The 144,179-nt window shown below is 34.9% G+C and overlaps 1 protein-coding gene across 1 annotated transcript; it reads right to left on the bottom strand.

Moving 5' to 3' along the window:
• Nucleotides 1–30,240: 30,240 nt before the first annotated feature.
• Nucleotides 30,241–114,733, bottom strand: LOC149567277 (uncharacterized). The gene is given in 22 exon segments (XM_089816624.1): nucleotides 30,241–30,683; nucleotides 30,781–30,830; nucleotides 30,943–31,022; nucleotides 31,159–31,314; nucleotides 31,426–31,578; nucleotides 31,666–31,786; nucleotides 31,976–32,088; nucleotides 32,278–32,424; nucleotides 32,427–32,696; nucleotides 33,100–33,522; nucleotides 34,539–34,726; nucleotides 52,299–52,617; nucleotides 111,119–111,246; nucleotides 111,331–111,380; nucleotides 111,506–111,585; nucleotides 111,710–111,862; nucleotides 112,065–112,220; nucleotides 112,438–112,558; nucleotides 112,648–112,760; nucleotides 112,899–113,032; nucleotides 113,122–113,308; nucleotides 114,344–114,733. Coding segments are annotated over 22 exon segments (3,654 nt in total). The 5' UTR covers nucleotides 114,713–114,733; the 3' UTR covers nucleotides 30,241–30,540.
• Between the last annotated feature and the right edge of the window lie 29,446 nt (nucleotides 114,734–144,179).

Raw genomic sequence — 144,179 nt, 5'->3', positions numbered from 1 at the left:
GAAAAGAAGTAGAGTCAATGAAGAACTATGTTTGATATCTCAAGTTGAACCTAAGAATGCAGATAAAGTATGTAAAGATGATTACTAGAAACAAGCTATGAAAGAGGAATTAGATCAGATTGTAAACAATGAGACATGGCAATTAGTCCCCAAACCAGTAGACAAGAATGAGATAGGAACTAAATGGGTATTTAGGAATGAGATGAATGAACAAGGTGAAGTTATAAGGAACAAAGAAAAATTGGTATGTAAAGGTTACTCACAGCAAGAAGGGATAGACTATGATGAGACCTATGCTCTAGTGGCTAGAATAGAAGTAGTAAGATTATTCTTAGCATATGCAGTACAAAATAAATTCAAATCGTATTAGATGGATGTCAAGTCAACATTTCTGAATGGAGAACTTGAAGAAGTGTACATTGACTAGCTTGATAGTTATCCTTTGATAGGTGACAAGGACATAGTATGCAGATTGACAAAAGCATTATATGGCTTCAAGAAAGCACCTAGAACCTGGTATGCAAGGTTGGACAAGCATTTGACAAAACTTGGATATAGCAAAGGTATAACAGATAGTAATCTATATTGGAAAGAAATTGATAATGGTTTGATGATTTTGGCAATATTTTTTGATGATATCATATTTAGAGGAAATGGTGAGGAAAGTGAGAAATTTGCTGAAGAGATGAAGAAATAATTTGAAATGAGTATGATAGGAGAGATTAAATGTTTTTTAGGATTATAGATTGTATAAAATAGAGAAGGAATCTTTATTTCTTAGACTAAGTACTTGAAGGATTTAGTGAAAAGTTTTGGTTTGGAAACATGCAAACCCATTGGAACACCTATGGTAACTAGACACAAGTTGTCTACAAAGGATGAGACACCTACTACTGAGCAAAAAAAGTACATATCTATGGATTTCAATATCTAAATCACACAAGCCAGATATAGAAAATACAGTTGGAATTGTTGAAAGATTCCAAGCTGATTCTAGAGAAGCACATTATGTAACAATGAAAAGGATATTTAGATATCTGAAAGGAATATCTAAATTTAGATTGTGGTATGACAAATCTAATACTAATGCTAATTGGGCAGGTAGTATGGAAAACAGAAAGAGCATCAGTGGTGGAACCTTCTTTCTTGGAGGAAGATTGGTTTCTTGGCTAAGTAAGAAGCAGGATTGTACATCACAAAGTATAACATAAGTAGAATATGTTGTAGTAGCAAACAATTGCAATCAAGTTGTTTGGATGAAGTAGATGATGAAAGATATAAGGAAAGAAATTAGTGAACCTGTTGTTATACATTGTAACAACAAAAACATAGTAAATATGTCTTAGAATCAAGTGTTCTATGAAAGGACTAAGCACATTTCTATTAAGTATCAAATGTCGAGAGAGAAAGATGCAGAAAAGGAAATCAGATTGGAGTATGTGAGCACTAAAGAGAAGATTGCAGATATATTCACTAAATCTCTTCCCAAAGAGACTTTTGAGTATTTGTGAGGTATGCTTGGGGTTATGCCCCTTCCTATTTCAAAATAGAAGATGCAAGAGTGCATCAGTCTAGTGTAACATAGCAGCATTATTGTTTGGATTGAATATTGATGCTTCCTATAGGGGGGAATATTTGTAATGCACAAAGTCATCTAGGGCCCTTGTTGGATGTTGTTTTGAATAGTATTTTTGGACACTTGAGCTAAGTAAGATTCAATTATTGCAGATTTTGATGCAGTAAAGTTGGTTCCTAAAACTTTTGACATTAATTTCAATGGGGGAGAAGTTCAGCATAAAAACTATCATGTTTGAAAGATGTACAACATTATTGTTGGGAAAAGTTTGGCATAAGTACAATATGTTTGGAAGAAGTACAACATAGAATGATAGTTTGACATAAAGAACATTGAGGTATATCAATGGGAGAATGATTGATGAAGTGGATTTGAAATGTATGATGAACAGTCTTTTATCGGTATTCCTGGAACTAGATGTTTTTCATCTATGTTGCCATCAATGCCAAAGAGGGAGATTGTTGAGAGATTCTTGGAAGCATGAATGTTGATGATATTCCTATAGGGGAGTATTGTAAATATGTTACTATGATGATATGTTACATTCATGACTAATTTTGTCATTGATGTCAACATAGCATTTTTCTGTGGTATCTAGCAAAAGAACAGCAGAAAGATCAAGTTGGTATGGACAGCTAGTTGAGTATTCTAACTATCTAAGGTTATGGGAGATACATCTAAGTATCTAGTATATGCAATTAATTTCAAAAGAAGAAATGATGAATATGGAAGAAGTTATATAAGTTTTGGTAATGTATGTTCTTAGATAGATTTTACAGAGGCATGTTCTAGTAAACTTGTTATATCTCTTAGCAGAGTTGATATTCTGAGAATCAAGGTTGAGGATGTGAAGAAGACATATTGGTGATGACATGGCTAAGTTTTTCTCGTGATAATATTACATATACAAAAAGTTTTTCAAGCTCCAAGGCGAAAGATTAATGTTATCACTAAGTGTAATGTGTTCTTAATGTGGTCCTATAATGATTAATTATGAAGGTGTAACATCCAACTTAGGGAATTATTTTGAGGACTCAGTATAAAGGAAGGAAATTTTCCTTTATGATGAGGGTATGGTATGGTATAGAATTGTATGGATGTGAAATATTATAAGAAGTAGTAAGATCAGAATGTGAAGTTGAGCAAAGTAGAGCAAAAGTGGAGGAAATTTCATCGCCAAGGTTTTACTGAGTGATCTGAGGTTTGATATTTGGATTTGAGGTTTGTGACCTAACCTAAAATGTATGAAAATGATTGGTTTCATTGATAGAACAAAGGAAAGAAGAATATAATAGTAAATTACTTGTTTAAGTAGTGAGCTCTTCTTGTAGTTGAAATTTGGGTAGTGGACTCATCTTCCATACATTATACTACAACTCCTAACAAGGTTGGAATCTCCTAACAGGGATTCAAAGTCTCCTAATAGGGACTCTATGTACTAAATGTTGTAATAGACTCCTAACTGGGTCTATCCTTTAACAAAGAATATTTATATTAGTACATCATCTTGTGGGCATCATCCCCACTAGGGTTTTTCCTCTGATCAAGGGTTTCCCTAGTCAACATGTTTAGTGTAATTGTCTATGTACATCTTATTATGATTTTTGTTTACTTTGGTTGAATGGTTAAGTTTTTTTAAATAAGATAAATGTTTTAATTGTTGGATAACTGATTCACCCCCCCCAGATATCTTGGTAGACTATTGTTTCTAACATCCTCATCATTTATTTTGCATATTGTCCTTATCATAGACTTTTGAAGTCTATATCCTCTTCCCAAGCTAGTACTTTCTTCTCTATAAGTCTATCATAGAATTTCTAATTTATTGTGCCTTCAATATCCTTAAGTTTCAAATTATTGGCAATCATATATCTCACAATAGAGATATCAATCTAATCTTTCTCAATATCATTATATAAGTCATAGGATTTGTTCATTTGAACAAAGTTCCCTTCATTTGCAATGGCTAAGTTGATCTTCTCAATCTTTGGTTTCTAAGGTTTCCTTTCTTTACCTATTGACTATTTAGAAATAGTTACTTTTTCTACCTATTTTGCTTCTTGTTCTTGTTCTTGTTCTTCTTCACTAGATTCCACAATTGTCAACAGTGACTTCTTTCTTTTTCCTGGTCTAGCACCCTATTGCTTGAATCTCTTAGTATTGGTAGTCATAACTTCTACTAATTTCTTAGATTTTCTCTTCAACTCACATGGTTGTTTAGCTAATACTACAATATATTGAATGTTTTATTTTGAAGATATTTTTGCAGTAGACACATCAGATGGTTGCCCAAGTGATAATGGTTACACATACAATATTCCTTGTTTCATTATTTTCCTAACTACTTGTGACTTATTTCTATCATACCGGCCTCAATTGGAGCTTTCTTCATTATTATCTCAATCTTTTTGTGAGATGCTTTCGCTAAAGATGCTTGATGAGCTAACTAGGTAATTTATTCATATGTCCCAAATCTATACTAAGCTTGGCCCTTCTTAGAATTCAAAAATAGATTAATATATCCAATTGCTACATCATTAATTAACTCATAACCTAAGGGATCACAAAAATTTTCACGAGGTTCTACTACTTGAATATGAGTTAAATTTGTATCAACCATAACACATATATAATTTTTAGATCTTTCTACAATTGCAGCTACAATTTTGAATCTTTGTTTCATCCCATTGTAAAATGTTTTCATGATCAAATTTTTGCTATCCAATATTTTTTCTATTAGATGTCTTCTACATACATCTGTAATCTTTTCCATGGTGCATCTCTCAATACTCATAATCTCAGTAACTAACAAGTATGGAAATCTCTTAAGCACATGAAATAATATATGATTGATAAATGACTGAAATATAAACACACCATTCTTGGTCCTCTTGATTTTCTCTAAGTTTTTAAGGAGTTGTACTCTCAGAATTTCACTTAATTTAACTTTTTCTTTCTCAACACAAATCTTAGAAGTTGCATAGATGAATCCTGTTGACAATTCATCAATCTTAGAACTTGTAGATATAGAATAGGAAATGATTTTTCTTAGAAATCTTACATCATCTTGTTTAATGGTGTTGATCACCATGGCCTTCCCATTATAAACTACCTTAGTGTACCTCTCAACCTTCTTTTGAATTAGTTTCTCACCTATAGGTACACTTCCTTGTTTGCTAAGACCAGTTACCTCATGAATAAGGTTGGATGAAATTTCAACTACATTGTCTTCCATCCACAAATTCCCATCATGAATTCTACTTAGTATGATCTATGTCCATTCCTCTATATCAAGTTCACGATAAAAATGATATTTGCATAGGGCTAGTTATTTTAAATGTTCAAATCTGAGCTTTAGGGTAAGTGCACCAAGTTGTAGTTTATTTTTTCTAATTTTCAATAGCATGTACGTGCTATAGCACCCATGCACTATGGCTTGGATAACCTAAGCCATAATGCATATGCGATATAGGGTGTATGTGCTTTATAAAAAAAAAAATTATTATAAGTGGGCTGCATACCTGCAGCCCATTCATTTTTCCTCTATTTTCTTACTTCCCCTCCTCATAGCATGTATGTAGATTGAAAAAATAGAAGGTTTTCGCCAGCTACCTTGCCAATATGCCTCCTCGCCATTGAAGTTCGAGATCACGAGCCTATTGTATGTTATCTAACTTTCTTTTTGCATTATTTTATATGTTTTTTTAAAATTATTTTGTAAGTTTTTTTCAAATTTTCTTTAAATTTGTTTATTTATTTAGATTTCAATTGATTTATTATCAAGAAATGTAAATAATGAACTGGCAAATCCCCAAGAAGATCAAAACCAAAACCCTCAACAAGATCCAAACCAAAACCCTCAATAAGATGAGAATCAAAACCCTCCATAACAAGAACAAAAATTTTTGAAACCTGAACCAATTGCAAGACCTCCTCTTGGCACACAAGAAAACATAATAAATGAAATAGAAAGAGGCAAAAATGAATTAGAAGCACTCATTGGTAGGTTGAAAGCTTCTAGACAGACCAATCCAATGAGAGCTCAAATTGGCATCCTCCCTTGAGTCCATTAAGACCCACGTAGGTTCTATTAGTGGTCAGTTGGAAATTTGGCGGCTTAAGAGGGATGAACAAAAAAGATATTATGAAAATAAATTATCATATCAAGATGTTAAAAAAAAAACATACCAAAAGGGAGGATTTATGCATTATTTATAAATCCTGGTGAATAAGATACTATTAGAGAGAGTACTAAATGGTTCCCCATCCATTGGTGCATACACGATGGTATTAGAAATATTTTTTGGGATAGATGGTGGATGGTTTTTGATGCCCCTCCTTGCAATAATCACGAGGTCCCAATGTATTTCTTAAGGAAATTGTATTGTGAGTTTTTCCTTGGGGAGATCTCCAATTATTTTGATATATTAGACTCTCAGGGTAGAGGTGGGTGTCATCATTTGAGAGGCTGAGGGAATGTCATGACCCTAATGTAGTTAGGGCACCTGTGGTCAAGCCACAAGGTGAGCATGTGACTATTCCTTCAATTGTGAAGGAACATGTAGAGGCTAGTGCTTTGGGGACTATTAATGTTTTGACGTAGACCCTCATTCATTACACAAGTCCATTAGTTGAGGAGGAGCCTTCTGCGCATCCCAGTCACATGTGCACATCATGTAGATCCTTATGCACATTTGGCAATCATGCTAAAGATAGTACAAATGATGGGCTCATCACTGATCGGTTCCTAAATGAGACATTTGGCATTGACACATAGGTAAATTACAATTATAATAAACTAATTTGATCACATTTCATATGTATAGTGAATGACTAATTAATTAGCATCTATTGACATTGTTCAAAATTTAGAGCTAGAGTGTTGGCGGCCCTAGTAGCAATCCCCTGGCCCCATTTTTCATCCTGTCAATGAGTCTAGAGGTATGTATCGATTTAATCATTTAAATTAATACATATATTTATTAAGTAATCATATTAAGGATTGACAAAAAAAAGTATGCATATGCATTAGTTCTCTATAGGACCATCGACATTCACTACAGACTCGGAGCCTAGATGTGATACGACCTTCATAGAGGTACATTTGTTTGATGTTTCATGTTACATGTAACATGCATTGTATGACATGCAACTCTTGACATCTGAGACTCCTCATCTTCGATAGTCCATCGGTCATGGAATGGCTGCAACTATGGCTAGTTCACAGCCATTGAATGAGGTATGAAAGAATTTTCTTGGTTTTAGTTGTTGTTTATAATAGTTAGTATCAAAATTTATAATGTTATTTATAAGTGATTATATTGATTGAATTGATGTAGGGTCCTGTCACACCTGATCATCCACAAGCCTTCAAGGTGGACTTGTAGAGCAGCTATTTGATGGCGGTAAGAAAATAATTAATTTTGTGTGTACATATATTTGACTTCAATGTATAATAATTATTGATTCATATCTACTTTGTTTGTATAAGCTCGAGTTAGAGAAGAGCCTCAACAAGAGGATGAGAAAGCATGTGAGGAAGACCCCATCATCACCATCGTCTCCCTCCACATGATGACCAAATACATACATGTATAGGCATCAACGGACATATATGTTGGATTTTATGTTAGTAGACATATTCAATATACATTTGATGTATATATGACATTATTGGTTAACATAATATATTATATGTTTATTCATGTATGGCATTATTGGTTATCATAATATATTATATGTTCATTCATGTATGAAATTATTGGTTATCATAATATATTATGAGGTTGCATGGGTACTTGTACACACACCCCTGGTACTTGTACCCATGTAACCAAGTACTAGGTACACGATGGAGAGCATCATAGCTAAGGACCTTGATTGAGATTTTGGATTTTTTTTCCCATTTTTTGTTTGTGTATCAGCTCATCAAGCTTAATTCAATACCTAATCAGTTCAAAACTTTGATAGAATATTGATTAACAATAAACTTTATCACTATTTAAGCATAAGTTTATCATTTCCAATATGTCATCATAATATGATTTATGATCTTGTTCATGTTTAAAGTTTTCCTTCTCTGTCATTTGTTTATCAAGCTTAATTCAATACCTAATCAGTTTGAATTTTTGATACAATATTGATCAGCAATAAACTTTATCAGTGTTAAAGCCAAAAACTTATCATTTGCAATATGTCATTGTCATATTATTTATGATCTTCTTGTTCATGTTTAAATCCTACCTTCTATCTTATGCATCTAAACATTTATACTAAATTATTATTACAAACATATAAAAAATCTAAAAATGAAAACAATACATTACATTTGCAAACTTTATCACTGTTCTTGATTTGAAAAATCATTGTCATGACTCATTAATTCAGGTTTTCTATAAATATAAAAGTATAATTAAAAATAAACTTTGACATACCCAAGTACCCCCATCCCCTATTATAAAAAATAGTTGTACCTATACTCGTACCCATACCAATACCCTAAGTACCCCAAGTACCCCCATCCCCATGCAACCTTGTATATTATATGTGGATCTTGGTGTTTTTTGTACACCTATGTGGTCTATAGGATCTCTTGCTACTTAGAACATCTACTGACCTTTCCCAACCTCCTCACCAGGTTAACTGATCCAAACTTGTAGCATCACTCCCTTACTCTTCTAGGAATAATATCCCTCCAAAGGTTTTATAGGTCTACTAGGGTACCATAGCACTCCCTAGTCCAACCAAGGTTTCTATGATGTCCTAAGGTGAACACTTGTACTATGCTTGAATGGATAACAACAATGGGTTTGTACTATATTTCAAGATTTCTTCACAAAAGGGCTACAAGGAGAGCCCCTAATTAGGCCTCTACCCAGATTTGTAGGGCCAAGAGCTCCTTTGTGGTGTAGAAGCATCCACTCTACCTTCAACAATCACCATAAAGATTTCAAACTAAGGTCCTTGTGGCCTTTAATCATGCTTAAGAATAATAGATTTAACATTGGATCTCATAGTAAGGCCATAGTTACAAGATTGGCATTTTATAAGCCCTTGTCTAACTATTGGTCATTAATGATCCGAGGCATAGGTATTTACATGTTTTTCATGTTTCTCATATTTAAATCCTTTAAGTATCATAAAAATAAGGTTAGCACCAATTTTGGTCACTAGATATGCAAAATTGCAAAATATGCAAAAATTGCTCTAAAAGTTATCAAAGCAACTTTGAGCAACTTCTTAAAAAGTTGCTAAAACTTGTAAAATCATCTCCCACATGTCTAGTTGGTTCAAACCACTCATATAACCATTGGGAGCATCCAATATAAGCCCTTATAAGTGGGTGATAGGACAAATACGTGTTGTAGATGTTGGTATGGACATGTATGGATGATTGAAGATGTCTTAGTGGATCTAAAAGTTGAGATTTTTTATCTATTTCATTTTTCAACAAGTATCATGTTCTAACTCTTCATAGTTTGAAATTTATTCAATTTTTATTGCCAGCTACCCATAAATCAGCCTACAAATCAGCAACTTGCTAGGGCTAGGTTATTTTGGCATATTCCACCATGGGAAATTGATGTCCTTCAGTGGAATACAAGGTGTAATAATTCACTTTCATATTCTACAATTTTTTTTCCAAAAGATGCAAGGAGGTGAGTTTTCCTCCATACCCTAGGTTGCTTCATGAAGAGTACACCAAATCAACATTTACAACAGTCCTTCTAGATTAAGTTCTTGGGTTCATTAGAGGCTAAGATCCTAGAAATTTGTATCATTTACATTCCCCCACATGTCCTAATTTTTGGATTGTATTTTCTATTTGTAGAAAGTGTACCTACAGTGCAAATGGGGCCCTAATTAGGCCTTCAAATCCGGTCTAATATTGTAGCAACAACAACCTCCATTCTTCTCCATGATTGGGAACTTTGGCATGTTTCATAAGAAACAAAAGGGTATCCAAATCATTGGTCAAGTCACCATGTCCTTTGGAAGAATCCAAATTTACCCCTCTTCCTCATTCTAAGAGGGCTACAAGCCAATTTAGTGGTTTTTCAAAGCAACTTCATACTATAAGTTTCCTTTGATGAAATCAATCATGGATTCATGTTTTTTATGACCTAAATAGGCCATATTAGTGATTTTAGGCCACCCATGGTCTTTGCATTCAGTTTTTGGGGTTTGATCCCTCTTTTGGCTAAGGGAATCCAATAGTGCATATTGAGTTTTTGGTGCTTGCTACTTGGGTAGACCTAGTGATTAGGTTACCTTGTCTTATGGGGTTGTGATAACCTTACATTATGTCCATCTCCATACCTGTGATAGGTATTTGGCACTAGGACCCTTCACCTTGGGTGTTGAGGGAATTTGAGCATTTCCACCGTTCCTTGATGTTTGAAGACTTCTACTGCATGTTATTTCATCACTTTGTCTTAGAGTTTCAAAAAAATTGGCCTTAAGAACAATTAATACATAGGACTCATGCTCAAGGATTTTTAGGGTCTTAGGGTATGTACAGGCTGTATAACAAAAATAAAAAAATTGATGGTTTGGTAGGGCTTTCTTGGATTCCTGTTGTCCCCACTTTTAAGACACCTTCCACACTTCATCAGGACTCCTCCTCCACAAGTTAGAACCTCCTCATAACCTTCTTCAATCCCTCAAAAGGGAAAGTCTTCATTCTTCAAGCTTTTCTCTCGAGAGCTCTTTCTTTGTTGACAGTCCCTAGCTGGGCATTGCCTAGCTCACCTAGGGCTTGGTCAAAGAATTCTTTGCACTCACTTTCAGGGCCCTTTCTTGCATAATATAATACATCTTTTGGAATCCCTTTGCTCATTTAAGCCATGAATTTTGGAGTGCCTATTGTCATCTTCTTTAACACTACTGTTGCCATAATGCTATAACTGTCACATTCTCCAAAGGGAAAACCTCACTATTTCAATGTCTTATCCTTAATGCTATGACAATTAGATATCTTTGGACCTCTAGATTTGTTAGGTGCTTAATCATTAGATCACCATTCATCATAACAATATATTAATATATTGATATAGTGTAGCCTCAAAATCACCACATATCACTAGTGCACTGACATGTATGCAAAAATATATAAAAGCCTTTGTTGAATTCTCAGTTCATGCTAGGTGAAACTTGTAATTTTTTTCTAATAGAGTTCAACACTGAAAAAATAGGCGTAGATAATAAGTTTCCTCAAATTACCAACCTACCACTACCTAAATGGCATTTGGAGCTCCTCTTCATAGCTTTAGAACTGTGATTGTTCCTTCATGGTTATCCCTTTATGAACTAACTCACAACTTTACAACTTAGTAGGATTTGATTGTGAGTCATCTTGCACATACAAAACTAGGTGTTTTGTTAAAAGATCCTTGAAATTTTTTAATTTATTACTCCTACTATAAATAGTACTAAATGTCTTCTATTCCATTACATATGATTACTAGATTTATTAAGATTGTTATCTCACTATATCTTATTTTTTGTTAAATTTGCTATCATATGATCCATTAAATTATTTCTTATATATCTCTACTGTAAATGTTCTCCATTCTTTTTACCATATGACTGTAATCTATGTGATATAGTAGTAAACTAGCTTTTAAGATGTTTTTCATTATACATTAATCAATCATTGATCTCAATTGGACACCTCTATTCCATTTGCACATAACTACTACATAGGCTTCTCACATGTACTTTTTCACTTGTTTGGACTAAGCACTATTGTTGTGCTTAGTTGAAAGAAAAGTCAGAATGATTTTAAAGATTGTCATGATCATACTTTGCCACTTGACATTCTTTTACTTATTCTATCTACATAGGAAATGATTCCACTTTCTTTAACCCTACCACAAAGCCCTAGAAATGAACATGAATATTAAGTTTAATAACATGTCATTGTTTTCATGGAAATTAGCACTTTGATAAAGATTTAAGAGTTTTCTAGAGATGTTGATAGTTACACTACTACAAAGGTTTAAAAAGTTGTTCATCACACTCACTATTGTTGCCTTGAATATTTTCCTTTGATCTCATTCCTTCGTAATGCTTTTACCTTATGCATTGATTATCATTAATATTATTTTGACAATTATAGTAGCCTTTTATCTAAAACCCTTCATGAATATCATCTCTCTTAGTCTATGACATACATCCCAACTAATCATTACTTGAAATGTAACACAAAAACATAGGCATTCCCTATCATATTCAAAAAATGTTCTCTACTTTGATATTTATTTACCATTATCTACTCTTTATTTTCATATATCATATGAGTTTCTTGGCTCTCTCTTTGGAAAACTATCCTCAATGCATTGTGTCGAGTCTATTCACTTATTGTCATTCTAAAATATACTTTTTGATGGGGAAAGTTTAGGGTAGACTACCCAGTCTATGCCACTGATCTATGCTAGGATCTTGGTGTTCTCCTAACACCTAACTTGGTCTATAGGATTTCCTACAATTTAGAACATCCCCTGACCTTCCCTAACCTTCCCACCAGGTAAAATGATCAAAACTTGCTCCATGACTCACTTATCCTCCTAGGAGTGCAATTCTTCCAAAATACATATGTAGGTATAATAGGGTTCCACAATAATCCCTAGTAAAACCAAGGTTTTGATGAGTTTTAAGGTGCTAATGGAATACTTTTGGAATGCTTGAATGGATGGTAACAATGGGTTCATACCCGATTTCTTGGTTTCTTCACAAAAAGGCTACTAGTATAGCCCATAATTAAGCCTCCACCTGGATTTGTAAGGCTAATAAAATATTAGCCTTAGGGATTCATCAGACCTGGCCCTAAGAAAAAAAATTTCACATAGTCCATAGTCAAAGATTTTTGAGATTTTAGGCCACCAAAAAGTCGTACAACAATAATGCAAAAAATGAGGTTTTTGGGGGTTTTGAGGGCTGCCTGCTATCCTCAAATTTTGAACACCTTATTCAACTCATAGAAAATTCTCCTATTCAAGAAATAACCTTCTTATATCCATCTTGAATCACTCCAAAGGGAAAGTCTTGAATCTTTATACTTTGCTCTTCAAAACTACTTCTTTGTTGATTGCTCCTAGTCGGGCATTGCCTAGCTCGCCTAGGGATTTGTGAAACAAATGTTTGCACACATTTTATGGGCTCTTTCTTGAAATATTTTATACACTAGGGTCTACAGTCTTTGAATCCAAAAGGCCATGGAAATCCCACTGTGGAAAAAAGAGCTACAACCCGTTCATTGTTGAGAACTCAAAACTGGACAGCAAACAATGAACTTTAAAGAAATTTACAAAACCTTATAAAAATTGATTACACATCTGATATAATGCATTAATAATGAAGAATATACAATAAAAAAACTATATCATCCAACTAAATCACAGTCACAATGTAAAATTTCTTCAAAACAAGGCAAAAATAAGTATTATTGCCGAAAAAAACATGCACAAATTGTTGAATCTATACAGCAGCAGTATCAAGACAATAACCACATTTTGTTTAGGGTTTTAAAAGCATAAAATAACCCCCCTTTTTGTGTTTTAATATGTTTAAGGCTTTATGTTAAGACATTTTACAAATTAAACCTTTTCTTTAACAAAGGATAAAGTTGTTGAGCAACTTTCAAAAGTTGCTGCAATTTTTATTGCCCAAGTAACATTACTTGTTTCCACATTTAGAGATCATTACTAGGCATTCCCCAAAAATCCTTAGGAGTTAAAAAATTCATCAACTTGCCTCATCTAAGACCTCCAAGATCTTAATGCTATCTATAGCATATATGACAACTTTTGCAAGATATTGTATTGTCTAAGCATTTTGGCCTTTTAAGCAAATAATCCACCTTGTGAAGTCTTCTAATGTATACATATGCCCAAAATGTAATAGAAACTCCTAACTCAACCTTTCAACAAAATGGAAGCATAAAGGACTTAGAATGATTCTAATTGAAGGTCAAGATACCATTCCCAACAAAGACAAAGGAGGAAACTTCAAAACCTATCCTAGCTTGAACACACAAGCATGAGCTATATGCTCTTATTGTATTCACATACTTCTTAAGAGAAGTTTATCACACCAAAATGAAATGGTGGGAGCCTTGGAAGGGTGCTCCTATGTACCATATACTTGTGTACTTTATATATCTATTTACTTTGACTTCTTTTTTTATTGCCTCTCATGAAACTATCATACATTGGTGAGGGTCACATGTACCCACAACTATCAAAAGCACACTTCTTTAAAGGATCCAAACCATTATTCAATATAAGAAAATGAACTAAAAAAAATCATAGTTTACAAATCTATCATTTAGGAGCATGTTAATGTGATTGGTATTTTTGGACGATAATGCAAGAGGTAGTGAATGCATTCTTTTCTATTCACGAAAATGACATTACATAAGATAAGATCCTTGAGAAACCCTCATAATGATGCAAAATAGTGATTTCTATCATTCCTTTGATAGTTTTGACACAATCTTATAAACTTATGGCACATTAGAATATGTGCCATATTAAGCCTACCTCTAATAAACCCTTAAGATTCTGAGCTATGACGAGGAGGAAAAGTTATGAGCCCTTTAGAATCTTCTCCTTCTACACATCACACCATGTTTTCTCCATGATATTTTCAATGTGGAGGAGATAAATAGAAATTTATGAACTCTTGTAAGCCCCTTAATGTGTCATTATCTTTCTTAGGGACATTTCAGTTTGGCATGCCCAAGAACGTTCAAGCGCTCAATGAGATAGGACGAGGTTGGGGATAGTGTTTACCTAGCCAACTAGAACTAAAAGAACAGATAGTTCAATCACCTATATTGCTCATTTTTATGCCTAAAAAGTGGCCCATAGTGTAATAATAGAGACTTGGTCCAAAACAACCATACCTCATCTTTTGATGTATTATAGACGAGCGAAATGGGTATCCTAATCTTCAAATTTTTTTCTTGATGTTATGGAAAAATGTGGAGAATAATGAAAGAGGAAAGCATTTTATGCTAGTGTTTGTATTGGAATTATCATTGTTTCCTTAGCTAGTGTTTTTCACAAGTTAGAGTATAACAATCTATCTTTTGTTATGATTGAGTTCAATATTTTAGTGTTCTTGTCAATTAGTGTTGAAAATAATTTGGGATTTGAGTTAGTAATGATATGAAAGATCTAAATGGTATTCATGCTTCTTATCAGTGTTCTTAGATCATGTTAATGGTTCACATTGATTGAGGAGACCAAATTTTTATTTATTTGGTGATTTTTTGGTGTTTCTTTATTTACGGTCTAACAGATTTGATGAAGCAATAAGTTGTGATTCTTGGTGCTACTTTGGTGATACCATTGCATGCTTTTGGTTATTCATTTGGGTCTTATCCAAGTCTTGGATGACTTGATTTGGATAACATTACTAATTAAACATAATATTTATATCTTTTATTGTAATAGGCACTAGCCAACATTGTTTATGTTTAGTCTTTGTAACATGTATAAATGTGATAACATTTCTATAATTGAGAGTATGTTAAGTATGCAAAGGATGTGCAAAGGAAATATATTGTATGCTTTATATGAATAAGTAGAAGTTGTACTTCATTGGATTTGTCTTGGTATTTGAGATGTTTATCTTCTTGGTTGTAATGGACATTATGTCCACTCTCTTGTAATCAAGATTATATCAGTGAACCCAACTAAAGAAAAAATCTAAGATTTATTGTAAGAAATGTGCTCTACATAGCAGGTCCATAAATTGGATCATATGCCTCTAGATGTAAGTGGATTGATTTTTTTTCTCTATTTTAAAAAATAAATAGGAGTACTTTTTCATAGTACAAATATCTTGTGATTTTGGATCCCACTAGGTTTTCCCTAATAGGTTTCCTCAAGAACATATATGATGTTATGTGTTATGTATTATGTGTTACAAATCTTGTATTATTATTTATCTTTTAAATATTTGATTTATTTAAGTGGTTGGAATTATTATATTTGGCATACAACTAAATCACCCTCTCCCTAAGATGTGCTTGTCTCTTCTTGGGCCTAAAAATTGGTATTATAGCCAAGTCCTTTTAAATATGTTTGATCACTTAACGAGATATTTGACATGGAAAGTTTACAAAATGATGGTCCTAAGTTTGATGGAACCAACAACATGGTTTGGAAGAATGGTATGACTACTTATATGATATGTATGGGAGATGAATATTGGGATATTAGTGAGAAGCCTTATGATATACCAAACGATCTATCAAATGCTACTACAAATCAAATGAAGCAACTCAAGAAAAAACATGATAGAAAGTTAATATTTGATTAGTGCCTTGTCTGATATAGAGTATTCTCACATCTATGGATCAATGATAACCCATGAGGCATGGAAAAAGCTAGAAACTATTTTTAAAGGTGATGGGTATGTTAAGCAATCTAAGTTGGAGGGTCTTTAAGGAAAGTATGAAGATATAAGGGTGAGTGAAAATGAACTATTTCACCATTTATGTAGAGAGTGAATGATATAGTTTGTTCAATTATAAGTAGAGATGGCACCTTAAGAAATGATGATGAACATGAGTAAAATTACAAGATCTTTGCCTACATGTTACAATGAAAAAGTCATATCTATTTAGAAATTAAGAATTGTAAAACAAGTTTCAAGAGAAGCTTAGGCTAGAAGACATTTTTTTCTATGAGATGACTACTTTTGGTAATGAGTTACCATATATTGAAACTACACTCAAATCCAATATTTATAAGGATAAGGAAGAACTTTTGAAAGATAGTAGCTATGCTAAGTGTAAGAATTTGCTCAAGGAAAAAAATGAAAATGACAAGATCTAGTAGCTCAATTGATAACACAAATGAGAGAGATGAAATGATTTGATCATTAAATGACTAGATTCAATTATTATCAATAATAAAAATATGTATGAATGTAATACACATAGATCTTCCTAAATATATAGGTAATTCTTGATTACTAGGAGTGCTGCTAGTGATAACCTATCAACTAGACAAGGTGTAATCATATGTTGCCTAAAGGTGGAACATCATCCCTTGTACAAAAAAGTATGTGTAATATGTGAAACAATGATAGAAGGATAATGTGGTAAGAACACAAAGGTGGATCTCACAAACAAATAGGTGTGAGATGACAATAAGTGCATGTGGATTTCTCCTACAATATGTGCTAAATAATGTGTGGACTCCTACAAAAACTAATATGAAAATGTTGCATCCTAAGTAAACATAAGTAAAGTGTTATTTGTAATTAATTCCACCAATACCCCTCCCTCCACCCCAACTTGTGAGAACATAAACATGATTACGTCTAAATGGAAAAAGGAAGGCTACAAATCAAACATTGATGAACCACCTATGATTATCTTTAAGGGTGTTGATTCTTCCACACAATCACAACCTTGCAATCTTCAAACTAAGAGCGAACAAACATAACAACAAATAAAAGATAAAAGCATGTTAGTCATAATATCATTATTGGTAAAAATGTTCCAAATGCAAAGAATTATTTGTTTAAGCTTCTAGCAATGATCAAGCAGCTTACTGAATGGCTTGATGAGTCTTGGAAACTTCTCCCATTGTATCCTTGCTTTCACCAGTTTGAAGTTTCTGGTTGCATGCACACAATCATGACTTTACATCACAAAGCATTCACATTCCAACAATTTTCATGTTCTTTCATTACATTTTGATCTAAACAAAAAATTCTAAACTTTCACTTATTCAAATGACTAATTTGAAAATAGGTCCTATTAAAGAATCTAATATAAATTCAAATTATGTATCTAGATTCTAAACAAATCAAAACATAAAATCTATGATTTAAACTTATCTCATCACTTACACATAATAACAATACCCACCTTGTCATGTGGACAATCTTGGGGGAGAGGTTGCAACATTGTATTTGGAGCTAATTGATCACTCTTTCTCTCTCTCCCTCTCACCCTATTCAATCTAATGAGCCAATTGGATCTGCTCTACATTTTAATGTCTCAAGTGTTGCCTCGTGGTCTGACTCGCGAACTTTCCAAAGAATGTTATTATGTGGTTTTCCACCATATTTTATCAAGCGGACATCTGATGCAACAACAAGGTTTGAATAATGAAGAATCTTCCTCTCTCTATTTGCCAATCCTTAAATAACCACAAGTTAGGGTTCTTCATAGAATGTCATCCAAGCCATGTGCTGGTTACAACCACCACACCAACATGGTACTCTAAACCTTCACCATCTATAACTGAGTGATCCAATTTTTGTTTGGCTTGGACACAGTGACACAAATAATAATCTATCCCTTCTTCATTGTCTTCAAGTACAATAACAACAAAAACATGACCTGCAGTGACAAATGTACAAAATGTGATCATTAATTCAGAAAATACTTAGGTAAAAGTTATAAAGTTACATATTGAAATTACAAAGATATAAATATATATATATATTACCAAGTTGCACTAGGTTAGACAAGTGATCAAATTCAATAGACAAATTCATCTCTACCATTTCTAGTGCTTGTGGGGGACGATAGGTGTCAATTGGGTCCAGAACTCGTATATCCCATTTGTCCACCCATTCAGTTGAGTCACAATCATCCCATTTTTCCTTTGCACAAGATGGACAATAGCATGCCATTTTTTGTGTGTGGATACTCCATGAACCAGCATCAGAGCTTCTAAAAGAGTGCAACTCACTAGATCCTATCAGTGTGCAACAATCCTCATATGGTGCAATGTTAGTATTATCTAACAATGAAAAAAATCTATGAACCATAGACTCACCTTCCTTCCATAGACCCATTTTAGCGTTACACCACTAAATGATGGATTTTGCATCTATCAATATTGCTCCATATTTGTACTTTAGTTCTTCACAAGCTAAGGCTCTCTTGATGCATGCGTCTGCACCATTGTGCTCTCCCTTTCCATTACCAGCTTCTGTGAAATTCCACATATATTGAATTCTACACAACCTATGCATCCTGCTCAACCACTAGAACATCTGCCCATTCTTGAATTGAGATGCACAATTTTCTAACCAAATAATGTGTCGATGATATGTTATGCCCCTGTTAGCCAAATCTCCATAAAATAGTTGAAAAAAACCATGTACAAATTTCATAGAATGTGATCGATCATCACTGATGTATAAATGGTACTCCCTCAAAATCTTCCTGTCATCCTCTATACTTGTAGGTGAATGCATGAATGTTAGGTGAACAAATATGGAAATTTGTTGAGAAGTATAAACTTTTCTTGCACCTCATTTTGTGGTTGTAGTGTGTAGTTCTCTAAAAGTCTACAACCGAAACAATGGTATTCAGTGGAAACGTATGCTTGCACAACTTGAATTGAAAATTTAGCCATCGAGCTCTATGTGTATGCCTTACATACTCGTAAATAATCTTTTCATGAAAAATCTTCATGAACTCATACACTGGAATCTTTTCAATGACTAAATCACACCTTTTACCTTGTTTCCCATCTTTTCGAGCATATATCACTATCTTAAATTTTTTGTAATCTACTATTTCATTTCCAATTGCATGTATACTATCCATATGTTAAAAAGTTGATAAAAGTTGCAAAGAACCACAAAATAAGCATATACCATCCAAGCATGATGTCTTGTAAAATTATTGGTCATCCCCTATTTCACACTCTCAGACTCTCTCCCATCCCTTACTCTCTCTCTCTCTCTCTTACACACATTCCCATTCCCCCCCTCTCTCCCTTTCCCACTCCCTCTCCCACCACCTACTCTCTCTCCCCCATCCCCTACTCTCTCTCTTTCATAGACACACACACACACACACACACACACACACTCTCATCCCCCCTCTCTCTCTTCTCTCCCATCCCCTATTCTCTAGATCTATCACACACACTCCCATCCCCCCCTCTCTCTCCCTCTCCCACCGCCTACTATCTCTCTCTCAAGTTCTCTCTCCCTCTCTACTCTCTCTCTCCCATCCCTTATTCTCAATCTCTCTCTCACACTCTCTCCCATCTCCTACTCTTACTCTCTCTCCCATCCTGTATGAGTTCTCTCTGCCACCCCCTACTCTCTCTCACACTCTCTCCCATCTCCTACTCTTACTCTCTCTCCCATCCTGTATGAGTTCTCTCTGCCACCCCCTACTCTCTCTCACACTCTCTCCCGTTCCCTACTCTCTCTCTCTCTTTCTCTCTCTTACACACATTCCCATTCCCTCCCTCTCTCTCCCTCTCCCACTTCCTCTCCCACCACCTACTCTCTCTCCCCCATCCCCTACTCTCTCTCTATTTCATAGACATAGACACTCTCATCCCCCATCTCTCTCTCCTCTCGCATCCCCTACTCTCTAGATTTGTCACACACACTCCCATCCTCCCTCTCTCTCTCCCTCTCCCACTCCCTCTCCCACCACCTAATATCTCTCTCTCTCTCTCTCACTCTCTCCCATCTCCTACTCTCACTCTCCCATCTCATACGAGCTCTCTCTCTCTCACTCTCATTCTCTCTTCCATCCCCTACTATGTCTCTCTTACACACATTCCCATTCCCCCTCTCTCTCTCTCCCTCTCCCACTCTCTCTCCCCCATCCCCTACTCTCTCTCTCCCCTCTCCCATCCCCTAAACTTTCTCTTTCACAAATACACACTCCCATCCTCCCTCTCTCTCCTCTCTCATCCCCTACTCTCTAGATATCTCACACACACTCCCATCCCCCTCTCTCTCCCTCCCTCTCCCTCTCCCATTGCCTACTGTCTATCTCTCTCACTTTCTCCCTCTCTACTCTCTCTCCCATCCCCTACTCTCACTCTCTCTCTGCCACCCCTACTCTCTCTCACACTCTCACACTCTCTCCCATCCCCTACTCTATCTCTTACACACACTCCCATCCCCCTCTCTCTCCCTCTTCCACTCCCTCTCCCACTACCTACTCTCTTTCTTTCTCATCCCCTACTCTCTCTATCTCTCTCTCCCCTCTCCCATTCCCTACTCTCTCTCTTTCACACACACACCCATCCCCCCCCTCTCCTCTCCCATCCCCTACTTTGTCTCTCACTCAATCTCCCTCTCCCACTCCCTCTCCCACTCCCTACTCTCTCACTCTCACTCTCACTCTCTCACTCTCTCTCTCTCTCTCTCTCTCTCTCTCCCCCTCTCTACTCTCTCTCTACCACCCCCTACTCTCTCTTACATTTTCACACTCTCTCCCATCCCCTACTCTCTCTCTCTCTTACACACATTTCCATCCCCCCTCTCTCTCCCTCTCCCACTCCCTCTTCCACCGCCTACTCTCTCTCCCATCCCCTGCTCTCTCTTGAGCTACTCTCTCTCTCCCTCCTCTCCCATTCCCTACTCTCTCTCTTTCACACACATGCACTCCCATCCTCCTCTCTCTCTCACCCTCCCTCTCCCACTCCATCCCCACCACCTGCTCTCTCTCTCTCTCTCCCATCCCCTACTCTCAATCTCTCTCTCCCATCCCATACTCTGTCTTTGCCATCCCTACTCTCTCTCACACTTCCTCTCTCTCCCATCTCGTACTCTCTTTTCCACCCTTACTCTCTCTCACTTCTTCTCTCTCCCATCCCCTATGCTCTCTCTCCCCTCTCCCATCCCCTACTCTCTCTCTATCTCTGTCTCTCACAGACACAGACACACAACCATCCCCCCTCTCTCTTGCTCTTGCTTTGCATCTCTTCTTCCCTCTATATGCACTATTTAGGTCTCAATAGTGCATGCGCACTATAGTGCGCACGCGCTATTGAGGCCCAAATTCAAAAAGATTTAAATAGTGTGCATGCTATAGTGCACTATTCAAAGCTTTGCATTAAACCAAGCCTAAGGCTTGGTTTTGCATTAGAGATCCAACTCAAAGGTTTGGAGTCTATAAACTGGTTTGAGATGTGTTTTGCTGCAAACATACAAAAAAAGATTGATTTTTCTTGTGTGCTCTCCTTCAAGATTCCTCGTGGTTGAACATTGATAAGATTAGGTTACATGACATTGTAGGTCTTTGTGTTAGCTATATAAACATATAATTTATTTTTAATTTGAACTATTTCAAGCCTTTCATCTATAATTTCTTTTGAATGTATGTCCATTTTTTGTCAAAAACCAACATGTACTAATTAGGCTGTAGATTTTAGCTCATTCATCAAATTTTGCAACAACTTAGTTTTTTAGAAACTAGACTCCATTCTACACACTTTAAAAAAAAGAAGTTTCATTTTTTTATTAGTTTTCAATCATTTCTAAGGGGAGCACACACATATTTCACATTTTTGGGATGTGTCTAGTTAAAAAATTTATTTAAAAAAATACATATTATAAAATTACCCAAAAAATATGGGATAAACTACATAGTGTTAAGTAATTTTTGACCAGAGTGATTAAAGAATTTCAAAAAAAAAAAAGTTAAAATTTTAGGGGGGCCACACTTTATACTGTGTTATGTTTTTTTGGAATAAATAGTACCACTTTCTATGGCCCCCTTTTTTGAGGACCTAAAACTAAACCATTTTGAAAAAGAATTAGTAGTTTAGAAACTAGATTCAAAGGACTACTACTTTTTTTAAAAATCATATCTTAAATTTTTGAGCGTAACTATCTTCAAATTCTTGTTGAAGTTCAAAAATTGTTGATTTTAGAAAAAAGGTGTCCACTTATACCCCCCTTTTGGCACCACAACTTGGTGCACTTACCCTTTACTAACATATCATGGTTAAAGACAACTTCCATATCTTTGTTCATATACTCGCTCCTAATAGCTTCAAATTTGCTATTAAGATAACTTCCTACGTCTTCCAAATACACTACATTGTTCAAAGTAATAGATAATGTTGAAGTAGGATTTCTTTCTATGGGTTTCATGGAAATAACCTTCAATTTTGGCTCTCCTCATTCTCAACATTATGAACTACTAACTATCCATGATTTTATCAAATATAAAATTTATCGAAGAAATTTTGTGGAGAAACAATAAAATACCTCTTTTTGAAATAGGGTTTAGTTTGAAATCGCCTTGTCAAGTCACTTATGAGTGCTCTATGCTTCTGATGTAATCACAATGAAGTGGTAATCAAGTTTTTACTCTATTTTATTTATTCAATTCAAACTTGCATTAATTTCATACTTTACAAAAATGAAAAAGCTGTCAATTACATTATGAAATCAAGTATTTGCTCAAACTCTTTGTTTGATCTTCAAATGCCACTCGAGGTTTACCATAGCTTCCTTCCATCATGACAATACTCCAAGAATCTTCGCTTCACAAAATTCTCTGTAAAAACACAGTTTTCATCTTCTTTTATAGAATTAACTTCCTCTATTATAATAGTAACTCTTAATTCTTTCATAACAAGTTCCAATAAGCTCCAAATTGCAAGTGAGCTTAGCTATAGTCTAAACTTATCTCGGTACACCTTTTCCCAACTTTTCTACCCATAGTTCGATCTCTAAATGAAGTTTAAAATTTTGGTGTTGTGAATAAGCTTAATTCAACTTAATTGAATCAAACTCGATTATTAACTTTGATCTTCTTGTCTCATCATCTTGTAACTTTTCTTCTAAGATTTCCAATCCTTTTACAAATGCCTTATTGAGTTCTTCTCTATAATGTCCCTGATTAGGAAATTAGGCTTAAAAAACCAATTGTGCATATGATTCCTATTTTTCTCCCAGATGCCCCTCACAAGAAAGTTACTACTCTATAATATATATATATTTTATAGAGTAAGAGTCACATCCTTTCATAATAATAATTATATTATATTAATAATAATATAATTATATTAATTAATTATATATTTATATTGATAAGATTAGTTTATATTAATTAATATCATAAATATATTATATTTATATTTATATTATAACAAATATTAATTTAATAGTATATCAACTATATATATTATTAGATTATTATTATAATACGATATGTATGATATTATTATATGATTATAATATAGTATTACTTTATAAAATATTATTGTTCTAATATCATTATTAATATTACTTTATATATAATATTTATTTATTATTTAAATTATATGCCAAAATGGGGATATCGCAGTCCTCCCCTCTTGAATTTGCTTGTCCTCAAGAAATTTATTTGATCCTTATTAATTCATAGTCTAGATTCATTCTCTTTCCTGCATATGTGTTAAGCACTTTCCAAGTAGACATGTTAGTATATAATAGCATGTACAAAAATATATGAATGAAGACACAAAGTAGACACATAAATGCATGAAGATAAGATAAAAACATGAGGTAGACACACGAATGCATGAAGACACGATGTAGGCACATAGTATACATGTTATATTCCTACTTACAATTGAAAATAAGAGAAAGGAAAGGAAATGTTTTACCACTTTGAACATTAATGTCGTGCTCCTTTCCCTTGTCAAAAAGTTCTTGAAGATGCATATTTTAAACAACTTTTCTATGGCTAGTAATATAATAGGCTATAAAATTCCATAGTGGATGGTAGATTTACTATTGCTCGAGTTTGGACATGCTCAGCTTGGGGCTCTCTCAAATTTTTAATCCATATTGGGATTCTCTTGCCCCAATGCGTTTGATTTACTCCTCCCCCTGTGCACACTCCCTACCCACAAAGAACATGCTTAATTTTGATGTGGATGGTAGATTTACTACTTCTCAAGGTTGGACACACTCAGCTTGGGGCTCCCTTAGACCCTTGATCCATATTGGGATTCTCTCACCTCAACGTGACCAATTTACTCCTCCCTCTACGCACACTCCCTACCCACTAAGTACATGTTTTAGTTTTATTATGGATGGAAGGTTTATTGTTGCTTGAGTTTGGACATGCTTAGCTTGGGGCTCCCTCAGATCTTAAAATCCATATTGGGATTCCTATGCCCCAATCCTACCAATTTACTCCTCACCCTATGCACACTCCCTATCCATTAATATAAGGGGTCTTATTGAGTTATTGACAACTTATTAAACACCCCTCTTAAATACTTTGGAGGTGAACAAGTCTTATTCTTCTTTGTTGTTACTCTTTACTCTCTTTCTTTTCATGAATTGTCACCCTTATTAAATTGATCACAATATAGTCTCTATCGCATTATTTAGAAGTGCCACTATATTTCTTTTATACTTTTCGTACATGTTATAATTATAATGACATTATATAAATGTCTAGCTTACAATGACAAAAATCGAGTTATGTGGATATTTTAGGGCACCTTAAGCTACATACTAAAAAAAAAGGTTGAAATGCTAGTCAAAACAAAATCAAATATGATCTAGTTAAGTATGGTTATGTGAATACTATAGAGGGAGGCAACTTAACCTACATATCTAATGAATAACTGTTGGAAAGTATTGCAAGATCAAAATCTATCATTGGGATGCAGATTCAAATAAAAGGTTACAACTTGTTTAAGACTCTTAGCATTCTACCCAGTAGAATGATACTTTGTACTTTCACAGTCCTAAGACATTATTAATAACTTTTATTCATTCTAACATCCATCTTTAGCTTAGGATTGTTCACTCCTTTGCAACAATTGGAAACTTCTTGAAGAATCATATTTGCATTGATACAAACCTAAACTTTCTCACTTACAATGCTTTCACATGTTTAGTATCAATTAGATATTTCAGAAGATCTCCCAAAAAAACTATGATGTAAGCTACAAGTGAAAGACCATTCTTGGAAACAACTCTTAGATACAAACCATATTCATTGATTTATTAGTTCTTTTCAATACACACAAATAAAGTATTAAAGTGGCATATATTTTTAACTCCGCATAGTTGCTAAAAGGACACTAATGTAGCCTCTATTACTTTTAATCATTCAACCTTCTTCTCTCCCATATAACTCTACAAAATATGCTTCTAATAAGTTATGATAATATTTTTAAAAAAAAAATAATAATCCACACAGGCTGGAAAAATACACTACTCTTATACCATTTGTAATGTTCACGATTAGGACATTAGGTTTAAAAAACCAATTGTGCATATGATTCCTATTTTTCTCTCGGATGCCCCTCACAAGAATGCTATTATTTTGTATATATATATATATATATATATTATAAAGTAAGAGTCATGTCCTTTCATAATAATAATTGTATTATATTAATAGTAATATAATTATTTTAATGAATTATATATCTATATCAATAAGCTTAGATATATTATATTAATATTTATATTATAAAATATATTAATTCAATTTAATATATCAACTATATATTATTAGATTGTATAATACTTTATTAATATAGCACGTTGCTACATTAAAATATATCTTAATCATAATTATATTAGATTATTATTATTATAATACGATATATATGATATTATTATATGATTATAATATAATATTACTTTATAAAATATTATTATTTTAATATCATTATTAATATTACTTTATATATTATAATGTTTATTTATTAATTAAATTATAAGCCAAAATGGGGATATCACATTCTCGAAGTTCATTGACTACATTTCTTTGTTCCTCATTGTCTTTCTTAGTTTTGGAGTTCCTTTCATGATTTCTTCTGTCATTTCTGATGTTTCTTCCATCGTTCCTTCTATTTCTAAAGTTCCTTCCATTGTTCCTTCTATCTCCAAAGTTTTTGTCCATTCTACAATACTTTGTTGTATGGCCAAACTTGTTGCATAACTGGCATACTAGGGTTCTGCTTCTAGGATTCTGTTGATCAATAGGTACATGACAATTTCAAGCTACGTGTTCGAATTTGTTACACTTATAACACACAATCTTCCTTCTTTCTTCATAAGGTCTTCCTTCTCTTGATGTCCTCTCATTAGAACTTCTTCTATCTGCAGGGTTAGTATTTCCAAACATTCTACTGTTCCTTCTATCATTATCATATTTAGGCTTCCAATAATCAACTGCTTTATAACCCATACCATGACAATTATGACAATAAAAATCCATAACATGATTAAATGACTTATTTGTACAATCTCTTTTCATATGACCTATTTCATTACATGAAAAACACTTACCTCTAAATTCATACTTAGTTTCCTTAGGAGATTCTACTTGGTCAGGTTCATCCATTTTCACAATTTCCTTGTCTTGTCTAGCTTCTTTAGGTTTATCAAAAGATTGACTAGATTCAACCTTATCATCATATTTATCTTTTAGATCTAATCTATTTTCAGGTTTCTTTGTAGACATGTTAAATAGATAACCAACACTAGTTTTATCATAGGTAGGTCTCTGTATTGACTTTGAATAATCAAGCTTTTCTCTGCTAGAATAAAGATTTTCAAGTTGTTGCTTGCACTGAGTTAGTTCACCTTTCAAAATACTGTTGTACTTATGAAGTTCTTCATGATCTTCTTTCAATGTTTCAAATTTAGATGTCTTCTTTGCCAGACTCACTCTAAGATTCGTAACTTTAGTCTTCAAATCAGATTCAACTTTGTTAGGATCATTCTTCAAAGTCGACTTTAGATTGGTAATCTTCAATTCATGCTTCAAGATCATTCTTCATGTTTTGAATAATCATCGTCACTAGTTTTAGATTTAGTAAATTTAGGCTTGGATTTGAGATGTTCAATCTTGTCCTTTAACTATCCAATATATACTTTGGAGTCTTCATATGTATCTTTAAGCTTATCTCTTTCTTTAGTAAGGAGATCAATTTGTTCAAGTTCCTCTTCAAGGTTCTTCATTAACTATTCCATATCCATAGGGATCTTACTCGAGCTATTAAGCCTCTTCTGAGTAACTGTGCTCTAATACCAATTGTTAGAAATAGGAATTACTAGCGGGGGGTGGGGGGAGTGAATCAGTAATCTACAAACTTTAGTCACCAATTGGATATTATTTATTACTTTGAACCATACATAAGAAAGTAAACAAGTAATGTTGAATGATAACAATAACCATGCACAAAGATAACTCAAAACACCATATTTTGTTAACTAGGGAAACCTTGGCTAAGGGAAAACCCTAGTGGGGATGATACCCACTAGATAATATACTAATATATAAGTTCCTTGTTAGAGGATAGACCCTATTAGGAGTCAATGAGAAAATTTAGTATAGAGAGTCCCTATTTGGAGACTTTGAATCCATGTTAGGAGATTCCAACCCTATTAGGAGTTGTACTACAATAGATGCAAGAAGAGCTCACAACCCAAACATGCACTTCTAGTTACAAGAAGAGCTCACTAACCGAACAAGTAATTAGTCCTCTGGTATATAGGTGTTGTAACTTATTTCTTGACTGATCTCTAATCTCAGCTAGATCTCGGATCACAAAATCAGGTTCTCAAAACTTCACATATATCACTTCACAAAGGTTCACATATCACTTATCACAATATAATTGCTCACTTCAACACACTTGAATTCACAAGATGTCCTTTGCATAAATACCATGCCTTTTCACAAATTGTTGCTAGGTCAAATAAGACCATAATATACTTTTCCAACTTAGATTAAACATCTAGGATGTTAGCCCTAATTGGTCAAGTAATTATTTTGTAAACAAAACAATTCCTTTACCTTTAATTTCATGGTTTTGTTTCACTAGTGAAACACAAATATCTCTTTTTGGTACAGTCTGTATTGATGTCTAAGGTTGTACACATCATCATCAATATGTATATTGTCTACATATAACTTTTCTAATCATAATATGATGTCAATTACAAGTTACATATAAAACAATACACTGTTATAAACCAATCTCACACCTAGACAATTTTCTAGGTACCAAAAGCTAAGTATCTTTATAAATTTCTCTTTTGGACTAAAATAAAAAACTTTAAATTTTGATTTGTTCAAATGGGTCATCAAAAACCATTCTAATTAATAAGTTCTAAACAAGTCAAAACTTTTCTTAAATTTTCAAAACCATGAAAACCACTTTGTTCTTTGTTCTTTGTTCTTCATTCATGAGAAACCATATGAATAGATTTAATGACTATGCTAGAAATGTAGAACAAATCATACAAAAAATGCCTCAATGAAGACAAGAAGGGGCCTTGAATTGAAGAGCAATGCCAAACGTAAATCTATTATTTTGAGTAAACCATTTAATATGCCCTTCATTTCTTGTATACACAGATAATAGAGATTTGGAAGATGCACCACCCCAATGTTTTGAGTTGATGAGATATTTTTGTTGAAACGTGTCATAGTTGTGTGGTGTGAAGCTGAAATGATCCAGAGTCTATGTGAAGTATTTGATATAATTTTTGTAGGGGGAGAAGAAGAAGAAGATGTGGGATGAGGAAATGAAAACTAATCATGTCTCAGGACTCCATTAACATTTGGAAGAGAAAAAGTAGGTACAACATGAAGAGACATGCCAAACAATACTACAAATGAAGTAAAGAGGAGGGAACCCATGACACTAGAAATGACCAATGTATGGAGAAATTATTCTCTTGGTTTCTTATGGTATTTATAAGAGATATATCACTATTATTCAATAAAGTTATCATTGGCTTTTCTATTTTCTTTCTCCAGATTCTACTCTCTATATTTAGAGTATGATGTTCCATTTGATATATTGATTCTCTTCATGGATAATTTATTGTGTGGCAGATTAAGATATGATGTTGCATTTGATATCATTTTTCCCTTCATGGTCAACTGAGACTATTTTTGTTGTTCATTTGTGATTCTCAATTTCTTTTTATCTTACATTTAAATTGTTTTTTTTCAACTACTTCATTGGTCATTCTAAGTCAATTTAGAGAAAGTTATGTCAGTTTTGTATGTCGAGTCGATATATGTACTAGAAATCTTTTGTAATTGAGTATATTAATGTTTTATCAAAATCTATATTCAATTCTCCACACACGTCATCCTAAGTTTGTTGCATATTTTTTAAACAAATTTTAAATCATTTTTTATAGTCACAAATCTAGTTTACTAGAATTTGATTAAGGAATGCTACTCTCCAAGAGACTCAGACATTTGAATTTGTAAATAATCCTTATCTAATTATAGAAATTAGGGCAAGTACATTTCAAGATGCATGAATCAAGAAAATGAAATTTGAGAGTTGCATATTATTTTTTACTTGTGGTATCACATTTCTATTTGTGGACATCATTTCTTCATTAATGATAGAATGAGATCTCCACAATTTGATTAAAGGGTATAAAATTTTAGAATATTAACTTTTTTTTTTGACATTTCAATAGATTTTAACTTTGAGATTTACTTTACATAATCATATATTTAATTTATCTTTCATATTTACTAGAGTACTTAATTTTCTCTATTGTTTCATCATAGACATAGTCTTGTAGATTTATAGCTAATTTACTTGACTAAGATATATATATATATATATATATATATTATAATATTAAAAAATATATCTTTATCTATAGTCATAGATGGATAACAACTAAAACTATAGAATGATTACACCTATTTAAAAGATTATTAATTATTTAATTATCCTAAAAAGATCTAAATGAACTTGCACCTATACATTTAATGAATTTGATGTATGATTTTTGTCCTATCATTGTTGATTAGGAAATTCTATTTAATGATATTTATATTTATATAATTCTAACAAGAATAAACATGTGTTCTTTTAAATCACACATCTTACATATCAAAATATTCTTTGGCTATATTTGCATAAACAATGAGTAATTTCATCGTCTTTTAGTATTGAAGAAAGGTTATTACAATAAAAAAACATTTGCAATTTATAAAGTAGTTGCACATGGTGATCAACCTCTAAGGAAGAGACACAATAGCATTACTTACATTTAAGGAAAAGACACAATAGCATTAGAATGATTGGCCTCAAAGGAAAAGACAAGGGATGTCATTGTAGAATACATGACACATAATCCCTTTTGATAAGAATGAGTGAATCTTAGGAACAAAATGTTATCTATACAAATGCTAATTTACTTTTTATGGTGAGCTAACCAAAATTTGAAATTTCTTGAAGGTCCTTGTAATATTGCATTAACCATCTTTTGATTATATCAATCTCTTCTTTTCGAACTTGTACAAGCCATTTTGGATCATCTGCAGTTGCAAATCTAAGATCTACATGATGTGCCCCTACAATACACTCATTTCTCAAGTATAAGTTTCCAAATGTAAATACAAATTATTTCTCTTATTCCTCAAAACATTAAAAAATCAATTTCAAACATACCTTTCTTAACAATGATTGCCACAATGCTTTCATTTATATCTTCTAATACCCTACAATATAAATGAAAAAGACTACATAACGATGTATTTTTAAAAGTATTACTTTAAAGATGATTTAGTACTATTTAATTCAAACAACAAGAAAGTCAGATTGCCGTCTTACCCTCCATTACTCCAAGGATCTCTTAATCCATTGAAAAATATTATATTACTTCCAAATCGCTTAAGCACTCTCTTGATATTCTACAACACATGTATATGAATGAAATTCATAATACTACATATAATATCATAAAAAAAAAGAACAAAAGTAGAGAACCTTATAATATCAATCTATCATTAAGATGATGTATGTTCATTCCAATTAGACTATACTTACATGACCACCAAATTCAGTTGTGATCCAGTGTGGCCTTGGTTCAATACCATTTCTATTTGTACAATCTTGTACTATTTCGGTATAACTGAATATTGACTGAGGAAACATACTTTCAATTGGATCATCCTCCATTGGTTGTAACATCTCTGTACAATACTACATTCCCCAAAAAAAACCTTTCCATCTTACACATTTCTTAAAAGAAACCAAAAAAAACATCTCAAATAATAATTATATAGTTAAAATAATAAAAATAAAAGTTTGAACCTGAAAATTCCAACCAATCTCTCCATGGGGATCACTGGGACTGAGATCAAAGCAACTCAAGCTCCCTGTATAGTTATAAAATATATTTGCTGCTCCATATAGTTGGCTTAGAATATTGTTCCTATTAGATGGATTGTCTATTGCCTTGCACATCTAAAAAATAAAGAAAATCATTTAGAAGAGAGTGCAAGTTTGTTTTTCTAATTGCATGGATGATAAATGGGTCTGAAATTTCATTACTTGTTTTACTGGATAGGCTGGCAAATTTTGAATAAAATTAGCAGGGGTTGGATAATCTGCTTCCGCAGCTTCAAAGTAAGCTCCATTCAGCCACCCTTGCACATTATCAACATCACTATCTCTGAAACAATGTCAAGCAATTTTATGTGAGGCAAAATAAAAGAGTATATTAGATTATATTTACAAAGATTCTCTTGTTTTACTTGCAAAGCCTGAAAGATTCTTTGATGGATTTTATGTCAGGCAACTTTATGTGAGGTAAAATATAAGAATATATTATATTATATTTACAAAGATTCTCCTATTTTACTTGCAAAGCCTGAAAGATTCTTTGATGGATTTTCTGCCACTTGGAGTTGATGACATCTCCTCCAGTATTTTCCATGACTTCTTTATTACATTGAAGCAGTTTTCGCTTTCGCTCTAAGGAAAAAACCAAAAATAATACAATTAGACAAAAAATGCCCAAATCAAAAAATCATAAAGTAAACATAATGATTTATGTTCCAATGATGAAAGCAATCAAATCTACATACTCCAATCTTAATGAACAGTAAAGACTTCATAGAAAACAAAATTAGACATGACAAGGTGAAGACTGATTGTTAATACCCTAAAATCATTTGAGACAACGTTGTCAAAACCAGCTGGATTTACAATGAGATCAAAAGCCAAAATTGGAGCTGATGAAGCCAATGCCCCAATTGCAATATGTGGGTACTTCAGCCTAAACCAGGCAGCTAACACTGCAAAGTTGCAAACCCATTAAATATTTACGCATAAAAATAGGATTTCATCACTGAAATTTGAAACTCATAAAACCAAATTATTGGAAAAAACTTACTTCCACCATATGATCCACCAAACACAACTACTGGTGAATCCTCAGCTGTTAAATTCTTTTTCAGATCTGTAATTAATATAGCAAAATCAGCTAAAGCTTGAGAAGCACTGAGATAGCCCATTGTGGTGGCATTGCTGTAAGCTATTTCTCGACTCCCATATGGCATTGATTCTCCATAGTATCGGTGCTGAAATCAATATAAACTACCCATTGTGAGATTTTCTTTGGTTAATCAATGTAATATAGAACCAGATTGGTTTCCACACTTCATTCTCAATAGAATTTCAGGACTTTTGCAATTTATTCCATATCTAGAAAAATACATTCAAGAAATCAAAACCTTATTAAACTATTTAAACCAAAACCCACAAATCACAAAAAATAAACTATATAATCTATGCACTATTATCTTGATATCTCGTAATGAATAGTAAGATTTTGATCCAAAGCATGTTTCAAAGAAGCATCTACACTTATAGTATATGTTTTTGTTTAGTTTTACTATAAATTTAATGACTATTCTCTTCTTACAAGCTAGATTTTATCAATGATGAAATGGAATATGTAAACCAAAGAAGAGCAAAACATACTTCAATGAAGACAAGAAGGGCCTTGAATTGAGGAGCAATGTCAAACATGAAGCCAGTGTTTTGAGTAAACCATTCAATATATCCTTCATTTCCTGTATACACAAAGATGGGAGATTTGGAAGAAGCACCACCCCAATGTTTTGAGTTCATGAGATACTTCTGTTGAAATGTGAGATAGCTGTGTGGAGTGAAGCTGAAATGGTCTAAATTCTGTGTGAAGTATTTGACATCATATTCTGCAGAGGGAGAAGAATTATTGGAGAAAACTGCATGATTTTTCTGTCCTAAGACTCTGTGAGCATAAGTCAGTCCAGGCACAAAAGTAAGTCCAGGCAATAGAAGAAACACAGAGAAGAGGAGGATAGCCATTGTATGGACATGCTTTCTTGCCTTGTTGATATTTATGGTATCTATTAGAGAGAGCTACGTAAGTGATACGTTTCTATATTTACAAATGGTAAATATTTATTGGTTGATTGGCCATCTTTTTCCAAACAACTATTTTTTATTAAACCAGTACATTATTCAATTCAAGAGGTGAAGGTTATTTCCAGTCAATAAAGTTAGATAATTATTGATTGCCTTCAATAGAAATCACGTGTATAATTGTGCAATGATTATTATGCCTTTGACCTAGTTTCTTCCTCATATACATACTACTTGCATGGGTATTTTAATTGTACTACATTGTAACGATGAGATACTTTGAATGTTATTTTCATCTTTTTATTTCTCTTAACCAAAATTTGTTTGATTTATGTAAACAATTAAATTACAGTACTATTTTTCTCAAATTTATATAAACAATTAATTTATAATATATTTTTTCTTAGATTTGGAAATAATAATGCTGAAGGAGTTTTATAGGGAGACGATAGTTACTTTTATCTTCAATTATTGTTAATAAAAAGTTTTAAAAAATGATTGTCTGATCAAAATACTAATAATTGATCATTTTTTAGATTTCTTAATTGCTGGTTGGTCTATTTGTACAAATAATACTATTGTTTAAAATTGTACCTTTAAGAAAGTATAAAAATTATCTTTATGCTCTTCACTCAAGAACTACTAAATCATTTCCCTTATATAAAAGAACCACCTAGATCTTTCATCCGACAAACAATACTTACTTATGGAGGGATGCAAGACGATAGCACCTGTCAGGACCGTCGCATGAGTTTGTGAAGTATTTTTCTCTTCGTATTATGTACCGTTTTCCTCCATAAGGTTGTCTCCTTCGCTGGGCCAGTGTAAACAAAATTAGGTACAGGTAATTACGAGACTAGCTGGCATAAGCTTTCCATTTCTCTGATTCGGTCAACTAATGCTTAGCTGTCCCATTCTTCTTCCAATAAATGGTTCAATCAAAGGTACAAAGCAATTTGTGTACGATACAAGCAAAGGAGGATGAACCAATGCCACATCGAGTCTCTTCATACTCGTTTTACAGCATAACTTATTCTGATCTTCTTATCCCGCTGTTGCCTTACAACTATGTTATAGCACTCTTCAGCAGCCTGGTGGAGTTTCGTAATATTTTTGCACCCAGCTTCATACGTTTTATCTCCATAAGTTAATAAAATGGTGCAACGGGTGTCATTTCCATCAACCGTTTCCCATTTCCCATCTTCAGTTCACACCAGATGTTCTCAAACACTCCAATATTAAGTTCGTACCGGCTTAACTTTAACTATTTAACACTTTTACTCTAGGAATAAAGCCTTAATGTGTGATTCTACAATCTAGGTTACTACCCGGTGGTTTATGTTGGAAGTATCAGGGTTCTGAGAGAGGGGGTGAATCAGAACCCTATTAAATTATCTCACAATCTGATTTCAATAACTTTAATTCACAATTTACAGCAGTGGAGAAATCAAACTGTACTAAAATGTAAACATACAGAATAATATCAACTCATAGAAAGAAGAGACACCAATTTTGTGCCAAGTGGAAAACCCTCGAAAATTCTCACGATTTCGTCATAGGAAAAAAAACCACTCCATGAACCTGTATTCTTTATTGAGTTCCAACTCTTTTACAATCAGCACCTTCTACTGCTCAGGGTATTTTAACCCTTTTATCAGTACTGTAATTACTACCTTATACACATATATAAATGTGTATGTATGACATTTATACATGTATACAAGTTTATAATAAGACTTTCAGTCTTTACAAACTGTTCTGAAATATAAGTCTTCTTTTGCCTCTTTTCAACTCTCTCACTTTAATTTATAAATGATCTCTATATTTATAAAGATGAAATTCGAAACTGATAAGTTACATGAACCTAACTCAACCAGTTAGGTTTGTTCAAAAAAACTTTTTTTCAAAATGTTATTAAAGAAACCAACTAAATTCAGTTAAAACTCGAATGTGTCCTTTCTTTATGAAACTGTCTGTCATATCTTCCTTTTTAATCAAAACTGTGCTGGAAGTATTCCGAGTTTAATACCTTCAAAAGAATCTTTAAGATAATCTGTTTACTCTTCAAGAAGAAAAACATTTTACAACTGGGTATTCAGTATTCCCAGTTTGAACATGCAATGCTTTTTTCTTTTCTATTTGGAGTTTTGATCTTCCATGTGAATAAAAAAAATCTAACAATAGCAAGGAAAGAAAGAACTAATGTTTTTGAAACCCTTAATTTATCCATGGTTTGTCTTTCTTTCTTCTCACATTTCTTACTGTTTTTAAGAGAAGCATCTGACTAAAAATCATATTTTATAACCCAACTTTCTTTCTTTCTTTTTTTAAATTGATAGAACTGAAAAATTTCCGCTATTGCCTCTTTAAATTTTTTATTTTTTTTATACCCTTTCAAGAAATGAGTGAATCTCTTTCTGGTTTTTTATTTTCTTCTTGTTCCAAAAAGACAGACTTAAATTTTGAACTGATGATACAAAAGAAACTACAATGTCATACCTTGAATCATACCGGTGAAGAAGAACAAACTAACCTGCGAAGTCCTCTTTTTCTTCCATTATTTTTGAAGAATCTCTTTTTCTTTAGAAGAAGAACATACTGACCTGCGAAGCCCTCTTTTTCTTCCATATAGAAGAAAACTTTATCTCACCATGTCATGCAATCAAATTTTAAAAAATGTGAGAAATAAATCCGATTCACAGCCAAAAGAAAAAAATTTCTCCATAAGAATTCATGCATCAAGGTAAGGGACCTAAATCATCGTGCATAAATGAAGACCAGCAATCATTATTTCTATTCAAGAAAAAACCTTTCAGTTCATCAAGAAACCATATTCTAGTCGAAAACCTTTTCATTCTGATGACTGATTTGAAAACAAAATAAATCAAAACTGTTCATATTTTCTTAGAAGCTTATCAATAACGATACCCACAACCTTAACATTTTTTAACTTTGTTTTGAAGTCCGCCATACATTATGGACATCTGGCGAAATCTTTGCAGACCTTCCATAAATGTCTACGCATAGCCAGTGATAGTGTTTACCATACAAGTGCCACTATACAACTGCCATGTTATCCAAGTGCCGCCAAAACTGACTTTATTTAATTTTTCCTTATTCCCAAAATTCAATACATCTGACATTTATTATTAAATCTTTATTTTTGTCACCTCGATGTTAAAATATTTTGCCAACATAATTTGCCACCTTTTTAAAACAGTCGTCGTGGTCAACAATTTATACACTGAAAGTACATAAAAGAAAGCCTAAAGTGATGGGATAGAGCAAATCTTATAATTGCAACCACATTAGGTTTTTTGTTTTTCATGATCTCATGGGTATTCTTGGGTGGAAAATATTATCGAAAATTGAAAGAGATAGTGAACTACAGTTGTGATATTGCTATCAGAGTTTAATTGTGTACTTTTTGAGTCAAGCTCATTGACCTATGTTTCATAAGTAGTGACTGATACGAAATTTCTCATGAGAATAAATCTACATGAAACAAGCAGTATTAGTCGAGTTTGACCAGCTCAACTATGGATTAAACCCACTCTACTTGCAACCCCATTTACAAAACCTTCATCAAGTGTTGTATCTTATGAACCATTCATTAAAAAACCCCGTAAACTCATCAATTGATAAATAAAAGATTATAAAAATAGTACTGGTTATAAAACAACATTATGAATTTAGTGGCAACTAGAGTTTTGACCTAAATTTAGTGTAAAATTTACAAGATAGAATGTGTTTTGACACTTACTATAGTTTGGCAACTATCACCTCCGTTAAGGGGAAAAAGATCGGCAATCTTAGGAATAGTCCAATTTCGGATGTTACCATTTCTCTTCACATTTTGATTTCTAATTAATTAATTAATCTACTCAGAAAAGATGCATTTCATTGGATGGATGAATAGCTCATCCAAATTCTATAATGGATGAAGAAAAGAGTTCAGTGTTTTGTTTCTATAAGGGTATTCATTATTTTTTTAATGATATTGAAGTTTCAGAATTAATTGTCAGTACTGAGCTCGTCTATTGGGAAGAATTTATGGTCGTCAAAGAGATATAGAGCTGCTGCTCTTGTGTCTCCTTATAAAGATTATAAACAAAGATACCCATTGTGGTGGCACCTGTTGCTACAGCAAAAGAAACTTTCTGATCTTTTCTTACAAGTCCCTCCTGTCGTATAACCACCAAAACCAAATATAACAACAACAAAATATTAAATGCAATTAACTCTGACGTCAGAGTGAAATCTGGCAGAGGATGTTTTACAGTTATATTTAAAATTGGATTGGTGAGACAACGAGATAGGGTGAATAAGCTAGTTGTACTCTATGTACTCAATTCCTACCTTTCCTTTGTTATTATCGCTCAAGAAAAAACCCCAATCACTATGTACACCAAGAATCATTTGCTTCTGTTCATTTTTTAGTTTTCTTGGTTGTTGATTGGTCCACTTGTGCAAAAAGTACTATTTTTTTTGGATGAGTGGCTAGTGGAAGTTTTAGTGTTGGGTTTTGGGCAAACGTTTTAAAATGACACTTTTAGACCACATCGCACTCTACAAGTAACCTCTTTAAGCTCTTCACTCACCTATATAGGTTCACCAAAAAAATGGGCAAGTTTTGACATACGGATTAGGAACTGTAGGTGCATGAAGTTAGCCTAGATGAACTACTGGGTCGTTTCCCCTAACAACCAAAAGCTTAAGAGAGTGAAACCTAATGAGATCAGTAATGTTGGCCCTCCCTCTCTCTTAGGACTTCTTCTTCACTCTTACTCCTTGCTTCCTTTATATCCATCACCTTATTTATACTTCCCCTCTCCATATAGATATATCACATTAGCTCTACCTCTCTCTTCCTCCCCACTCCCCCTCTATCTCTTTTTCATTCATGTCTCTCTTTCTTTCTATACATTTTTCTACCTCCATAAATATCTATCTCTTTCACTATCCCTCTCTATCTCTCTATATATAGAGAGGGGAGAATGGGATATATAACTTTAAAGAATGATATAGAGAGATAGAGAAGGATAGTGAAAGAGATAGATATTTATGGAGGTAGAAAAATGTATATCGCATATTCTTTAAAGTTATATATCCCATTCTCCCCTCTCTACATATTGAGGTATCTCTCCCTTTTCCCCCTTCTATTTCTTCTCCTCTTCTCTCTTGCCCTCTACATATATCTCTCCCTTTCTCTCCTAAAGTTCTCTTTATCTATCTCTTATTCAGCAAGCATGTTATGGTGCAATAAATACACCAAAGAGGTGTGAATTTTTTTGTGTTGGTGTAAATACGTATTTACTATTTACACTTACTTAAGTTTATTTAGGTTAATGCATTATTTTATTATTTTGCATTATTTTATTATTTTATTTTGTGAGACACTTAGCAGTTTGCGCACTTTTTTGAGTCGTCATGTTGACAACATAGAAGTATACAACTCTATTTCAGCACATCGTGTCTCCAACACTAGAGTTTGCATCATTCACTGAGTTGTCATGTAGACAACACAGTTATTCGCACTCCCTTTTAGCACATGTTGTGTACAACACTAATTTGCATGTTACACCTGTGTAGGCTTATCCTCTCATCATCACACTTACTTTCATGCTTAATGAAGAATAACCCATAAATGGTGGATATGTGCCTGGTTGTATGACTTATCATGTAGCTAATTCTGAAGCATTCTAGATGCATCTCAGAGGCCTTTATATATAGGCACTCCTAGTTTACTCTTAACACATATGGAATGAATATATTATCATTGTGATCATGCTCTCTCTTTTTGGTCTATAGTTGTGCTTGTGTTTGAGTTCTTAGTTCTTAGGTGAATTTTGTCCTAAGGCAAATTCTTACATGGTATTAGAGCTTGGAGATTTTCTTATCACATAGCCATTCAAGACCATTGTTGCTTCAGCACCTCAGCTAGAATTCAAAGTACTACAGAAATTGGGAGCGTCTAGAGCTAGATCTAACCTTGCCATTGCTTCTAGAATGTTGATTTGGTGAAGATCGACTATAAACTCCATTATCTTAGCCCAAAGTCAACTGCGAGGAAAATTCTTTTTGCAAATCAACACTCGAAGGCCCCAATTTGCAATTTGGGTATGGTTATTTGCAGATCTATTTGATTAATTTTTCAGGTCTATAATTTTATTCTCTATAATTTTATTTTCGTCTGTATTATTTTTAAAAAAAATTTGTCCTTCGGGCAGCTAGTAGAGAATTTTTTTTTGTAGAACCAAGTAGTCACACCTCGGCTCTGTAGCGTGGTATATTCTTTTCCACAACAAGCATATTCTTCATAATTTTTGGAGAGCAGCCTAATTAAATTTGGCAAATTTTGCATTAAATCCATGGCCGAGCACATCTCTCACCAGAGATAGGCGGACCCCATTCCCCGTGCAGCTTTATTATTTTGTATTCCAACGTTGAGTGTTTTAAACACTACACTAGAAATCCACCAAAATCTGGCCACTTAAAAGGGTTTTTGATGGTGTTGTTTCAATTCTCTGGCCCATGTGTTCAAACTGCCAGCCACCGCAAAACGCATTCTAGCACCCACGAAAAGTAATTCCCGGTGTCCACATTTATATCGGTGGTGAAATTCAAATATTCTAGCTCCCACTACATATCTTTCAGACTGCATTGTCAGCGACTCTGACACGATAGCTTTGCCACGCAAATCTAGTTTTTATGCCACACATCCCCTTGACACGTAGACACATTAACGCCCAAGACACATCAACAGAAAGCCATGTCAGCAATTGAATCAGCTTTTTAGTACAATAACATCATCATATGGCATTTTCCACATGTCACATCTGTACGAGTGATGTTAGTAGTCCATACTGCCATGTTAGTAGGGGGCCCAATTTTTTTCTGACATCATCATTTCACTAGGTTAAAATTGATAGTTGTCTGACTATCAAAACCAAGCCTTTTATAACTATTGTGATAGCCATTTGACCGTCAAATTTAAGGTAGCAGTTTTCCTACCAGACCCCTCTCCAAATTGCTTTTTCATTTGGCAACCTAACTTTGCGAGCCCATAACTTGGTCATCCGGACTCTAATTTAGGTGCAAATTTTTTAAAATTGGGTAGAATTTCCTAAACTTTCTAGTGGTGGTGTTGTTTTCTAGTTTTGGTGCAAAGATTTTTCAAAAATTGCATTTTTTAGCAACTGTACCTGCTTAACCCTGCATTTTGCAACTTCAAATGCTCCGTACGGGAACATTTGTTCACTTTTTTAGGTTTCATTTTTTTTGAAAGTGCATTATTTTTCATCTACTTTCTAGATATGCAATTAGATTCTAGGATTGTGTGGACAAAATACTCACTTTCAGAATTAAGTTTTTTTTACATTATAAAGTTTTGATTACTTTTCAAAATTGTTGTACATCTGAGCTACAGTGCTTAGTGATAGATTTAGGCCTCAAAAAGTAGTTGTAAAAGCAAAATCAAAAAGTCCACTTTGTTCATTTTGACAAGTGGCCCATTGTACACGCACTATTTATAAAGTGCCAAAAGCATCTTTTTGGGAGGGTCTTTTGATTGAGTGAAAAGGGGGGTGTGTACTGTGTTCTTGTGTCTCTCTTTTGTGCTCTTTTCATTTTTGCATCATGAGTTCATTTAAATTTCCACCTCTAACTTCATGCAATTATTCTACATGGAAAGATATTGCATGGAGTAGATTAATGGAAAAAGGTTACAGTCTTTACATTGATGGTACAATTACCAAACCTACTAATGTTGAAGAACTCATTGAATGGAAAAAAAAGACCAACAAGCTTTAGAAGTTATCAAGAGTTGTGTACATAGAGATCTCTTCTTTCACATTGTCAGTTGTATAGAATCAAAATTAGCTTGGGACAAAATTGAATTATTGTATGGTAAGGTGGATAAAGAAAATGGATTTCAGATTGAGGATGATCTACTTCTCTTGGATCCAAAGAACTTTGACACAATTCAGGATTACATCAAATAATCTAATGAGTATAGGGCACTTCTTAAATATTGTGGAAATTTCATGAAGGATGACAAGTTGATTCATCATATCCTAAAGAGGCTACCTTCAGAGTATGCTTCCTTTATTTCAAGTTTCAATACTTACAGGTTGACCATGGGAACTGCTTACCAGAAGCCTACATTTGATGCATTTGTAGAGATGTTGATTGTTGAATAATCTCACTTGATGGATTTAGGACTTATCACGACATCAAAGACCAAAGCCTTGGTGGCTAGTGATGAGCATCAATCAATTCAAGGAGGGAAAAGTTCTAGCAACAAGAAGAAGAAGCAATTGAAGTAGAAAACACAATCTGAGACACAATAGTCCTCCTCACAACAAGGTAACTCTTCTTCCCATAAGAAGGGAAGTAATGAAAAGAAGGAAAAACTTTTTGTGCATATTGAAAGAAGGAAAAACTTTTTGTGCATATTGCAAAAAGCCAAATCATGATGAGCATCATTGCAAGACTAAAAGAATCGATGAGTTGGAAAACCTACTTAGGAAGAACAAGATTCAAGTGCCAGGTACTTCCAAGGATTCAACTCTAACCTCTTCAAAAGGAAAAGGGCAAGCACTTATGGAAAATTCAAGTTCTTTTTTGGAATGGATACTTGACTCGGGAGCCTCTTACCATATGGGTTCTTCAAAGGAAGATTTTTCTTCATTGAAGCAGTCAAAGGTACCACATATCTTTGTGGCAAATGATACCGAAATGGAAGTTGAAGGGAAAGGACATGTGGAAATGGACTTGATGGAGAATTCAAAGATGTTCTCTATGTTCAAATCTCCTCTTAGTTTACCAAATCACTCACCTTGGAGATGGTCATAAAGTTGAGTTCCTTCCAGATTCAGTGATGGTGCACAGTCTTAGAGATGATTCATTGGTTGCAATGGGGAAAGTAAATCATGACAAAAGGCTTTATTCCTTCTCCCACTTTGTGCCTAAGTCTCCTTCTCAAGCCTTGTTGACTCACTCACATTCACAAATCAACTTATGGCATGAGTGGTTTGGTCACTTTGCCTTCCGCCATCTTTAACAACTTTGCTTCAAACACATGGTCAAAAGTCTACCTAACATCAACTTTTCCAAGGGTGAGTATTCATCATGTTCAATGGATATGCATCTCGAGGAGAAGTATGATAAAGGAAAGTCTTCAAGAGCACCAGTTGTTCTCTAGTTGGTTCACATGGTTTTAGTAGGTCCTTTTGTAGTGACTTCAATCAGCCAAGGCCACTACATCCTTACTTTTGTTGATGACTTTTCAAGATTCACATGGGTCTACTTCCTTCATCACAAGAATGAAGTGGTTCATAAGCTTCAAGCCTTTAAGGCTCATGTTGAACACAAATCAAGGAAAATTATCGAGGTTATATGGATGGACAATGACAGCAGATATGTGAACAGAAGACTTAGAGGCTTTTGCAAACTTGAGGGGATTGATCTTCAGAATCCACCAACATTCAGTTTGCACAAGACAAATTTTGTAACTATGAGGATTAGAACTCTTAAGACCATGGCAAGTTGCATGATAAAGGCCAAGTCTCTTGGCCCTTCATTAGAAGTTGAAGCCATTAGTAATGCTACTCACATACTTAATATGTCTCCTCATAATACCTTAGATGGCAAGACTCCTTTTGAGGCATGTTGTGGTAGAAAACCAGTTGTGAGTCACTTCAGAGTGTTCGATTGTCCAGCATGGGCAAACCTATCTTCCAGGGGATGCAATGCACCATCACCTAGGTCTTGTACTTTCATAGGATATGAAGACAATATTAAGGCTTATAGACTTATGGATCCAGAGACTCATAAGATCTTTGTGGAGAAGGATGTTCACTTTGAGGAAAGTTCACCCAACTTATCCTCTAATCCTCTCCGCACTTCATACATAGTGGAAATTGATAGTGACACCAAAGATAGTGCTTCAACAGATTTAGACGCGTGGGGTTCTATTTTGCATCATCAATCTAGTCCACATGCTTACATTGTCATAGTGAAAGGTCCAATACATCAGGGTACATGTTGTCTTGTAGCTCCAGCTTCAGTTGATGACTTCATGGCAGACATTACAAGTTTATTTGTGGAGTCACACACCACAAACTTGAGAGACAACCTTGATGATTTGCATCTTCTCATTGTTGAAGATGATCCTTCTACAGTTGTTGTGAGGTTTCACTTTGATCCTCATGTCCATTCTCTACATGATCAATCTTTACAGGTTGGCATGATTGTGGATCCTTATGAACAATAGTTGTTAGAGGTCTCTTTTTCAGTTGAGGAGATAGATGGTTCATTGGAATAGGTTCAACAGAAATCTTTGCCAGATCTACATTCATTCTTTTCAACACAGTTAGAAGGGGCAAACATCAGTATCAACACAAGGATACTTGAGAAGGTTTCAAGGCCACCATACATCTTCAGGATTGCACCTTTGCCATTGTTTCTTCCAAAGGGGAGGAACATCATTCTACACTCTTGGACCAACTTCTTCCTTGGAGTGGCTTTCACTAATAGGCATTCTTCATTTGGGGGGGAACTAGCTTGTCTCTCTTCCTTTTCTTTCTTATGGGGGGTACTTTTTCCTCTTATGAGGTTTAGTTCTTCTCATTCTTCACTATTGTATTTACTGCATGTATGTCGTAATGGGGGATCTTGATTACTCCATCCATCCATGCATCCGTATTCATCTCTCTTTTTGGGGAAGGGTTTTTCCCATGAAATTTTCTCTCTTTCTCCACTTTATGAGAGACTACATTTTCATTATGTACATGGGTACCTAACATAGCCTAGTAGTTGGGACCCACTATGCACTTCATCCTAGTTTCCATAAGCTTAAGAGCATTCCCCTAAGTTGAACTTAAGGGGGGTTGTTGGTCTAATTACATATTTACTATTTACACTTACTTAAGTTTACTTAGGTTAATGCATTATTTTATTATTTATTTTGTGAGACACTTAGGAGTTTGCACACCTTTTTGAGTTGTCATGTTGACAACACAAAAGTACACAACTCTATTTCAGCACATGGTGTCTACAACATTAGAGTTTGCATCATTCATTGAGTTTTCATGTAGAAAACATAGTTATTCGTAGTCTCTTTTGGCACATATTGTCTACAACACTGATTTGCGTGTTACACCCTTGTAGGCTTATCCTTTCATCATCACACTTACTTTTGTACTTAATGGAGGTTAACCCATATCTAGTGGACATGTGCCTGGTTGTATGACTTATCATGTAGCTGATTTCAAGGCATTCTAGATGCATCTCAGAGGCCATTATATATAGGCACTCCTAGTGTACTCTTAACGCATATTGATTGAATATATCATCATTCTAATCATACCCTCTCTTTTTGGTCTACAATTGTGCTTGTCTTTGAGTTTTGAGTTCCTGGGTGAATTTTTCCCTAAGGCAAATTCTTACAAAATTAAACGAAGTTTTGATCTATTTTTTTCATTTATAAAGTTTTCTAAAAATTAAAATTACCTATGTAGTTCCTTAAATGTACATTTGATCATATTTATTAATTATTATGAATGTCTATGATGACCATTGAATAAAATCATGAATTCTTTGAGCAAGACTAGAGATCCTTTCTTTAAAAAGATAAAATCCATGTTTAATACAGTAGGGAAGAAATAATGAAAAAAACATTGTTTTCACTTATAAAGATTTATGAAGATTTAATCAAAACAATTTTATATCTAATTATACTTGTATCTATATACAATCAAATGTATTTACTATGTATATTGATCAAGTTTTTATTTGTGTTTGGAACTCTGTAAAGGGGTGCATAAATTGACTTGAAGCTACAATTTAAAAGATTAAATCAAATTCCACATTTTATGCTCCATAATTTTTTCATTTTTTCATTTCTCTTGACAAAAATTTGTTTGATTTATATAAACAATTAAATTACAATATAGTTTCCCTTAGATTTGGATTTATATATTTATTGCAAAATGAGTGGATTGTATTATGCTTTGTTTAATGTTCGCTTTGATTCAAATTTTTAAAAAGATAATAATTATTTTAAGTATTTTGAAAATTTTAAGAGTTAAAAAATAGTACGTATTTATAAAAAATAAATAACAATAAAAGATTTCAAAGTAATAACTCAATTAATTTGCCCAAATTACTAGCAACTATTTTATTTTTTATTGAATATCTTTTTAAAAAATTAATTTATTTATAAAGTTCATGTGTTCTAAAAATTATTTGTCTCCAATGATTGATTGATTTCTTTTGTACCCATTTTTTTCATAATTCATTTTCTTGGACACAATTATAGAAAATTAATTAATAAGATGTATTATGTTAATTTGAAAAATAATATTTTAACTAAATATATTATATATTTAAAAAACTACTACAAGTATATATTGTATTTATATTAAAAAACATATATTTTTAATAAAAATACTACAAGTATATATTATATTGATATAGAAAAACATAGATATATAATTTTAATAACATTATACGTTAAAAAAATCATTTTTGTATAAATTTAATTTAGAAAATAGAATGTGTTTTGACCTTTACTGTAGTTTGGCAACTAGGGAAAAGCTCGGCAATCTCAGATTTCAGATGTTATCATTGCTCTTCACATTTTGATTTCTAATTAATTAAATAATCCATTCAACAAAGATGCTTTATGTTGGATGGATGAATAGTTCATCCAAATTCTAAAATTTCATAAATCTTACTGTAAATGGATGAAGAAACGAATTCAGTCTTTTGTTTTCTTAAGGGTCCTCTAAATTTTAAAATGATATTGAAGTTTCAGTGTCAGTGCTGAGTTCGTCTATTGGGAAGAATTCACCTTCTCTGAGAGATATAGAGCTACTGCTCTTGCATCATCTTGTTGTTGATGGTTGTATTGTTTGTTTTCCTACTGTCCTGAAAATTCTTGGAAAATTGTCGATATGATAAAGTTTATCAATAAATTGTAAAAAAAAAAAAAAAATTAAAATATTTTTATGTAAAATATAAACTTAGAAACTTTGTTCAGTTATATTATTTATAAAACATATAAGTTTAGAAACTTCAAGATAGGAGAATTTTATAAATATTACTAGACAATCAAAATTTATCTTAAAATAAAAGATCTTAACATGACGACTATCATAAAACAAATGAAAGATCTTAACACGACCAAACCATCATAAAACAAGATATGGAATGCATCAAAGTTCAAACAAGAGACAGCAATGCGTCAAAGTTTGTTGGTGAGAGAAAAACATGCAATGGATCAAAGTTCCTCCCAAAAGTTTGAGTAAAAGAAAAGCATAAATATATGGATGAATTGCAAATAAAAAGAAAAGAGGAGATATGAAGAAAAAAAATATATAATAAAGAAATATTTGGAAAGAGTAAATAAAAAGTAAGGGAAGATAAGGAAGGAAAAGTTAGAAGGGATGGAAATATATGTAACAGTTGAATATATATAGAGAGGGAGAGATATTGGAGAATTGAGGTGAAGAAAAAATATAAAGATATAATAACAAATATATATTTTAGAATGTAATCATAGATGAAGTTAAATAACTAATTTAAAAATAAAAAACATTAAACTTTTAAATGATTATGTCATTTTAACAATATTTAAATCATATTAATCATTGCTATCAAAAAATTAAAAATATAAATATAAATTTGAGGGAGAAATATATATATATATATATATATATATATATATATATATATATATATTTGGGCAAATGTGGTCGGAGCCACAAACTATATATTAAAATAGCTAGTTCAATAACTCCATGGGGAAAGAACTAGAAAGAAAACCCCATTTCCTCATTGAAATACAAAAGAAATAAGCAAAAGAAAAGCAGCCCACAAAAGATTTCCCCTACGACAACACAGACTACAAAGGGCTGCAATTGAAGACATTAATTTGAATCCTTGATAAAAATTTCTGCTAGAACAGGAAAGGCAGACAGAATAAGTGAATGAGAATTAAGATTAGGATGTGAAGTTGAGGCAACAAACTCTACATGTTGATCATCACATCCCATATTTGCTAAATAGTCGGCCACAAAATTACCTTCCCTATATATGTGAGATATCTAATACTCTCGAAACAAATCCAATAACCCCCAAATTTGTTTTAGGATATAAGTAATTTTCCAATTGAAAGATTTTTTTGAGAGACACGCTTTAATTATAATCATTGAGTCACCCTCAATATGAACTGAATGAAAACCATTTCTTCTTGCTAGTATTAAGCCCGCTAGTAAAGCGCGTGCCTTTGCCATATTATTTGTCCCCAAAGGTAAAGGTTGAGATTTAATTGCTAAAACCCTTCCACACTCATCTCTAATGCAAGATCCAATTCCTGATTTGCCTGGGTTTCCACGTGATGCACCATCAAAGTTAATCTTAACAAAACCGGATAATGGAGGAGTCCATATGACATTTGATCTATCAATTTTGTTGGATAATTTTGGATTTGGATGAGTACCCATAGGAATGTGAATAGCTTTCCAATTCTGAATGATACTACTATCCCAAGCTGATAAATAGTGATTAAAACTAACATAAGCAATTGAAGAATTAACACTTTCAGCTATAGATTTCTCAATCTAATCTTGCACCTTGCTCACATGTGGAGAAACATGGCGAAAGACACGCTTGTTTCTTTTCCACCAAAGTGCCCAAACAATAGCTGAAGGAGCACACTTCCAAATACCATGAAACATTGACTTAGGATAAAGCAAGGGCCATGATTGAAAAAGACTCCACAAGCTATTTGGAAGTGGCATCTCATAATTAAGTTTCTTGAGCACATGTAACCAGCACTGTTGTGCATAAGGACAATGTAATAGTACATGATCTACAGTCTCCCATGTTTCTTCACACAAAACACACTTAAATGGCTAAGCTATTAAGAGTCTAGACAATTTATCACTAGTTAAAATTCTTTTTTCTAAAGCAAGCCAAGTGAAACAACCTGCTTTGGGGAGCACAACATTATTCCAACAAAGATTGAAAGTGTCATGTGGGGGCCTAATATCAGTCAAATTTTGTAATGCCTTATAACCTTCTTTAACATGGTATCTACCATCTTTAGAAGGAGCCCATCTTACTACATCCTTATCTCGAGAAAAATAAATATTTCTTTCCTTAAAACTCCCAATAAAAAGGAACACTGATTATTGTCCAGTGGTAAGGAAGTCAGATCCTTCCAAATACCCTTCCTTGAGTGTAGCTCAATTGCATCTACAAAATCATTCAATTATGAGCCCCAATGTTGGTTAGTGATATGCATGATCTCCAAAGCTTGGGGAGAGTTTACAAGAGGGGGGAGGCCCAACCAAGAATCTAACTAGAAAGAAACAGATAACCCGCTATGTACTTCCCACATGATGTAGTTGGAGACCACCTCTCTTGAAGCCATCATAAAATTCCAAACTACTAACCCCTTTGGAGGATTTGCTAAAGTGAAGATACACAATGGGTCATCAATATCCAAATATTTCTTACGCATAATAGAACACCACTTGTTGTCTGGTTTCTCATACATAAACCAAATGAGTTTTCCTCCAAATGCTTTATTTCTACTTAGAAGCTCATGCAAGCCCACCCCTCCCGTAGACTTAGAATGAGACATTTCTTTTAAAGATATTAGGGGAATCTTTTTATCCCCAAACATGTTATCTGACCAAAGAAAACTTCTAATCAATTTCTCAATCTAGCTAATAATAGAGGCAAGAGCATTCAAGACAACAAAATAATAATTTGGAATCACTGTTAACACTATTTTGACTAATAGGATTCTACCTGACAGTGATAGCCATCTCGCTTTTCAAGCTGCAAGTCTATGTTTTATCCTCTCAATGATGTTGTTCTAGTAGAAAAATTTGTTTGCTCCCACAAAAAAAGGAATTCCCAAATATGTTGATGGAAGTTTACCCACTGGAAATTGAAAAATATTTTGGATTTTGCAAGCCAAAACAGACATTGTGTTGAAAAAATAAATTTTTGATTAGAGCTGATTAACTTTTTGACCTGAGGCTAATGTGTAAGCTTGGAGAGTTCTCTTTATCTGTCGTGCTTCTTGAATGGAGGCATAACCAAAAAGTAGTGTGTCATCCACAAAATGAGAATGTGTAACAGACTCATTAGTGCCTACAATTAGAGCACCTTTCCATACTCTTTGCACATGTTGGGACTTAATTGATCTACTGAACGCTTCTGCCATCAAGATAGATAGAATCGGAGATAGTGGATCACCTTGTCTGATACCTTGTGAGGAAGAGAAAAAACCAGTTGGAGTACCATTAATAATGATTGAGAACCACGCTCTAGATATACATGCTTTTACCCATTTACACCACGTAGCAAAGAAACCAAACTTGTCCAAAACTCTGAATAAAAAGTCCCAACGAAGCCTATCATAAGCTTTCATCATATCTGACATAATAAAAAAAATTTGAGATTGGTGATCGACGAGTCTTAATGGAATGTAAAGCTTCATGTGCCACCAGGGCACCTTCCAAAGCTTCCCTTCCTAGCACAAAACTCGCTTGCTCTAGAGAAATTAGACTAGGAATTAATTTCTTCAATCTAAGGTAAATAGCTTTAGTAAAGATTTTGTAGATCATGTTGCACAATGAAATGGGTCTAAAATTAGCAAACGTCTTAGGGTCTTTGACCTTAGGAATAAGGGAAATATTAGTGGTATTAAAATTACAAAGCATGGCCTTACTCTTCCTTGATTCCTCCAGTGCTGCCAAAAGGTCCCAACAAATAAAATCCCAACATCTTTAAAGAAAAAGGGCTAAGAAACCATTAGGCCTTGGGGATTTATCCGGAGAAATGGAAAACACAACTTCATGGAGTTCTGCCATAGTGAATGGGGCCACCAACATGCGATTATCCTGAGCTGTAACTACAGTTGGGATATTGTTCAATAACTCTTCTTGTTGCTGATGTGAGGGAACATCAACCTCTTGAGGGTCTAATGAATTTTTAAAGAATTTTATACCTTCCTGCTGAATACCTTCAAAAGTAAGAATAGAATTCCCTGAATCTGGATCTTTGATAGAGAATATAGCTCTAGAAGCTTGCTTTTGTTTTGTAGTAGCAGGAAAAAATTGGTATTTTTGTCCCCCTCTTGCAACCAAAGCTCTTGTGATTTTTGTCTCCAATAAGCCTCTTCTCATGAACAGAGTTCCTCCCACTCTTCTTGTAGATGTTTTTGTTGCAAAAAAGTATCACTATCCAAACCATGATGAATGACATGATTGTTAATTTGATAAAGTTTTTCCTTGACTGCCTCTTTTTGAGAGAAAACATTTTTGAAAACAAATATATTCCATTTTTTTATCTAAGTCTTCATATGTTTGATTTTTGACCAAAACTGATACATCTTGGTGCCCTTAACACGTGGTGCATTTAACCACCACTCCCTCAATAAAAGATGAAATTGGGGATGTTTGAGCCACAGTCATTCAAACTTAAAAGAAGGCCTGTGATTGTGATAAGCCAAACAAGGAAGATTTATTGACAACTCTATTGGGAAGTGGTCAGAGCATGGGAAGGACAAAATAGCTGAAGAAATACTATAGTTTTGAATTCTCCATGACTGAGATATCAAAAATCTATCAAGCCTCTCAGTTATCTGATGGAAACCCATCTGCTTATTAGTCCAAGTATAACGACCTGATTTATAAATCACATCTAAGAAATCATTATCCAAAAGGAAAGAGGAGAAGTCTTGAATGGTCCTAGCTGGAGGGAAAATACCTCAAATTTTTTCATCCGCATTGAGAATAGCATTAAAATCACCACCCATGATAACATTTAGGACTTGGATAATCTGAATAACACCTATTAAAGTTTCCCATAGCCTTCTCTTATCATCTATAGTAGAGGGACCATACACATTAAAAAGATGAAAAGAAAGTTGGAAATGTTGGACTTTTATCAATTGCCAATTTTCTTGTTGTTGAATCAACTGGACTTGCATTGTCTTAGGATTCCATAAGATGCCTAGGTCCCCTGAAGCACTCATTCCCTGCACGTGAATAGAGCACCAACCCTTCCATGTCATAAATGATTTTTCATAATTTCCTTGCAATAACTTGGTTTCTTGTAACAAAATAATATATGCCTTTGAAGAATCAAGCTTTTGCTTGATTCTTTGTCTCTTGTTAGAGGCATTAATGCCTCTGACATTCCACGAAATAATCTTCATGTCTGAAAAGGAGAGACTTTTTCTCTCCTTGTCGAACATGTCAAGATAGAAAACTTTCCATCAAGAGTGGATTGAAAGCCTGCTTCTACATCCTCTCTGGTTATCACCCTTTTTGATTTTCTGCCTCTCACTTTAAGCATCATTTTTGGTGTCAAATTGACTGTTGTTGATTGTGAAAGAGACAAAGTTTGAGAATAGTCAAAGCATCTATCAGTGCCAAGATCAACCTTAATTCCCACTAAATATGAAGGCTCCTTATCTCCTTGGAATTTCTGAAGATCTTGTGAGCATAACTCATCTTTTTCATAAAAACATACCTCTGAATCATGTTCAGTTATGGAGCAATCTAAATTTTCAACTGGAATTGGATTTTGACATTTAAGATTAGTAAAAAAGGGGGGAACAACCAGTAAAACTTAAACCTCATTTAGTTGTCCTAAACCCTCTGAATCCTCATGCTGGTCCAAGATATCTTTATTTTAAAACTCTTTCCTTTGGCATCTCAGTGAATCCTTATTTTGGTTGATACCTCTCAACCCCATTATGTTTTCCTCTTCTATTGAGAAAGCTCCTTCTTCTTGAGCAATTTCATCAATCATATCTGAAGCCAAGGATCTTAATATCTCATTAGCAATTTTCTCCAATTGATCATCAGGCATTTTGCACTTTTTTCCAATCTGCCTTATTTGAGATAGCTGTAGTGGCTTATTTTGAAACATCAATGTCTTAACTATTCCCATTTGAAAATCAGTAGGAGGTGGTGCCTCAATATGAGATTCTGAATGAGGATTTGAATTCTTGCTCTCTGATTCTCTAGGTCCTAATACCCTCACACTTGTCCAATGTTGCTAAAAAGCATAGAACAGATGAAGAATGAACTCTAGCAATTATATATAATTATTATAATAACTTTAGTAAATTTCACTTTTATAGATATTATTTAATGATAGTTATATTACAATTTACAGAATTCATCATTAATTTTAAAACACAGCAAATCAAACATTTAAAATTTAAGATGTGTGTGTGAGAGAGAATTAAAATTTTAAATAGACAAGTATTTGAATATAAAATATTAAAAAATAATTATATTTATTTACTACATATTAAAATTTTGTCCAAAAGAGGTAAATTCTCTCGAGACCCGTGCACCATTGTATATGTCGAGGATAGCACTAAGGAATTGATTTCTTTCCTCGCGCCAAAATTGCACTCTCCCTGCTTAATGGAGCACACATTCTTTTGTGTCATGCATGTCTAAATCCAAATTCAAAATTTTGGGAAAACAAAGAGAAGTTTGGAAAAATGATAGAAATTTCTAAATTAGAACAAACTGACAGCTTGGATAATTGGGGACAAAATGAAATTTGGAAAATATAAAAGTTTGAGACACTAAGGAAACTTGAAAAATCCACAACATTCTGAATTTTTTTTTTTAAAGTGAAAATTGTAAAATCAAAAAGGTAAAGAATCAAAGATTCAAAAAAATTGGGAAATTTGGGAAGATGGAAAAATAGTAAAAATTTTGAAAATTTTGAAAACATCAATCTTGTGAAAATATAGAAATGTTAAAATTTTCATTAATTTTGTTACCAAAACCACCACATTGACATGGCAATTTCTTAGAAAAATCATTAAAAAAAAAGAATGTATCTCTTATATAACATTACTTTGCTAATCTATAAAGGTTTATAGATGCTTTATATTCAGAAGAACTTTCATTTTCTAGATGTGCATCTAGAGCATAAAAGTTTCAAATTAGAATAATTTTGTTAGTGAGAAATGGTATTGAACAATGCCTTGATTGAAATTTGCATCATATTTAGATTTTTCATTTTTTTTTAAAAAATTAATTCTTGTTGAATTATACAAAACAAGATAATAATGCTTAAACAAAACTATTTGCCATGAAAAATTTCTTATAAAAAAGATCAAAAAATGATGTGATGTCATGGTTCTAAGATAAATAAATTTGAAAAAAATATTGAAGAAATATTCTCTAATCACACACTATCAATAGAGACAAAATAATGTGTAAAAATCTTCATATGCTAAAATCTGTTATCTATTTAAATGTCTTAATCAAGTAAATATATTTAGAAGAAGTGACCAATGATCAACAATATTTTAACATTTTCATAAAGCTTCATGATTAACTACAATTATTTTTACTATTTAAAAATAATAATCCCCACCTCACTAATGACCACAAAGTCATTCATCATTTAAATTTTATTGAAATTCATTCTCAAATCATGTGTTCCAAATAAACCTAAGATCTATTAATAATTCCATATATGGCGAAGAACATATTAGAAGTATCAGCTACAACACATTGATATAGAGATTAACATTGTTACCCTGATAATTTACCTAAGAAGTTAAAAGAAATTTTAGTTTGGGAACGGGAGTAAATTTAAAATGCAAAAACCTTCTCTCACTATGGCTTAAAAATTTTCTCTCCCTGTAATAAAACCTTCAAAAATTTGTCTCCATGTAGTCAAACCATCTCTCTCTACATACTAAAAATTTCTCTCTCCACATACTCAAACCATCTCCCTCTACGTACTAATTTTTTAATCTCTCTACATACTGAAATTTACTCTCTTTCTATCAATCTTGACTTTTTGAGAGTTAAGGTTAGAAAGTTAGAGTTTGAGAGTTACGGTTAGAAAGTTAGAGTTTGGGAGTTACAATTAGAAAGTTAGATTTTGAGAGTTTAGGTTAGAAAGTCAGAGATTGAGAGTTAGAGTTGTAAAAGTTAGAGTTGATTACAAACTATCTTTAGGGTAATCCAAACTCTAACTTTTTGAATGGTGATGAACCCCAAAAGTTGGTTATGTTAGAATAGATTACAAATGCTTGAATTTCATTGTAATACCAGACTTTTCAAGGACTTTGGAATAAGGGAACACTTATGCTAAAATTTTGATGAGAAGACAAATTTTTGAAAGTATGTACACTTTTTATCTTTGAAATTGAAAATCTTTGTTATGTTCTTAGTGTAAGAAAAATAAAATGAGAAATGTGTTTGGGTTGTTTTTCTAAAATCTAGATTGTTGCAACATAAAATTGTTGATTATTTCTGTAGTGAATATTTTCACTGTATTGTGTGATTGTTTATGAATCATGAATGGGCATGGTGATAATGATCATTTTCAAGTGTAGTTCTTGATTGTCTTTATTGTCAAATTATGTTAATTCTTGAGAAAGTTGTGAAGTCGTGTGGTGCATTCATCATCAATAGCTTTCCATCTATATTTTAAATTTTAATTCATTTAAGTTGAAAAATCAAATACACACATTATATGAGGGAGCTGTGTGAAAATTTCCTATTGGAGTCACTGATTATTAATCTCCTATCATAAATGATTATTAAATTGCCAAAAATAAATTCCCAGCTAATATGGAAAAATAACACAGCTACAACTTCACATATAAAATATGAAAAGAAATTCACAACACAAAGAACACAATATTTTTGGACAAATTATCCTTGGAAAATCCCCTAAGGGAAAACCAATTCTACAGTTGAGGAAATTATATTAACTTCAGCAAATCAAGAGATACAAAATTTCTTGCCTCTCACTGGCAGAACTCAGACAAGCTCCTAATTTCTCCTATTGACATTCCTCCGCTGTTATCCCCAATGCTATCACTCCACCTTACTAACACTGAAAACTCATTTTCTAACACTGTAAATGCTTCTATAAAGGTTTTTTGTTCTCCAAATGCTCCCTAACCCCCTTTTATACTACTCCTGTTGGAAAACCAGCTGCCTAGATTGATTCGCAATCAACGGTCAAGATTAAAAATAACTAAAAAACCCCAACCAAGTCGGTTTCTAGTTGTTTCCAAAAGTGGTCAATTAGTTAACAGATATTTTTTCTAACTCTAACAAATTAGTTAGTAAAACAATTATTTTCTAATTAATTACATATGGACGAATAGTTGTCCAAGCCACCAAAACTAACACTCCCTCTTAGCGAGGAAGCTATTATGCATGACACCTAAGGGTATGTGAAAGATCATGGTCAACCAAAATATGGCCTTAAGTGGTACTAGTGAAAAACCAACAAATTAAGGTTATGCCAACTTGACACATAATTTTAAAGTGGTTCTACACTTTATATCAAAAAGTTTTAAGAAAATAATCTGTAGGAAATTGAATGTAGTTTCTAAACCACTAGGCCTTATCTGGAGAAAAAATTATTTGATTGGTCAAAATTGGATTTTAATGCAGTACAAAAAAAATTTTAGGGCAAAAATAAAAAGTAGGTGTATGTCTAACCACCTTAGTCAAAATCAAATGATAATATTTTCTACTATAACTTTTTCAAAATAAAAAAATTCCTACTATAACTTTTTCAAAATAAAAAAATTCCTGTATCTGACCACCTTAACTAATTGAAAACTTTACCAATTTTTTTTTTTTCCCTTATACCAGGCGAAACATAGAATATGATGCAACTTTTATATTTTAAAATTGTTATACCATTTGAAAGTTATAGCTATTTTTCAATTAGTATGTCAATCAACACTTTACAATCATCTTCATTAAAAATTAACTAATAAATACTTATAGAACTCATAATTTGACAACAATTATATCGATGGAATCTTGAGAGTGTTATAAAAAACCCCTTTTCATTTCATTGAATTTTGATGAAAATAATATTGTCAAATGGCTACTCGAAGTTTGAATGTTAGTGAAACCTTTATCAAACATGTTTTTTGAGTTGACCAAAGAGGTTTGGTAAATACCAAGCCTAATCAAGTACCTGATTTCAAATTAGGTATCCAATACCAGATCAGATACCCGATATGAAATCAGGTATCCGAAAAGTAGCAAAGTTTTGAAATTCTAGAGGGAAACCACCCATATTGGAAAGAAACCAAAATTTGGGAAGTGTGGGTATTATGATTATTATTACATATGGTTATGATTATTATTATTCACTATTATTATTATATATGGTTATTATTATTAAATATAATATAGTAATATATAAGATTATTATTGTTATATAATCTAGTAATATATTATTATATTAAAATATACAGTATTATATTATTATTAAATATAATATTGTCATGAAATGCTTCAAAAGGGGTCATAGGTTAACTTATGACCCATTTCAACATCCTTAGGGGTCCTAGGGCCCTTAGGGACAAATGTTGTCATGAAATGCATTGAAAGGGTTCATAGGTTATCGTATGACCCCTTTTGACGCATTTGAACCAACCATATGGGTCCCTAGGGCTCCTAGGGCTCCTACAGACATATGTTCTCATGAAATGTGTCAAAACCTATAAACCCTTTCAACATATTTGAACCAACCAAATAGGTCCCTAAGGGTCCTAGGGCCCCTGGGGACATATGTTGTCATGAAATGTGTTGAAAGGGGTCATAGATTAACCTATGACCACTTTCGATGCATTTGAACAAATCAAATGGGTTCCTAGGGGTCGTAGGGCACATAGTGACATATGTTATCATTAAATGCATCAAAAGGGGTCATAGGTTAACATACGACCCCTTTCGATGCATTCAAACCAACCAAATGGGTCCTTAGGGGACATAGAGCCATTAGGGATAGATGTTATCATGAAATGCATCGAAAGGGGTCATACATTAACCTATGACCCCTTTCAACTCAATCAAACCAACCAAATGGGTCCCTAGGGGTCGTAGGGCCCCTAGGGACATATGTTGTCATGAAATGTGTCCACAAACCTATGACCCCTTTCAATGCATTTAAACCAACCAAATGGGTTCCTAGGTTGGTTCGAATGCATTAAAAGGTTTCATAAGTTAATCTATGACCCCTTTTGATGCATTTCATGAAAACATGTCCCTAGGGGTCTTCGGGCCCCTAGGGACATATGTTTTCATGAAATGTATTGATGATTCATTCGAACCAACCAAATTAGTCCCTAGGGGTCGTAGGGGCCCTAGGGACATGTTTTCATGAAATGCATCAAAAGGGGTCATAGGTTAACCTATGAGCCCTTTCAACACATTCAAACCAACCAAATGTATCCCTAGGGGTCCTAGCGCCCCTAGGGACATATGTTCTCATGAAATGTGTCAAAAGGTGTCATAAGATAACCCATGACCCCTTTCAATGCATTTGAACCAACCAAATAGGTCCCTAAGGGTTCTAGGGTCCCTAGGTACCTATGTTGTCATGAAATGCATCGAAAGGGGTCATAGGTTAACCTATGACCACTTTTGACACATTTGAATCAACCAAATAGGTCCCTAGGGGTCCTAGGGCCCCTTGGGACATATGTTGTCATAAAATGTGTTGAAAGGGGTCATAGGTTAACATATGACCCCTTCTGATGTCCCTAGGGGTCCTAGGGCCTCTAAGGACACATGTTGTCATGAGATGTGTCAAAAGGGGTCATTGGTTAACCTATGACCCCTTTCGACACATTCGAACCAACCAAATGGGTTACTAGGGGCCCTAGGGCCCCTAGGGACATATAATGTCATGAAAATGCATTGAAAAGGGTCATAGGTTAACCTATGACCACTTTTAATGCATTTGAACCAACCAAATAGGTCACTATGGGTCTTAGGGCCCATATAGACATATGGTATCATGAAATGCATTAAAAGGGGTCATAGGTTAACCTATGAAACCTTTCGAGGTCCCTAGGGGTCTTAGGGCTCCTAGGGATATGTGTTGTCATGCAATACATTGCAAGGCATCATAGGTTAACCTATGACCCATTTCAACATCTTTGAACCAACCAAATGGATCCATAGGGGTCCTAGGGGCCCTATGGACAAATGTTGTCATGAAATGCATCGAAAGTGGCCATAGGTTAACCTATGACCCCTTTCGACATATTGAAACCAACCAAATAGGTCCCTAGGGGTCCTAGGGCCCCTAGGGATATATGTTGTCATGAAATGCATTGAAAGGAGTCATAGGTTAACCTATGATCCCTTTGGATGCATTCAAACCAAACAAATGGGTCCCTAGGGGTCCTAGCATTCCTAGGGACATATGTTGTCATGAAATACATCGAAAAGGGTCATAAGTTAACCTATGACCCCTTTCAAAGCATTCAAATCAAACAAATAGGTCCCTAGGGGTTGTAGGGCCCCTAGGGACATATGTTGTCATGAAATGTGTTGAAAGGGGTCATAGGTTAACTTATGACCCCTTTTAATGCATTCAAACCAACCAAATGGGCTCCTAGGGGTTGTAGGGCCTTTAAAGACATATGTTGTTATGAAATGTGTTGAAAGGGGTCATAGGTTAACCTATGACCCCTTTTGACACATTCAAAATAACTAAATGGGTCCCTAGGGGTCCTTGGACCCTTAGGGAGATATGTTGTCATGAAATGCATCAAAAGGGGTCATAGGTTAACCTATGACCCCTTTCAATGCATTCAAACCAACCAAATGGGTCCCTAAGGGTCCTAGGTCCCTAAGGACATATGTTGTCATTAAATGCATCGAAAGGGGTTATAGGTCAACCTATAACCCCTTTCAACACATTTGAATAAACCAAATGGGTCCCTAAGTGTCCAAGGGCCCCTAGGGACATATGTTGTCATGAAATGCATCAAAAGGGGTCATAGGTTAACCTATGACCCCTTTTGATGCATTTGAACAAACCAAATAGGTCCCTAGAGGTTCTAGGGCACCTAGGGACATATGTTGTTATGAAATGCGTCAAAAGGGATCATAGGTTAACCTATGACACCTTTCAATGCATTCGAACCAACCAAATGGGTCACTAGGCGTCCTAGGGGCCCAAGGATATATGATATCATAAAATACATTGAAAGGGGTCATAAGTTAACCTATGATCTCTTTCAACATATATGAACCAACGAAATAGGTCACTAGGGGACCTAGGGCCCCTAGGGACATATGTTATCATGAAATGCCTCAAAAGGGGTCATAGGTCATTTGAACCAATGAAATGGGTTATGAAATGCATTGTAATAGGTCATAGGTTAACCTATGACCCCTTTCAATGCATTCGAACCAACCAAATGGGTCCTTTAGGACCTCTAGAGACATATGATGTCATTAAGTGCATCAAAAAGGGTCATAGGTTAATTTATGACCCCTTTCGATGCGTTTCAAATTGGTTGAAAGAGGTCATAGCTTAATCTATGACCCCTTTTGACATATTTGAACTAACCAAATGGGTCCCAAGGGGTCTGTCGTCACTTAGGTTTGCACCCTTGTCCAAGGCCTATGCATGAGGACAACCTAGTGAAACATGGAAAAAACCTCCAAGCTGTGGGACTTGAACTGTGAGGTTGAGTCTCCAGAGAAGGCTAGCTTCCTCTTACTATCAGGGTGCACCTACTACTCTTGGAGAGGAAAAGGGAGAAGGAAAGCATGAAAGAAAATCTACCTAGTCTAATCTAAAGAGGTGATGCACCAAAATAGAGTGTTCAGACCAATCCCTGCCCATATATGCACTACTGAACCAGAATGAAACTAAGGATATACACATCCAGACTTGCTTTGATTTAATAACCACATGCAGATCAGAAAACCAAGATGAATGACACAAGGAAAGAGGTTCACTTATATATCATTCACAGCCCAACAGAGATATAGTCATGCAGATTATAGATTTCCACAAAACAATGGCGAAGGAAAAGAGTTCTTGCACTTTCATACCAATGGCTGAAGGAGATAAGTGGAGAATCATACAGTTCAAAGGCATAGGGGAATTTACACTGGAATTGCAGAGCAATAGCAAAGAAAAGTCAGAGAAAGGTCAACCTTAACAAATTTACAAAAGTTTCCTTTATAGTTTAGGCATAACTGAGATCTCTTCCAGCTGAAGTAACCTCGCAGCTACCTGCCATTAAGTTCTGTAGAGGACAATCAAGGGGAAATCTGATCTGGATGTGGATCCAGACATAATGATTTGGAACAGGGCCTTGAGAAGACCGAAATGGTGCCATAACTGCGCTCTGACCCGGTAGATGGATCAAAAGATGGGTGGTGGAGTGTTCTTCTCATTTTGCATTCATTTCATGGTAGTTAGAATCGATCATGAAGATCAGATCGCGCAAAAAAATTGATTACCCTCATTTTTTGTTTTATGAATCAGTAGAGTTAGTGAGTCAACCTATTTCTATAAGTAGGATGGACCACGTGGACCAATAGCCTCTTTTTATTTTGCCACTTCACAGAAGTCCTACATAGTTGACCATCTCTTATCACTAACTACGCTAACTCCTCCAACTCCAGCTGCGATAGTTACACTAACTGCCTGTCGTTAACTGTCAACCTTGGTCGAGCCAGCAAGACACATGTCATCAAGGTGCTATGTCGCTATGGTTAAAATTCTCACAGTTCTCCATAGCGAGATAGCGCCTACCGTAGATCTGCCTTAATCTGATGATCGTGAAGACTCATCACGTTTCACACTTTGCTTTTCAACTTTTGGGCCCGCGAAATGCTGTCAGCACACCTGGCATCATCCTTGAGGTTCACAAGATAACACGGGCCCACCTGACATGTGTCATTGAGGTGCTATGTCGCTATGGTATACAGTGTGCAACTTTTGATGGCGAGATAGCGCTAACCATCAATCTTCTTGAAATCTGACGATTGTGAAGACTCATCATAATACTGTGCTTGTTCTTACCTGGGCCCATCATACCTGGTGCCATCTTGGCAACTGCACCACACTCGAACGACACCTAGAAATCCTTGGCACACACACCTTGGTGAGACCTGGCCCCCTGACATGTGTCATTGAGGCACTTTTTCGCTATGGTATCCACCGTGCAACTTCTCATGGTGAGATAGCGCCCATCGTTGATCTGAACTGATCTAACAACGAGCACCCTTGTCCAGACTTCTTAGTGCATAGCCAATAAGAACTAGCCACATGCCAACTATCTAACAAATCCTCGCTGATATCTAATGGGGCACACCTAAGACTCATCGGACACGCGGCAGAAGGGTGCTATGTCACTAACAGCAAGAAGCTCAAATTTTTTGATAGCGCCATAGCGCCCACCATGAAACTAGCAAAACTCGGTATCGAAGAAACAATTAAGAAAAAGGGGACCCACCAGACACATGGCAGAAGGGCGCTATGTCGCTAACATATTCACCGTGCGATTTCTCATGGCAAGATAGCGGCAACCATTGTTCTACCTTAGATCTACGATGGAAGACTTGTGGGCCGCAGAATGTATTATAAGGTTTCATCGGATATTAAAATAATATTAACTCTACACACTAGCCGTTGGCGGGTAAACATTTAAAATTTGAATCCTAGCTGGGCGTAAAGAATGATAACATTTTTGGCGACTCACAGGGGACACAAGTGTGCTATGTGTATGACCAGTGGCCTTATGTATCCATTGGGCTATGGAGTCAAAAAATGGGTCCTTTGCATACTGTGAAACCCTAACCCTACCTGTGAGAGGTCAAAACATGAAAACCTTGAAAAAATCTACAACCACAACTGGGACCAGAAACAAAACTTCCTCTGCAACCTGAAACACCTCAAAATCTACTACCTCACAGGAAGATAGTTGTGCCCGCGCACTTCTTGAAAAGCAGGAAACAACAGAAGGAAACTAAACTACTTATATACAGGAACTTGACCTTCATCAAAAGCAAGCTTTAAGATAAATCCCGTTGACTGGAATGGGAAAAACTTCACCATTTGGCCTGCTCAATTGAAATGCATTGGCCTGCTTTCAACTAGCAATCAGATAGGGGCCACTCCATAATGCATCAAATTTCAAGTGTCTTCCTCATTTTTCCCTATCTGCATCCCACTTTAGAACTAAATCTCCTTCTCTGAAGATTCTGACCCTAGCCTTCTTATCAAAATTCCTCTTCATTTGCTGCTGATGTATCTCTAGGGTCTACATAGCTTTATTTCTTTTTCCTTCTAGCTCCATCAGCTTTGCCATTCTTACTGTCATAGCATCATTTTCTATTAGTTCCAACTGATGACCTAACTCCATGGCTGGGAACTCCAATGAAATTGGAAGCCTTGCCTCTCTACCATATACCAGTACAAATGGAGAGTTCCCTAATGATCTTTTAGGTGTTATCCTGTCCGCCCATAGTGCAGTCTTCAACTTCTTATGCCAACATCTTTGGTTATCTTCTATTGTCCTTTTCATGATCTTGATCAGGTTCTTGTTGGATGACTCAGCTAGGCCAGTACCCTGGGGGTAATAATTTGAGGATGTGCTCAAATATATATTTTGATCCACTACCCATGCACAAATCTGAGCTCCAACAAAAGACTTTGCATTATCTAAAATAATGGTTGAAGGGGCACCAAACCTGGTCACAATTCCATCAAGGAACTCAACAATTGAAGATTCAGTGGCATCCTTCAATGCAATTGCCTCTGTCCATTTGGTGAAGTAATCTATAGCAGCTAAAATTCACTTGTGACTAGAACTGGAAGAAGGATTGATAGGGCCTATGAAATCCAATCCCCATTGAGAAAAAGGTTGATCTACCTAGATAGGATGGAGGGGAAGAGCTACAAGCTTCTATTTACCAGAGAAGAAGGCACATTTTTCACACTTCCTCACATGTCTATGGAAATCATGGAATAGATATGGCCAATAATAACTAGTCCTCATGATCTTCATTGCAGTTGTCCTTGCTGAGAAGTGACCACCATCAGGGCCATCATGAAGCTCTTTGACTATTCTTTTAGCTTGGTCTGTGTTAATGCATCTTAGTAGGGCTCCATTAAAATCTCTCCTAAATAGGATATTGTCAATGATGACATAAGGGATTGACTGTAATCTATATTGTCTCCTTTTAGCTCTGTCTAATCCTTGAGGGTATCCATCCCCTAATAAGAAACACCTCATGTCATCTATCCAGGTCCTTGGATCATCCTTTCTTACCTCTTGCTATTCTGTTAACACCATAGCAGCCTCTTCATCAGATTCCTAGCATGATAACATGTGTTTGCACAACCCCTTTCCCTTTACCAGCTTGGTAATATGGATGTTAACGTCATATTCCATCACTTTAGTAATCCAGCCAGCTCTCTTTTCACTAATATCCTTGTTTAGCAGGAAATCCTTTACACTGGCATGGGGTACTAACAAATGGAATTTATTATGGGATAGGAGGTGTCTAAACTTTTTAAAGGCTCTGATGACTGCAAGGGCTTTCTTCTCTACAAAGTTGTATTTATCTTCATATTCTTTAAGCCCTTCACTAAAGAAAGCTATGGGCTGCTCTTCATCCTTATCATTTGTTTGAGTCAAAACAACAGAGATGCTTGACTTACCACCTAGGGTATAGAGGATGAAATCCTTTTCAAAATTTGGGTTCATGAGAGTAGGGGCTGAGGCTATGGCTGCCTTGATCTCTTCAAAACTTTCCTTCCCTTCCTTGGTCCATGCAAAGACCATACCCTTCTTGAGCATAGCTGTAAGAGGTTTCACCATGGTAGCAAGATTGGGAATAAATATTCTTACAAAATTTATCCTACCAAGGAAACTTTGTAGCCCTTTCTTGTGTTTAGGAAGAGGGAGGGCAAGTATTGCTTTCGTCCTTTCCAGATCAATGGTCAGACCATCCTCAGATACAATGTGTCCCAATAGTTTCCCTTGATTGGTGGCAAAGACACACTTTCTTGGGTTAAGGGACACCCCAAACTCTCTACAACTTAAGAATACCTATCTTAGATGATCAAAATGATCTTCTGCATTCTTAGAATACACTATAATATCATCAAGGTAGACTAAGACAAACCTGTCAATCAATTTTTTGAAGGCCATCTCCATTGCCTTCTGAAATGTAGTACCTGCATTGGTTAGCCCAAATGGCATCTTGCAATAAGAATAGGTGCCCCATTTAGTGGTAAATGTAGTCTTATATTTATTAGATTCTTTAACCAGCACTTGATTATAACCAGAGAATCCATCAAGAAAAGAGAATCTCCTTGAACCATTGACCTTGGATAGAATTTGCTCCATGGAAGGGAGAGGATGGTGATCTTTAAGGGAAGCTTGATTAAGGTCCCTAAAGTCCACACACAGTCTGATTTCTCCATTCTTCTTCCTAATAGGGACTAGGTTGGCTACCCATGATGAGTGCTTGATGGGAAAAATTATATTAGCCTCAATCAACTTGGATAGCTCTTTTCTCATTAAGGGTTCAATTTTAGGATTCACTGGTCTCTATTTTTGTCTTACTGGTTTTACATCATCAACTAGATCTATGGTATGTTGAAATAACCTTGGGTCAAAACCCTTTAAATCATCGTATGTCCAAGCAAATACATCGTTAAATTCTTGACATAGATGAATAAAATTTTCTTGCTCAATTTTAGAACATACCTTTCCCATATTTAAGGATTTTCCATCAGCAACCATGACTGGAGTATGATCACCCTTATCAGCAGCTAGGTTAATGGCCCTGCCCTTTGCTTGATCATTAGGATTAAAAACACTCTAAAGTAATGAGACCTTTAGGCAGCTTGTTAGAACTGAGATGAATGATCTGATTACCATACTGATCTTGCAGTCTTGACTGATTTCCTTTTGAAAATTCTACCTCATTCCGCAAGAAACTCACAATTTGCTCATCGGACTCAAACACTTGCCAATGAGTGTTGTTGTTAGGGATGGTAGGCCTCACTACCACCTTGATTTGCTACTTCTTCTCCTCCTCAAGATTCCCTGGCACATCATAAGATGCACCTATTCCTGCAAGTCTATCAACATGTCTATTTGCTTTCCTAGGGATGCTTAGAATATTAAATGCATTGAAACCTTCAAGAAAATCCCATACTCTATGATTATAAGACTTGAGCAGTCCATTCTTGGTAATGTTCTGATTTCTCACTTGGTTAACTACAAACTCACTATCTCCATATACTTTCAAGGCTTGAATTCCTCTCTTTTGGGCAAGTAGGAGACCTTGAATCAAGGATTCATATTCGGCCACATTGTTGGTGCAACTGAACTGGAGCCTAAATGAGAAGTAGTATCTTATTTGTGTAGGAGAGATCAACTTAATACTAGCCCCTAATCCATTTCTATTCCTTGAGCCATCAAAGTACATACTCCATATCCCGCTCATATCTCCATTAGTCCTTACAAGATTGGGGACTACAACATCCTTTTCTAAAATACAGTATGTACTAAGGCCTATCTCAAGAGTTTCTGACATAGGCTCAAACTAATATGCATTTTCCCACTCATCCAAGAAAAAGTCAGGTATCTCTGCTAGGGAAGTGGTGGGCTTATTCACTATGTCATTCTAATCCATCTCTAGAATGGGGCAATTCATGTTGATGGGGTTGGGGGTGTAAGATTCAGTATGATGGAGGGCTTGAGGCTCTACTCTGATTGAAGCATTGGCTCCATATCTTGTTTTAAAAGACATATATGACCAATTAGAAGATATGAAACCACCTATTTGGGCAGTAAAGTCTCTTGAAAAATAGATGGCAAAATATGGCTTGACTTCAGCAATAGAGATATCTTGGATTATAGTACAACCAGGGCATGCATGTAGGGCCATCTCCACATTCCTAAGGATCCCTATAGTCTTGACAGTACTACCATCCAACTGTAATACATCCCTAACAATAGGCTCATATTTCATTCCCAAAGCATCAGCAACACACCTAGGCATTACTGAACTGCTAGCCCCGAAATCAATCATGCAATTATGCACTAGGTTGCCCCCTATAATTAGAGAAACATAGAATGGAGGAGGTCTAACCTTTTTTCTTTTTTCTACTTCCCTTGATGGTTGTACTAAGCTTGTGGCACTTTCCATACTAGGTGTCTGATCCTTTGGTTCAATTCTTTCCAATTCTTGCTGCAGCAACCTCTTTTGCATAGGTATAGTAGCAACAACATCCCACATGGAGATATTCACATTTTCCTTCTTCATTTGCTCTACCACACTAAATGGCATAGCAGATGTTTCAGTAGGAACTTTGGGAGCTGCATTTGTATGAGGTTGAGATGGAATAACCTGAGGATCACTTGTATCTTTTTTGCCCTAATTTTGTCTTTGCTGCTGAAAGGCACTTGATTGATTGTTTGCTACTTGCTCATGAGATATTGCATTTGAAGTTGATGCCTGATTGGGAGGAGGAGGGATAACATCTTCCATAGCTCCCCTTTTGCTTCTGGTGTTATGAGCAATGGAATCCTGATTTACATTACAATGCTCCTCCATCTGATGATTCATAAAAGAGCAATCACCCTGTCTTTGCATATCTGAGGCATCCTTAAATTGGTCCTCCTTGTATGCTTCTTTTGCTGCAGGTTCTTGGACTGTCAAGGCCAAATAGCCTTTTGACACATACAATAGGCACAAGAATAGTTACAAGAGGGACAAAAATCTTGATCCTGAGCCATATTGTTTTGAGGGACTATGGCTCTACTTTGGTTTACATTTGAGGTTGAAGCTTGGCCACCTTGCCTACTCTGATCAAAAGAATGGTTCCAATGTAGGATTTGGAGGCCTACCACTATTTGGAGTTTGATATTGCAATTGATGAGGCTTACTACCTTGAGCCTGCTATCTTTCTGAAGTCACCACTTTGTTGCTCACTTTCTCCATCATAGAGAAATTATCCTCCAGCCTCTCTCCTTGATCTTCTAACTTCCTCCCTTGATCTTGCAATTTTTTATCAAGGTTCTTCTCTCTTTTGTCCATGTTCTGCATCAAAGATTGCATCATTTCTTTGATTTCATCTATCCCATTTGAAGATGTGGAAGCTTGAAGGACTGGAGTAAGAGATTGTGATGTGGAAGCTGTGGGAAGAGGAGCCATTGCCGGTCGGTGATTTGGGATATCAGGAAAGAAGGGCATAGGAGGCCTTGGAGCTAGTTTGCCTCCTTGTATTAGGATGTTCTTTGATTTTATTGCTATATCATAAGCATTAGGCAAGGTATCTCCTCCCATAGTTTGGATTGTAGTGGCAATATCACTGTTAAAAGCTCTAAGGTAATGCAAGAAGGCATTACGAGGGGTAGGTTTCACCGAAGTAGGTATTTTATCCCATGTCTTTTGAAATATATAGTAAAAATCAGTCATACATTCATGGGGGGCTCTTTTTATAGTAGTCAACTACTCTAAAAGTGTTAAATAGTCACTTTTATCCTCAAAATGTTTACACAATCCTGCTCCTAATCCATCCCAATCTGTTATAGAACCATGAGCTAAACCTCTATACCATTGTAGTGCTTTTCCTTTCAAGGATGAGGCTAGGAGCCTAACTGCAACATCATCCTCTATAATACCATGGATATTATAGATGTTTGCAACCTCTTGAATGTGCTCTAAGGGAGAGATAGAAGTTTCACCAGTAAACTTTGGTATACTCTTGAGTGCAGCTATTGATATGTCATGTCTTTGGGATAATAAGAGAGGGCTCCCACCATTAAAGGTGGCAAAAGGATGAGCTCTAGGCAATGCCATATAGACAAGTGGTCTATTGATATGTATCGATGGCAGTCTAGGTTGAGATCTAACAGTAGGAGGAGTAGAGATAGATCTTGTAGGAGTATTTGTTACTGTTGCACTCCTAACTGGCGATAAGGATACTCTAGTCCTCCTTGTTCTAGGGTTTGATAATGAAAGCTCTTGGTAATGAAACTTACCTCTAGAAGATGCCCTTGTCTTAGCTCTGGGCATGAATCACTGCAACTTTGGTCTAGAACCAGATATGTATTTGAAGCTCAAAGTCACCAAGTACTTTGAAGAATGAGCCTTTTGAAGGCTTGAATACTGAAGCCAGTACTATCTCTTTAGTATTAGTTTTGAAATCTTCTTTTGACACCAGTGGACTTTAAATCTTTGATAGTTTGTCCCACTGGGTGTGCCAAAAATTTTCATCACTTAGGTTTGCACCCTTGTCCAAGGCCTATGCACGAGGACAACCTAGTGAAACATGGAAACAACCTCCAAGTTGTGGGACTTGAACTGTGAGGTTGAGTCTCCAGAGAAGGTCGACTTCCTCTTACTATCAGGGTGCACCTAACTACTCTTGGAGAGGAAAAGGGAGAAGGAGAGCATGAAAGAAAATCTACCTAGTCTAATCTAAAGAGGTGATGCACCAAAATAGAGTGTTCAGACCAATCCCTGCCCATATATGCACTACTGAACTAGAATGAAACTAAGGATATACACATCCAGACTTACTTTGATCTAATAACCACATGTAGATCAGAAAACCAAGATGAATGACACAAGGAAAGAGGTTCACTTATATATCATTCACAAGCCAGCAAAGATACAGTCATGCAGATTATAGATTTCCACAAAACAATGGCGAAGGCAAAGAGTTTTTGCACTTTCATACCAATGGCTGAAGGAGATAAGTGGAGAATCATACAGTTCAGAGGCACAGGGGAATTTACACTAGAATTGCAGAGCAATAATAGAGAAAAGTTAGAGAAAGGTCAACCTTAACAAAATTTAGAAAAGTTTCCTTTATAGTTCAGGCATAACTGAGATTTCTTCCAGCTAAAGTAACCTCGCAGCTACCTGCCATTAAGTTCTGCAGATGACAATCAAGGGGAAATATGATCTAGAGGCAGATCTAGACACAATGATTTGGAACAAGGCCTTAAGAAGACTAAAATGACACCATAACTGTGCTCTGATCTGGTAGATGGATCAAAAGATGGGTGGTGGAGTGTTCTTCTCATTTTGCATTCATTTCATGGTAGTTGGAATCGATCATGAAGATCAGATCGCGCAACAAAACCGATTACCCTCATTTTTTGTTTTATGAATCAGCAGAGTCAGCGAGTCAACCTATTTCTATAAGCAAGATGGACCATGTGGACCAATAGCCTCTTTTTATTTTGCCACTTCACAAAAGTCCTACATAGTTGACCATCTCTTATCACTAACTGTGCCAACTCCTCCAACTCCAGCTGCGACGGTTACACTAACTGCCAACCGTTAACTATCAACCTTGGTCGAGCCAGCAAGACATGTGTCATCAAGGTGCTATGTCGCTATGGTTAAAATTCTCACAATTCTCCATAGCAAGATAGCGCCTATCGTAGATCTGCCTTAATCTGCCGATCATGAAGACTCGTCATGTTTCACACTTTTCTTTTCAACTTCTGGGCTCGTGAAATGCTATCAGCACACCTGGCATCATCCTTGAGGTTCACAAGATAACATGGGCCCCACTGACATGTGTCACTGAGGTGCTATGTCGCTATGGTATATAGTGTGCAACTTTCGATGGCAAGATAGCACTAACCATCGATCTTCCTAAAATCTGATGATTGTGAAGACTCGTCATAATATTGTGCTTGTTCTTACCTGGGCCCATCATACCTGGCACCATCTCGGAAACTACACCACACTCAAATGACACCTGGCAATCCTTGGCACACACACCTTGGCGATACCTGGCCCCTTGACATGTGTCATTGAGGCACTTTGTTGCTATGGTATCCACTGTGCAACTTCTCATGGCGAGATAGCGCCCATCGTTGATCTGAACTGATCTAATGACGAGCACCCTTATCCAGACTTCTCAGTGCATAGCCAATAAGAACCGTCCATGTGCCAACTATCTAACGAATCCTCGCTGATATTTGACAGGGCACACCTAGGACTCATCGGATACAGGGCAGAAGGGCGCTATGTCGCTAACGGCGAGAAGCTCAAATTTTTTGATAGTGCCATAGTGCCCACCGTGAAATTGGCAAAACTTGGCATCGGAGAAATAATCGAAAAAAAGGGGACCCACCGAACACATGGTAGAAGGGCGCTATGTCGCTAATGTATTCACTGTGCAATTTCTCATGGTGAGATAGCGCCAACTGTTGTTCTGCCTTAGATCTACGATGGAAGACTTGTGGGCCGCAGAATGTATTATAAGGTTTGATCGGATATTAAAATAATATTAACTCTGCACACTAGTCGTTGGTGGGTAAACATTTAAAATTTGAATCCTGGCAGGGCATAAAGAATGATAACAGGGTCCTAGGGCCCCTAGGGACATATATTGTCATGAAATTCATTGAAACCTATGACCCCTTTTGACATATTGGAACCAACCAAATAGGTCCCTAGGGGTATTCGATCCCCTAGGGACATATGTCATCATGAAATAGGTTATTATATGACCCCTTTCGACTGATTTGAATCAACCAAATAGGTCACTAGGGGTTGTAGGGCCCTTAGGGACATATGTTGTCATGAAATGCATTGAAAGGGGATGCATTTGAACCAACCAAATGGGTTCCTAGGGGTCATACAACCCCTAGGGATATATGTTGTCATGAAATGTGTCAAAAGGTGTCATAGGTTAAGCTATGGACTCTTTCAATGTATTCGAACCAACCAAATGGGTCCCTAGGGATCGTAAGGCCCCTAGGGACATATGTTGTCATGAAATTCATCGAAAGGGGTCATAGGGTAACCTTTGACCCCTTTTGGTGCATTTCATGACAATATATGTCCCTAAGGGCCCTAGCGACCAATTTAGTTGGCTTGAAAGCATTGAAAGGGGTCAAAGGTTACGACACATTTCATGACAATATATGTCCCTAATGATCTTAGGACCCCTAGGGACCCATTTAGTTGGTTCAAATGCATTTAAAGGGGTCATAGGTTAACCTATGACCCCTTTTGACACATTTTATGACAACATATGTCCCTATGGGCCCTACAACTCCTAAGGACCCATTTGGTTGGTTTGAATGTGTTGAAAGGGTTCATAGCTTAACCTATGACACCTTTTGATGCATTTAATGACAACATATGTCCCTAGGGGCCGTATGACCGCTAGGAACCCATTTGGTTGGTTTGAATGCATCCCCTTTTGACACATTTCATGACAACATATCTCCCTAGGGTCCCTACAACCCCTAGGGACCTATTTGGTTAGTTCAAATGTGTTGAAAGTGGTCATAGTTTAACCTATGACCCCTTTCAACACATTTCATGATAACATATGTCCCTAGGAGCCCTAGGACCCCTAGGGACCTATTTGGTTGGTTCCAATACATCAAAAGGGGTCCTAAGTTTCAATGTATTTCATGAAAACATATGTCCCTAGGGGCCCTAGAATCCCTAAGGACCCATTTTGTTGCTTCAAATACGTTGAAAGGCGTCATAGGTTAACCTATGACCCCATTCGACAAATTTCAAGACAACAAATCTCCCTAGGAGCCCTAGGACCCCTAAGGACCCATTTGGTTGGTTTGAATGCATTGAAAAGGGTCATAGGTTAACCTATGACCTCTTACAACACATTTCATAACAACATATGTCCCTAGGGACCTTAGGACCCCTAGGGAAACATTTCGTTGGTTCAAATGCATCAAAAGGGGTCATAGGTTAACCTATGGCCTCTTTTAACATGTTTCATGACAACATATGTCCCTAAGGGCCCTAGGACCCCTAGGCACCTATTTCTTTGGTTAAAATACATCGAAAGGGATCATAAGTTAACCTATGGCCCCTTTCGACGTATTTTATGATAACATATGTCCATAGGGCCCCGAGAACTGCAAGGGACCCATTTGGATGGTTCAAATGCATTGAAAAGGGCCATAGGTTAACTTAAGACCCTTTTTGACATAGTTCATGACAACATATGTCCCTAGGGGCCCTAGGATCTGTAGGGACCTATTTGGTTAGTTCCAATGCTTTGAAAGGGGTCATAGGTTAACCTATGACCCCTTTCGATGCATTTCATGAAAACACATGTCCTTAGGGGCCCTAGAACCCCTAGGGACCTATTTGGTTAGTTTGAATGCATCAAAACGGGTCACAGGTTAACCTATGACACACTTCATAAAAAAATATGTCCCTAAGGGTCCTAGGACCCCTACAGACCCATTTGGTTAGTTTAAATGCCTCAAAGAGTGTCAGATTTCATGACAACATATGTCCCTAGGGGTCCTAGGAACCCTAGGGATCTATTTAATTGGTTTGAATGCATCTAAAGGGGTCATTTCATGACAACATATGTCCCTAGGAGCCCTAGGAACCGTAGGGACCCACTTGGTTGGTTCAAATGTGTTAAAACTATGACCCCTTTTGACGCATTTGAACCAACTAAGTGGGTCCCTAGGGGCCCTACGGCCCCTAGGGACATATGTTGTCATGAAATGCATTGAAAGGGGTCATAGGTTAACCTATGACCCCTTTCAAATCGACACATTTCATGACAACTTATGTCCCTAGGGGCCCTATGACCCCTAGCGACCCATTTGGTTGGTTTGAATGCCTCGAAAGGGATCAGAGGTTAACTTGTGACCCCTTTTGACGCATTTCATGATAAAATATGTCCCTAGGGGCCCTAGGACCCCTAAGGACCCATTTGGTTGGTTCAAATGCATTGAAAGGGGTCATAGGTTAATGTATGACCCCTTTCAATGCATTTGAATTAACTAAATGGTTTCATAAGGGTCCTAGGGATCCTAAGCACATTTGTTGTCATGAAATGTGTCGAAAGGGGTCATAGGTTAAGGTATGACCCCTTTCAATACATTCAAACCAACCAAATGGGTCCCTAAGAGTCCTAGCACCACTAGGGACATTTGTTGTCATGAAATGCATCGAAAGAGGCCATAGGTTAACCTATGACCCCTTTCAATGCATTTGAACTTACCAAATATGTTCCTATGGTTTATAGGACCGCTAAGGACATATGTTGTCATGAAATGCATCGAAAGGGATCATAGGTTAACCTATGACCCCTTATGACTTATTTGAACCAACCAAATAGGTCCCTAGGGACATATGTTGTCATTCAACACATTCAAACCAACTAAATGGGTCCCTAGGGGTCCTAGGGTCCCTAGGGACATATGTTGTCATGAAATGTTTTGAAAGGGGTCATAGGTTAACCTATGACCCCTTTTGATGCATTTCAACTAACCAAATAGATCCCTAGGGATCCTAGGGCCACTAGGGACATATGTTGTCATGAAATGTGTCAAAACGGGTCATAGGTTAACCTATGACCCATTTTGATGTATTTGAACCAACCAAATAGGTCCTGAAGCCTAAAATTACTTGTGTTACTTTTTATAGATCACATTCTATTTGGATTTGGCATAGCAATCTCCCTCAATGTTAAAACTAGCAATGTGCCTTAGTTCATAGGTGTGTTGTAGCGTAACTTTTAAATTGGTGATCTTGGCATCGAATCATTAGTACCATTTTCTCTAGATGGGTGGGTGAACCCTAGTGACATCCTTATTCTAGCTGTGGAGAGCCTCCATCATTCGCAGCTACCTCATACCGAAGTGTCTCCAAGGTGCTCTAAGTATGTGTGAAGGTTGATCTTTCGAGGGTAGTAACTCAGAGTTCATGAGGGCTATCATTGAAATGTTGAATGCTACATGATAGTCATGTTGATTCCTAAAATAACCTCTCTCATTTTTGAGAGATTACATTCCATTTGGATTCAGCATTGCGATCTCGCACGATGCCAAAGCTCATAGTGTGCCTTAGTTCATAGGTGTATCACAACATAACTTTGAAATTGCTGATCTTGGCATCAAATCGTCAGTGCCATTAGCTCCAAATGGGCTAGTGACACCCTTGTTCTACCACAGAGAACCTCTGTCATTTGCAGCCACCCCATACCAAAGAGTGTCCAAGGTGCTCTAAGTGTGTGTCAAGGTTGATCTTTTGATGTTCATATCTCAAAGCTCATGAGGACTATCAATGAAATGTTGAAGGCTACATGACAGTCATGCCAAGGCATAAAATAACTTGTTTCATTTTTGAGACATCACATTCCATTTGGATTCAGCACAATGATCTTGTTTGATGCCAAAAATCGCAGTGTACCTCAATTTATAGGTGCATTATAGCATAACTTTGAAACCACTGATCTTGGCATCGAATCATCAATGCCATTAGCTTCAAATGGCTAGGTGAACCCTAGTGACACCCTTGTTACATCCACAGAGAGCCTCCATCATTCGTGGCCACCCCGTACCGAAGAGTCTCCAAGTTGCTCTAAGTGTGTGTCAAGGTAAATCTTCTGAGGGTTGTAACTCAGAACTTGTGAGGGCTATTGATGAAATGTCAAACGATACATGATGGTCATTCCAAGGCCTAAAATAACCTATCTCATTTTTGAGAGATCACATTCCATTTAGATTCGGCATAATGATCTCACTCGATGCAAAAACTTGCAGTGTGCCTCAGTTCATAGGTGCATCACAATGTAACTTTGAAACTACTAATGTTAGCATCAAATTGTCAATACCATTAGCTCTGGACGGGTGGGTGAACCCTAGTGACACCCTTGTTCTGGCCATGGAGAGTCTCCAGCGTTTGTAGCTCCCTTGGTGAAGGAGCACCTAGGTAGGCTAGTTTGTACCTAGTGCTTCATTCTTGTCATTTTGGCTTGTAGTGATACTAGCCACATCACTAGTGTTTAATAAGACCTATTAGGTCCTTAGGTAAGGTTAAATTAGTTGCTAGCTGGGTTTTTGCTCCTAAGTTGTTGTTATGCCTATAAGTTGCTCAATAGGGGTTAGGTTGGCCAAAGTGGTAGAAAATTTGACCAAGGGTCAAAAACCATCTCAAAATTCTTAAATCAACCTAACAAGACCCCTTACCAAGTTTGGTGGACTTGTCTAATTAAGAATTTTAAGTTATAGCAAAAATTGCTCAAAATTGCAAAAGTTGCAAAATTGCAATTTTGTAACTTTTGCAAATTTTTCTTGCAAAGTTGAAAATGAGTGCAAATAGTTACCAAACAAGGTTATAAACACCTATATAAGTCCATTCTTGATCAATTTTAGGGGTTGGAAGTTTTTGGGTCATACAGTGTACGGGTTGGGCATTGAAATGCATAGGAGCTACTATGTAAATGGAAGTTTTTGGTGTTGTTTTGGATTTATAACATGGATATTTTTCTTGGAGTAGTTATTTTAATGTTTATTCTTGTTTTCTAAGCCTTCAATCAATTTTTTTTTTTTCGTCTATGTTCTGCACATAAATTTCTTGTTTTAGACTAGTTTCTTGTAAAAAAATTGTAGCATTTTGGTTTCTTGGAGCTTTCCTCCTATTCCCTCCATATAAATGGCTTCAAAATGTGGTAAATGGAATTCTACTCATTGTAAATTATTATTCCAAAAGCAGGGCTCAAGAAAATGAAGACAACCATTTTTATGGTGATGCCCTAGGTAAGAAAAGTGTCTTGGCTAATGGAAATATGGCTGTAAGCAACAACAAATCATGTGTTGGATGATTTAAAATGTGAAACCAAGTTTGGCAAGTGGTAGGGAATGTTCCTACAGTACTCTTGGTTCAATTGGATGTGATGGTGTTCTCTAGAAAGAAAGTTATGCAAGATTTTGCAAAATCGGGTTCAAGACCCCTTTCTAGCTTTGGTTTTTAGCCTTTTTGTGTTTTGGGTGTTTGGTAAATGGTGGAGGCCTAAAATTGATGGAATCATCTCTATTTTCGAAAAGGGAATTCATATCCCTATTTTTTTTTAGGCTTTTTACGTGGTTTTTGTGAGAAGCACACATCTCCAAGTGTTAAAACCCTCTTTTTTTGGTTTGTAGCAGTAACACTTTACCATATTAGTGCATTTGGTTCCAAGAACTTTCTTTGGTGGATTATTTCAAGTTGAATCATGAAATTTTGGACATTTTTAGATAGTTGAAAGATTAACTATTCCTTTTTAGGAGTTGTGGCATGCTAAATTTCTTGTTTTGGCATTCTTGAAATGCATTTGCAACAACACTAATGATAGAGGTTGGAAAAAAAACTAGTAAGAACTTCATTTGGAACTTTTTCTTGAGTTTCAAAATGCCAAATGATATATGCTCAAGGTGTTGGAATCCTCTCATGCCATGATAACAGTGTGAGGTGTGAAATGACCTTGCTATGACTGTGATTTTAATGTGCTAACAACAACAACTAGTTGAAATTTGTTCAAAATATTGATTTTTAGTTATTGTAGAGCTATTGGTTTATCCAAACTCATAAATATCAATGTCTTAATGTTGATGAAAGCCTTGATTCTTTCTTGCATTGCCAAAATTTCATGTGGGCTTTGTAAGCTGAATGTGTAGTAAAGTCTCATAATAGCACTAGTTCTCATTTTTCTTTGTAAAGTTGATGTACCAGGGTGAAGGAGGTGGATCTTAGTTGTATCCAAAGTGGAATAAGCAAGAAGAAAATAGAGAGGTTTTGAATTTTACCTTTGGAATTCCTAAGAAGGACTAATCAATGTGAGAAAGCCTTGTAGTACATCACACTTCGTACAAAAGAGTCTTCAAGGTGCTCTAAGTGCATGTCGAGGTTGATCTTCTAAGGGTTGTAACTCTGACCTAGTGGGGGCTATTGATGAAATGTTGAATGTTACATTATGGTCATGCCAAGGTCAATAATAACATATCTCAATTTTGAGAGATCACATTACATTTGGATTGGGCACAACGATCTCACTGGATGCCAAAACTTGTAGTGTGCCTTAGTTCATAGGTACATCACAACATAACTTTGAAACTGTTGATCTTGGCATCAAATCATCAGTGCCATTAGCTTTGTATGGGAGGTTGAACCCTAGTGAAAACCTTGTTCCAGCTACAGAGAGCTTCCATCATTCACGGCCACCCCATACCGAAGAGTCTCCAAGGTGCTTTGAGTGTGTCTCGAGGTCGATCTTCCAAGGGTCGTAACTCAAAGCTCATGGGGGCTATCAATGAAATATTGAATGCTACAAGATAGTCATGCCAAGACCTACAATAATATATCTCATTTCCAAGGTGCTCTAAGTGTGTTTGCATAGGTGAACAATAGTGACATCTTAAGGGATTGCAGAGATTATTTCAAATTAAACATATATGATAGCATTTCAAATTAAACATTGCATCAAAATTTGATAATAAAAGTTGTTAAAATGTTATTCACAAATAATTGCATTTGAATCAAATATAACAAACATGATCAAAATGAATGATATTCTATAAACATGAAAAATACACATGATCCACGATAAATTGAACAATACTATACTAAATTAATATGTATATCATTGTGCACACAAATGACAAAAAAATATATCAAAATAAATGTATCCATAGACAAATTACACAAATATATATCAAATTTAATGTATCCATAGAAAAATTATGCAAATATATATCAAAATACATAGATCCATATACAAAATGTGGTTGATCATGCCATAAGAATGTGTATAATATCAATGTTTCTATATACAATGTGGCATATGCCATCTCAAAATGTCTCATGAGGCATCCTATGACAACTATACTATCCTAAGCTGCTGGTGTATGATCAAAATGCAACCTCTTTGCTACACTAGGTGGATCAGATGCCTCCTACATAAACAAAAAAGGAAAACCCAAAGTTATACTACTAAATTCATATGATTCTATGTATCTAACATTAAATTACTCAAATGCATAATGATATTTTTTTTAATGAAGATTTATAGTATTAAAATTTCATCATAAATACCTCACTCATCGACCTCCTACATCAGTCAAGAGTACTTTCATATGTCCTAGTTAATGCTTGAACCTCATTGATTGTGGCTTGTGTATGTTCAAGTATGTTTGTCAGATGAATCTACAACTTAAGCTATAACATTATAATTCATAGTATGCTGAATTTATAAAATATAATCAAGAATTTGAACTACAACTTTCCTGTGTCGACTTCTCCTTAGGATGTAATGGCTACGTCAACAAAGATACAAAACTCTGGCATCCAACCTCTTATGCACTAGGTGTTTCCTATAAGATACAAAATAATAGTTGTTAATATCACAAAAATTAGTTTTGAATTTATTCATGAAAACAAGGAAAATAAAAAATAAATGATACTTATACATATGATAGGGCTCTCACTATGAATGGAAATGCCAGAAGGTCTACAATGTGGAATCTACCTAGACTCATCACTAGTAGCCATGCCCTATACAATAAAGAATGTAAATAAATCTCATTACCACAAACATTTTACAAGAATGCATTGATATTTAATCACTTTAAAAGCACCTAATTACCTTTCCCTTGTCAATGGGTCATGCCTCATCCCTCCACTAATAGGTGATACCTGCAAGAGAAAAGAAAGATTAGAAACCATATATGCTCCAATATCAAATAGAAAAAATAATGAGAACACAACATAATGTTCTGTAGATATCTCAAGGCCAAATGAAATAGCAGAGAGCATGACTTTATCAACCTATTTGAGCTCCTCCTTAGTTATCAACTAAACATGAGTGAAGATCACATACATGTATAAGTTAGTATGGGTTAAAAATTAAAATTACTCTATTATAAAGATTAACTTTAAATCACATATGTCATAACAAAAAGATGTATACACATACTAACACGGAAGGACTTCATGCCTCTATATGCCCCTCTGCTCTCACATCAAGGTGTGTAGTGTTTGTACACATATATGATGTATCCTCCTCAAATACAAACTGATACTCAAAAAGATCACATATGGGACCTAGACAAATATTCTTATATGTTATGCAAGTATGGAGCACACAAACATGTGATGAGCTCGCCGATGATGAACTCATGCTAGCATCATCAACATGGGGAGACAACACTAATCTAGCTTGGGATATTAATAGGCTACTCAATCTATGGATGACTCTAATAGTTTGAGATAGCCTCTGCAATGATATTAGGATGCTGCACTCAAGGAGGGGGGGAGACATCAGTAGGGGGGACAAAAGTGCTAGCTTTCTTTCACTAGGAAAAAGGATCTATCCTGAGGAGCTCCTCCTCCTACACCCATGTTGGGCTTCATGCTCCTATAGTTCACCTTGAGATGCAACACGAATTTGGCATAAATTTTTTTAATGAAATAAAATGGCACCTCTAAATTTCTGTGTGGAGGGATGCCAAAAACCATCCACCAACAATCCCAAAAGTTTGCATGCATAGCCTTATTTGTGCACCATTTAATTGATAGTTTGGGCTTTGTGCGTTCTACTTTTTTACCAATTTTTTGGTTCGCAAAAAGGCTAACCATATCATCTTTAGTTATATTTAGGGCCGCAACCCCATCATAGTCCAACCCATCATCAAACATGGCATGCTTTTGGTCATGCTAGCAAAGAGCAGCATTTTGTTCATTAGTAAGTGTTTCAATATTATCCACTATGGTGTTTAACATGGATAACATGGGAGCCAATGTGGGTATAGTATTATATGTGGTTTGCAAAGCCCTCAATTCAATGAGATTTTCAAATATCAAATCTTCAATTCAAGGAAGGTTTTGAGGGAGTAGGGGATCGTTTGGTGGATGATTTTGAGGGGACACTAGATCATTTGGTGGAGGGTTATGAGGAACATTGTTTCTTGAAACAATTTCTATTAAAAAAAAAACCTAATTTTTAATAAATTCAATTAAAAATAACTAATTTATAATAATATCTATTCAAAACATTTAAAAAAACAAAAGAAAAACTTACCATTATCATATACCCGTTCTAAAATCTGATACTCGAATAGAGGTTAACTCCCAAACAAAAAAAATGCAATGTGAAAAGATCTGTCAGGTTTTTTTTTTTTAAAATCAATCTTATAGGTTTCGGGTATCCAATTTCATATCTAGTACTCGATATAATATTAGGTATCTGGTATGAAATTGGATATCCGATAAAAATTGGTCCTAACTTTTTAGCTTTGGTATTAGGATGGGTGGAAAAAAGTCAGAGTGGATTTTGAAATGCTTTTAGATGTTTTCAAACTCTATTTTTTTCACATTGTTTGGCACATCGTGATCCTACACATATCCCTAACTTATCTCTAAAGAAGATGAAGTTTGCCTTCCCCAATGCCTTAGTTAGACTATCTACTACCTACTCCTCTATAGGTATGTATTGTAGTTGAACAATCCCCCATTGTACACAATCTCTAGTGAAGTGATATCTGTTATCTATATGTTTAGACCTATCATGAAATATTGAATTCTTAGACAACTTGATTCAACTTTGATTATCACAATAGTCTCAACCTTCTGACCAAACAAGGCTACTAAAAAATTCTAAAGCCATATAGCTTCACATGTCACCATGCTAGCTGCTATGTATTATGCCTCTATTGAACTTAGAGCCATAGACTTCTCCTTCTTGCTGAACCAAGATACAACTCCTAATCCCAAACCAAAACACCACCCTTAAGTGCTCTTTTTGTTTGTTGTACTTCCTGCCCAATTTGCATTAGTATAGCCTATCAACTTAAAACCTTCACCTTGAACATATCTAATCCCATACTCAATTGTACCATGCAAGTAATGCAACACATGCTTGGCCATTGTCCAATGCACTATCTTTGGTTCAACCATGAGCTGAATAAGTGAGTTCAATGCAAAAGAAATATTTGGCCTATTGCTGACCAAGTACATAAGTGAAACAATCAACTACCTATATGAAGTGGGATCTACATCCTTTTCCTTAGATGTATCTACCTTCCTCCAATTTGTGATCATGGGTGTAGACATGGCTTTGCAATCCTCCATCCTTAATCTCTCAAGATTTCAATGCAATATTTCCTTTGACCAAGGAAAATCTCTCCATCTGTTTGCCACACCTCCATGCCTAGAAAATAGTGCATAAGTTCTAAATCCTTCATCTCAAACTCTTCTACAAGGTCCCTCTTGTAATCCTCTATGAGCCCTAGTGCACCTATAAGAAATAGGTCATCCACATAAAGAAAAAGAATGAGAACTTCACCCCCAACCATCAATTAGTAGAGGTTAGCACCCCCTTCACTCTTCACAAAGCCCATTTTCTACAAGTATGTATCAATGTACTCATACCAGGGTGAATGCACAAAGTTAGGTCACAACTCCGTGGAAGTCAAATCCGCGAAATGAGACCTCTTAGAAATGGGTACCCGATTTTGGCTCGGGTGCCCGACCCTAAATTTAAAAAGCGGGCACCCATTATTTTTAAAAATCAGGTACTCATTTCTCAAAAAATTAAAAAATTTGAATTTTTAAGAAATGGGCACCCGTTTTAAAAAAATAAAAAATGGCTACCCATTTTTTAAAAATCAGGTACTCATTTTTTAAAAGTAAAAAACAGGTACTCGTTTCTTAAAAATTCAATTTTTTAAGTTTTCAATGGATTTTACATGCTGCTTTTAAGTTTTGAAAATGAGTACCCAATTTTTGAAATTCAAATAATGGGTCCCTGTTTCTTACAACATGAGGTGGGATTTTTTTTCCCTACCTCAAATTTTGGTTTGGGACAGGCTTGGTGAGACCAAGCCTATGCCTTGGCCTCTCAAGATTTGGCTAAGGCATCGAATTAACAAATTCATGCCTTTCCATAATTTTTTTTTTTTTTTAATTAGACTGCAAGAATCGGGTGCAGCACGGTCCCCCTATAAACTGTAGTACGTTGAGTAAACTTTTTAACGTGACCGCTAGTGCTAGCACGACACACCCACTGGTACCACAGGGACGAGGGAGACTAGAACTCGTGACCAACCCCCTGCAATAGGGAAGATTTAGCCAACCGAGCTAGTGCCCTCGCCCTCCTTGCCATAATTTTTAGAGGGTCTTCTCGATCAAATTTTTTTACAAAAAAAAAACCCATTAGAGCTCTCACTATTTTGATTTCAAAAATATAAATTTTATAGAGTTATGATTTTATTTACTATATTATTATTATTTTTTAATCAAAGGTGGTACCTAAATGTAAAATAGAAACATTCACTAAAACTTTAATAACTTTTTTATTTTATATTTTTTCTTAAATTAATTTATATGTCATCAATCTACATTCAATTCTTTTGAAGTTTAAAAAAAAATTGAAAAAAGTGAAAATTTGATCAAATTATGGTGTCCGTACATGAGAGGTTTTAAAATTTTCCTTTATAGCCAATTAAAAATTAATTAAAAAAAAATTCATTAAAAAATTCAAGAAAAGTATTCTCATCAATCTTTGGTGTGTCAGGTAACTCCATTTAAAAGGATTTGCAAAAAATCATTCATTTGTGTCAAATTATGGTGTTTGTACACGAGTGTGGTATGGTCCTAAAATAGGCATTTTGAAAAAGTGGTTTTTAAAGATCCATACCAAAAAAAAATCTATCATATGGGTATACAAATAAATTACATATTCAGAAAGAAGATTCCAGGCACTACAATTTTTATTTCTGAAGTTTTTTTATATAATCTCTAAATGGCTAAAATTTTAGCATTAATTGACAAAATATTTCAAAAATAGGAAAAAAACTTCCACTTTTTGGCCAAAAGTGAGACCCAACTTCTTGCACTGACCCACCATGCTTTGGGAACCTACTTGAGTCCATAAAAGGATTTCTTTAGTCTGCACACATGAGTCTCTTTGTTGTGTGCCACAAAGTCTTCTAGTTTCTCTATTTATACCTCCTTCAAATCACCATTAAGGAACATTGTCTTGACATCCATCTAATGGATCTGCCATCCCATTTGTGCTACAAATGAGATCACAGCTCATATAGAAGTATACTTGGCCATTCGAGCAGATGTCTCGTTGTAGTCTATTCCCTCCTTCTAAGAGAACCCCTTGGCCATGAACCTTGCCTTGTATTTCTTGATGCTACCATCTGCACCATGCTTTATCTTATAGATCTAACATGATCCAACTACTACTCTATCTATTGGTCTAGGTACTACCTCCCACACATCATTCTACATAATTGAGTTATACTCCTGAACCATAACATCCAACCATACCTGATGCTCTATAGCCTCCTAATAGCTAGAAGGTTCACTATCTACCAATTGACTAACTAATGCCACATAGTCATTGAACTTTATTGGTTATATCTACTCTCTAGTACTCCTTCTAGGAGTTCCCACAAACTCCTAAGTATCCCTTTGTATCTCTTAAACCTCACAGTTCCTATTGCCAATTGTAGAGGATGAAATATCAACCTCTAAGTCTTCTAGATGCATTTCTTGTTGCACATGTTGCTCCATGCTCTATGAAACTTCACCACCTAAGCCTACACTTATTCTAGTAACTGTAATTGTGCTTTGTTGCCCTTGACTAGGCCTTGGAGCTTCTATTGGCTGCTCACTTTGATCATCTACTGGCAAATCTCTAGACCTTCTAAATGCCTTGCCCTCCATGAACTTAACATCATGTCTGACAATAATTCTTTTAGTCCTGAGGATACAAATCCTATATGCCTTTGAGGTTTCACTGTACCCAAAAAAGTACCCCCTCTCTGTAGTTTGATCTAATTTGGTACATGTATCTCCTCGAATATGACAACTTGCCAAACTCCTAAATATTTTGAAGTGATCAACATTTGGTTTCTTTTCTGTGAAAGCTTCCTTTGGTGTCATCTTCCCTAGTACCTTATGTGGAACCCTATTCTAAATGTAGACTATTGTATTACACATCTCTACCCATAAATAGCAAGGCATGTCCTAGTCATGTTGCATAGCTCTTGCCACCTCTGATTTAGAATAGTTGTTCCTCTTAGTAACTCCATTTTACTATGGTTTGTAAGGAACAAAAATCCACTCTCCATTGATTCCCTCTAGTATAGAACTCCTAGAAGTTATATCCTTTGTACTCACCTCCATTGTTTGACCGAAGAACCTTTATCTTCCTTCTTATTGAGTTCTCCACAAGAGCCTTAAACTCTTGGAACTAACTAAAAAACTCATCCTCGGTCTTCAAGAAGTATATCTAGGTCTTCCTAGAGAAATCATTGATAAAAGTAACATGGTACTCATATCCTCTAAGAGAATTTGTCGACATCGATCCACATACATTTGAATGTACTAGATCAAGAACACCCTCAGATCTAGTGTCACTCATTGGAAAAGATGCATTCACAAACTTCCCCAACACACATCCCTTACATACATCATTGTGCTCTGTACTCACCTCTAGAACACCTGTCACCATCTCACGAAGCAATTTTAATGCTCCATGATGAATATGACCCATCCTTTTATGCCATATCTCTCCAAGATCTCTAGGATTATTGCTGCGCATGAGTGCCTTAGGAGTATCAAACTACAACCTATAAAGGTGACCACTCCTAACTCCAATAGTTATGGGTAATTTGCAATCGTTGTGCTCAATCAACACATGTGTCCCTCTAAAGAGTACATTATACCCTCTATCCTAAAGAATATATACAAAAATGAAATTCATACCTAAGCCTGACACATGTAGTACATCATGAACTAGAATTATCTTTCCATTCTCCCTCTAAAAATAAATAGTTCCTTTCCAATTGGGTTGAGTTTGGACAAGTTTTCCATAGAAATATGGATATTGGTGTTCTCCTTGTTATAATTGGAGAAGTACTCTCTATTTCCTATCATATGAAATAATGCCCCACTATTTATATACTAGATAGTCTATGAGGTTGAGCTCACCATACAAGCTATAAGTGCAAACTCATCTTCCATTCTACTAGAGAGTTCTTCTGCACATGTTGAAGCTGCCATCTACTTCTTTACCTTCTTCCTTTCTAGGAAATCACTAACATAGTGACCATACTTGTGACATCCAAAGCACTTGACCTTAGAAAGGTCCTTCTTCTTCTTTTCACTTTGTGAATTTGATCCTTTGCTAGAACCCTTCTTTGCTTTCCCTTTCCCTACTAGGGCAATGCTTTCCTGTTCCACCTCACTTTTTTGACTCTTGTTGGCCCCATTGAAAAGACTTAGTCTAAACTCCTCCTGAGTGAAATTAGTCCACAGTCAATCCAAACTTAATAAGGCATATTGTCCATTTACAACTTGAACAAAGACACTCTGTTGTTTAGTAAACCCATTTAGGGCTATTCTCACTAGCTCGTCATCACTAGGGCCATCTCCAATAGTTGTTAACTTGTCCTTGACAAGTCTAATATTGGTGAGGTAACTTGTGATGTCTTCTCCTTGGTTTATCCAAGTATTCTTCAACTTCTCTCTAAGAATCATCTTCCTATTGGTGGTAGCATTCTGGTACAGATTCAGAATGGTGTCCCACATCTTCTTCACTGTATCTAGCTCTAAAATATGTGGACCAATATGATCCTTGAAACCATCAAGGATTATCCTCCTTGCCGTGGCATCATCCTTCTTGTATGTTTCAAGCTATGTAGCATCTATAGGTATAGCTACACCAATGGTAGCATAATCTTTGATACCATTCTCTTCCAACAATAAAGAAAGTTGGGCCTTCTAGACACCAAAATTTGAAGCACCATCCAATCTATCTTGATCTCTCAAACTAGCTAAAGCCATCTCAAGGGATTAATGAAATAATAAATTTAAAGAGATCAATCTAATTTTCATACCCTCAACATCACTCTAATACCATGTGAAAAATTCCTATTGTAGTCACTGATTATTAATCTCCTATCATAAATTATTATTAAACTACTAAAAATAAATTCTTAGCTAATATCGAAAAATAACACAACTACAACTTCACTTATAAAATATGGAAAGAAATTAACAACACAAAGAACACAATATTTTTAGACAAATTGTCTCTAGAAAAAACCCTAAGGGAAAACCTGTAGTGCCTCTCATGTTTGTAGTCTGTACCTTGTGTATTTTTTATTCGAGAGATACTTGCTACTCTTAGTCTGTGTACTTTGAGATGACCTGAGGGTCGAATGTTATATTTTGATTCAACACAATACATGCTTTACTACTATGCTATTTAGATTATCATATTTGCATGTTGATGCCATTTTGATATGACAATAGATCTATGATTATATCTGGTTATTTGTTATTTGGACATATTTCTTTTTATGTTATGTGATAGATTTTGTGCTATGGTTATTTACTTCATTATTGTATCTTTATGCTTTATGTGAATGTGAGTGATGTAAATGGATGATATAGGTATAATTTTATAAATGGTTAAATTTGTTTTTTAATGCATTTATTGCTTTGGCTATATTATTATATGAAATTGCACTTGATCATGTGTTTTAATGTTTAGGAATTATATCCTTGGCAGTGGCACATGGAGTTAGTAATTCAACTATTCATATTTTCTAATGTTGTCCTTATATGGTTGACATATCCTTATTTTAATTTTTAAAATTAAAACCTTTTAGTGATTATTAAATCTGAACTCATCTGCATTATGTGATTAGACCAGTGAGTGTGTCTATGCATTTAGAGGTTCACATTGTCGCAAAATTTGTTTAGTGATTTCTGTGATTTTTGGTTTTCAAGCTTTAGATCTTCTCAAATTTAATTTATGGTAGCTTTTCCTTAGGTGAATTCCTATTATGAGGAATAACCTATTTTTATTTGGATTGATTTGGAGTCTATCTAGTCTAACTAGCTATTTGCCCTAATCAACTATTTACTCAAAAAGTGAATAAGTATTGAAAAGGGGATTTTATTATTTACTTTCCACTTTTTGAAAATAAAAATTTGAGAGCTTTTTTGAGAATCCTCTTATGGAGAATCATGTTTCTATTCATTCTGAGAGCTACAAGCATGGGATCTCCATGAGGTCAGTCTTGTTGAATCTGGCTCAGGTAGACCTTGCTTTGCGATGATTTCTGGCAAATTCAGTGGGAATTTTATTTTATTGTGTGGATTTTAGTTTCTGCCCCTTTTGCTATTAGGTAGGGCCTTTCCATTTTATTATTTCAGCTTCATTTCAGCTTCTATTTTTGGTAGCAATTTGTTAAGAGGCTGAGAACTAGTGTTCTCCTCCATTTTTGTTTGTTGGTTCTTCCTGATTGGTCGGGTATGAACTTTTCCTAGTTTTTGGGATGGGGGTTTGGGGTTTCACACCATCATGCTGGCCATTTTTTCATATAGTATCTGAACCCATATATTATTGATGTTTTGGAGTTTTGTGCCCAAAGGCCAAATGAGTTTTAATTTCAATTTTTTTCAATTTTTAACATTTTTACCTCATTTTGTGTCGCCCTATTTTCTTGAGTTTTCTTGGCATGAGTTTGCTTTTGGACTTGGATTATCCATTTGGATGTCGATTAGACTTTTATTGCATTTTATGTTGCATTGGGATGCGTTCCACATCTGTCCTCTCAAGCTATTATTCAGTTGAGTGTTATTTCTATTTGTGTTCTCATCCAGCCCTTGTCTTTGATCTTCATGATGGTGGTGGGCTACAAATGAGCATGTGCACATGCATTTGTTGGGTGACTTGTGAGGCCTGACCTCCCTTTTGTATTTTAGTGGAGTTATATTCATGTGGGGTTGGGTTGGGAATATGCATGCTTATAGGAACTCATCGTGTGATGAGCATGGGTATGTTGGGTAAGGCGGTGGAGGGGCTTCTCTTGTAACCTATGCAGTGTCCTTGACATGGTGTACGTGTAAAAGTTTCTAATAAGTGATAACTTAATTAATTGATAGATTATTAAATAAGATAAGAAATTATGGTTAGCTTTTTGAAGGTGGTGTTGAGGGGAATGGCTATTTATTTCAGCATGTTGGCCTCTTGAGGGTGTACTAAGAGGAATAGTTGTTTGTGTGCTATATAGCTTGGGTAATTTTGAGCTACCAACTCTCCATCAAAGTCCCTACATAGTTACCCATAGATTGTTAGCCTTGGACCTATTGTACTTGCATTGTGGCATGGTCTTGGATTCTTTCATCATTATTGTCTCGTGTGTGTGTTAACCATGGATGTTTCTTTGAGTGTGTTTGTGGTTGGATCATTATCTCCATTAGCACAATAGGTGTGGGTCTATGCGTTCCACATGGTTGGGAGGTGTAGCTAACTATACCACTGCTAGGGATTGATGTACAAATATAGTCTATTCTCTTACTGTGACCATTGCTGGATGTTTTCACTTAGTACTTTGGGTTCTAGAGTATGCTTTCTTGTGATTTATGCTTTCATTGGAATGCTTGTATATCATGTTACATAATGTTATTTTCTATCACATTTCCTTACTATGATGATTAGTATATGATAGTTGATGTTACTTGTATTTGTAGGATTATCTTATGCTTTACTTCTAGCATGTTAGATTTCCTTATGCTCATGTTGTAGCATATTTTAGTAGTGATGTCCCTTATATGATAGTATTGACGATCTGATCGGTAGCTTTGGATGTTATGCACAAGGGATGGCTAGGACCCATGATGGTCTTATGATGCTATTATGGTTGGGAGGAACCATGTACTTAGTTTGGTTGTTCTGCACATTGCAAGTACACTGCGATGTTACCTTTTGTACTTTCCCCTTCCTACTTGTTAGATGGTTAGATGTTGTTTCCATCTTTCAATATTGTGTTTGAGTGTTTATGCCTCGAAATGTGGATCTGGTACTCCCCGATGTGGAGGAAATTTATCACTTAGCTTTTTACCCTTTTTGGTTTTGGTGTTTTGTTTTGGGATTTTGCACAAAATTGTGCATCCTCACATGAGGGTGCAAGATCTCATTTGGTGTGTTGGGTTTCTTTGCATGGCTTGGCACTTTCTTGTGCAAAACCCAACACTAGTGTTGGGTGCTTTGGCTTTTTGGAAAAGTACTTCCTTGTGCCACATGGTGCACATCCTTGCATAGAAGGCACTTCCTCAAGGGGCATGTTGCACATCTTCATGCAAAAACCTGTCAGTTTGTAGTCCTTGCATGGAAAACAAGGGGCATCTCTGCTAGTTTTTGAGGATCAATTTTTGGTGATTCTAGTACCCATGAGGTTACTTAAATTACCATGCTTTGGGAGATCTTAGATCCCTTTTTTTATCATTTGGATTTTAGTTTCAAGTGGTGTGTGTATCAGTTCAGGTAGTGGTGTTTGGAGATTAGTTAGTTTCTGAGATGGTGGTTAAGTCTTCTATTGTGATCTATGTGATCTGTGTATGATGTTCTCATGTTTGGGCCCAAAGTGCTCTGAAAAAATGCTCTTCCCCCGAATTGAAGAAAAATGCACAAACAAACTAGGGTTTGTGTCTCTGAATCATAGCTTCAAAAAACCTTCAACGAAGTAGCAGCAAGGAGACTCTAATACCATGTAGGAGTTGATGAAATCCAACTCTGCATTTGCCAAAATCACCTACATGAAAAATAATCTGTTGAAGGGAAACCAAGAAGGAAGAGGTGGAGCTTGGAAAAACCCTAAACGAAAATGAGAGAGAAATAATGCAAAAAAATGAAATTGTATTTACAATGGAATGCAATTTGAGATACAATGAGAGAGAGACCACTTATAAAGGCCTCAAGGAAGCTTATAGAACAAGATGGAAAGTGGTAGAAGATAAGGTTGACAACCAAGCACTCTTCCACAAAAAAGTGGAACATGCTAGAAAGGAACAAACTCCTATGTTGTCAACAACTCATCACTACAACTAATAACTACTAAATATTAAATAAATGCATTAACCTAAGTAAGCTTAAGTAAATAGAATAAATAATTAATAATTAATAAATTATTTACTCTAACACCCCCCCCCCCCTTAAGTGCAACTTAGGGGAATGCCTTAAGCTCCTGAAACTAAGATGAAAATGCAGAATGGGTCTTGACAACGAGCCCATGTACAATGTAAAGAGATGCAACCTCTAAAAATGGGGAAAGAGAGAAAACCACATGGGAAAAACCCTCCCCCAAAAAGAGGTAAGAACCTACTAAAGAACTGAAGAAGCCTCCAACTAGGGGAGTGTCCCCTAAAATAGGAACAAAGAGTGATCACGAAGAGCATCACTGAAGTATGAAGAAGTTGCAACATTTTCCATATGAAAGAAATTGCTAATCTAAAGAACCTCCATGGAAAAAGAAGGCACGAACCGAGTGTGTCTATATGGTAGATGATCCATCTCACCAAAATGTATAGGTAGCCAGCCATTGCAATATCCTCATATATAGGATCAACCACTGAATACATAGCTCACACTATCAAACCATCGAACCAAGGATGCATTAGAACAACAACATAACCCCCCCTTAATGCAGATGGGGTGAGATGGCAGGCAACTGAGAAGGTGCGCCAACAATCTCCTTTAGATGAACCAAGAATGATGAGAGAGGAAGAGGTAAAAACACCTATAAAGAAATGGTCACACAGACACTACATAGGGCTAATGTCATGGAAGGGACACTCACTTGACAAAGGGAGAAGGCTAAAACAGCAAAAACTATCCCCCCATGGTGCTTTATAAAACTAGTGCAAGTACAACTGACTCAAAAACAATGTTCATGAATCCAAAATGCAAAAGTGGCACTTTATCTTAGGGCGTATACAAAAGAGCTTACAAATGATGTCTACAATGATTAGAAAAGGAAAAAAGCTGACTCAAAAGATAGGACAACCCAAAACAAAAGAAACCATGTTAGGAAAATGATCCTTAGAGCTAAAACACCCAAGATATCCACCATATAGAAAAAACACCAAAAACATGATAGAAAGAGCATGGGATAGAATCTAAAGAAAAGGACTACATTTCTAAAAAGATGACAAACCCAGCTTTCCAAAAATATAACATTTTCAAAAAATTGGCATGGGACACAAAAGATATGCATGTCAGAATAAAAAACACAACTTCAGACTTCAACTAAAAAATGAGCAACAAAACTACATCAAAATTGCATCAAAACCTAAAAATGCCTACACCAATGTCCCCGTCTTAGAACTAGCTTTTTGGTGCTTCTTTCAGATCAGAAAAATACTTCTATATGGTCAAGTTATGGCCAAAAAATTGAAGGTAGGTCCAAAATGACCTTGGAGAGGTGCAAGGGGATGATGATGCTGTGATGTCATGCTGATGTCAATAGCCACCTAGCTTAAATTTGATGGCCTATGGCCCATCATAGCTAAAAAGGGTGCCACATGGCAAAGCAAATGATGTGGCAGGGTCCACGTGGCAAAGTGCCATGTGGCAGCCTTGCCACATGTCATGCACTAGCTGGCTGCAAAATCCCATGTGGCTATCTATGACACATGTAAGTTATTGACGTAGGCAAGGTGGTGCTAACTAGTTCATAGCAGAATTAGGGCAAAACAGTCTATTGGAGCAGTGCTGAATGGCAGAGGTGGTGGGAGCTGGGGGTGTCGCCCAGCTGTGATGGCCGATAGGTAGCTCGCCAGTGGCAGCGGTGCTATAATGGCATGGCCATTACAGGCTACATGTTGGCAAGGCTATGATGGCATGGTGGTGGCATCTTGGCTATGCATCGAAAATTATTATTTTAAAAAAAAAAATTTCACTCCAAAATTCCGTACAGTCTGTATGGCAGTAACCAGAAGGCCTAAATTTTTTTCCTGAATGCCTTGTCACCAAAAATAGAAAGTTTTATATGAATCTTGACTGTAAATAGCCTTTCGGATCCAATGGCAGCATCTTTTTCAGCCCAAAGTGCTCCGAAAAAATGCTCTTCCCCCAGATTGAAGAAAAATGCACAAACAAACTAGGGTTTGTGTCTCTGAATCATGACTTCAAAAAACCTTCAACAAAGCAGCAACAAGGAGGTTTTGATACCATGTAGGAGTTGATGAAATCCAACTCCGCAGTCACCAAGATCACTTACATGCAAAATAACCTATTGAAGGGAAACCAAGAAGGAAGAGGTGGAGCTTGGAAAAACCCTAAATAGACATGAGAGAGAAATAATGAAAAACAATGAAATTGTATTTACAATGGAATGCAATTTGAGATACAATGAGAGAGAGGCCACTTATAAAGGCCTCAAGAAAGCTTGTAGAACAAGCTAGAAAGTGGTAGAAGATAAGGTTGACAACTAAGCACTCTTCAACAAAAAAGTGGAACATGCTAGAAAGGAACAAACTCTCGTGTTGTCAACAACTCATCACTACAACTAATAACTATTAAATATTAAATAAATGCATTAACCTAAGTAAGCTTAAGTAAATAGAATAAATAATTAATAATTAATTAATTATTTTCTCTAACACTATCTACTAACAATTTTCATTAATTTAATTTTTCACAACCTTAAATTTAAATTGATTCATTATTTAAAAAATAACCAATATCTAAAAGGAAATATTTGACATCATAGAAGCAATTACATGAATATTCCATCAACACAAGGAAGAGAATTAGCTTTTACAGCACAAAGTCCATCCAACAAACATATAAAATTGTCGGCTACCCTCACTTTAGATAGACATCCTATGAACAAATTATGGCCTTATTCTTCATGGTATTCCTAAAGTCACCTTTATCTTTATTCCATTTTCTTTATTCTATCGATTTAGTTCCCCTACTTTTTCTTGGATATGCTACTTCAATACCATTTGTATTTGCATAATCTTTCCCTATTTCCCTATAACTAATGTTGACTGAGGAAACATGTTTTCAATTGGATCTTCTTCCATTGGTTGTGCCATCTCTGTACAATACTACATTCTCCAAAAAAAGCCCTTTCCCTCTTACACATTTCTTTAAAAAATATATTTCAAATAAAAACTATATAGTTTATAATAATAATAATAAAATAATGAACCTGAAAATTCCAACCACTCTCTCCATGGGGATCACTAGGCCTCATATCAAAGCAATTCAAGTTCCCAATATATTTATAAAATATATTTTCATCTCCATATATTTGACTTAGGATATTATTCCCATTAGATGGATTGTTTATTTCCTTGCACATCTTAAAAAAATATAGAGAATCATTTAGAAGAGGATGTAAATAAGTTTTTTTTTTATGATAAATATTGTAAGGATGATTAATGGGTATGAAAATTTGTTAGTTCTTTTACTAGATAGGCTGGAAAATTTTGAATAAAATTAGCAGGGGTTGGATAATCAACTTCTGCAGCTTCAAATAAAGCTTCGTTCAACCACCCTTTCACATTATCAATGTCAATATCTCTACAACACTGCCAATCAATTTTATGTGAGGTAAAATAAACAAATATATTAGATTGTATTTACAAAGATTCCCTTGGTTTACTTGCAAAGCTTGAAAGATTCTTTAATGGATCTTCTACCATTTGGAGTTGATGAGGTATCCTCCAATATCTTCGATGACTTCTTTATTACATTGAAGTAATTTTGGCTTTCACTGTAGGGAGAAAAACCATTAATAACAATTAAAGAACATAAGCTCAAAACAAAAACTAAACACAAAGATTTATGTTGAAATAATAAAAAGAATCAAATCTACTTATTCCAATCTTGATGAATAGTTAAAACTTCATAGAAAACAAATTAGATATGACAAGGTAGAATAATGATTAATTATACCTTAAAATTGTTTGAGACAACATTGTCAAAACTAGTTGGATTTACAATGAGATCAAAAGCCAAAATTGGAGCAGAAGCCAATGCCCCAATTGTAATACGTGGGTACTTGAGCCTAAATCAAGCAGCTAACACTGCAAAACTTATTTGATATATACACACATTAAAATAGGATTGTCATCACTGGAATTTGAAACTCATTAAATAAATTATTAGAACAAACACAATTACTGGTGACTCCTCCAAACACAACTACTGGTGAATCCTCTACTGTAACTTTTTATTTATCAAATCTGTAATGAATATCCAACAAAATCAGCCAAAGCTTGAGAGGCATTGAGATAGCCTATTGTGGTGGCATTCCTGTAAGCTATTTCTTGACTCCCAGATGGCATTGATTCTCCATAGTAATGATGTTGAAATCAATTTAAACCCATAATGAGATATAAATTGGTTAATTAAAGTGAAATAGGATCATATAAGTTTCCATAGTTTATCCTCAATAAAAAAAATTCAATAAAATTTCATAATTTTTGCAATTGCCATGCCTTGAAGGAACATTCTCTAAATTTTTATGATATCAACATACTATTTTTCCTTTGGAATAAAATAACAAACATTAAATTTTGATTTGTTCAAATAGGTCATCAAAAATTATCTTGATTAATAAGCTCTAATCAAGTCAAAATTGTTGGAATATTAAATCTTTATGTTTGTCCTTGCAGCCCTAGGTCCATTTACCAACTTTGACGATCTACAAGTGCAATAGTGTGGGTAGTTGAGTTCAAATTTTGAGAGAGGGAGATTTTTGAACTGAAAGCAAGAGACAAAAGGGAGGAATGTTTCTTTCATTCTATAAGTCATAATTAGACATTCAGAGAGTCATTTTTTGAGTTTAGAAGAACAATAGAGGTAGGAAGGTCAATCAGATCTAGCACCAGCAACAAGTGTCAATGACTTTCTGGGTATTGTGTGAAAGTAATGTTTTGTTCTCTATGAGTAGTGATTTCTCTAGGTTTATTATATGTAGCCACTCATTTTTGTAAGTTTCATTCAAGCTCTTAGATAGTTTTCTTCATACAAGGTTAAAAGTTTGTTCTCCATATTTGTATCAGTTTGATTCAGTTAATAGAATGCAAGAAATCATATTTGTCATCTTAGATCTATTGTGGTTATATATCTTTTCTCCTTTTATATATTTTGTTGTGCATGATTAGTAAGATTTGGGATAGAGGAGGAGAAATCATTCAACATATTTTGGAATGTTGTTCTTCCTCCCTGCATTACTTTGCTTCTACTTAAACTGAGTAACTCAGATTGTACTAACTGAGCAACTTAGTCTCCTCTGTCAAGCCCCTTGTTGTTGAGCTCCCCTTTAAAAACCAAGCAACTCAGTCCCTATAGGTGTTGGGCCACTTGACATTGCCTACAACTTGACATTTTATATTGTTGAGCAACTCAACATTGCCTGTTACTCGATTCCTTACCTTGTTGAGTGACTTGGTTGCCTCTGTACTTTATATTTTTTGTGAAGTTTTAACATGATATGTGATATTTAAGGCCCCACATCCTTGTGAGTTTGGGCATCATTTTTTGGGGTTTTGATATTGCTGTGTAGGAGACATGGTTGGAGATGTAGGAAAGACATAGTAGTGGCCACCATCATTTAATAGATAAAATTATGACACTTGGGCAATGAAGATGAGAACCATCATGGTTGCAAATGACTTGTGGGAGGTTTTGGTAAATAGATTTACTGATGTAACTAACCTATCACAATATACTACCCTCACCAACCATCAAAAGACTCAACTAAAGGAGTCAAGAAGAAGGGATCAAAAGCTTTAAGCTTGATTAAGGTAGCCATGACATAATTTATTTTTTCTTAAGATAGCAACAACTAAGTATTAAAAGGAAACATGGGATATGCTTGAGAGAAATTTCAAAGGGACAGATGAAGTCTGTGTAGTGAAATTGCAATTGATTAGAAGGGAGTTTGAGAACCTTCAAATGAAGGATATTGAGTCTATTTTAGATTTTAGCTCAAGAACCTTTGGTTTGATAAACTAGTTGAAATGAAATGGACAAGATTATGAGGTGCAAAAAATAGTGAAAACCATATTGAGTCTACCTCCAAAGTATGATAACCTTGTGATGGACATTGAAGAGGCAAAGGATCTCATTACTTTAACAATGGATGAGTTGATGGGTACTCTTCAAACCCATGAGCACTAGAAACATCTTCCCAATAGAAAGCTTTCAAAGCTTAGTCCAATTCAAGAGGCAAGAGGAGAGGAATAAATGGCTCTACTAGAGGCTCTAGAGGTAGAAGTTGTGGCAACTCTAGAAAAAGGAATGTAGGAGAAGAAAGCTCAGGACGAGCAAACAATCAAGAGGGAGCAAGCAACTCCCAAAATAATTCTAGAGGAATTAAGAAGAACTACAACTCTAACAAGAGTAATGTAGAATGTTATTAGTACCATAAATTTGGGCATTATGCCATGAATACTGGAAAAATAAAAGTGATCAATCAAGGAAAAATGCAAATGTGGCTAATGTGAATGTGGGTAAAGTCATCAATCCCACAATCTTCATCATGTGCAACATTGGTGAAGAAGGTAACCCTGATGTATGGTATTTGGAAAATGGTTGCAACAACCACATGAGTGGTAATGAAAGTCTTTCTTCATTTATTGGAAAGAATTTCAAATAAAAAATTAGAATGGGAAACAATGGAACCATTCCTATTATGGGAAAAGGATCTATAATGGCTTGCACCAAGCAAGGTGAGAAGAGAGAAATACAAAATGCATATTTCTCCCTGGGTATGGAGCACAACATGATGAGTGTTAGAGAACTCATTCAAAATGGCTACAAGGTGTTGATGGAAAATGACAAGTGTGTCATTCATGAGAAATATGGGAGTAAGAATGTTATAGCAACAGTCCAAATGACAAGGAACCAGATTTTCCCCTTGAGGATAGTGACTTTTTTCTCTTCTCAAGTTGTTGCTACACCTCCCAAGCATATATATACAACATGAATTAGCTTTAAAGAGCGTAATTGAAGACCCCTCCAAGTTGTGGCATCTCAGGTATGAACATCTTAGTTTGCTGGTTTAAATTTGTTGTTCAAGAAAAGAATGGTAGATGGGTTGCCAAATATTGTAGATTCATGTGACAAGTGTGAGGCTAGTATTTTGGGTAAGCAACATAGGCTTCCCTTTAATTCTGGTTATTCTAAAAGGGAAAGGGCACCATTAGAGTTGGTGTATTCTAATTTAGTTGGCCCTCTACAAACCACTTCTATTGGGTGGAAAAACATTCATAGATGATTTCAGCCATAAGACATCGGTGCATTTTATGAAAAGAAAATCTGAAGTATTTGATAAAATTCTTGAATTTAAAGCCTAGGCTAAAAAAAAAAAGTGGGCATTATGTAAAAGTCCTAAGGTCAGATGGGGGGGTAGCATACCTCCAATTATTTTGTAGTTTTTTTGTAGGAAAAATGACATCAAGAAGGAGCTTACAACTAGTTATACTCTACAACAAAATGGAGTGGCTGAGAGGAAGAATATGACTGTTGTTGAGATGGAAAGGAGCACAATGAAAGAAAAGAGACTCCAAACTAAATATTGGAGAGAAACTATAGCAATGTAATAATATATCTAATAAGTAGGTGTCCAAAAAAGGCCGTCTATGACAAGATTCCACTTGAGGCGTGTACAAGACACAAATGAACAATAGAGCACTTAAGAGTGTTTGGGTGTGTAGCATATGTGCATGTGCCAAAGGAACAAATGCAAAAGCTAGATGATAAAGGTGTGGAGTGCATCTTCATAGGTCATAGTTTGGAATCAAAGGCCTATAGATTGTATAATCCAATCACCAAGAAGATCATCATTTCAAGAGATGTGAAGTTTCTTGAAAATCAGCCATGGGATGGCTCACTGGATGAATCTTCAAGCACTTCAAGTAAAGTGTTGAATATTGTTGAGGAAGATGAAGTTGGTGATCAGCAAGATGAAGGAGGAGCAAATATAGATAGTTGTAGGTAGAGGAAAAAAGGAAAGCAACCTCAAGCATGTAAAGAATCAATTCCTAGCAATTCTAGACAACCTTAGATTGGTATGCAAATAGTAGCAACAACAATACTAAAAATTATGATCCCACTCTCACCTCCCTATTTCCAAAAAAGATTAAGAGTCTAAGGGAGATATAACAAGGTGAAAGGTATGATGAAAATTATGATGAGAGTGTTAATTTGATATTATTTTCTCATAATAAAATTTATTTTGAAGAAGCCATGAATGAAAAGAAATGGTATAATGCCATGGATGAGAAAATATATGCTATTGAGAGAAATGAAACATGGGAGATAACTGATTTTCCTCCCAAGAAATAAGTAATTGGATTGAAATGGGTCTGTAAGACCAAGTGCAATTCTAAAGGAAAAATAGATAGGCATAAGGCACAATTAGTGGTCAACGGGTACAAACAACAGTATGACAAATATTATGATGAGACTTATGCACTAGTTTCAAGAATGGAAACTATATGTTTTGTCATAGAAATTGTAGCCCAACACAAATAGAAGGTATATCAAATGGATGTGAAGTTCGCCTTCTTGAATAGAGTGTTGAAAGAAAAGGTGTATGTGGAGTAGCCACCTAGGTATGAAGTTGTAGGTGAGGAACACAAGGTGTATAGGTTGAAGAGAGATCTTTATGGTCTCAAGCAAGCTCCATAGGCATGGTCTAATAAGATTGACTCATACTTGATGAGTAATGGCTTTAGCAAAAGTAATGGTGAGTCCACTCTCTATATATTCAAGGTAGAAAATGGTAAGGTTTTGATTATTGTCTTGTATGTAGATGACTTAATTTTTATTGGAAATGATAATTTTCTAATTGGTGAGTTCGAAGAGGCCATGAAGAGTGAATTTGAGATGAAAAACTTAGGTCTCTTGAAGTACTTTCTAGGCATAGAAGTTAAACAAATACATGATGGCATCTTTATCTCTCAAGAAAAATATGCAAATTAGATCTTGGAGAGATTCAAGATGAAAAATAGTAAGACAACCCCAACACAAAAAAAAATAGATTTGAAGTTAAGTAAGGAAGATTGCAGTAGAAATGTGAATCCAATATTATAAAAAAGCATGGTTGGAAGTTTGATGTATTTTGCAACAACTCAGCTGACATGATGTATGTAGTAAGTATGATTTCTAGATTCATGGAAACTCCAAAGGATTCTCATTGGCAAGAAGGAAAGAGGATCCCAAGGTATTTGAATGATACCAAGGGTTTTGGAATTTTTTATACTACAGATAATGATTTTAGGTTGATTGGTTACACTGATAGTGATGGGGCTGGAAGTCTAGATGATAGGAAGAGCACTTGTGGTTATATGTTTCATATGGGTTTGGGTGCAATTTTATGGACAAACAAGAAGCCATGAATTATTGCTCAATCTACAGTAGAGGATGAATATATAGAAGGAAATACAACACCATGTCAAGCTATTTTGGCTAAGAAGAATCTTAGTAAATTTAAGTGAAAAGAAAGAGGATGGAACCATAATCTTTTGTGACTATATTTCCTCAATTGTATTAACAAAGAATCCATTTTTCCATTGAAGAAGCAATCATATTGAGATAATATATCATTTCATAAGAGAGCTAGAGGAAAATGGAGAAATCAAAATGGAATATTGCAAGTCCAAGCAGCAGCTAGTAGATATTTTCACTAAGTCATTGGGCATAGAAAGTTTTGTGTGCCTAAGAGGAAGTCTTAGTGTACTTGATTTGGATTATTAGTGATCCTAGTATTTTTGGATCGAGACAAATGGGGAGTGTTGAAATATTAAATCTTTATGTTTGTCCCTAGAGCCCTACATACACCTACCAACTGATAGTCTATAGGTACAAAAGTCAAAAACATAAATGTGGGTAGGTGAGTTCAAATTTTGAATGAGAGGGAGATTTTTGAATTGATAGCAAGAGACAAAAGGGAGGAATGTTCCTTTTATTCTATAAGTTAAAATCAGACATTCAGAGAGTTAGGTTTTGTGTTCAACTGGACATCAGAGGTAGGAAGGTCAATCAGATCCAATCGTAGCAATAAGTATAGATGACTTTCTGGGTATTTTGTGAAAGTAACATTTTTTCCTATATGAGTAGTGATTTCTCTAGGTTTATTGTATGTAGCCACTCATTGTTGTAAGTTTGATTCAAGTTCTTAGATAGTTTTGTTCATCTAGGGTTAAAAGTTTATTCTCTAGATTTGTATTAGTTTGATTTAGTTAATAGAATGCAGGCAAGCATATTTTCCATCTCAAATCTATTGTGGTTATAGATCTTGTCTCCTTTAATATATTTTGTCATACATGATTAGTAATATTTGGGATAGAGGAGGAGCAATCATTTAATGCATTTTTGGAATGTTCTTCTTCCTCCCCACATTACTCAACTTCTACTCGAACCAAGTAACTTGGCTTGTACTGACTGAGAAACTCTGTCTCCTCTGTCGAGCACCTTGTTTTTGAGCTCCCCTTTGGTGAATAAGAAACTCAGTCCTGATAGGTGTTGAGCCACTCAACACTTCCTATAGCTTGACAATTTATATTGTCAAACAAATCGACATTTCTTGTCACTCGACTCCTTACATTACCAAGTGAATCGACTGCCTCCGCAGTTTGGATTTTTTGTGAACTTTTCACAAAAATATTTCTTAATTTTTCATGACCTTGAAGACTACTTTGTTCTTTTTTCTTGATTCATGACAAAACATATCAATAAGTTAATGACTATGCTATAAAATGTTGACCAGAGTAGAGAATAACATTCCTTAATGAAGGCAAAAAGGGCCTTGAATTGGGAAGCAATGTCAAACATGAAGCCAATGTTTTTAAGTAAACCATTCAATATATCCTTCATTTCCTGTATACACAAATATTTGAGATTTGAAAGAAGCACCACCCCAATGTTTTGAACTAATGAGATACTTTTGTTGAAATGTGTGGATTCAGGTTCCACAGATAACATAGTCTTAGAGGAAGTAGTAAAGAATCTTAAGTTGGAGAAGATACCCCGTACAAATCCATACAAGGTGACATGGTTGAATAAGGGGCAAAGTGTACTTGTGAATGAGTATACATGGGCATACTTATCTATTGAAGGATATAAAGACAAGTTGATTTGTGATGTGTTTCCTATGGATACATGCCATCTCCTATTGGGAAGACCATGGAAATATGATAGAGGATCCATCTATAATGGGAAGGAGAACATAATTTCTTTCAAGAAGAATGGAAGGAGTTTCAAACTATAGACTTTAATAAAGGAAGAGAAAACACACTCAAAGGCCCCTAATGTCTTATTAAGTAGTGGTAAGGAGTTTGTTAATACTCTTCAACAAGGAGGTGAAGGATATGCGTGCAACCTAAAGAAGGAGAGAAGACTATGCATGCACCAATACCAAAAGAAGTACAAGAATTTCTTGGGAAATTAAGGGACATAATTAGTGATGGAAAATCTATGCATCGTTACATCCTATAAGGTTTATTTAGTCATTAGATAGACTTTATTCTAGGAGCTTCACAACCAAACAAGGTAGCCTACAAGCTCACACTAGAACAAAACCAAGAAGTGGCTAGACAAATGCATGATTTGCTAGACCAAGGATTGATTAAGAAGAACATCATCCCTTGGGTACTACCAGTGGTATTGGCATCTAGGAAAGGTGGTAAGTGGAGGCTTTGTACTAGTTCTAGGGCTATAAATAGGATTACAATAAAATATAGGCTTCCTATACCTAGGATTGATGATTTAATGGATTGCATCAAAGGGTTTAACTATTTCACTAAGCTGGACCATAAGAGTGGCTGCCATCAAATTAGGATCAAGGAAGAGGATGATTGGAAGACAACATTCAAGACTATTGAAGGGCTATATGAGTGGAGAGTTATGCAATTTGGGCTTACAAATGCCCCTAGCACATTCATGAGGATAATGAATGAAGTGCTTAAGAATTACACTGGTAGATTTTTGGTAGTATACTTAGATGATATACTCATCTTTAGCAAAAAAAAGGAGGAATGTATGAAACACCTAGAGATTGTGCTGAAAAGATTGTAGGAAGAGAAATTGTCCATCAATCTAGAAAAGTGTGAATTCCTCAAGCAAGAACTTGTGTATCTAGGATTTGAAGTATCCCAAGGTTCATTGAAGATGGACCCAAGCAAGGTGGAGGCTACCTTGAACTAGCCAACACCAACAATAGGGACATATGTAAGGAGTTTCCATTGGTTAGCTCAATTATATAGAAAGTTTATAGGAAACTTAAGTGGTATTTGGGTACCAGTATTAGACACCATTAAGAGTGGATTAAAGACCAAGTTCAAATGGACTCTTTAGGTAGGGAGAGATTTTGAGAAATTGAAACAAGAAGTGGCTACCCAACCTATCCTCTTGTTACCTAGTATTGATAAATTATTCACCCTGGAATGTGATATAAGTGGGATGGAAGTAGGAGGAGTGTTGAGCTAAGAAGGCAGACCTATAGCTTTCTTTAATGAAAACCTCAATGAAGCCAAGAAAAAGTACGTTGCTTATGATTTGGAGTTATATGCTCTAGTGTAGTCACTTAGGAAGTGTACACAGTATCTCCTACATAAGGAATTTATGGTGTTTACAAATAACCAAACACTTAGCTACATCAATGCACAAGAGAAGTTGAGTAATAGACATTTGAAATGGATGGAATATTTGCAAGCTTTTGCAATTACTATCAAGAAAAAGAAAGGACAATTGAACAAAGTAGTAAATGCACTAAGTAGGAAAATTTTGACAGTCCAAGAAATACAACTTCAAAGCATTGGCATAGAGAATCTCAAGGACCTCTATAGAGATGATGAAAACTTCTCTGAAGCACATAAGGCATGTTCTCATTTCCAAAATCATTTTTATAGTCAATTCTTAGTATATACACTATAAAGTGGACTTTTTAAAAAGGGGAATCAGTTGTGTGTTCCACAAGGTTCCATGAGAGAGAATCTCATTCAAGGGAAACACAATGGTAGTCTTAGTGGCCATTTTAGTATCAATAAGACAATAGAGATGGTATAGAGGTTTTATTATTGGCCCAAGTTGCCAAGGGATGTCAAGAGATATGTGGAACAATATGTGACATGTATGAAAGCCAAAGGAGGATCTAGTAATACAAGTTTGTATCAACCATTTCCTACAACCAATAGACTGTGGGAGTGTATCAACATGGATTTTGTGGTAGGTCTTCCTAAGACCAAGATAGGGATGGATAATGTTTATGTGGTGGTAGATAGATTTAGTAAAATGAGTCCATTTATCCCTTGAAAGACCACCCATGATGCTAGCTCTATATTGCTCATCTCTCCTTCAAGGAGATTGTAAGAATACATGGGCTACCCCTAAGCATAGTACATCTTATAGGGATGTAAAGTTTATAAGTCATTTTTGGAAGACTCTATGGAGAAGATTGGGTAATAATTTGTCTTTTGGTTTAGCTTACCATCCTCAAACATATAGACAAACTAAGGTGATCAATGGAGTGTTAGGTAACCTTCTCAGATGCCTAACCAAGGAATATGGTCAAACTTGGGACTTTCTCATCTCGCAAGCTGAATATTCCTACAATGACTATGTGAATAGGACCATAGGAAGGATTCCCTTTGAGATGGTATATGGGATGCACCCAACAGGTGTGTGTGAACTTAGAGATCTAGGAGTCATGGAGTATAGAAGTAAACATGTAGAAGATTTCTCACAGATAATGAAGGAGATACAAGAGTAGGTGAAGAAGACTATAAAAAAGGATACCCACAAGCTAAAGACTAAAGCGGATATGTCAAGGAGAGATGTACGATTTGAAGTGGGAGATGATGTTATGGTCTACCTAAACAAGTCTAGGTTGTAGAAGGGAATGCCAACTAAGTTACAAATGAAGAGAGTAGGACCGTACAAGGTATTAACCAAATATGGTTAGAATGCATATAAGGTGGAACTTATAGTAGAGTTAAGTATTTCACCAATATTCAGTATGGATGATTTAGTCAAATACAAATGACCATTGACAGATGCAAACTAGAATAACGAGGAGATATTGGGGGGTGTGAGTGCTAAAGTTTTTCCTCCAAGGTTCAACTACAAGCAGAGAGTCTCTTGGAATCTATGGTGAAGAAATCAACTAGACACAAGGTACATATGGAGAATCTGATATAGTGGAAGGAGAAACCAAAATCTAAAGCTACATGAATAGAGGAAGCTAACTTCAATAAACTAGGCATTTATTTATCTCTAATTTCTCCTCATATTCCTTGAAAGTTCTGTAGAGGGGGAGAATGGTGCAGGAGCACACAAGGATTACTTGATAAATCCAAGGCTTTTTTCTTTATGTGTCTGTGCCTTTAGATGATTTTGGAAATGTTTTCTTTAAGGTCATGTGGAACATGGTAGGGGTATAATAGGGTTTTGATTGAAGAGTATTAGGACACTTGTAGGTGAAATTAGGGCTCATCAAGATGTAAAATCCCTAATTTGTAAAAAGTTGATGATGATGTTAGCATGAAGAAAGTAGGGTATAGTATGGGTTAGAATCATGTTCTTACCATAGTTATGGTCTTTGATCAAGTTTAAGGAGTATTAGAACTCATTTAGCTAAGTTGTGCAAAACATGCCAAAAAGATGTAAAAGTTACATTGTGCAACCTTGCAACTTTGAAATGTTGATTGGACAACATTGTCCAAATGTTGCAAATTGATGACAAGGAGCCTAAGTGGTAAATAAGTACCTAACCACCATACATAATACATTCCCTAAAAAATATGTAGGGTTGGACATCTGTTGTATGGAGGGAAGTTCTAAATATTGGAGTTTGAAGTGATTTTTGTGCATATTCTGTGTAGTTTCCATGAAAGTGGGTAGTTAGAGGATTGAAGTTAATATTATAACACCTATTGTGTGTGTTTTATATGTTTTATTAATTATTTGTGGCATTAATTTGTAATTTTTTGCACATTTGTTTCCTTTTTGTAAATATTCTTTTTTTGGCACTATTGGTGGTTCTTTTTAGGCAGTTTGAAAATATGGGGTTCTAACTCACTTTCTCACTTTCCATTCTAAATGAGCTCTTTGGAATAGTGAGTAGACTCCATGTACATACATTGTGCAAAATATTGAGCCCTCAAATGCATGCAAGCTATTTTTAATGTCTTTCCCTAGGCGAGTCTGTGGTGAGTCTAGCTAGGGAAGACCAAAGTGAAAACAACTTAACTTGCAGAGGTGAACAACTAGAGTCAAAATTCCTTTTGTAATTTGAAGATATGAGTCTTGCCAAGATTTTTTGAAGAGGGAATAGTTATACCAATCCATTTGATAGCCTTGCACTTTCCAACTTGTAGAGCAGCCAGTAAGAGCCTAAAAACCCTTAAATTCACTCGATTTGAGTTAGGTACTATATGGAAGGTGGTGACCCAAAGACCCAAAAAATACATGAGGGATTGGCTTATGATCCAAGAATCCTAAGAAAAGTTACAAGGTTTCTTTGGAAGGTTTGGGAGAAAATTCCTATTTTCTCGGAGTACTAGGAGATCTAATTGGGGCTAGTAGCCTTTTAGGCCTATTTTTGAAAAATTGGTGAATTTGGATGAAGAGTTCAATCAAGTGGGACTACTAAAACCCCTAGCTAGTTGAATTGAAGTACTTGGAGGTACCTCAACACCTCTACAAGGGTAAGTATAAGATTTGGAGGTTAAGAGCCTTTAAGGTGGTGGTTTAAGGGCTATGGTTAGTGGAACAAGAATGCATCAAGTTTTGGCTAGAGAGACTAGGGGATCCTTAGACAATAAAGGTCCTATAGGTGACAAGGGGTGAGGTGTAGGCACCCTAGAAGTCTTCTAAGAAGACTAGTAGCACAAATTTGTAATTGATTCATCCAAGCTCCCTATCATTTGGGTAGTCAAATTCTAGAGGGGGGTCTCTATGGGAGGTGATGAATAGAAAGATAAGAAAATGGTGAGAAGTGATATACAGAAGGATGAAAGAACAATGGGGAAATCTAAAAAATCTTAGAGTAACTTGAATATTGCTAAGCTAGAGAAATCCATCACCAACCTAATCAAGAAGAATGAGGACCTAAACAATAAATTTGACAGGGTTGCTGATTTCTCTATGTGGGTTATGCATTCGGTTGATAATACCCTTTACCTCTTGTAGATGAACAAGGAGAAGAAAACTTATGCAAAGGATGTAGAGATAACCTATCTATTGTATGGTTTCTTGGCGAATGACCAGCTATGCCTACTAGTGGAGAACCTAAGGAATCAAAGCAAGGAGAGTTAACTCCTACCTTTGCATTTTTCTTTTTTCTTTTTGGTATGATAGATAGTTTCATTTCTTCCCATGGGGATTTTTCTATCAATATTTACTAGACTTGTTATACGTCTAATATGGACAATTTTGTAGTTATTAGCAGTAATAGTTTTAAAAGGACTTCAGTTTGGTGGTTTTTTGATATTAAGGAAGCGAGTTGGTTAATATTATAGTAATGACTCTTAGGTGATTTACAACCTTTAGGGGAGCACACTAGATTTTATGTTATTTATTTTCATATAAAAAATAGGATCACAGTTTGTGCCCCCATGGACATCCCCCCCAAACCACCCCTACCCTTAAGGGCCTTAAGCTTCACCATTTTAAAAATTAGTTAGTATTTTAACAAAAATTAGATTTCAAGTAATATGTAACTCTTATTCATATTGCATCTACAAATTTTGAGTCTAACTATGTTCATTTTCTCGTCAAGGTTCAAGGTCTGCCTATTTTTGAAAAAAAAGAGTGGCATCTTATACTCATATTTGGTCCCTCATCTTTGTGCAGTTACCCATGTAGATTTTGTTTGTCTCGAAATGGTTTTGACATTTGAGTGTCAACACACTTAACCAAATTCTCAAGACAATGTCGAATATAATATAGAAGCCAAGCTACAATGTATGTCAAGCCAAAAAATTCAACAGGTGCCGAGTGAACTATAGGTTCTGAGCAATCTTTAGGTGTCGAGTAAAGTTCAAGTGCCAACCAAAGTATAGATGCCAAGTCACTATAGATGCCGAGTGAAACAAAATTACTATAGGAGTCGAGTGAGCCATTTTTCCTATATGTGTTGAGCATTAGCAACTAGTATGTGCCAAGTAACACAAAATCAGCATATGAGTTTGTGTCTTCACAAACTTAGATCTAAACCATTTTTGGAGCTAACATGGGATGAATCTTGAAGGATCTTGAAGATAAGAACAAATCTTTCATATTACCTATGTGATTAGCATGTAGCCAATAAGAAAAATGGAGAAGGCATGAAACCAATAAGAAAAATGTAAGAGTTGAGCAGGAAATGAAGATCTAATATTGATCATAGATTCATAGCTAACCCTAAGTCTTTGCAATCTTTAAAAGGAGGATGAAGCCCTATTATGCAAGAGGAGGATATGCAATATAGAAGTGCATGGGTGAAATATAGAAAAGTGTAGAAGGGTAAAAGACTTAGTGGAGAATAGAGTAGCATTGCAGAATCTAGTTATTGAAGAACATAGTATCAGAACTTCAAAGAGTGACATATCAAATCGAGCAAGGATTAGATTAGCAAGGGTAGAATAAGGATCTAGAATTAGCAATTGAAGATTACAAAGCTATCAGGTCAAAGGTTTTCTAATGCTCTCTAGCAATTGTATTAGATATGGAAATCCTATGGACTTAGGTTGGCCTAGCAACCATTTTTAAATCCTTTAACAGGGTGGCATTCCAAGTGAATGTACAAAAGTCCTTTAACCAAACCTACTTTTAGTAGGGTAGTGAAATCCTTTAACTAGGTCACCTTTAACAGAGTGTAAAGTCTTTAACAGGACAAGCCTTTCATAGGGCAGACCATTGGAAGTGGTCAAACATTGTAACCTTGAACAGTTACACATTGCTACAGTGATATTTTGTGGGTGTCATCCCCACCCCAGTTTTACCTTCTCATTTTGGAGGGTTTCTAGGTTACTATATTTGTGTGTTGTTTATTTTCATGTATGTCATTACTTTTGTGTTTATTAGACAAATTTGATGTATGTGGATGGTTTCAGTTAAAAGGAATTTCAAAAGGTTAAAATTAGTTACTTCTGATTCACACTGCCCCCCCCTTAGAAGTAAATCTTCCCACTTGTTAATTCCAACAGATTTTGTGAATGTATAGGTAATTATTTTGTGGCTTTATCTCAAAGAAAATAATTTTAAGGATATTTTATTTATTCAATACTATGTAATATTTCTCCTTCTTGGTGTATCATCTTAAAATGTTGGCACCTATAGCTAGATTTGAGTTATTAGGCCCTATTTTGGAAAATTAAAAATTTCATGTTTATTGGTCTTGATCTAGCAAATTGGCTTCACTTATTTTGGCATCTTGCTTTTATACCTAACTCCCAATTTTAGTTTGGTACCATTTTCCTAGGTATAGAATGCCTAGGTCATTCTATGCCCACGTATAGAATGACTTGAGCATCTATATGCAATTATATAATGCCTTGAGTGTTGTATACAATGACATTTGAGCAAAAACTTAGATTGGACGTGGCTTGTAGCAATATTTGGGTGAGAAATTTTGATTTCTAGTTGGCTCTCCCAAGTATTGACCCTTAAACTTTTGTGAGGTAAACAAGTGACCTATCTCTCCTCATTTTGGTAATAATGATCAATATTTTAAGTTCTATCCTACAATTTCACATCCAAGCATATAAGATCAAGTCATAAACATTCTTCAAGCATCCAAAGGTTTTTAAAGGATATTTTCTATATTGTAACAAGCTTCTCTCTCATGATGGCTGAGTAGACTTCTTAATCAAGAAAAAGGATAATTTTATCTATCTACATGCTTTTCATACATATACTCTTCAAGAAAGGATCCATCAATAATAATAATAATCGAAGATATTGGAGATGTATCCATAGATAGGTGCAATTGTAAAAGGTGTGTTGTTGTGTGGAGCCTAATCAGAATCAAAGACTATTTCTTCACAAATTCATTTGATGTCGTTTCTCCCCAATTTTTTCTATGAGGGTTTGGGAGTAGAACCTTCATGCTAGGGGTCAAGGGGAAAAACCCCTTGTGGGGTCTTTGGGTAGCACTCTAGGTAGGATCAAGGGACAATGCCCTTGGCGACGTATTAGGGTCAATGGAAAAAAGCTTGTATAAAAAGGCTTAGGGTTAAAGATTTTATAATGTATGATGCTATAGTAGCTTCTTGCGGTGATTTGGAGCTGCAAGGGATTTCATATTGTAATTAGGTTGTAATCATTGGATAATAAAAATATTGGACTCATTATTGGTGGATGTAGCCCAAGGATTGGGTGAACCAAGTTAAATTTTTATCTCTTGTGTTCTCTTTTGTGTGCTTTATTGTTTTTTAATAATGGTTATTTGCATAAAATTGTTATTTTATGTCTCTTTAAACTTAACAAGGCATCCTTGATTCCTTTTGAAATTCCAAGGTTCAAAAACTACTATCAAGCATTATATAACCATCCACATGAATATGTGCTATCTCAATATTCATCCATGAAGGTGTATACATTTAAAAGGTAGATCTAATATTTACCTTTACATTTAAAAAAAAATATTATGCAATTGCATTTATATTTCAAGGTTGATTCTTGAATAGGGGTTTGTGTAAGGAAAACCCCTTTCAACCAAACAATTTCCTATTTTCTTGTGTGCAAAAATAGGTGGAAAATATATCATTGCAATTCTAGAAAGTATATAGGATCCAACCAATTCTCCTAGAATATTTCAAACAAAAGTGGAGGGCATACAACAACCAAAGAACTCTATGCTTGGGTAGACATGAACCAAGATATTACATAGCCTTTGAATTTTCTTGAAACTTGAACCACAAGTTAGATTTACTATTTAGTTTTTGTTTCAAGTCACTACAAGTTAGTGTCTAACTTGATTTGTTCTATATGTATTGAATCTTCTCAATTTCTCTTGCTTGCCAATCTATCTTGTATTAGTCAACCATATCCCCACAAATCCAATTCACCCCAATTCATTATTAGGAAAGTATCATGGGCTCATTTAGGACTTATGTACCACTTGAGCCTATTGGGTCATCTTCACTTTGATTGTGCAATTAGAAATAGATGAAATACTTCTCCATACCACATTTTATTCTCCCATCACCATCCTTTTTCTTAATATACACATGGTAAAAATATAAGTATATTTGTCTTTCACAATCTATCTATAAAATACAATTTATATTTATTTATAAGATAAACTGATAAATTGGTTGTCTATTTGACATTTTCCCCTATGTAAGATTTTCCTCGTGGTTGTCAATCAAAATTTATGACTTGAGACACTTGATTTTAAAACATATAAAAAATTAACATGGTTTATGTGATTCTAGTCAATGACTAGGTGGACACACTTTCTATTTTAAGATGGGTTCCTTGATAAGATCTTCAATTTTAGTTTCCTGATGTGTTGGGCCTTTATTAGACTTTTGTCAACTTTTGCATGATTTTAGCACTATAAGAGTGCTAATCTTCATTTGATTTCATTAGTAGCTTAGTGTCATCGGCCACTCAATACAAAGAGTGTGAAGAATAATAAAAGAAGTTAGATATATTATAGGTGGGTTTCTTCATATTAATGAACTAATTGAATTTAATGGCCTTTGAATAATCAATTACAATTAGGTAGTTGGAAATTTTATTCTTTATGTTTCATAAAGACATCTTTATCATATTGTAAACATAATTTTGATGATCCAAGCACGTTGTCTATTTACATCATTAATTCCATAAAAATATAGTATATTTTTTAGGCATACTATAACAATGACTTTACTATTTTAACCATATCCGTGATTTGGTCTAACCAAAATAAATGTAAGAGTTAAATTGAATCTATATTCAATTTCATTTAGAATACAATTCAATTTTTTTGTAGATAAATCAGAAATACATTTTCATTTAAGAAAATTGGCTATCTTTAAAAATAATTCTTATGTTTGAAACAATTAACCATGTGAAATTAAATGTAAAGCATCAAAATATTGGAAAAAGATTATTATTTTTTATAAAGATAATAATGTACTATACATCCTTATTGGTCTTTACAAGATTTCTAAATTGAGTGAAGTTCTTTGTAATACTGGATTATCCACCTTTTGATTATGTCAGTCTCCTTATATCGAATATGTACAAGCCATTTTGGATCCTCTTTAGTTGCAAATCTAAGATCTACATGATGTGCCCCTACAATTTTATCATTTAAATATAAGATTTCAATACTATTTTTCCTATCTTTTTTTAAATAAATAAAAATAAATTCACACATACCTTCCTTAGCAATGATTGCCACAATACTTTCATTTATATCTTCTAATACTCTACAATACAAAGTCAAAAAGCAACATTATCAATTGATCACATATATTAATATGTTTAAAAGAATTAATAAAAAATAACATAAATTCTTTTAATTTGAAAAAGTAAAATAAAAATATTCTCTTACCCTCCATTACTCCAAGGATCTCTCAATCCATTAAAAAATATTATATTACTTCCAAATCTCTTGAGCGCCCTCTTAATATTCTACAAATATAAAAATGCATCTAATTCTTTAGGAAAACTCAAAATGTCACAAATTAAAATCTCAGATAAATTCCTGAGAAAAAATAGTACACAACCATTCCAAATATCATTAGATTGTACTTACATGACCACCAAATTCAGTGGGAATCCAATCTGAGCTTAGGCTTGACCGTGAATATGGGAAACCTTGGATTGTCTCCATGTAGTTTGAAGCTGATCCGGGAAACATACTTTTGTTTGGATTAATGGTCATGGGCATTATCATTTCTGTAGAAGCCTACATTCAAGCAATAAGCATATTTTTTAACTTCATCATATTCTGATAATAGATTAGAGAATATAATCTAAAATGTTAGTAAAAGTAATACAGTCAAATTTATAAACAACAGAGATGGTGAGACATTCCTTTTACATGTTACTCTCCAAATAATATATTTCAAACAATCATATATTTAAATAATAATAACAAAATGTCTAACCTGAAAACCCCAGCCACCCTCTCCATGAGGATCAGTAGGTGTAGTGAGATCAAAGCAACTCAAGTTCCCAGTATAGTTATAAAATATGTTTGCTGCTCCATATAATTGTCTTAGGGTATTGTTTCCACTTGATGGATTGTCTATTGCCTTGCACATCTACTCAAATAAGAAAATAATTAGGAACTTAGAATTTCTAGAACTACAGAACCTCCTTTAAAACTGTGGTACATTCTATCCCAATCTATGACCAAACATGAAAGTGGGGATAGGAAAATATTACATCATATAGTCATAAATTGATTATTGAACCTAAGATCAGATTTGCTTTTCCAATAAAGAGTAACAATGACAAATGGGTATGAAATTTCATTACTTGTTTTACTGGATAGGCAGGCAAATTTTGAATAAAGTTAGCAGGGGTTGGATAATCTGTCTCTGCAACTTCAAAGTATGCTCCACTAAGCCACCCTTCTACACTATCAACATCACTATCTCTGAACCAATGTCAACAACAGTTTTCTATCAGAAAAAATTAAGATATATTAAGCAACAGTGTTGTACAATTTTTTAATTTTTAATTTACTTGCAAAGCCTGAAGGATTCTTTGAGAGATCTTCTGCCATTTAGAGTTGATGTCATTTCCTCCAATATCTTCCATGACTTCTTTATTACATTGAAACAGTTTTGGCTTTCACTCTATCCAAATTGAAAAACTATATAGAGTTTAGAAACCATTTCATTTGATTAATAAATTATAAAAACAAACCCTATTACAAAAATAACTAAAACAAATACAACCATACCCTAAAACCATTAAAACAAATATAATCATACCCTAAAATCATCTGAAACAATGTTGTAGTAACCATCTGAGTCTACAATGTCATCAAAAGCCAAAATTGGAGCAGATGAAGCCAGTGCCCCAATTGCAATATGTGGGTACTTCAGTCTGAACCAGGCCGCTAACACTACAAAACCCATTTAATATACACGTATGAACTAAGATTTCATCGTTGTATTTTTTAAATTCATAAGAAAAATGTATTGGAGCACTTACTTCCACCATAAGATCCCCCAAATACAACCACTGGTGAATCTTCTGCTGACAAATTCTTTTTGAGATCTGTAATTAAAATGGCATAATCAGCCAAAGCTTGAGTAGAGCTCAGATAGCCCAATGTGCTTGCATTGCTGTAAGCTACATCTTTGCTTCCAAATGGCATTGATTCGCCATAGTAACGATGCTGAAATCAAATCAAACCATATTAAGAGATTTTTTTGGGGACAAATCAAAGTAAAATAGAATCAGATGAGTTTTCACAGCTCATTCTGAATAGAATTCAAAGCTTTTCCAATTGTCATGTAAAGGAATTATTATGACCTCAACTTAGTTGATAGAACTCTTCTGTGAGATTTAAACAACATACAAAATCTTGATTTGGTTGAATGCTTAATGAAAATCGTATTAATTGACAAATTCTATTGAAGAAGGTAGTGAGATTTCAGATGAGTTATCTAAATCAATCAAAATTTAAAATGGGCCACTTGTCAATGGGCTCTTGGTCTACTGGTGATGGTTTACTGGTGAAGTTGAATGGCTCACAAAGAGCCCACCAAGAATCAAGTCTTGCTGAGTGCAAGGCTCCGACATCATAAGGGATGAGGCCGGGATCATGCCCCGGATGATTGCCGAGATCTAAACCCTCCATCAAAAAAAAAAGGGTAGGGAAATAGTACTAGCTATGTCTGTGTTTTAATAGCCTACACACATATCTGATTCTTCAATGATTAAATTTAAAGAAATTAAAACATGATAACTAAAAGATTATTAATAAATATATTGTGTATCAATAGCTGCTGCTTGTACTTCTAGAACAGCTAAAATAATTGAGATATTTGTGTGTAAGCATTGCCATTTTTTGAATTGGTTGTAGTTCGCTATTACTATATAAAAATTGGTAAGTACCAAGCAGCCTTTTAAAATGACCACTTTATGACCCTGCCTACTTAACAAATCCTACAGCTGCCATTGCTATCTGAATGAACAATAGCTATCACATACAGAAACAATAAAAAAACTCCGTGAAACCTGATTTATCATTTAGAATCTGTGAATACACAAAATTAACTATAACAACTCTTAGAATACTTTCCCTATATTATAATTTTGTTTATTGGTTTTTGTTTTTTAATACATTTAATGGCTATTCTCTTCTTTTTCAACTAGATTTTATCAATACGGAAGTAGAATATGTAGAACAAAGCAGAGCAGAACATACCTCAATGAAGACAAGAAGGGCCTTGAATTGAGGTGCAATGTCAAACATAAATCCAGTGTTTTGAGTAAACCATTCAATATATCCTTCATTTCCTGTATACACAAATATTGGAGATTTGGAAGAAGCACCACCCCAATGTTTTGAGTTGATGAGATACTTCTGTTGAAATGTGAGATAGCTTTGAGGTGTGAAACTGAAATGATCCAGATTCTGTGTGAAGTATTTGACATCATATTCTGCAGAGGGAGAAGAATTATTGGAGAAAACTGCATGATTTTTCTGTCCTAAGACTCTGTGAGCATAAGTCAGTCCAGGCACAAAAGTAAGTCCAGGCAATAGAAGAAACACAGAGAAGAGGAGGATAGCCATTGTATGGACCTGTTTTCTTGCCTTGTTCATATTTATGGTATCTATTAGAGAGAGCTACGTAAGTGATACGTTTCTATATTTACAAATGGTAAATGTTTATTGGTTGATTGGCCATCTTTTTCCAATGACTATTTTTTATTAAACCAGTACATTATTCAATTCAAAAGGTAAAGGTTATTTCCAGTCAATAAAGTTAGATTATTAGTCCCCGCCTAGGCAGGGTACTAATTTTTTTTTTATCCCCCCTTAATTGCACTCTATCTTTTACAACTTTATTATTAATTACAACTTTATCTTTTGTATATTTGTCACAAGTTCATTAGAGTCATAAAATAATCAAACTTTATCTTTTAAATATTTGTCACAAGTTGATTAGTTTATTAATAAAAAATCATCTTTTTATCTTTGACAACAACAATAATGTCTTATCAATATTAATATCACAATTTTTAGTTTTGAATATAGTATTTAAAAATGTTAATATATTTTATATTATTTTAAAATTTGGTTTTATATAAATCAATAATTACTAAATTTGATTTTTTATTAAAATATATTATTGCTATTAAGAATTGTATTGCTTTATATATAAGAACTTTACTATATAACAATTTAAAAAATTAAAAACAATTAATCGAAATTTAACTTATGTAATAAAATTTTAAAAATCTTAAATTTCTTAGTTAAAACTCTATTCATTCAAATTTCGCAATTTTTAGACAATGGGTAGTCGCCACATTATTCTATAAAATTAAAATTTAAAATATTAACTAAAAATCTAAAGTAAATTTGCTAAAATTTATAACTTCTCTTTTCAAAACCATAATTTTAACAAATATTACGTCCAATTTGTTTTCTTAGAGGCAGGGACTCCAGCTCTCAAAGAGCTCTTGTTATTGATTGCCTTCGATAGAACTCACATGTATAATTGTGCAATGATTATTATGGCTTTGACCCAGTTTCTTCCTCATATACATATACTTGCCATCATATTCTGCAGAGGGAGAAGAATTATTGGAGAAAAATGCATGATTTCTGAGTCCATGAGAAGGAAGGGAAGCAGCAGGCAGAATATGAAGTCCAGCCAATGCAACAAACATACAGAAAAATGGGCACCCTTCACTACAGATATCCATTGAATGGGAAATCTTTTGGCCGAATCATATTGTGAGTTTCTGTTGTATTTATGTCATATAAGAGAAGTCATATGTTTGTTTTCTTGCAAATAACCGCCTTTGTTCTGTTTTTCTTCCTGAATTATTCTATATGCTGGTTATTGCCGCCTTTGTTTTGTTCTTTCTTCCTGATTTTTCTTTCAATGTGCCACAAAGATTGATCGGTACCATGAGTGTTTCCATCCACCAAAACTATGATTGGTGGATCGATTTCCAATAGCTTGACACCTCGTCCAAATCCAATAGAATAAGAGATATATGCATTTAAGGGGTGGGTTGTCAATTCAAGAGTGTCTGGAAGGAGGAAAATTGTATATCCATGTTTTATTCTGGTGTTAACTCGAATTTTGTAAATATGATAATCGGTCAATGGGATCTGTCATGTAATATTGTGTGACATTTTATGCTTGAATTATATATATATATACATATGATAATTTGTTAATAGATACTATAATCTGTCATGTAATATTATGTGACATTTTATGGTTGAATTTTGTAAATATAATAATCGATTAAGTGATACTATAATATGTCATGTAATATTATGTGACATTTTATGTTTGAGTTTTGTGAATATGATTATTGGTTAATGGCTACTATAGTTTGTCAGGGAATATTATGTGACACTTTATGCTTGAATTTTGTAAATATGATAATTGGTTGATGAGCACTATAATCTGTCATGTAATATTATCTGACATTTAATGCTTCTTAATTTTTTTTTTTTAATTGTGTATGGTTGATTTTTAATGTTACAGTCTATATATATATAATGCAGAGGCATTCAAGGGTCAATGCTACTGACTCAAATGAGGGTTTTGGTCAACATTTACGTCCGGGGTCATAACTTTTGACTCGGATGTGGGTTTTGGCTAAAATTTTACTAGTAGTTGCACTAGGAGTTATTTGGATTGCTAATGAGCTCAGCTCGATAGGTGGCCATTTCGACATTTTTTCAGGACCCTAAAATCTCATCTTGACCTCCGAAATTGGCTTTTTGTGGTTTTTCCATATTTTTTTTAGAAATTTGTTTTTGTACTAAATCTGAAATCATATTTTTGATTTCGTTGATTAGTTGGCAATTCGTCTTGCCTTAGTTGGGGGCTTTTCCTGGTAAAAATCGAGATTCATAGGATGAGTTTTGAAAATTACCAAAAATGAAAAAATCTATTTTTCCCAAAAATCTGCCAAATATGGTAATTTTCAAAATTGTAATAAGTAGGTGTTTGTTTTCATTGTAGAGGCAAAGTAAAGTTGCAAAAGTTTTAATAAAGAGTTGTCTTAAAACAAATGTACAAGTGTGGAATGTGTGTGTGTGTCTATGTTTTATCTTAAAACAAATGTACAAGTGTGGAATCAATTTAGGTCATTTTTACAATCATGAATTCTAATTTCAAAATTTTATATTCAAGTTTCTCTTTATTGACTATTTCTCCTCCCATTTCAAGCTAACTTAGACCATGTTTTTGATTAAGAAAAATAGGTTCTACAGGGATCCTGAAACCCAAAATTTTTTACAAGACAACTTGTAGCATAAAATTAACTAAAGTCCAAACACAATAAATCTACAGGTACATAAGGCCAAAATAAAAGACAGGCCAACGGCCAAGTAGCAAAAATCAACAGATCGACAGACAAAAGGATAGGACAAGAAACTTGCTATTCAATCTTCCTATCAGTTTCCTGCATAGTTTTAGCTACTTCATTAGCACTCTGGATCTCCACAATCATGCATTCCTAGTTCAGATCAGTAGCATGTTCCACCGGGCCATTGGTCACATTCATTTCCCCCTCAGTCTGCCTGAATTTCTCATTGTCCCTTTCATCCTTTTCCCCACCAATGCCCACATTTTTCAAATATTCACCCAAGCTATTGATGTTCTCATTAAGAATGTTCAGAGTCGTAATCACTTGATTAGTAAGATTCTAGTTTGAATTCTCCATTCTTTGCATCCTTTTCTCAACCTTAGAAATACGATCCTCCTAGTTTGCTATAGCACCCTGGTCTCTACTCTTCCTTTGGCCTTCCTTCTGGCTCCTTTTCTCCTTAATCTCTTTAATCTCATGAAACAACCACTTAATTGAGCAGAAGTTGTCTATCATACTATTTTTGGAATTATTGAGAAGGTTGAGCCCTATCTCCCTTGCATTGTCCAAAATTGCTACCAAAGTTAGATCTATGAGTTCCTCAAAATGAAGTTTTCCTTCCTTATCTTTGAGAACTTGAGGATTCATGGTCTCTCCAAATATCCCCATCATCACCATTTTGGTATTGAAGTTTCTCCATGCCCTTCTCCTTTCTTTTGATACCTCCTCACCATTGTCTTCCACCAAAATCTCTTTTATCTTTTTTTGGGGAGAAGAGAGGGAAGGGGAGGGGCCAAGAATCTTCGATGTCTCACCACTTCTCCTTTCCAGAGGCATATCCTCTTTAGCCTTCCTCTTTTTGGGATTCCCAAGTAGAATAGTGACATCCTCCTCCATTTTCTTATCCTCTAACTCCATTTCCTCATCATCATCATTATACTCCTCCTCCCTCTGTTCCATAGGATGAGGTGTTAATCCTCTAGGGCTCTTTCTACATGGGACAATACCAGTAGAGGGAGAAGGTTCCCCCCCCCACCTTTGGCTTCTTACCTATTGAGGGGGTATTATCCTCTTCCTTTAAGCTATGATTTTGGGTGTCGTTAGAGTCAAAAAAATTTGAGCTCCCAGAATTCTCTGAAGCTTCCCCAGAGTGGCCTAAGGTTTGTCCCTAGTTTGGGTCTTGAGATATTCATAGACCAAAAGGAGCAAACCCTTGTGAAGAGTTGGGTTTGTACTGGGTTTCTTCTTATAACCCTCAATATTCTTGCTCAAAGAAGTAAACAGATAGAAAGGAAATGAAATTTTTATTCCATGTCTAAAATGATTTAGTAGGACAAAGTGGTGCATTCTGACTCTGTCAAATCTAGTGTCTAGGGTAATGAATTCAATGATAGCCCTTAATACATACCTCCATAACATTTTTATTGAATCCATTTCATAATAAGTCTCGACCTTCACTAACTTCTTCCTCTCTTCCGCATTCTTCACAAAATATTTCACATCATTTGCCGACATTTTCTTGTCCCTATTAAAATTTACCCCCTCTTGAGGAATCTCTGTGACAAGAGAAATCATTTCCATGCTCACCTGGTGAGAGACCCTGTAAATTTTGACTCGTCCATCTTTCCTGCTATTTTCCATGAGCTTAGTAATCTCTTTTTCAAATCCATGGAGCTTTTCCATGTACCTCACTATTTCTCCCTTCTCCAATCTGTTCTAGACCTTCATTCTTTTTCTTCATTTTTGCACCTCCCCGATTGGCTCCTACCTACTCCTCTCCCTAACCATCTTGATCTCCTACGAAGAAACCCTACACCAGTTCTCCAGCCCTTCACAGTCATCTTCTTTTTGAGTTTCTTGATTTTCCAAATCTGTTCTGCCTCTAGTAGTTTTAATGGAAGATGAAAACAAGACCATAAAATGTACTAGAAGTACATGAAATGATGACATCTCATAATCTCATTAAAACTTTGTCTTTCATGCCTCCTTGCATATCTTTCCATTATTAACTTTAGATTACCTTCATACTCCCCTAAAATCGTTCTAGAATTAGAATATCTTTCATGGCCATCGAAAAGTTGTCTCTGCTATACCACATCATCATCGTATTTTTGGTCACTGCCTCATTCACAAACTAGTCTGCTACAGAATTTGCTTCTCTATACACATGGCTGACATGTGCCCTTTTGAATTTTCCCAAATTAGCTTGGATCTCTTCCACCACATTAGCAATGGTCCAGGAAGTATGGGAACATCTATTTAAATAATTTATTATATTTAAATAATCTCCCTCTAACCAAAGGTTCTCAATCCCAATAGCAAGAGCCAACTTGAGAACATAAAAAGCCACACTAGCCTCTGCATAGTGGTTCATCTGAGTCCCTAAAAGATTGGAAAATATTACTACACCAATCTCGTGACAATTTCTAATTATTCCCCCATAGCTAGCTGGGCCCGGGTTCCCTTTGGCTACACCATCAAAGTTGGCTTTATGCCATTCTTCTAGGGGAAAAAGCCATTTAGCCTCTTATCTTTTCACCTCTCTGTCCTTCTTCCTTTCCATATTGTTTCCTCCTTATTCAATATTCTTCCCCCTTTCTAATAGCAAAGTTTTCTCTTATTGAACTATCAACTTTATCTGTGAGAACAAATGTTAGAGCTTCCCTTTCTCTGAAGATATGATTATTTCTCTCTTCCCATATTCCCCAAAAAAAATGTGGAAGAGTCTAGGAGCCAATCATCTGTGTCTTCATGCCTTTATACAAACAATTCCATTGACCAAAGAAATCCTCCAGGTTGTTTGGTTTACACCAACTGACCCCATAGCTCTTGGTCATAAGTTCCCAAAATTTTGAGGAATAGGGACAATGAATAAACATGTGATTAATTGTCTCCGAGTCATGCTTACAAAGACTACACCTATTAGGAATGTACTAGCCTCTCTTAGCAAGGTTATCAATAGTGAGGATTTTGTCTTGCAATACCACCCAAAAGTAAATGTTGATTTTAGGGGTAAGGCCAAATATCCAAGCCTTAGCCCAAATGGGTTTTTCCATCCTATTCCAAAGAGATAAATAGCCAAAAGAAACTGAATATAACACATTGGTATTATACTCCCAAATAAGTTCACCCTGTAGACACCTAAAAACCTTTGGAAAATAATATTTTTTTATTTTCTGAAAAAGTCCTGATGACATCATCATTTATTAATTAATTAATTATTTAATTAATTTATTTATTTTTATTCCATTAAATTACTTTATCTTAATTAAAAATATTTAATTAAGGAATCCCTCCCAAAAATGTTTAAAACTTATTTAAACATTATTTCGTTATTTATTAATTATTTAATTTATAAATTAACCAAAAATCCTAAAATAAATTAAAAAATTATTTTTTGCCCAAAACTTGGCCAATTTCCTTAAGACCACTAACCTCTTCCAAAATCTTCTAATCCTTCTTTAATTTTGATTAAAGGCTAATCCCATCATTTCCTACCCCTAATCCCAACTCAAAATATTTAATTAAGATTAAATATTAATCCTCATGTTTATTGAAAAAGTTTTAATAAATATCTCCTCAACCCAAACCCTTGAAATAAATAAAAATTTATTTATTTCCTAAAAATCTAATTTATCCTCATCCTAAGAAGTTCTAGACTCTTCTAGAAAGTCTTCATCCTCATCCTAGGAAATTCTAGACTATTCTAGAAAGTCTTTATCCTCATCCAAAGTCTAGACTCTTCTAGAAGATGTCTTTAAACCAATCCTAATCCCCTCCTAACCTTGTCACATTCCCTAAACATGGGTTAAAACTTACTAACCCAAGCCAAAGTTAACAAATATCTCCTCCTTCACCCACCCTCATTAAATGCCATCCACTTGCCTATCCCTAAGCTAATCCTAAACCATCCTAATCCATCCTCTAATCATTTGCACAAGCCTAAACAAGCTTAAAACCTTCCTAATCAAGTCCAAGTCGAAATTGCTCTCATCACCCTCAAAATATCTCAACCATAAAACTTTATGAAGTCCACTAGGTCATAAATGACTCTTACAAGCCCTTTTATTGCTCTTACAAGTCATTATGAGGGTCTTTATGAAGATTTTATCCCTTGAGCCTCCTTTGTTGACTCATCCTTCCCCTTTCCTCCATCCTCTCACCATGTGACATGTGTCACTCCTTGATTGGCTATAAGGAAGCACAATCCATGTGCTCTCTTCTCATGCAATCTGAGCCCTCCATGAGCTTTTTCCCATCCTTGCATCTTAGCCCTCAATCCCTCAAGCCTCTTGCCTATAAATTGGATCCTTCCCCTTTGCAAAATAACACAATCCATGAAGTAAAGTCATAATGCCATTTTGAGAAGCCATTCTACATCAAAACCATACACTCACACCCAAATTCCAACTCCATTTGAAGCCCTTTTTGAAGCATAAGCTTGAGCATACATCCTATCTATTTAGACAAAGCTACTCAACAAGAGAGCTTCTCATTGAGAGAGCCCATTAATGGCTCGTATTCTCAATTGAGAGCTCATCTTAGTCTATCTTGAAGTTTATGAATTTTGTTTAGTTTGTAGAAGCTTTATTTAAATTTGGTTTCTATTAGCATACTAACATTGCTCATATACACACCCCTCTTGTTGTTTAAAATCATAGCGTTCAGAATAATCATTAGAGGTTTGAGATCCTGAGATACTAATGATAGGTCTTTCTGCCCCTGGTCTATTCTATAGTCACTAACTTTCAATCCAAATCTTCTTATACAAGATTTAGGCCATCTCTCATATTTAGGGCAATCTTTGGGGGGCTCCTGACTTAACCAATTATCCTACTAGAAGAGAATGCTTTCACCATTCCCCACTTTCCATTTTTCTTTTGATTTGTCCAAAGATCTTTCCTTAAGAAACCCATTCCAAATAAAAGATCCATGTAGAATGTCAGCTTCACTGAATAGGAATCTAAGGGATTTCCTACTCAAGTACTTCTCCACCATGATATCCTGCCATTCTCCAGTGCTTTGAAATAAGCACCATATCTACTTTGTTAACAAGGCATTATTAAGGTGTCTAATTTTTCTTATACCCAAACCACCATAACATTTGGGGAGGCAGATGTTATCCTAGGCCACCAAATGATATCTTTTGGTTTCTTCAAGTCCTAACCATAAAAAGTACCTTTGGATTTTCTCTAGTCTATCTACATACTTAACTAGAATCCCAAAAAGGCTAAGAGCATAAGTTGGGAGATTCTGGATAGTAGATTTCACTAGGGTACATTTTCCTGCCTGACTAAGGGTAGCTCCTTTTCAACTCACCAACTTCTTATTAAATCTATCAATAATACCATTCCAGAAAGATTCTAGAGGTTTCAACCCCAGGGGCATTCCAAGATAACTAGTTGGGAGAGATCCCACTCCAAATCCAAGAATTTGAGAAATCTTTCTTTGTCGATCATTAGGAGTGTTAATGAAGAAAATTAAACTTTTCTCCTAGTTGATAGATTGGTCTGTACCCCTTGTCTAGGTGTCCAACAAGTTCTTTAACACTTTAGCCTCCTGAACTATGGCTTCCCTACCTAGAATTGTGTCATCCGCAAATTGTTGATGGGTGAAAGAGACCTGTCTGAAAGATGGCCTAAGACCATGTAGGGTCCTTTCCTATCTTTTCCTCTAAATTAACCTCCATATACATTCTTCCATAATAATGAAAAGAACAGGGGATAAAGGATAGCCCTATCTAAGCCCTCTTGAGGGGAAAAAGAAATTTAAGGGAGCACCATTGACTATAATAGCAAGAGAGGGGGTGGAGAAAAGTTGAAGGATGAGTTTGCATACTTGAGCATCAAATCTAAAAACTAGGAGAATAGCATTAAGGAAGTCCCAATCCACCCTATCATAAGCTTTGGATAGGTCCAACTTGAGGAGAAAACCAATGAATCACCTCATGAACCATCATTATTGAATCTAGAATCTATGTTCTTCGAAAAAAGCTCATTTGCTATGGAACGATAATCAATGGGAGCACCTTGATAATCCTAATGGTCAGTACTTTTGAAATAATTTTATAAAAATAATTGCATAGGCTAATGGGTTTGAACTTATCCATCAAATCAGCCCCCAGGGTTTTTGGAACAAGCACCATGAAGGTAGCATTGAGTTCCTTCAATAGATTCTTGGCCCCAAAAAATTCTTGCACCACATTCACCACATCTTGTTTGCCCACCTCCAAATACTTCTAAAAAAAGAAAGTTTAGAATCCATCCAACCCTGGGGCATTATCAGCTAGAAGTGTAACCAAGGCTTGATTAATTTCCTGCATAGTGGGAATTGCCTTCAACATGGAATTATGATGGTCAAGTAATAGTTTGGGGATTGAAGCGAAAATTTCCTCCTGGTCTTTCAATGATAGCAAAGAATCCCTAGATAGTAACGATGAAAAGTACTACACTACCTCCTTCGCAATCTCACTATGATTAGACAAAATGACCTGAACCTTCTTTATGCCTAAAATCTTATTATTAGCATGGTGCTTTAAGGTAGAAAGATGAAAGAACCTAGTGTTTTGATCCCCCTCTTTATGCTAATTGATTTTGGATCTTTGCTTCCAAAAGTACTCTTCCCTAGATACTATATTGTGGATTTCTGTAAGGATTGACCTTTCTTCAATCCTATTCTGATCATTATACCCTTCCTATTGTATCTTCTCCTAGACTTTTTGAAGATAGTCTATCTTCACCTTCTTGTCCAAGAAGATATGCCCAAAGTCCATCTTGTTCCAAGGTTTGATATCTCTTTTCACATTTTTCAATTTCTGAGCAATCCTAAACATAGCTATACCTTCCACCTCTATGTTCCACCAAGAGGATATTTTAGCATTCAAATTTAGGTGGGAAATCCACATCTTCTCAAAATAGAAGGAGAAATTATATTTGGCCATCAAAGGGCTAAATGATAGTGAGATGGGTGAGTGATCTAATCCAACTCTAGGGAGAAGGGAGAGTCTACACATGAAAGTTTGCATCTAGTCTAGAGAAATGAGGGCTCTATCATGATAAACCTAGATACAATCTTCTCCATTCCATTTGTTTGACCAAGTGAAATACCCCTCCTAAAAGATCAACATCTATAAAGGCTAGTCTATTAATAAAATTTGAAAGATCCAGTTTACTATCTTGATTCGGGGCCACCACCCCTAATTTTTCATCATTTGAGAGAGGGGTATTGAAATCCCCCATAATGATACCTTTATTAATCTTACTACTTTGAATTACATCAAGAATCTTTGTCCAAAAAACCCTTCTCTCCCTCTTGGAGTTGGGAGCATACACATTTAAGATAAACCAAGTGTCACCACTATGGCTATGAAAAACTTTACAAAGGAGAGAATCACCTCCTTTGAGCATTGTGGAGATGTGAAAATCCTTTTTTTTGAAGAGCTTTAGCACCCCCCATGTGGCTATAGTCTCACTACTCATATTGCTACTAAAAGACAACTTCCTTGCCATGTCTTTTCTCATTTTTGTTTCTTGGATCAGTAAAAGATTAGGCCTTTTGTCTCTAATCAAATTCCTAACTATCTCCTATTTATGGGCACCATTTAGGACCCTTATGTTCCAAGACATGATCTTCATTTCTTTTTAACAAAAAATTCCTTAATAGTTCTTTGGCTCCCATTTGCCAAGTTCCTTTTGGTCTCCTCTTGCATTACCTAGCTCAAACTTTTTCTACCTAATGTCTTAGGTTTTACCCCAACATCAGCTTTGACCCTACTTCTAGTCATTGCTAGAGACACTAGGGGATGGTCATGATTTTTCTTCCTTTTAACCATAGACTAATTTCCTTTGATTTCTTGAGAATAGCTATCTATCCATTCTTCCCATTTTAGAATCTATTCTGGGGAAGAGTTATTGATTAGTTCCAAAATCTTTGTCCCCAAATCAGAGGAAACTGGTGGATTCACCAAAGGATCCAAAGGGAGATCCAAAGAGAGCCCTTGATTGTGCCCCTCAACTTCCATCTCCAACCCCTCTCCTAACTAGCTCACCTTTTCTCCTTTACTTCTGGCCCTAAGAGGGGGGACACTATCCTGACCTCCTATTCCATTGGTTGGTTCCATAGGTTCTAGCATGGAATTTTTTACCATCAAAGGCTCCCCCAAAATATTGGCTTCTTGCTCTTTCATAGATGATGAATCTTTATCTATCACTTCTAAGGGAATCATTCTCCTAATCCCCATTTTCTAACTCCTTTGCTTTTTTAATGCATGCATAGCTCAGATCTCCTTCCTACTCAAGAGTCTTCGACTTTCCCATGTCCTCTACCTAGTTCTCTAGGTTTTTGGTCATCTTCTATTTCCAAACCATTTTCTTATCTTTCCCTAAGTTAGTAGTAGACTTGCTCTTCTGCCTCTTAGCTTTGGCTACTTTGGCTTTTGGACATTGGTTGGCCTTGTGTGCTGATTTAAAATAGATAAAGCATGCAAAAGGCATTGTCTCAAAAATTAGTTTTTGGACATGCACTCCCAATTGAATGGAATGTCACAACTTTCGAGATGTCCACTCCTTCCCTTATCCCTATGCAAATACAAGCATGGGTGAGGCATCTTTTAGAAGCTATAGTTGGGTCAATTGAAAGGAGCTCACCAAAGGAGTTGGCTAGCCCTACAAAAACATCCTCATTCCAAAATTCTTGAGAAATCTCTAGAAGCCTTACCCATATAGGTGCTTTCTCAAAGAATGAGTCATTCATATTCATCTTCAAAGTCCACTTCTAGAGGACTAGGGTGGACCAACCAACCATCCACGGCCCCTCACACAAGATGTTTGTGAGGTCTTCCAGACAAGAAAAGTCAAAGGACAAGAATCCTTTTGCCATAGCCGTGATAGAGACTTGTCCTTTGAGGGCCCATTTCTTCTTAATAAAATATCTAATGACATCTATATTAGGCCTTGACCCTATAAACTTTCCCACCAGAGTAGAAGCCATTAATGATATGCTATGATCCACCAGCTCGTCCATAATGGCAATCGCACATGATCCTTCCTCTGCCTAAGGAATAATCTTAAGAGTTGGGAATGAGGACTTACCTGTAGGCTTGACACCAAAAATTGATGACCATTTAATAGGTCTTGGAAGACCTACCTTGGGTACAAAAGAAATCTTGTCAAAAACCTTGGGGGGAGCATCTAGGTCCCCATCATCTTTCTCCACCTGGTCCCTTGTACTTAAAGATCCCTGACTGTCCTCCTCCTATGACCCATGCCCCAAACCAAGGGCTTAATTCTAACATTCTAGAGAAATCCAATCCTAATTGGGATTCAAATTTTGAAAGCTTGTCTTCCCTCCCTTTCCAAAGCTCGCCATGCTTATCGAAATAGACCATAACTTAGACCATGTTACATTGTTTTGTATGCTTGCGATTTAAGGGCATGTTGTTGCACATATGATTGATTGAAAATTTAATGTACTTTCTAAATTACTAGCAAGTTTCTCAAAAAAGGGTTAATCTTATAGCTGAAAAATTTAGATTTCAATGCAGTACTATGAAAATTTTAGGAAAAAAGAAGAAGATAAAAAGTTCATGTATATCTAACCATCTTAATCATAATGAAATGATGATATATTTCACATAATTTTTTTCAACTAAATAATTGATTGCAAATTTTTTGGTACAATATTTTTGGAATAAAAAATCTCTTGTGTTTGACCACCTCAACTAATTATGAAGTTTGAAAAATTGAAACTTTTTTTAATAGTAGGTAAAGTATAGAATGTGGCACATGTTTTGGATTTGAAAAAGGTTAAACCATATGAAATGGGTAGTTATTTTTAATTACTCTATCAATTAGGAATTTAGAGGTAACTTAATAAATAAATAAGTATAATCACATAGTGAACTCAAAATTTGACAGCAATTGTGTTGATGGAAGACTGATAATGTCTTTTAGAAACTTGTTTCATTTCATCAATGCCAGGTGAAAAAAGAAGATTGTCAACTACATGGTTGAAGTGTAGAGATCATAGTAAATATGATAAACATGTTTGACATTCCAATGCCAAAACCCAAGGTAAATACCAAGCCTAGTGGATATATGATATCTAATTTATCCCACCAATTTTGAAGATTTGAAATTTTAAGTTTTGGTTTCTAATGTTAGTTTTCAATTTTGTTTTTTAGCATTAATATTTTTAAAGTAGTATTATATTATTATTATTATTACTTTTAAGAAAAAGTGGCTAGCCACTATAATATTTATTAATCTGATTCAATGAGGTCAACTGGGAAAGAATCAGTTAAGAAAACCCAACATCATCCCTAATGTTTACATATATTTAGATATTATGAGCAAGCAATTACAAAGGGTTATCACCCAACAGTATACCCCTGAAGATAATCAAATATAAACTTCTACAAAATTTAGATACAATAGCTTTGGCATGAAGTACTTAGACATAAAGTTGCAACATACAAGAGATAACACCAGTTGATGATGACATAAGTTGAGATGAACCTTTAGAAACACTGCCTTTCAGTCCTGCCCAAACAAATACCATACCACGACCAAAAAATCCAAGTCCATCAAAAATAATACCCAAGTCAAATCAAAATTTTGAACTATCTCCAAGCCAAAAACTCTATTCAATTGGTTGTAAATTTTCTAACGATGCATTCGACTGTATGGATTTTGAAACATTAGAATCCTTTTGCAATTCAATCATGGCCAAGCCCACTAACTTAATTCTTTCCACCAATTGCACACCCATTAATCTTGGATTAGATGGAAGAGTATGCTTCAAATAAATAAAACTGCAAGTATCTATAGATTTCTTCATAGCCTCAAAAACAACATAAAATTCATGTTTTTGCAGAAGTTGAAAATGTGAAAATAGACCACCAACTAAAGCCATACCACTCCACAAATCATACTTTTGCATAGCCATAGTCAATTTATTATCCACTAAGAAATGAGGCAGGATTACCTTTCAGGCCAAGGCTTGAAGCCTATTCGGAGATTGCAAAAAATCCATGGCATTGGATAGAAATATAGATATGACCTAAGAAGGATAGAAAAACACATGTACCGATGGATAGAGAAGCTCTTCACCAATGATATGCCAGATGGTTGTTGTGATCGTTTATGAATGCATTATGAACATTTGGTTCATCACCTCATTCGTAACATGACTGGGTAACACAAATTCGTCTAATGCCGATGGCAACCAGATACAAATTTTTTTTGGTATGATGAGAATAAAAGATTTGGAGCATAGAAAATGTCCTTTAGAAGTCATGTCATCATAAATGCACTTAATAAAAACATGCGGCATTAAATTCACTTTAAAATGACAGGGCAACTCAACACTTGACAACCTTGTCTACTTTACTCGGCACAAGAGAATAGCTTAATCAACTCGACACTTGACCAACCTAACAAGCTTGAGCACACCTTTCTACTACACAACTCGACACCTAATAGATTAGGAACCTTAAATAACTCAGCTTCTGATTTAAGACTTAGTTACTCAACACTTAGTACTAAGTAGAGTAACTTAGAACTGATTACCTTTATGCCTACTCGGCACCTAAAAATCTCCTATTAACTCAGTAACTCTGAAACACTCGACACCTAAAGAACTCGTTACCTGCTGCCTGCATAACTTGGCACCAAAGTAATTTTGTTTGGCATCTTAATAAATTAGCTCAACTTGGCACTTGGAAGTTACCTCAACAACAATAATAACTGATAAGTTTGGCATCTGATTTAAGGCTCAGTTGCTCGACACCGATTACCTTAATGCCTACACGGCACCTAAAAATCTCCTATAAACTCAACAATTCTGAAACACTCAGCACCTGAAGAACTCGGTACTTACTGCCTAAACACTTGGCACTTGAAGAACTTTTCTTGGAATCTTAATAAACTCTCCCATAAACTCGACAATTCTGAAACACTTGGCACCTGAAGAACTTGGTACCTGCTTCTTGAACACTCAGCACCTAAAGAACTTTTCTTGACATCTTAATAAACTGGCTCAACTCGACACTTGGAATTTATCTCAACATTCAAATTTTACTTTCTAAGCTTCACACTTTAAACATTACTACTAGTAGAAGCTTCCATGCCATCATGAATAAGATTTTTTAAAGCCTTATGTTGCTCAATAAAAGGTAAAGAGTGAAAAGAAGAAACATTAACCCCATCACAACCCAAATTTGATAAAAAAAAATCTGCAACTTTATTCCCTTCTCGATAAATATGTGAAATACAAACATCTAAGCATTCATCAAGGAGTCTCCAAATTTGATTCAGTACATATTTGAGTTTCCAAGAAATAATGTGCCTTTGTATACATGCATCAATAATAACTGATGAGTACCCTTCTATATGTAGCCTATTGAAACAACCTTGCTTAGCTAATAAAAGCCCAGCCAACAAGGTGTGAGCCTCATCAATGTTATTTGTGTCAATAGGAAAAGGGGATACTGTGATTGCTACAACTTCTCTAGAAGAATTTCTAATACATTCCCCTAAACCTAAAGGACTTGGATTTCCTCTAGAGCCTCCATCAAAATTCAGTTTCCAAAAACCAAATGATGGGGGTCTCCAAATGTCCTTCCAAGGTAAGATATGTGCTAATGAAGGACTTATTTTCCACCGTTAGGAATAAATAATAATTTCCATTCTTGAAAAATTTGAGAATCCCAATGGGTCACAATCGGATTAAATTTAATCATTTTCAAGATGGAATTAGTCACTTCTGAGATAGATCTTTCAATACCATTCAAAACAATTCCTAATGGAAGGAATTCCTTTTTGAAAATGCACTTATTTCTTTCCCACAAAATAGCCCAAAATACCAAGGCTAGGATACATTTCTAGAGGTTTACAAACAATGATTTATGGTAGACAATTGGCCAGGCTTGAAAGAGATCCCATAGATTATTTGGCAAGGGAGTACAATACTTAAGCTTACTCAAAATAAAGCACTAGCATTGGTAAGAAAATGAACATGTAATGAACAAATGATCCACAGTTTCATCTTGTTCCCCACAAAGAACACATTTAAATGGCATAGAAAGTTGTAGTCTATTCAATCTGTCACTAGTTAAAATCTTGTGTTTTAGCGCCAGCCATGAGAAACAACCTGCTTTAGGAAGAACTACCGGATTCCAACAAAATGAAAAATCTCTAGAAGTAGATTTATTCAAACCATTCTACTACAAAATTTTGTACCCCTCTTTCACTAAATAATTACCATCCTTAGCTGGAGCCGAAAAAAGCCGATCTTGGACTTCAGAGAAGTAGACTTGCCTTGAACTCAGAATATTTTGAAATTGATTAATTTCCTAGGATGAAAGAGGTAGAATATTTGGATCTTTCCAAACTATTTTCTTTTAAAATTCAGAAACATATTCCACATATTGATTCAACTGGGTCCCCCAATGGGTTTTAGCAACTTGAATAATGTTCAAAGAAATCCCAGTCTTAGATAGGGGAATTTGATTATTATTTATATCACTATTGTATAATATTATAATGTTAGTATTATATTATATTAATATAAGAATTATTTTTACTAATATTAATATTAAATATGATGTTAGTATGATATATATTATATACTTATATTGCATTATATAAATTTTAATGATAAGGGGAGGGGGGAGGAAGGAGAGAGAGAGAGAGAGAGAATAAGATCAATAGAGAGTAGGAAAGTGGAAGAGAGAGTGCCTAGGGGGAAAGAAAGAGTAGGGGTAGGGGGAGAGGGAGAGAAGGGGAGAGAGAGGGAAAGAGAGTAGGGAAGAGAGATAAAGAGAAGGAGAGGTGGAGTGAGAGAGGAGGGAGTGAGAGTAAGAGAGAGAGTGAGTATAATGCCCCACTTGGGAACCCATGAGAAATAAACCTAGCATGTTATAATGTTTACTAAACTAATTATTTTTAAAAGTTTAAACAATATAAAAGTAAACATTGTAGAAGTATTACACACATACACATTAGCCACACATTTACATATTTCATTCACATTAAGTCACATTTAAGAAGTTATATATATTAATTAGTTTAAATCTCAAGTAAAATGCTCATGATCATAAAGAAATAATAGATACATCATCTCTTAAGAAATTATAACTAATACAATAAAATACATTTAATGAATAACATCTAATGCACACATTGTAGGTCATGCAAGAATAGATACAAGTACATCAAAATAAAAGATATGTGATAACATGTATACATCAACTCAATAGAAGTCTCCAAGATAAGAACAAGAATGATAATGGTACAAGTGCATCAATGAGCATCCAACATCTGCCAATATAACGGGAACCCAAATGGTAAGAAGTCACTACCTCCTGACCACGTGGTCACCTAGTCAAGCTCCTATTCCCACCATGTAGGGAAGATAATCAATGATTTGCATACAAGTAATTGAACCATAAAAAAATCCTAATAGAAAAATCTACCTCAAGGGTGCACAAACTACTAAAGAATAAAAGATAATCAAAATTGAAAAAACACTCAACCAATACCAACACGAAATACTAAATTCAACTAGAGATACCAAGTAAACAATGAGTATCAAAAACTAAGAGATAACATCAATGAAATATATCCACTTCAAGTCAAAAGTCACATGTCAAAAGTTCAATAACCAATAGAATACCAATTACCACCAATGAAATTAAATCATCAACAATAAATATGACACCAATAAATACACCACAAGAGGCAAATACAAAATCTACAAAGGAGACTTGGGCTACATCTTATAAAGTTTTGTCACAAGTCAACTCTAAGGTTACTCTGCTAGTCTCTCAGGACTCCAACCCCCTAGTGACTTTATGCAGAACCACAATACCCTCTCATGGAGTTGAGGAAAAACTACTCATACCTCTTAAGGTATCATTTCATTCCCATCCTTAGCCTCTACGAGAATTCAAGGAATGGGTGAGGAAAAATCTCTAACTAATCTTTGTAATTTATCTCAAGGCATAGGAAAAGAAAGATTTTTAATTAATATCTTATCACTTTTTACACAACTTATAATGAGTTACCTTGGTAACCACTTTGGGATTTGACTCCCACTACAAGCCACTCTCAAAGACATATACCTAGACAATCTCCCCTAAGCACATAAATCATAGTTGTCTCCCATACCACAACACCCACAATGATCAATTCTGGTCCCTTAATAGGCAACTTGATAATTAGTTGGTTCTCAACCCCAAGTAAACATAAATGCTCCACAAAGTAACTCTCATAAATGCAATTTTCAATCTGAATCACAAGGCATATAATAACATCTAGTTAGATAAACCTAGTAAAAGAAATCACAAAAGCCTCTAGTGTACACCCTAATTGGCCAACTAAATAGCTCATGAAAAACCATCATAAAAATAACCCACATAAGCCCAATCCCATCATAAAAAGATATCATCAAACAAAGGCATCATCCACTATCTACAGAGGTCGCCTCTCAATCATTTGGTTGATTTAAGGAGTTTTTCTAAAGTTTGGTTGTAAATTAAATCTCAAATGTATCCAACGATAAGCATAAAACTTGATCACATGAATGGGTAACTTACGATACTTAACATATTTTAGATGATAGTATCTCCCCTTGTGAATCACATATCTTTAAGCAAGCTAGGACAAACTAAACTAATGGAAAAAGAAAACAAGAACAATATATCATTATTCACATGTATAGAACAAGTAAAATAAACGTATTCTATTTTTTCCCTTAGTAGATGTCAATTCTAAAACACATTAATTTAATTTAAAATAAATAATCTCTAAATCAAATTTATTTTACATAACAAGGAAATACCAACTATTACTAATTAAAATAAAATTCATCTAAAACCAATCACATACCAAATTACTATATTAAGATTTCACTATTTTAAATACCTTTAATAAAATAAACTAAATTTTAAAAAAATTAATATTTTTAATTTTTAATTTTTTTATAAAAATATAACTACACCCCTTGTGGGTTCCATGCACTATGGCAGACACATGCTATCCCTTTAAAATGTAATTTTTTTAAAAGTTATTTTAATTTAAAATTTATTTTATAAAATGATTTTATTTAATAATTTCTTTTAATATGTTTGTAGGTGCATGCTTGGAGGAAAAAAATTTCTAGCAAACTTTTTTTTTTTTAAAATGAGAGGAAACTAAGCAAATTGTAGATTCAATCTAAGTAAAAAAAAAATCTATCAAACCCCAGCCCAACTAATTTATTTTCTTACAAAAAAATTCTTCCATAGAAAATCAAATAGGCATTTCATTTTTTTTCCCAAATCCAAACTAATAAAATAAAAGGACAATCAAATTGGAAGCACTCAAAAGACACAAAGAATATTACAAATATTTTTAAAGGGAATATACTAATATGTGTTTCAAACCCTATCAATCTGGGAAATTTGATGAAACCCTTGCAATTCCACAACCTTTCCAAGCTTCCAATTTTTTTTTTCTCAAATTCCCATAAATTTGCACCTGTAAAAATTTATATAATAATGACTCAAAAACCTCTAATATAGAGTCCTAGCCCTTTTTAGGGTTTATGTCTCTAAAAGCTCTAAAATAATAATTATTTTATTTAATTAACCCCTTCACACTTTGAAATTAAATAAACTCTTTTATTTTATTTTCCTACTTTATCATTTAATGCAATCATGTTAAAAATAATTATTTATCATTTTAATCAAGAAAGATAATTAAAGTGCAATATGTAAATCTAACTCTAATTTAATCAATATTAATTAAATATTCACACTAAAATAATATTTAATATTTAAATTCTTTTAATTTAGTTTTTTAATTTAGGACTTTAAATTAAATATTTTAAATAAAGCATGTATCAAAATAATTCCAATAGATTGAATATCATCTTATTGAATATTTCCCCTTTTTAAACAAAACAACATTTAATGATTCAAATACTAATAATTAATCCAAGAATCATAAATAAGCATTCTACCAAGAAAATCATAGAGTTAAAGTCACATAAAACATATAAGGAAAACCAAACAAAGTAAAAGTCAAACAACATATATGCACATAAAGGTTCACAGGTTTCAAAAGGGTAGACATTTAGATAAAAGTCCTCCTTCCAAGATAAGCATTTAGGCTATGGTTGAGATTTGATTTGATCATTATCGTCCATTCTCACTATTGAGTTATTGCAATAGGGCATGCTCATCCTAACAATATAGGGAAGTCAATGCCCAACACCTACAACCTGCATAAAAGATGAACATGTACATATGCATATACATCTAAGCTAAACAAGTAATGATAGGGAGTGGTACATTGTGTAGATCCTGACTAGCAGGTAACTATGACCCCCTCAACAACATTAGACATGTCAAAAAAAAAAAAGTAAAATAGAAAATCAAACCATACACATGCAAGCATGATGTAGGTATCATAATAAATCTTATGTACAAACCATCACATATTCAAACATATCAACTCATCATCATGCATACAAAATAAGTATCACTTAGATACCTATAGTATGACATCACCATGAGAGAAATCACCTTTACTAACTAGGAATAGTTAAAACATCATTACTATGCAAGTAATCATAATCATCAAATGAAACTCATGAAATTATACAATCAACTGAGTAATCATCATTGATATATATATGTAATCCTAGTCATGAAATAATCTCATATAACTATAAATAAAATATCATTGAAATAAACAAACGTATGGGATTAGGCCTAAAAGATTTCAAAAAATATAAAAGAAAATAAAATTATGGGTGGGCACTATAGTGAGATTGATAGAGAGATATAGAGAGAGTAGGGGCAAGCGAGAGAGGGTTATAGAATACACACACACATATATATATATATATATATATATACAGAGAGAGAGAGAGAGAGAGAGAGAGAGAGAGAGAGAGAGAGAGTAAAATACCTAAGAAAGAGAGATAGAAATAAGGGAAGGCGAGAGGTAAGAGAGTACACCTAGGGGAAAGAGATAGAGAAAAGGAGAGGGGGATGAGAATACCTAGGAGAGAGAGATGGAAATAAGGGTAGGGGGGAGAGAGTAACTAGATGTAGGATTGAGATTAGGAGAGGGAGAGGGAGAGGGAGAGGGGAAGGCAAGGAGCGAGGGTCGAGGGAGGTGGTGCAAGAGCACCTAGGTAGGCTAGTGGTAGACCTAGGGCTTCTTAGATGTTGTGGCTTGTAGTGATGCTAGCCACATCACTAGATCAATAAGAGGACTAACTTGGTCCTAGGGTGTGGATAGATAGGTTAGAAGAGTTCTAAATAGTAATGTTTCTCCTAGTTGCTCAAAAATTGTTCATTTGGCTTAATAGAGAATTTTTGGGTTTAGAAGGATAAATAGGTAAATTAGGTGTTTTGAGTACCTTATTAGGTTTCTAGTATCCATCTAAGTCCTTTTGCATAGTTTGGTAACAAGTAGAGCGATTTTGAGAAGTAGATGTACAAAATTGCAAAAATTGCTCAACCTTGCAAAAGTTGTCATTGACAACTTTTTGTCAATTTCTTGCAAAAAGATAAACTTTCTAGTTCGATATCATTAACTACTTAAATAAGTTTTGGGTGGTGATTTTATGCCTATATAAGGTCATTTTTAAACTTTCCATTCAGCTAGAGGAATTGGATTTGCTATTGTATGGATCGAGAAAGCAATATTTTGATGATAGTTTAGTGTTTTTTGAGTTTTAGCATGTGTATAGATTAGTTTCGATTCCGTTAGTGTTGGAAGTGTTAATAGATATCATTAAGAGATTTTGTACCTATCTTTTTTGTCATTCAATAAGGTTTTTTGTGTTTAGATTAATTGTTTTGTATTCCAAAAATCTATTGTTATTAACAGTGTTGTTAGCACAAATGGGGTTCTAGGGACATTTTCCACTATAGGCATTGTACAATTCCTTAGGATTTGGAACTAGACTCCATGTACTCCATGTACAATAGTGGAGGTCCCATGGGAGGCACATCTATGGTTTCTAAGGTGATGCCCTAGGCAAGCCATTCTAGCCATGTTAGGTATCATAGATCAGAAAAGGAGTCATGGAGAGGATTGAAAGTGTAGATACTCCAATCCAAGCATGTGGAGAGCTAGAAGGTTTTTTTTGATAGCCCCAAACCTAAGAATGAGTGTTGGAAGGAAACCTAAGGTGTGTAAATCATACTTTTCCATCAGACAACATTGAAACCCTTAAAACCCTTAATATAAGGCTAAAATTGTGCTCATACTTAATTGACAAGTTGGAAACCCAAGACCTTCAAAATCATCAAGATCACTAAAAAGAGTGTTGGGAATGGTAAACTATTGGGTACTTGTTAAGGGTCTTCGCTTGATATTTAGGTTTTCATGCATTTGGTGGGCTAATTGTTGTAGCCTTTTTCCAATCACTTGAAGGCAATTGCTCTTGTGGATTGGAACTTGATTAGGGTTGTGATATAGTTTTGGGCTTGAGATCTTGGAAAGAGACCTAAGGTATGCTTTGGTGTCCATTTTATCATGTGGAAGATCCAATAAGGTTTATAGCTATGTAGTTGTTGATGAGAATTGATGAATAAGCTTGTACTACCTAGTTGATGTGCACCAGTTGAATGAGCCGGATCTATTGGATAGAATCCTCAAAGGCATAGGGTGTGTAGAAGCCCTATTTTTTTCTTGTAAATGACCTAAGAAGGCCCTAAAGAGCTTAGGTTTTGAGATAAATATTGGTTGTCACATCAGAGTGGTATGAGAGCAGGTTAAATATTTGGGAAAATGTGGTGGATGTCTACAACTATTGGAGAGTTAGTAGGTGAAACCAACATGGTTACTAATGCAATACTAGCCAAAGAAGTTGATGAGAAAAGGGAGAATAAAAAAGTTCTTGAAGAATCCCTAGAAAAGGTGAAGGTAAGATTGGATGCAGTTGCTAATGCAACCAGGAGGAAGAGGAGGAAAATGAGAGGGGTAAAGAGGTAGCAGAGGAGGATGTAGTCCCTAAATAGGAGAGAGAGAGAGAGAGAGAGAGAGAGAGAGAGAGAGAGAGAGTAAAATACCTAAGAAAGAGAGATAGAAATAAGGGAAGGCGAGAGGTAAGAGAGTACACCTAGGGGAAAGAGATAGAGAAAAGGAGAGGGGGATGAGAATACCTAGGAGAGAGAGATGGAAATAAGGGTAGGGGGGAGAGAGTAACTAGATGTAGGATTGAGATTAGGAGAGGGAGAGGGAGAGGGAGAGGGGAAGGCAAGGAGCGAGGGTCGAGGGAGGTGGTGCAAGAGCACCTAGGTAGGCTAGTGGTAGACCTAGGGCTTCTTAGATGTTGTGGCTTGTAGTGATGCTAGCCACATCACTAGATCAATAAGAGGACTAACTTGGTCCTAGGGTGTGGATAGATAGGTTAGAAGAGTTCTAAATAGTAATGTTTCTCCTAGTTGCTCAAAAATTGTTCATTTGGCTTAATAGAGAATTTTTGGGTTTAGAAGGATAAATAGGTAAATTAGGTGTTTTGAGTACCTTATTAGGTTTCTAGTATCCATCTAAGTCCTTTTGCATAGTTTGGTAACAAGTAGAGCGATTTTGAGAAGTAGATGTACAAAATTGCAAAAATTGCTCAACCTTGCAAAAGTTGTCATTGACAACTTTTTGTCAATTTCTTGCAAAAAGATAAACTTTCTAGTTCGATATCATTAACTACTTAAATAAGTTTTGGGTGGTGATTTTATGCCTATATAAGGTCATTTTTAAACTTTCCATTCAGCTAGAGGAATTGGATTTGCTATTGTATGGATCGAGAAAGCAATATTTTGATGATAGTTTAGTGTTTTTTGAGTTTTAGCATGTGTATAGATTAGTTTCGATTCCGTTAGTGTTGGAAGTGTTAATAGATATCATTAAGAGATTTTGTACCTATCTTTTTTGTCATTCAATAAGGTTTTTTGTGTTTAGATTAATTGTTTTGTATTCCAAAAATCTATTGTTATTAACAGTGTTGTTAGCACAAATGGGGTTCTAGGGACATTTTCCACTATAGGCATTGTACAATTCCTTAGGATTTGGAACTAGACTCCATGTACTCCATGTACAATAGTGGAGGTCCCATGGGAGGCACATCTATGGTTTCTAAGGTGATGCCCTAGGCAAGCCATTCTAGCCATGTTAGGTATCATAGATCAGAAAAGGAGTCATGGAGAGGATTGAAAGTGTAGATACTCCAATCCAAGCATGTGGAGAGCTAGAAGGTTTTTTTTGATAGCCCCAAACCTAAGAATGAGTGTTGGAAGGAAACCTAAGGTGTGTAAATCATACTTTTCCATCAGACAACATTGAAACCCTTAAAACCCTTAATATAAGGCTAAAATTGTGCTCATACTTAATTGACAAGTTGGAAACCCAAGACCTTCAAAATCATCAAGATCACTAAAAAGAGTGTTGGGAATGGTAAACTATTGGGTACTTGTTAAGGGTCTTCGCTTGATATTTAGGTTTTCATGCATTTGGTGGGCTAATTGTTGTAGCCTTTTTCCAATCACTTGAAGGCAATTGCTCTTGTGGATTGGAACTTGATTAGGGTTGTGATATAGTTTTGGGCTTGAGATCTTGGAAAGAGACCTAAGGTATGCTTTGGTGTCCATTTTATCATGTGGAAGATCCAATAAGGTTTATAGCTATGTAGTTGTTGATGAGAATTGATGAATAAGCTTGTACTACCTAGTTGATGTGCACCAGTTGAATGAGCCGGATCTATTGGATAGAATCCTCAAAGGCATAGGGTGTGTAGAAGCCCTATTTTTTTCTTGTAAATGACCTAAGAAGGCCCTAAAGAGCTTAGGTTTTGAGATAAATATTGGTTGTCACATCAGAGTGGTATGAGAGCAGGTTAAATATTTGGGAAAATGTGGTGGATGTCTACAACTATTGGAGAGTTAGTAGGTGAAACCAACATGGTTACTAATGCAATACTAGCCAAAGAAGTTGATGAGAAAAGGGAGAATAAAAAAGTTCTTGAAGAATCCCTAGAAAAGGTGAAGGTAAGATTGGATGCAGTTGCTAATGCAACCAGGAGGAAGAGGAGGAAAATGAGAGGGGTAAAGAGGTAGCAGAGGAGGATGTAGTCCCTAAACTTGATCATGTCTTGAATGAAGAGCCCTTCTTAAAGGCTATCAAATCCCTAGGAGAAATTTTTTTGGAAGGTGTGCCACATTTCAATGGAAAGATGGACATAGATGCAGTCATGGATTAGATAGATGAAATGGAGAACCATTTTGAGTGTGAGGCAGTATTAGAGGCACAAAAGGTTAAGGAGGCTAAATCAAGGCTCAGAGGTTCAACATTGATATGGTGGAAATATGTACAAGATGAAAGAGTTAGAATGGGTAAGACACCTATAGTAATTAGAATGCTATGGTCACTAGAGTGAAGGACACCTTCCTACTTGAAGACTTTGAGATCCAACTCCACAAAATAAGACAATGACTAAAGAAAAAAGACCTAGATGTAACTTCCTATACTGAGGAATTTAAGAGGCTATGTCTGAGATTCAAAAAACAAGAAGAAGAGCCAATCAAAGTGGCTAGATACTTAGGTGGTTTGAAGTGGAATATACAAGAGGAGATTATTTTGTGGGCACCTACCATTTTTAAATGTGTCATCAGCTAGCTCTAAAGGTGGAGGAAAAGAACAATATAAAAGAGAATTCCAACTTTAAGGATAGAGGCAAGGGTAGAAATCAAAGAGGAAAAAGAGGAGGCTACTAGGGTAGAGGTAGTGAGTAGAAGAATCAAAGAGAGGGTAAGCTCACATAGAAAACTAGTGATAACTCCTTAAGAGGTGGCTATAATAGAGGAAGAAGTAATCAAGGGGGATCCAATAGGGGAAGAAGTAATCAAGGGGGATCCAATAGGGGAAGAGGATCAGGTAGGTCCAATTCATACTTTGCAAGTATGAAATGCTATAACTATGGTTAGTTGGGCCATCCAGCCTATAGCTTCCTAGAGAAGCCTTCTTTTGGCTGAGTCATATTGTATTTATGTCATATAAGAGAACTAGAGAGAAGTCATATGTTTGTTTTCTTGCTCATGACTGCCTTTGTTCTATTTTTTCTTCCTGAATAATCCTAATATGCTGATTATTGCCGCCCTAATTTTTTTCTTTCTTTCAATGTACTACAGAGATTGATTGGTACCGTGAGTGTTTCCATCCACCAAAACTATGATTAGTGGATCGATTTCCAATAGTTTGACACCTCATCCAAATCCAATAGAATGATAGATATATGCATTTAAGGGGTGGGTTTTCAATTCAAGAGTGTTCGAAAGGAGGAAAATTGTATATCCATGTTTTATTTTGGTGTTAAACTAGAATTTTGTAAATATCGTCAATGGGTACTATAATCTATCATATAATATTATGTGACATTTTATGCTTGAATTTTGTAAATATGATAATCAGTTAATGGGTACTATAATCTGTCATGTACTATTATGTGACATTTTATGCTTGGATTTTGTAAATATGATAATCAATTAATGGGTACTATAATCTGTCATGTGATATTATGTGACATTTTATGGTTGAATTTTGTAAATATGATAATTTTTTAATGGGTACTATAATTTGTTATGTAATAATATTGTGACATTTTAAGGTTGAATTTTGTAAATAAGATAATCAATCAATGGTTACTATAATCTGTCATGTAATATTATGTAACATTTTATGCTTGAATTTTGTAAATATGATAATCCATTAATGGGTACTATAGTCTGTCATGTAATATTATGTGACATTTTATGATTGAATTTTGTAAATATAATAATCGGTTAATGGGTACTATAATCTGTCATGTAATATTATGTGAAATTTTATGCTTGAATTTTGAAAATATGATAATTGGTTGATGGATACTATAACTTGTCATGTAATATTATAAGACATTTTATGCTTCTTAATTTTATTTTTCAAGGTTATACTTTGTGTGTGTGTGTGTGTGTGTGTGTCAGGTTACTTTTAAAGTCAAGTTTATCTTTATTAACTATTTCTCCTACCATTTCAAGCTAACTTAGACCATGTTACATTGATTTGTATGCTTTCTATTTAAGGGCATGTTGTTGCACATATCGTTGATTATTTCTCATTGAAATGAAACTTGTTGTATGCTAGATGTAATATTTGTTGCATTAAAGTAATTTTAGATATTGAAGTTTGTTTATGTACACAAATGTGCACACACTCACTATATAAGTGTATACATGTATGTGTGTGTGTGTGTGTGTGTGTGTGTGTGTGTGTGGAGATTGTAAAATGTTCAATTATTTCTAGGGGTTTAGCAAATTGTATCAAAGACAATGGAAGATGGTAGTATTTATATTTATACAATGTGTTTGTGTATGTGTATGTAGATATACGTGTACACATGTATGTATATGTATGTATGTCTCTATATATATGTATCTATGTGGGTGTATTTGGGGATTGTTGGAATGGTCTACATAATATGTTTATAAATGTCATAGCTATTTATGAAAGGTTTTGAAGATGTTTTGTTATTTTCAAAGATTTGGCATATTGTATTAGTCTAGTATAGGTGGAGTGTAACAAGTGATTGAAAATAATTGAGGATGGTAGTATATAAAATTTTATGGTTATCTTAGCTCTTGTTTGGTGACCTAGGGGTGACTTATGAAGTTTTTTTATGAATTATATTCATGAGTAACTATTTTCATGAATATTGTTTAGACTTTGATTTGATCCTTACTCTATACTTTGGAAAACTGGTAGATTTATGGCTATAGTTTGGAAAAAATATAGATAAAAGCTAAAATATTTTATGATCATTTTTTCTCTGTAGATTATAGATACATCATTCAAGTTTTTAGTATTTTGGAGAACAACATAAAAGTGTATTGGAATTCTATAGATAGATATTCACAAGTTTGTGGTGTTTGAGAATAGCTTTGTTATGATCTATAGAATGTATATGTTTCTAAGTAGTGATTCTTCATGAGTCACACCATCTCTTGGGAATATTTTTTAGATTTGTCTAAAAACATATATTATTCTTTTGCATCTTACTTAAGGTAGAGGCATGTGTTGATCTTGGTGATGATTAAAGATGTTATAAAGTTTGTGGTCACAAAATAAAATATTCTACACATTACACCTTTCCTATGCATGTTTGAAATAGTGTACTTTTAGGTAGTCAGTTCTTAATCTACTTGCTACATATTTTTGTTGACATGATGAGTTGTGATGAATATATAATGAAGGATATGCTTCAAAGATAAGCTATTGATTCAAGGAAAAAATGTAGAGGCCAAAACATTAAAGTACAATATAGATCAAGAAAGAAAAAAACAAGACTATCATAAAGAAAACTATGCGTACAATAGCTCAAGATATAATGTATTTTGTTGGATGTACCTTGAAACATTGATTGTTATAGATCTACTCCTAAGGAAGATCTAGTATGTGTCTAGGATATTATTTAGCATCAACAAATTTTAATAGTACTCAAGGTAGTATCCCTTCTTGTATCTAGGATAGTGAGCTCCTTGTTCGTTAGCCTAAATAAATGTACAAGTAGTATAACAGATAGTGAGCATGATTATCACTATATTTTTTACCGGTTTGGGTGTTCTATGTAAAATCTCAATGTTATGTGCTATCTCCTTTTTTATTTAAGTTATTCTACTTCTTAAAATCAAATTGATGCATCAACTTTTGGGAGTCATAACTTTTGACTTGGATTTGGGTTTTGGCTAAAATTTTATAGGTAGTTTCTTGAAGGGGAGTTATTTGGATTGTTGATCAAGGTTTGTTTGGATAGGTGGCTATTCCAACATTTTCTTGGGAGCCTGAAATGTCATCTCGGCCTCTGGAATTGAGTTTTTGTGTTTTTTTCCAATTTTTTGGAAAGTTGCTTTTGTAATAAATCTAAAATCATATTCTTGATTTTGTAGATTAGTTGGTAATTCATCTTGCCTTAGTTGGGAGCTTTTCTTTGGAAAAATCATGATTTGTAGGATGGGTTTTGAAAATTGCCAAAAATGGAAAGACAAATTATTTTTCTAAAAATCTACCAAATATGATAATTTCAAAAATTGTAATTTAAGTGGTTATTTTCTTTCATTATAAAGGTATTACAGAGTTGGAGAAGTTTAATGAAGAATCTAGCATTCTAAATTGTTGGGTTGTGCAATTTTTTGAGTTATTGTTTTGAAGGGTTTGGGCTACATCATTTGGTATCAGAATGGGAAGATGGCTAGGAGAGGAAGAGGAAGAGGAAGAGGAAGAGGAAGAGGAGGTGTCACTCCAATACAAAGATTTATGTTGGATATGTAGAGGTAGATTAAACAGTTGAATGAGCGAATGGATAATTAAGAAATACTAGTACTACAAGGAGAGAATGAATCAGATGAAGAGGAAATTTTCATGTCCCCTTTTCAAATAATTAAAAATAATGATCTTTGCTAAGGCAGGCAGGCCCAAAAAGGTGAAGTTTTAGAAAAAGGGGATAATCTTTGGAAGCTAATGGACTAATAAATGAAAATTATTATTAAAAAATATTTTATTAACCCCTCTAGGACGTGAGTTATGGTTATGCCCTCTTTTAAGGGGTTTGGAGGCATTTTGGGCTCATTCCAGAACTTGATCTTTGCGCATTGCTTTGTTGTTCTTCAGAGGCTGCCA

The sequence above is a fragment of the Cupressus sempervirens genome, chromosome 3 (genome assembly GCF_028749045.1).
Source record: "Cupressus sempervirens isolate cs-2001-9-10 chromosome 3, ASM2874904v1, whole genome shotgun sequence".
Lineage (NCBI taxonomy): Eukaryota > Viridiplantae > Streptophyta > Pinopsida > Cupressales > Cupressaceae > Cupressus > Cupressus sempervirens.
Note: the sequence above shows the minus strand (reverse complement) of the source record. Positions and strands in the feature narration are given on the sequence as shown.